The 132782-nt window shown below is 33.7% G+C and overlaps 1 protein-coding gene across 1 annotated transcript; it reads left to right on the forward strand.

The window, feature by feature from the left end:
• Positions 1-34135: 34135 nt before the first annotated feature.
• LOC143248410 (lachesin-like) lies at positions 34136-118342 on the forward strand. Its single transcript, XM_076496763.1, has 9 exons — positions 34136-34250; positions 54261-54467; positions 55480-55653; positions 89432-89560; positions 98245-98532; positions 103407-103484; positions 108365-108439; positions 115157-115240; positions 117474-118342. Exons 2-9 carry the CDS (start codon positions 54410-54412, stop codon positions 117566-117568), a joined length of 981 nt encoding a protein of 326 aa, XP_076352878.1. The 5' UTR covers positions 34136-34250; positions 54261-54409; the 3' UTR covers positions 117569-118342.
• Positions 118343-132782: the final 14440 nt, after the last annotated feature.

Raw genomic sequence — 132782 nt, forward strand, 5'->3', positions numbered from 1 at the left:
TCTTGGATAAAAATTAGTTGATTCTTGACTAATACATTTCGTATCCACACTACTTTAATCACCTGCACATGGTGGTAACTAAATATGGCAGGAAAAGCTTTACGCAAGTTATATAATCTTCTCTCAAGTAAAACTAAAGTAAAAGTCCAGGGATTGTTACTGAAGAATGTGGTTCATTCCTAACTTTCAGTTGTTGACCACAGCTTGTGTGTACAGCGATGTAACAAAATGACATAATTTGAATATCTACACTAGATATACGTCTATATGTGATCAGGTTTGTCCAGTGTATGCACCTCGTGGTGATATTCACTTAACCACCTCTGAAACATTAAGAAAGTTTAGAAAAGTGAGGTAATGATTATTTGTTTATATTTTAATAATTTACTGTATCTAGTTCCACTTTTTATCATTATTTACGTTTACGTGTGATCACGTGAAGATAAAAATTATTTACAATTGATGTTCCTTGTTGTTCTGTATGTAATTAGTACGATACGTAAACTTTCTAGCAAAACATCATTGTAACAAAAAAATCCGATAAGTAAGACAACAAACATAAAGTCTGAGAGAGAATTTGTATCCAAGACTCTCGTTCAATAGGAACAATGTTTTATCCAAGAGTACAGACATACCCCCTTCTCGTTACGTAGAAGGCTTTTAATTACAACACTCCAATGTGATGTTTTGGTCAGTATACAACCTGACTAAGATCATGTCATAGTTTAAAGACTGAGACATCAGACGACTGAAGGCACAGGACAAAAGCAGTCGATTATAAATTCTAGCTTTCACCTGTCTACAATGTTAGATCATATCAAGGAACATGACAAAAAACAGTCGATTACAAATCTCAACCTTGAACTGTCTGCACTGCTAAACTTCTAACGAAACTAACATTAAGTCGGGCAATCAAACCTTCAATAATGTATGTGTGTTAATCTTATAACTCTTCTTTATATTTGATATACACGTTAACTATAATATCAAAACTATTAATACACAGACACTCAAGAAGTGACTGTTATCTGTCTTAAAGAAAAACTACTTTTGTCGTTAATACATCTCTCTAATTACTTATTTAATCTATTTCATTAAGATCTAGGTTCTAGACAGACCTTGATTTAGGGTATTATGAGAATGAAAGTGTAGCATTTTCTCACCAACTTCATTAAGAATGAACTCCTCTTCAGTTAGTAAAATGTGATTCAAGTTTCTTTAAATATCTCGATTTTAAAATATTAATGAAAAATGAAAACGTAAACTAAATTATAATTCATTTTATTATTATAAATGGAGGAGATTTCTACAGTCGTAAAGAAAAAAAAATGTGTTTACGGAACTGAATTAAACTGAGAAAAGAAAACAGTTTTATATGATATATACTCAGACTCATTTAACGTTGTTCGCTCCTCTACATACTGCCTTCTCCACACTAACCAGCCGTTTTTAAATCTTTTCTTTTCTCCACAAGTGAGGTTTCTCGTCATCACAGATAATTTATTATATTGTTTCTAGCGTTCTATCCCTACTATCTCTCGTTCTTCTTCTAAGATTACTTCCAGTTAACCTAGTGACCTCTGGTTTTCCTTCTACATTTAAAAATGTTCATGGTATCCACATGTACATGACTCCATCTTTTATATTATTTACACTGTCAATTTCTTTCTCTTGATCTTTCTTCATTTGTAAGATGTAAACTTCTCTATCTTTCTTAATCAGCTACCAGCAAAACCTGTCATAACGTCATTCAGTACTACTATCTGTGATCAATATACAGTTATTCACTACCACTGTTAATGACCAATATAATGTTATTAAGTACTACTGTTAATAATTAATATAATGTTATTCAGTACTACTGTTAATAATTAATATAATGTTATTCAGTATTACTGTTAATAATTAATATAATGTTATTCACTACTACTGTTAATAATTAATATAATGTTATTCAGTACTACTGTCAATGATCAGTATAATGTTTTTCATTATTACTGTTAATGATCAATATAATATTATTCAGTACTACTGTCAATAATTAATATAATGTTATTCAGTACTACTGTTAATAATTAATATAATGTTATTCAGTACTACTGTTAATAATTAATATAATGTTATTCACTACTACTGTTAATAATTAATATAATGTTGTTCACAACTACTGTTAATGAACAATATAATGTTATTCAGAACTACTGTTAATAATTAATATAATGTTATTCAGAACTACTGTTAATGAACAATATAATGTTATTCAGTACTACTGTTAATGATCAATATAATGTTATTTAGTAATACTGTTAATGATCAATATAATGTTATATACTACTACTGTTAATGATCAATATAATGTTATTTAGTAATACTGTTAATGATCAATATAATGTTATTCAGTACTACTGTTAATAATTAATATAATGTTATTTAGTACCACTGTTAATGATCAATATAATGTTATTCAGAACTACCGTTAATAATTAATATAATGTTATTCAGTGCTACTGTTAATAATTAATATAATGTTATTTAGTACCACTGTTAATGATCAATATAATGTTATTTAGTACCACTGTTAATGATCAATATAATGTTATTCAGAACTACTGTTAATAATTAATATAATGTTATTCAGTGCTACTGTTAATAATTAATATAATGTTATTTAGTACCACTGTTAATGATCAATATAATGTTATTTAGTACCACTGTTAATGATCAATATAATGTAATGCAGTACTACTGTTAATAATTAATATAATGTTATTCAGTACTACTGTTAATAATTAATATAATGTTATTCAGTATTACTGTTAGTAATTAATATAATGTTATTCACTACTACTGTTAATAATTAATATAATGTTATTCAGTATTACTGTTAATAATTAATATAATGTTATTCAGTATTACTGTTAGTAATTAATATAATGTTATTCACTACTACTGTTAATAATTAATATAATGTTATTCAGTACTACTGTTAATGATCACTATAATGTTTTTCATTATTACTGTTAATGACCAATATAATGTTATTCAGTACTGCTGTTAATGATCAATATAATGTTATTTAGTAATACTGTTAATGATCAATATAATGTTATATACTACTACTGTTAATGATCAATATAATGTTATTCAGTACTACTGTTAATAATTTATATAATGTTATTCACTACTACTGTTAATAATTAATATAATGTTATTCAGAACTACCGTTAATAATTAATATAATGTTATTCAGTCCTACTGTTAATAATTAATATAATGTTATTTAGTACTACTGTTAATGATCGATATAATGTTTTCTACTACTACTGTTAATGATCAATATAATGTTATTTAGTAATACTGTTAATGATCAATATAATGTTATTCAGTACTGCTGTTAATGATCAATATAATGTTATTTCGTACCACTCTTAATGACCAATATAATGTTATTCAGTATTACTGTTAATGATCAGTATAATGTTACTCACAAGAATACTGAACATGTTAGAGCTATTCTGTCTAAATCTACTTATAATTACTCCATATTATCTTGTCTGATCCTCTCTCACATAACTTTCAGTTCTCTGAAACAGGATGCTTATTATTTTGCTGCTTTACACAGTATAGAGGTAAACTGTATATTAACTCTCTTTGTAGCGAAACGAAGCTGTTTTCAAATCAATAATTGTAAGACCAGAGTGCTCTTTAAATCGTTACATTCAATAATTGTCACACCAGAGTGCTCTTTAAGTCTTTACATTCAATAACTGTAACACAAGAGTGCTCTTTAAGTCGTTACATTCAATAATTGTAAAACCAGAGTGCTCTTTAAGTCGTTACATTCAATAATTCTAAGACCAGAGTGCTCTTTAAGTCTTTACATTCAATAATTGTAAGACCAGAGTGCTCTTTAAGTCGTTACATTGAATAATTGTAAGACCAGAGTGCTCTTTAAGTCGTTACATTCAATAATTGTAAAACCAGAGTGCTCTTTAAGTCTTTACATTCAATAATTGTAATACCAGACAGCTCTTTAAGTCTTTACATTCAATAATTGTAAGACCAGAGTGCTCTTTAAGTCGTTACACTCAGTAATTGTAAGACCAGAGTGCTCTTTAAGTCTTTACATTCAATACTTGTAAGACCAGAGTGCTCTTTAAATCTTTACATTCAATAATTGTAACACCAGAGTGCTCTTTAAGTCTTTACATTCAATAACTGTAACACCAGAGTGCTCTTTAAGTCGTTACATTCAATAATTGTAAGACCAGATTGCTATTTAAGTCGTTACATTCAATAATTGTAAGACCAAAGTGCTCTTTAAGTCGTTACATTGCTCGTGATGTTTTTCAGAACATCAACCTAGCAAACACATCTTGTAAAAAGGTTTTCATTCTATCAAAATATTTTATGTGGCAGCTTTAATGTTCAAAATCATTCTTATTACTTATGATCGTTATTAATGAACAGAACATTTACACCTGGAACAGGTATTAATGGAATTCTTTCCTGCTGAAAAATGTATTTATTTATATGTGTGGGAATCTCCATCTTGATTTCTCTCTAGTTCCTATGGTTCACCAGTTACCATTCCTCTTTTGATTGAGTAGTTTATCCATCCCTTTACAGGTTTCTGTCTAGTTTCTATGGTTCACCAGTTTCCATTCCTCTTTTGATTGAGTAGTTTATCCATCCCTTTACAGGTTTCTGTCGAGTTTCTATGGTTCACCAGTTACCATTCCTCTTTTGATTGAGTAGTTTATCCATCCCTTTACAGGCAGTATTTATATAATTTTATTTATATTTTGTCTATTGTTCTTTAAATTTGTTCATCAATCATCGTATCTAGTATTTGAACCCTATTTTAAAAAATTATCTGAACTGTATACTTTATTTCTGGATTTTTAAGCTTAATATGATGGAAACGTATGATATTTTTACATATTTTACGAATTGTTTTACGTATGCTAGAAAAATAAAATAGTAGGAGAAACACATTGGTTTTTCACTGTGTGGGTTTATTAACCCAATCATTACTTCACAGGTCAATTTAGTATTGTTTTTAAATGTATTCATAGTGTTGTTTTTAACTGTATTCTTAGTATTGTTTTTAAATGTATTCTTAGTATTGTTTTTAAATGTATTCATAGTATTGTTTTTAAATGTATTCATAGTGTTGTTTTGAAATGTATTCTTAGTATTGTTTTTAAATGTATTCTTAGTATTGTTATTAAATGTATTCTTAGTATTGTTTTTAAATCTATTCATAGTATTGTTTTTAAATGTATTCATAGTATTGTTTTTAAATGTATTCATAGTGTTGTTTTTAAATGTATTCTTAGTATTGTTTTCAAATGTATTCTTAGTACTGTATTCAAATGCATTATAAGTATTGTTTTTAAATGTGTTCATAGTGTTGTTTTTAAATGTATTCATAGTATTGTTTTTAAATGTATTCATAGTGTTGTTTTTAAATGTATTCTTAGTATTGTTTTCAAATGTATTCTTAGTACTGTATTCAAATGCATTATAAGTATTGTTTTTAAATGTGTTCATAGTGTTGTTTTTAAATGTATTCATAGTGTTGTTTTTAAATGTATTCTTACTATTGTTTTCAAATGTATTCTTAGTACTGTATTCAAATGCATTATAAGTATTGCTTTTAAATGTGTTCATAGTGTTGTTTTTAAATGTATTCTTAGTATTGTTTTTAAATGTATTCTTAGTATTGTTTTCAAATGTATTCTTAGTACTGTATTCAAATGCATTATAAGTATTGTTTTTAAATGTGTTCATAGTGTTGTTTTTAAATGTATTCATAGTATTGTTTTAAATGTATTCATAGTATTGTTTTTAAATGTATTCATAGTGTTGTTTTTAAATGTATTCTTAGTATTGTTTTCAAATGTATTCTTAGTACTGTATTCAAATGCATTATAAGTATTGTTTTAAATGTATTCATAGTATTGTTTTTAAATGTTTTCTTAGTATTGATTTCAAATGTATTCATTGTATTGTTTTTAAATTTATTCTTAGTATTGTTTTTAAATGTATTCTTAGTACTGTTTTCAAATGTATTCTTAGTATTGTTTTTAAATGTATTCATAGTATTGTTTTCAAATGTATTCATTGTATTGTTTTTAAATGTATTCATAGTATTGTTTTTAAGTTCGTTGTTAGTATTTTTTTCTAAATTAATTGTTATAATTGTTTCTAGGTTTATGCCCAATCTATTTTTCCTTTTCACAGAGATAAGAGTAATGAATGAAAACAACTCACTGTAACTTGTGTACAATGGTACATAATGTAATGGAACCCATCTTATTGTTGTCTCCGAAGTCCTATTTCATAGGACAATCAATATCATTAAAGTGATCTGTTATGATAATTTATCAGTAAAACCTACCAATGTACAACTGGAGAGGACGATTGATAAAATTACAATGATATATAATGTGGAGTTTCGCAGTAAAACCCACATTAGACCAATCTCCAGTAAACCATTCTGTGTATCGGTTCTCAGTATAACCTACCTTACTCCAGTTTCCAATGTACCATTCAGTAGGACAATTTACAGCATTGCAATACTGGTAAGCACGTGGCTGAGAATTCGGGTTGTTTCCAAAAACTATCATTTGCTGGATGCATTGACTCCTCGTATAGAATCTTCCGACACGAGTTTAGGAAAAGATCGAAAAAAATGTTAAGATCCAACTTGAATATCGTGATTTTAAAGCAATTATGGTAAAGTTGTTCTAATATCATACATGTTCTTAGTAGCCTGTGGGTAAAGTTGTTCTAATATCATTCAGGTTGTTAGTAGCCTGTAGGCAAAGTTGTTCTAATATCATTCAGGTTGTTAGTAGCCTGTGGGCAAAGTTGTTTTAATGTCATTCATGTTGTTAGTAGCCTGTGGGCAAAGTTGTTTTAATGTCATTCATGTTGTTAGTAGCCTGTGGGCAAAGTTGTTTTAATGTCATTCATGTTGTTAGTAGCCTATGGGTAAAGTTGTTCTAATGTCATTCATGTTGTTAGTAGCCTGTGGGTGAAGTTGTTCTAATATCATTCATGTTGTTAGTAGCCTGTGGGTAAAGTTGTTCTAATATCACTCAGGTTGTTAGTAGCCTGTGGGTAAAGTTGTTCTAATATCACTCAGGTTGTTAGTAGCCTGTGGGTAAAGTTGTTTTAATATCATTCAGGTTGTTAGTAGCCTGTGGGTAAAGTTGTTCTAATATCATTCAGGTTGTTAGTAGCCTGCGGGTAAAGTTGTTCTAATATCATTCAGGTTGTTAGTAGTCTGTGGGTAAAGTTGTTCTAATATCATTCAGGTTGTTAGTAGCCTGTGGGTAAAGTTGTTCTAATATCATTCAGGTTTTTAGTAGCCTGTGGGTAAAGTTGTTCTAATATCATTCAGGTTGTTAGTAGCCTGTGGGTAAAGTTGTTCTAATATCATTCAGGTTTTTAGTAGCCTGTGGGTAAAGTTGTTCTAATATCATTCAGGTTGTTAGTAGCCTGTGGGTAAAGTTGTTCTAATATCATTCAGGTTTTTAGTAGCCTGCGGGTAAAGTTGTTCTAATATCATTCAGGTAGTTAGTAGCCTGTGGGCAAAGTTCTAATATCATTCATGTTGTTAGTAGCCTGTGATTAACTTAGTCTAATAAATAATTCATTACTTTTTGGTTATTATTACTAGATAAAATATATTAGCTATTCAGATCAGCATTTATAAACGTTTTCGATATGAGAGACTAGCTCACAGCCTCACTAAACAAAGAATAACCATGTGATATGAGAGACTAGCTCACAGCCTCACTAAACAAAGAATAACCATGTGATATGAGAGACTAGCTCACAACCTCACTAAACAAAGAATAACCATGTGATATGAGAGACTAGCTCAAAACCTCACTAAACAAAGAATAACCATGTGATATGAGAGACTAGCTCACAGCCTCACTAAACAAAGAATAACCATGTGATATGAGAGACTAGCTCACAGCCTCACTAAACAAAGAATAACCATGTGATATGAGAGACTAGCTCACAGCCTTACTAAACAAAGAATAAGCATGTGACTTACACATCAATATTCTGTTAGCCTTTGTTCGTTTGTTTTCCTCAAGACATATATTAATTTTTATCCATAATGTGTAACAGTGTCACAATAAATACATTAATATATTTATCTGTAACGTGTAACGCTATCACTAATTTATTTGAAGAAGTCGTATGAAAATCGTCGTTCAGAAACTATGGATAAACACTTAAATGTGTGACTTCTAAATTATGATATTAATATGCTCAAAATGAGGAAAAGAAACGTTTGAGGTCTAAAACGTATTGAATAATTCTAAACACTGAAACTTCTAACGTCTGAGAAATTATTGTATAATTCTAAACACTAAAACATCTGACGTATAAAAAATTATTGTACAATTCTAAACACTAAAACATCTGATATATAAAAAAATTATTGTATAATTCTAAACACTAAAACATCTGACGTATAAGAAGTTGTTGTATAAGAAATTGTCGTATAACTCTAAACACTAAAACGTCTGATGTATATTAGAAATTGTCGTATAACTCTAAACACTAAAACGTCTGACGTATAAGAAAGTGTCGTATAATTCTAAACACTAAAACGTCTGACGCATAAGAAAGTGTCGTATGATTCTAAACACTACTGGCATTCGTGCCTAAAAGATTTTGTTTTTTTAATAATTGACCATCACCCAAAATAATGTTCGAAACTGAATACGTCTTTCATATAAAGTCTATTTTCCAACAAGTTAAAGTCGCTTGATTTTCATACTGCAGATATAATTGTTAATAATATACTTATGTATGTAACTTTAATCTCAAAGGGATCCAATAATTCTTCGGTTTGTTTGGTATGAACTTACGACACTGTCTAAAGCCTCAACATTCTCGTTATATAAATTATTTTCTTCATTCAAACATGAACATGTCGGCTTATTTAGGCTTAATCTTCGTGATTCGTTTGTGAACACTCGACTTTATTTAGGATCAAAGAGACAGGAGTATCATACCACCCTTCAAAATCCCAGAAGAGATGTTTCAGTTAATATTGTGAATGAATGAGCCCAAACTTCGTGGTCCATAATCCAACATTCCCTTTTATAAAAATCTCGTTTGTTTGAAGATGACAGGCTATAAAACCTATCTTTTCATATCAGTCACGCAATGAATTTTGTTTTTCAATATAACTTGTTCAAGTATACTTCAGAAACATAGATACAGATACTGTTGTGTAGAAGGTGTTTCTCACAGATCATCCAAAAAAAAGCTACGTCATATAGCTGTTTCATCGCACGTAACACGTGCTCAGGGCGTTTGTAAAAGGCGACTTAATGTATGAGTAAAAATAGATTAAGACAAAGAAGAAACACAATGAAATACAAATGTTATTAATAATAATAAATTTGTTTACAAAGAAATAATAATGTTTGGAGAAGACTTGTATTGGAAACGTCAGACAATAGTGTATATAATTCCAATGAATATGCAGTGCTGAATGAAAACGATATCTAACTGTATCAAATAATTATTTTTGATATTTAGTTTTATATTAGACATCAAAGTTTAAACTACGTTTTACCAATGCTACTCTGGAATGGAGAAATATTTGTTTGTTTTTTTCTTTAAAATCGCTAACAAATTTCTTTCCTTTTAATACACATGTGCAACATCTATTTCATTTTTACTTTCCAATAATTTCATAATAACAGATTAAAGACTCTAAGAAAGAAACCTTGATTTTAAGATGTCAGCTTTATTCTTTTAATTATTCAAGTAATTTGATCACAGAAGGGCTTGATGTCAATCAGAAATGGGCATACAGACATACTTTAGTATTTAATATGAACGTATTGAAAAGTAAGGTCATATTATAAAGCAGTGTATATTTGTGAGAGTAGAGGAACAAAACAAATAGAAAAATATGTTTATGTAACTTACACAACATAACTGAAGGGTTCCAGTCATAGTAGTTAGTGTGATAGAATGTGGAACAGTAGGTTTGTGGTTCACGTCCGATACCATAGAATCATTCTTAAAATATTAGCACCATGTATGCGTTATAAGAATAAGAGTCAAACTCCATTATTCGATTAGAATAACCAAAGAGTTGGTGGTGAGTATAACTGACTAGTTGTTCCTCGCTAGTTATCATTTCGAAGTTCAGAACAGGTAGCGTTTTTGTAACAATGTTGGTATTTCTGAAATACATATGTCGACAATTTCAAAGTTACAAATTTAGTTCACAGGCCCTCAGTAATTCACCCAATAAAGTTTCCTAACACTGGATGAACATTCAGACCTAACCTAGAAAGTTAGCGTCTCTTAACCATCTTTATGTTAAATACATTATTATTGATTTGTTATATTATACATTTATGTTAAATATATTATCATTTATTTGTTACTTTATACATTTATGTTAAATATATTATCATTTATTTGTTATTTTATACATTTATGTTAAATATATTATCATTTATTTATTATTTTATACATTTATGTTAAATATATTATTATTTATTTGTTATCTTAAACATTTATTGTAAATACATTATTATTATTTGTTACCTTAAACATTTATTTTAAATATATTATTATTATTTGTTATCTTAAACATTTATTTCCCAAATCGATTCAGCAAATATCTAGATGTGGTTTTGCTATAAGAAAACAAACAACCAAACTTCCCGAATTATTTTGTTCCGTAAAACCTTTAAATATAACATGTTATATGTTAATACTTTTTGCGCTGACGTTTACTTATTACTAATTCAAATACAAGCAGCATTAAAATATATTGTAAATATTTTGTATAACACTCACATTACGGTAATTTGTACATCTGGAAACGTTTGGTTATATAGGTTTACCACTGTTTGTGCTCATGTATTCAGTAACATGAACATGCTTTACCTAGAGACATATATTTATATGTGTAGCACTTTTTCGTGTGTTAAACGTATTCCGTGATTAACATATCGAAACTATTAATTGTAACCAGATTATTATTAAATTCTGTTCAAGTTAAGTTGTTTTATCATTTTGTATCTGGATCGAATAAACCACGTTATCCAAAGTGAGTAGTTAATGTTCCATATAAAATAAATGTTTTTACTGTTTGATTATTAATGTTCAATGTTGACATTTTGAAAGTCGCTAAGTTTAAATCTTGAGTCCCTGTTGACAAAGTGAATATTCCCAGGATGGTTGAACAGTTTGTATCCTTTTAACGCAATGGGCCCCCAAGTCCCTTCAATATACACAAAATTTCAAAACAGTTGTTTGTTTGTTCTTTTTAATTTTGCGCAGGGCTATCTGCGTTAGCCGTCCCTAATTTAGCAGTGTAAGACCAGAAGAAAGGGAGCTAGTCATCTTGAACCACTGTTTTACCAACGAATATTGGGATTGACCGTAACTTTATAACCCCCCCATGGGTGAAAGGATGAGAATGTTTGGTGCGACGGACTTGAACCCGCCACTCTCAGATTACGAGTCGAGTATCCTAATCACCTGGCGATGCTGAGCCCCGAAACAATTCAAAGCCAAATCACTTATTCTCTTAACATTTCACATAAATTTGTTACACATAATGAAAATAAAAGTAACTTATTTAGTCACAGCTCTACCATTTAGAGTCTATTCCATTTAGGCTTAATGTTCGTAAAGTTTGACAAAAGTTAAATACGTTAAGCTGTGGTATGGTAAGTGAAGGATAAAACTGACATGATACTATTTATCTACCTCTGTTCTCTTTTGTGTGCGTTGTTATGATTTGATTATCGTACGATATGCTTTATCTTCATATTAAAACTGACAGATATGTTTCACATAAAAATTTTACACGCATGTGTAAATTCACGAAGATATGATACTATTGGCTCTTTTGTCCCCTGTTGTCGCCAAAGTCGCTTAAAATCGACTATCAAAACTTATATTCTGATGAAAACGTTCTCGTGTATGTAATCATATAAATGATGTAAAATATCAACAGCCAAGTTGGTTTTAAATCATATATACGACATAAAATATCAACAGCCAAGCTGGTTTTAAATTATATATACGAAAAAAATATCAACAATCAAGCTGGTTTTAAATCATATATACGATATAAAATATCAACAGCCAAGCTGGTTTTAAATTATATATATGATATAAAATATCAACAATCAAGCTGGTTTTAAATCATATATACGATATAAAATATCAACAGCCAAGCTGGTTTTAAATCATATATGTGATATAAAATATCAAAAGCCAATCTGGTTTTAAATCATATATGTGATATAAAATATCAAAAACCAAGCTGGTTTTAAATCATATATACGATATAAAATATCAACAGCCAAGCTGGTTTTAAATCATATATACGATATAAAATATCAAAAGCCAAGCTGGTTTTAAATCATATATACGATATAAAATATCAACAGCCAAGTTGGTTGTAAATCATATATACGATATAAAATATCAAAAGCCAAGCTGGTTTTAAATCATATATACGATATAAAATATCAACAGCCAAGTTGGTTTTAAATCTTATATACGATATAAAATATCAAAAGCCAAGTTGGTTTTAAATCATATATACGATATAAAATATCAAAAGCCAAGCTGGTTGTAAATCATATATACGATATAAAATATCAACAACCAAGTTGGTTTTAAATCATATATACGATATAAAATATCAAAAGTTAAGCTGGTTTTAAATCATATATACGATATAAAATATCAAGAGCCAAGCTGGTTGTAAATCATATATACGATATAAAATATCAACAACCAAGTTGGTTTTAAATCATATATACGATATAAAATATCAACAGCCAAGTTGGTTTTAAATCATATATGTGATATAAAATATCAACAACCAAGTTGGTTTTAAATCATATATACGATATAAAATATCAACAGCCAAGTTGGTTTTAAATCATATATACGATATAAAATATCAAAAGCCAAGTTGGTTTTAAATCATATATACGATATAAAATATCAAAAGCCAAGTTGGTTTTAAATCATATATACGATATAAAATATCAAAAGCCAAGTTGGTTTTAAATCATATATACGATATAAAATATCAAAAGCCAAGCTGGTTGTAAATCATATATACGATATAAAATATCAACAACCAAGTTGGTTTTAAATCATATATACGATATAAAATATCAACAGCAAAGTTGGTTTTAAATCATATATGTGATATAAAATATCAACAGCCAAGCTGGTTTTAAATCATATATGTGATATAAAATATCAACAGCCAAGCTGGTTGTAAATCATATATGTGATATAAAATATCAACAGCCAAGCAGACTTTTTTTTTCTTACCAAAGTAGTCAAACAAACATTTTTGAGAGTTTTGCCTAAAATAACTAAGAACATAGAAAACAATATGATTAAAATGTTTATTTATTACCTCTTAGAGACACAAACGTCAAGACAAAGACTGTGGCTTCGTTTAGAAATTACTTTCCTTGCATTGAGGATGCAGTTAGAAAGTTTAGTTTTTACACATTACGAGTAAATAGAGCATTAATAGCCTACATTCACACAGTCGGTGGACTCAGCAAGTAGTCCGATATGGCTTTGCTATAAGAAAACACAAACACACTTGAATCAGTTTTTAGTCTGAAAAATATATATCACTTAGGACAAAACTTTTCCGTCAATAAAGACGTGAAATTTGTTTAACATTATTAGTGTCTTCTGTCCTCTATTAAATTAAAATATTACTCTATTGAACATAAATTATCTAAAGATATAAAGTTGATTAATTTCTAGATCATTAATTTCAAAGGTTTAAAACAATCAAAGGGGTCCCGGCATGGCCAAGCGTGTGAATACGTACGACTCATAATCCGAGAGTCGTGGGTTCGAATCCCCATCGCAACAAACATACTCGTCCTCCCAGCCGTGGGAGCGTTATAATGTGCGGTCAATCCCACTATTCGTTGGTAAAAGAGTAGCCCAAGAGTTGGCAGTGGGTGGTGATGACTAGCTGCCTTCCCTCTTTTCTTACACTGCTAAATTAGGGACGGCTAGCGCAGATAGCCCTCGAATAGCTTTGCAAGAAATTCAAAAACAAACAAATAATAAAAGAAGCATACGTGTCAATCTGAAATTATGAAAACTTCGAACGTACGGAATACTGTTAAGAGGAATACAACTTTTAGAAACAACTAGTATTGGCTTCTGATAAATTTCATTTGTTTGAGTTTGCCTTCAAACTGGGGCTTCATAACGAATCTTACCCAGAACATGACGATTTGAAAGTTGTAGTAAAAAAATCTTAACTTGAGCAGGAAATTGAAACACAATAAGAATATAGCATTTCGAGTTTCTTTTGTATGAAGAAAATGAATGTTCTCTCCCAATGCTATAAAGACGGATTATTGTCATGCAACAAAATTGGAAGATAAAATGAAACATGTTTCATCCTCTTGTTAGAAATATCATTCAATCCCACAACGTAAGCCAAACTGAAAGAGATTGTGTGCGATCATACAGTTCTCACCTTAATACATCGTAAACGTCAGAGCAATTGCAACAATGGCATTGTTTAGTATTTAGATAACAACGTTTTTTTCTTATTTAGCAGAAGCTCAAAGTGCACTGTTGTTTTTACACAGCAGTACTGTATCATTACTGGCAAAAAAAACAATTTTATCACTTTACTACCAAATATTTAGTCCAACAAAAACTCTGTAAAATAAGCTCTTGTAAAAACAAACAAAAAACATATTACAGCTACGCTTTCAGCTAAGAGAGGAATTTCGAGGCTAAATATATGTTTTTTTTTTAAATCGGATTAACTAAATGGAACAGGACATTACAAAGTAAAAAGAAAGTGGATTTTTGTGAAAAGTTTTGAGGAAAGTGTAGAATGTAGTAAAAAATGGTGCAACATGAGAGGACAAACGTTGACGTACATGATAATTAACAAAGAAATAGAAATTAAGTTTCGAACACATAAATATAGTTAAAGTAACAATAAGTTCAATGGTTGTATAAATTTGCATATATTACCAATAACACATTTATCTGTCAGGTTCATCACAATAGACCGATATTCAAATGTTATATAACAGACGATTATGTAATTTTCATGTGTTTATAAATTAGTTTTATATAAGATTGTGCTGTCTTTGTTCTTGAATTTATAAACTTGAGTTAATTAGTATGAGGTTAGGCTTACCTGAATAAGTCTTTCTGTAAACGTTATTGGATTTTTAAGTTATCTCACAATAAAACATCAACTCCTCTAGGACGAATTAATGAACAAACTTTATTTTCCTAACTTGATCTTCATAGTGTAATGTTTTTTTCTGTCTTCAGAGAGATTTTTTTAGCCATACAAATTAGGGCATCTTTTCATCATTTGTTATAAATTATATGTATCTGCGAAGTGACTGTTTGCGCGAATACAAAAAAAAAAGAAGTTTTAAATTCACTATTGTAATTTGAATCAACATTAAACAGAAAATGAAAATCATAGCCAATCAGCAACACGTTTCAATATGTGATTTACCAGAATAATGAAAACGTATATGATGATGAGATATTAAAAACCGGCTCTTCTTTACAATGTATTGTACTAGTCTATATTGTACTAAACAATGCTCTAAATCATCGATACTAAGCTCTTACAAACACAATAAATTTTGTCACATAAAGTAGCCATGTCAGGCTTATAGTTTTATCATAAAGCTTTTCGTACGACATTGTATATCCACTGTGGTATTTATTATCATGATATTGTAGTATCTCAAGTTGTTCTAACAAAATAAACCACCCTGAATTTTAATTAAAGTAACTTGTTTGATTGATGTGACTAAATATTCTACGTTTATTGGATATTTACAAGAGTCTAAATATGTTTTATACTGGATCTTGAAATTTGATATTTTCTGTACTTTTGTACTTACTGACATATACAAATGATTTACAAAACACCAATATTCAGTTTTTCAGATATATTTTTTTCATCAGAAACATAATTTTAGATTCTCTATATTTACAGTGGAAGGTAATATGTGGAAACATAGCTTAAGATTTATTTTGAGTTTTAGGCTTAGATTTGTTTTTAAGATTATATGATTTTTTATATATACAACAAAGACATGTATTTGATATTTCTCAGGTTTCTAGAATTGTGTATAGCACTTATAAAGACATAGAAACTAATGTTGGAACACATACTATTTATAAGCTTAATAAAAGAAAGTGAAGGTTAATAAAGAAATTCCACTTTTGGATCAAAGAAGATTTCTGTTGGAATCATGATAGTAAAACAAAGGAAAAACTTTGATAAATATTGACTTATCTCTAAAAGTTAAACAAATGTTTTAAAAATGTATAATATCCTGCTTATAGTATTTAATTACATTTAAAACGATGAATGAACAGAGGTTTAACGAACAAAACACAACAAAAGAACTTTATTTTAAAGAAACACACAACTGTTTACAATATAAAATGAACAGTTTTACAACAAATACCAATTGCTTTGACTGAGATAAACTTCTTTTTTGATTGAAATGACAAACAGGAAATCTATTAAAAACTAATGAAATAGCCAAGTGTTTTTTTAGATATTATCTTATTTACCAAATGTATTCTTCTAATTTTATGAAACAGAAAAGCAGAGTAATAAAGTATTTCAGAATATGGGTAAAAATTATGGAGTTATTAAGCAAGGGATCAACGTAAGATATAGGATCTTCCCAATGTAAGGTATAGTTCAGGCACGCGACCTTTCGGACCGAGCTTTAAATTTAAGTCCTTTACATTTTTTCGAAACCATAGATGATATGAGTTATTTTTCACCCAATAAAACTTAGCTGTGTTTGCAAACATTGCTTTAAAGACAAACAGACACGATAAAGAATATTTTCGTGAGTTCGACGTCAAGCAAATATAAAGAAACTGGTGTTTGACTCGTGTTTTCGCCGACAGGAAACCACGCAAGTTAGTTCAAATGATACTCAAACGGTTTATGATATTGAGAAAATTCCACGGATCATCAAATTGACTTGTATTGATATGGGCAACAGGACTCAGGTACGACAAATGACGAAAATCTTTAGGACAGTTGTATGAGACAATTAAAAACAAGAAATAATCACAACGGTTTGACTACAGGACGGTTGTATAAGACAATTAAAAAACAAGAACTAATCACAACGGTTTGTACTATAGGACGGGTGTATAAGACAATTAAAAAACAAGAAATAATCACAACGGTTTGTACTACAGGACGGGTGTATAAGACAATTAAAGAGAAGAAATAATCGCAACGGTTTGTACTATAGGACGGTGTATAAGACAATTAAAAAACAAGAAATAATCACAACGGTTTGTACTATAGGACGGGTGTATAAGACAATTAAAACACAAGAAATAATCACAACGGTTTGTACTACAGGACGGTTGTATAAGACAATTAAAAAACAAGAAATAATCACAACGGTTTGTACTATAGGACGGTTGTATAAGACAATTAAAAAACAAGAAATAATCACAACGGTTTGTACTATAGAACGGTTGTATAAGACAATTAAAAAACAAGAAATAATCACAACGGTTTGTACTATAGGACGGGTGTATAAGACAATTAAAGAACAAGAAATAATCACAACGGTTTGTACTACAGGACGGTTGTATAAGACAATTAAAAAACAAGAAATAATCACAACGGTTTGTACTATAGGACGGGTGTATAAGACAATTAAAAAACAAGAAATAATCACAACGGTTTGTACTATAGGACGGTTGTATAAGACAATTAAAAAACAAGAAATAATCACAACGGTTTGTACTATAGGACGGGTGTATAAGACAATTAAAATACAAGAAATAATCACAACGGTTTGTACTACAGGACGGTTGTATGAGACAATTAAAAAACAAGAATTAATCACAACGGTTTGTACTATAGGACGGTTGTATAAGACAATTAATAAACAAGAAATAATCACAACGGTTTGTACTATAGGACGGTTGTATAAGACAATTAATAAACAAGAAATAATCACAACGGTTTGTACTACAGGACGGTTGTATAAGACAATTAATAAACAAGAAATAATCACAACGGTTTGTACTGCAGCACGGTTGTATAATACAATTAATAAACAAGAAATAATCACAACGGTTTGTACTATAGGACGGTTGTATAAGACAATTAATAAACAAGAAATAATCACAACGGTTTGTACTATAGGACGGTTGTATAAGACAATTAATAAACAAGAAATAATCACAACGGTTTGTAAAGGGTTTTATTTGTCCAATTATGTTTCACAGTTTTCAATTCACTGTGGTGATTGAAGTGTTACCTATATAAAAATGCTATAAGACGTTTTTTTTTCTCACTAAATCTATATATATATATAACCCCCAAAAGCTCCAGGATTGATTAAAGTTATCTGGTTTATTAATAATGAAAGACGTATCGAGACACGTGCTTCCTGCTTTCGCTATCGGTTCCTATTTTTTATTACTTATTTGTTCCTGCAGAACTTGATAGTAATAATTATTATTGAAAGACATTTTGTGCTCAGAAACTGTAAAAAAAACAACAAAAAACTTTCACGGGTTTCGCTTAAGAAATAATCGTTCGTCTCCTCCTATCAAAAAAGTAAGAAACAGATTGGATTTTAAGAATATAAATATTGTACGATAAGATATATTTCTAAAGAACATATCTTGAAAAATGTAAGTTCCACGACACGTAGTGTGAACGTAGGGAACGAGTTCCAGATGTGTACAAGAAACGCTTCCGTTATATTGTAGTATTCTGGATATCTTTTAAACAGTTTATATTTAAATGAAGTAAACAAGTGTAAAACCACAACACAAACATTTTAAGCCTTTTTTGTATATTACCAACACCTGTGAGGTAATTGAATTGTAGACAATCCCTAATCATGTGAGTTTTAAAACTTTGCACATTGACAATTAAATAAAAACATTTATTCTTTTTAATTTACAGGTTTTGTTTTTATGCAAAACGACCTCTTTGTACAGGTTTTGTTTTTATGCAAAGCGACCTCTTTGTACAAGTTTTGTTTTTATGCAATGCGACCTCTTTGTACAGGTTTTGTTTTTATGCAATGCGACCTCTTTGTACAGGTTTTGTTTTTATGCAAAGCGACCTCTTTGTAGTTTACTTTCAGAAAATGTTTATTTTTTTTCCAAGAATTTCTCCTAGTTTCTTTTTCCTGTTTTGTCTCAAAGCCACCAAACACTTAAATAAACGTAGAAGATCGAGCTGTTAGTCTATAATAATAATAAGGCGTTTTTTTGCTGCTTGGTAAGCGAGTTGAGTAACTAATATAGAACGAAACTGTTATACTGAAGCTCTACAGACATAACTAAGGTGTCGTGTGAATTGTCGTATTGCATTAAGGGTTTGTTTTCTAGATAGACCATAATCTACATCCAGATACTTGATGCTATATGCATTACTATGAATATTTTGATTTGCTAAAAGCCTAGATTTTGCCTTGGACTCAAAAGCATTTTCTTCTTGTTTTTGAATTTCGAGCAAAGCTACACGAGGGCTGTCTGCGCTAGCCGTCCCTAATTTAGCAGTGTAAGACTAAAGGGAAGGAAGCTAATCATCACCACCACCCACCGCCAACTCTTGGGCCACTCTTTACCAACGAATAGTGGGATTGACCGTCATATTATTACGCCCCACGGCTGAAAGGGCGAGCATGTTTGGTGCAACGGGGATTTGAACCCGCGACCCTCAGATTACGAGCCGAACGCCTCAACCCACCAGGCCATGCCGGGCCAGGACTCAAAAGTAGATTTATTTTATAAAGCCATGATTATTAAAATAATAATATAATTATGATTAAAAACATGTATATTTAAAAATATCTTGTGAATATATAACAGACGAAGAATAAAAGCAGCACGTGCCCATGTTGTAAGTCTCTTCACAGGAAATTTCTGTTTATATTTAATAATAATTCTATCAATAATAAACTAAATACAAGTTTTCAAAAGAACAGCTCAAATATGAATAGAACCAAAACTGGAAAAATTAAGAAATTTAACAAAATGAGTACTTAATTCTATGAAAAATCGCGAAATATGTAAGTTTTATATATGTAAAAACAGCTGGGATGGGTAGAGAAAGCTTTATGTAGAGGAGCGAACAACGTTTTTCTACCCAACCAGCCGTTTTTACATATATATTTTTCTCTACAAGTGGGTTTTCTCGTCATCACGGATAAGTAAGTTTTAATAAGACTAAAGTAAATCTAATTATAATTAATTTTTTTGTATTTACAAAATAAACTGTCATTTATAACTTTGTCTCATATCACTGTAGGTAAGAACAAGAAACGTCAGAAAACAATATATTACTACTGTAATGAAGGTGTTATGGTTTTATTTTTACATGGGAAGTCATGGACTGTTTTGTTACTTCTAAGGAAAAAGTGGTTCTTTTCTTTGTTAATATCTTACGTAAAGCTTTCCTAATGAAATAAAATAAATGACCTATTTGTTGAAATATTTAAAACATCGCCAGAAATATACATTAAACATTTTATTTTCTGCAATAGTATCCGTTGTATCTAAGGTTGTACTTAGCCGTGGTTAGTAAAGTGCGGTGTCTTGTAAAAGCTTGTTTGTTTTTGAATTTCGCACAAAGCTACTCGAGGGCTATCTGTGCTAGCCGTCCCTAATTTAGCAGTGTAAGACGAGAGGGAAAGCAGCTAGTCATCACCACCCACCACCAACTCTTGGGCTACTCTTTTACCAACGACCGTCACATTACAACGCCCCCATGGCTGAAAGGGCGAGCGTGTTTGGTGCGATGGGAATGCGAACCCGCGACCCTCAGATTACGAGTCGCACGCCTTAACACGCCTGGCCATGCCGTGCCTTTTCAAATTATATTGTGAAAGAACGTTTAAAAGCGGAACAAACTGTGCGTTTAAAAACACATTTTCAAAATATCGATATAAAGAAATGACTTTTTGCCGAAACTAACGTGTACTTATAAAACTGCGTTGAGAAATGTTTTATTTGAAATCAAGAACTGATGGTTTAATTTGTGTTATTTATTACGTATTTATAAAATAAGATGTTTAATCACGCAAGTGAGGTATCTGTTAAGAATTGTTGTATACATTATAAGGTTTGTTTGTTTGTTTTGAATTTCACGCAAAGCTACATGAGGATCATATGCGCCAGCCATGCCTAGTTTAGTAGTATAAGACTAGAGAGAAGGCACCTAGTCATCACCATCCACCGCCAACTCTTAGGCTACTTTTTTACTAATGAATAATAAGATTGACCGTCAAATTATAACGTCCCCACGGCAGAAAGGACGAGTATGCTTGGTGCGACGGGGGTTCGAACCCAGGCCTGTAGTAGAAAGAAAACGTAACAGTATTAATAACATAATCAACTGGAATTTTGTAAAATATCTGTGTGAAAAAAGATTTTAAAAGCAATATTAGGGGACTTCCACCCCACCCCCTTATAGTGTGAAAAACAAACTACAAAGTGACACAACCAATCAAAACAACCAAAAACACAACCAATCATAAAATGCAAAAAACTTATAAAAGTAGAGGCAACAATACTGTGCCAAGTAGTGGTAGTGATTTAAAGTAATGGTGGTGTATACTGTAGCGTTACAAGTGGTGACGCTGTGTCCAGTAGCATAGTGCAGTAATACTATGCCCAGTAATAGTGTATACAATCATGGCTCCCTGGATTGAAATGTTGCATGTAAAAATAGAACTTTTGACCCTCCAGGAGAGTAAGCTAACTGAAAAACTAGAAAGGGGCTTTTTTTTTTTCTGAAAACGTGGATATTTATGTTACTTCTAGAACAGTCAGTTGCACATTGACACGAAATTATCTCTTTGGAAATGTAGATGTGCAAATAAAAACAATCATTTGAGTTGAAGTAACCAAAGAAAGTGTTTAAGATAAGATTCAGACCGAAATAGTTAGTTGGACGACATGAAGTGGATTGATACATTTAAAACATCTGTAGCGACTTAGTACGACTTTGGATCAACCTCTCAGCCAATGATGTTGACAATCTATACAAAATCTATATTACCCTTTACAAGTACGAACGTATTTTGAGCCATCGTGCCATTCCTCAGGGACACAACTTATCTAGCAGTTTCGTACACAATAATTCATTGCATACATCAAATGCGGTGAAGTGATACTTTAATTGTAAAGAAACTAATGGATACAACCCTTACAAAAACCACTTTGCTAGAATATTGATATGAACATTTCTGAGACTTATGTAAAGACTGAATGAGTGAAAAGTCCCCATTATGGGAAGTAATTATAGGAAGTAATAAAAACATTTCAAACAATATTTCACAATCGTACATTGAAGAACTATAGGGAAACAAGGTGTAACAAATTTCCAGCACGGTCTACAAAGTGGTTTTACTTTTTTGTTTAAATAAATTTTGTACTTCAATAAATTCAAGTTGTTATTACACCTTGTTTGTGACTCCAGTATCTTAAAGAACTCTTTTTTTAAAATGTAGTTATTAAAGTAACAAGGTTTAGAGTGTTCAGTACGTTATTCATTTGAATATGCAAATCAGCAAGTCACGTGACAACCACAGCCAATATAAAGCAGCGTAGCTCAACATTTTAAATAAAGTTTGTACTTCAATAAATTCAAGTTGTTATTACACCTTGTTTGTGTCTCCAGTATCTTAAAGAACTCTTTTTTTTTTAAATGTAGTTATTAAAGTAACAAGGCTTAGAGTGTTCAGTACGTTATTCATTTGAATATGCAAATCAGCAAGTCACGTGACAACCACAGCCAATATAAATCAGCGTAGCTCAACATTTTAACATACGTGAAGTAATGCGATACAACGAAAAATTTTTGATTGTGGTGTGGGTAGGTAACAAGCAGATGCACCTACGTGATTATATTCACACGTGAAATTTTTTAACTCGAAAATAACATTTGTAGAAGGAAGCAGTTTTGTGTTTATTCTATAGATTATGCGAAATTATACATTATGCGGTTACATTTTATTAATATAAAATAAGTAATATGAACTAATTCTCGCATTGAAACAAAGTTATTTAAATAAAAAGTGATAATAAAATATATCATAAATATTAAACGTAAATAAAAAATATATATCACGTATTTTGAATAATGAAAAAAACAGTAATTAATAGGTTAAGTGAGGGAAATCTTAGATCGTTTGATATTCTATGTGAAACAACGACATTTATATAGACATATAATATATACGTGTATGCAGGTTTATTTATATAACATTTATATAGATAAATAATATATACGTGTATGCAGGTTAATTTCTTGATAACCTACTTAAAGGTTAAGCCCTCACTAATTACACAACAGGCATTGCCTGTTTAACTAGTAAAGATAACCTTTGAAACTATTATTGTTACTCTTAAAAATTAATACATAAACTGATTGCTAAGTAAACTTTGTTGCTTATCTGTCAAGTTTATGTTATTTATCTTTATCAATTACTAAATAAACCTAACACCATTTGTTTCTATATAGGGTATTCTATATAGAGAATTTTACACTATTAAAAGGGGGTTCTACAGTTACATATGTAGATCGCGTTGCAAATAGCAAAAATTATGTTTCATATTTTTGTTTAAAGATCCAAGCCCGTCTTGTACAACAACTTTTGTTTTATCTCATCCATCAATGTTAAAGCTGTCTTTGAAGTTATCTTTACTTTTGAAAAACTGAATTGTTTTCAAATGATACTTGATTAAGAAATATATTTTACATCTTCTGTCCTATCACATAGAATACAGTGCACGTGCTTTTCAAAGCTTCTTTTTCAAATTTTTAAAACACATTTTACAAAATATTTGTTCTTTAGAAACCCTTTTCAGGTTCTTTCAAAAGCAGATAGGATGAATGCACATTTACGAAATTCTTTGAAACTTTATCAACATGTGAATTCGTTATTTAGACATTACTAACCTGATCCTTCTAGCATTTTACTTGGTATGTATACCAGTAAACTAATCAGTATACCATACATAATGTAAGTATTTTACTTGGTATGTATACCAGTTAACTAATCAGTATACCATACAAAATGTAAGTATTTTACTTGGTATGTATACCAGTTAACTAATCAGTATACCATACATAATGTAAGTATTTTACTTGGTATGTATACCACTTAACTAATCAGTATACCATACATAATGTAAATATTTTACTTGGTATGTATACCACTTAACTAATCAGTATACCATACATAATGTAAATATTTTACTTGGTATGTATACCACTTAACTAATCAGTATACCATACATAATGTAAGTATTTTACTTGGTATGTATACCACTTAACTAATCAGTATACCATACATAATGTAAGTATTTTACTTGGTATGTATACCACGTAACTAATCAGTATACCATACATAATGTAAGTATTTTACTTGGTATGTATACCACTTAACTAATCAGTATACCATACATAATGTAAGTATTTTACTTGGTATGTATACCATTAAACTAATCAGTATACCACATATGCTGCTGTACATCAGTTGTGACATCTGAACGCATTGAATTTTTCTTTAAAAGTCTACATTTTCTTAAAACTTACACTAGACTAAAATTAATTGTTGAAATAATTAGCAGTTTACATTACTGTGAAGAAGACATCAAGCAGCTGCATATATGAAGACTAATCAGAGAGAAGTAAAACTTACACAACTTACCACGTAATGTCTGGATCACTCTTTACAACTTACCACGTAATGTCTGGATCACTCTTTACAACTTACCACGTAATGTCTGGATCACTCTTTACAACTTACCACGTAATGTCTGGATCACTCTTTACAACTTACCACGTAATGTCTGGATCACTCTTTACAACTTACCACGTAATGTCTGGATCACTCTTTACAACTTACCCCGTAATGTCTGGATCACTCTTTACAACTTACCCCGTAATGTCTGGATCACTCTTTACAACTTACCCCGTAATGTCTGGTTCACTCTTTACAACTTACCACGTAGCGTCTGGTTCACTCTTTACAACTTACCACGTAGCGTCTGGTTCACTCTTTACAACTTACCACGTAGCGTCTGGTTCACTCTTTACAACTTACCACGTAGCGTCTGGTTCACTCTTTACAACTTACCACGTAGCGTCTGGTTCACTCTTTACAACTTACCACGTAGCGTCTGGTTCACTCTTTACAACTTACCACGTAGCGTCTGGTTCACTCTTTACAACTTACCACGTAGTGTCTGGTTCACTCTTTACAACTTACCACGTAGTGTCTGGTTCACTCTTTACAACTTACCACGTAGTGTATGGTTCACTCTTTACAACTCACCACGTAGTGTCTGATTCACTCTTTACAACTCACCACGTAGTGTCTGGTTCACTCTTTACAACTTACCACGTAGTGTCTGGTTTACTCTTTACAACTTACCACGTAGTGTCTGGTTTACTCTTTACAACTTACCACGTAATGTCTGGTTTCACTCTTTACAACTTACCACGTAATGTCTGATTCACTCTTATTGTTTCTGTTATTCACGTGAATAATACAAGTGATGTTTCTTTTTAAAGTGGAAAGAGAGTAATAATAACTGTTTTACTACGTTGACACTAAGGTTCTCACGTCACATTCTTTTTAAAACAATTTGAATTTTACTATAAAACTAAGTGTTTGTAATTACTGGTCTTGATTTTCTATTTACAGTCACTTCCACTAAAATGTTCTTTGTACGAGAAACACGAGACACACAAACTATCAGTTCGATAATTTGTACCAGCTCACCATATATGATTCTCATTGTTTTGTTACTTCTAATTACCATGGTAAAATACATTTCAGTTTAATTTCAGTGAAGTTTATGTTGTTAAAAACAGGAAAACTATTGTAGATGTTTTCACAGAGCTGTTACCACCTTTGTTAGAGAAAACGTTAGACCTACAAACAAAGACCATTGTTTAAAGACATACGAGAAGGTGTCTAAAACGAACGTAGCCGAACTATGACGTAAAAGACATTGGTTAAACTGTGATTTATTTGTCAATATATTGGGTTGGGGAATAATTCGTGAGCGTTTTTTCAAGTTAAAAAAATATATTCATAAATGAAACGATTTCGCAAAATATTTCATGTCATTTGGTAGATAATTTTTTGCTCTAATAGATGGTGTGTTTGATATTCATATGTCTTTAATTTTTGCTTTCATTTTCAGCTCATAAAATGGAATGTCAAGTGGACAAAATCGAGCATTTTCGACACCATCTGCTTTTCGCATTTAATTTCTTGCAATTCCGTTTGAAACAATGCATACTATATACCTAGGTATTACATGAAATAAAGTATCATAATAAATGTTTTGGGTGTAATGTGTTCATGCATTGAAGTATTGTATAGTCTTGCATGTAATGCTTGAATGAAATTATTTAAAAACGCTCACGAATTATTCCACAACCTAATAACTTTCCGTTAGGTCTATACAACTGTACCAGAGTTGTTCTGAGGCCTTTATGTCCTTCTGAAAGAGCTCTTCATCTTAGACTTCAATCCAAGACTAGATCATAAGTAATAGATTATCTCATTGTGAAATCTTCGACCTTTCAGAATGATTGAAAGGTTGGAGAAGAGAAAAAAGTCACCTGGAGTCACTTAAGGTGAGTAAAGGGGTGTGACTAAATATTTAGAAGCCAGCATCATGGATAGCTTTGAAATCAATACACGTTTTGCAAGATGGGTATTGTTCCGGTGGAAGAATACGCCTATTGTCCAGGTGGAACGATACGCTTACTGTCTTGGTGGAAGGATACGCCTATTGTCTTGGTGGAAGGATACGCTTATTGTCCAGGTGGAAAGATAGCCTATTGTCTAGGTGGAAGGACATACATTTTCTGAAAATCATCTTCCCTCTTCAGTTATCTCTTGACATAGAGCAATTAAAGGACATGTAATAATCTCTTGTAACAGTTTCACGCCTTTACAAATAATAAACTAGTAAAATGCTTTTAGTATTACAAAGAACTGATGTCATGACCCTTCCTAGTATTCCAAAGATCTGATGTCATGACCCTTCCTAGTATTCCAAAGATCTGATGTCATGACCCTTCCTAGTATTCCAAAGATCTGATGTCTCGACCCTTCCAGCAGAGGTTTGTGACTTGAACGTCTTTAGTGTGGGTGAAATTGAGTCTTTCCGCTGAATACCTCTTATTTATGTATCTGGGTGAAGGTGATGAACCCATGTTTCATTCACAGTTAAAAATATGATGAAATCTTTGGAGTAGACTTTGGCTTCCTACAACTCGGACCTGTTTCTGTTGAGGTGATAACATTTTCAGAACCCATACTGTCACTCCAAATGTTTCCTAAAGATTTCCATTTATTCTGTTTTTTTCCCGAATGATGATTTTTCTTTCGTATATAACTGTTATTGTTGTGGCCGATATAGAGGGCCAACCTAACTACGTATCATCTTCATGTGAATGCTGAAACCTAGTCCTGATGGAATTCTTTCACCGTAGGTTATCTTTTTTCACAAGATACCTGATCATAGCACGAAATTCGATCTTCTCCAGGGCGTTCAAAAGGAGTTTTAAACTGAATATTTATCAGAAAAAAAAAACACGGTCATATTATAGATCCTTTCTTCGATCGGGCGACAAACGTTTCAGAAAACCCTTGTAAATCTAAAATGTTCGTTCAATTCAAGTTTGCCAGTTTCTGCTAAATAACAAGAAACAATATATTTGAATAAACAAAAGAAATGAAAGACACTTTAAAAGCTGCATTTAGTTCAATATGTTGGACTAAATAAATCATTTGTTTTTCCAAACTATATTTAACAGTAGGCCCGATCAAATGATAAGATAATTCTTAAAGCTGTTGGTTTAGCAAATTAACAAAAACAAACTTACCTACTTTACAGAAGATCATCAAACGCAATTAGATTTTGTTTCTTGTAATCTATTTTTTATTTTACTTGGAATAACGCTAATTTTATGTCAAAGAATTCGTTTGTGTAAGAACAAGGAAACATTGGGCTACCAGAAGTGTAGAGAATCTAATCCCGAATTTTATCGTTGTAATGTACCACCGTCCCACTGTGTTACCATTTCAAAGAGAAACTGTAATACTGACATTAATAACACTGCTTACGGATCTTAAATTAATATAAACAAGTAGAATATTCACACGTGTTATACTAATTGTATATGTTAAATTTGGTTCCAAAAGATACTATGGCAATAAACACCGTGAAAAGATAATTTTTAATAGTTTAACATCGGTTAAATGTGTTTCAAGAATGTACAAGTATATATATTAATGCATTCTTAATTCTATAATAATGTTGATGACATATTATACATATGTGTAATAAAATTATTGTACTATACAATAACAACGACACATAACTTGGCTGGGAGTTTACACTGTGTTATTATTATATATGTATTAATGTAATAATGTTAGTCACGTACTATACAATAACAACGACATGTAACTGGCTTGGTGTTTACATTGTGTTATTGTTATATATGTATTCATGTAATAATGTTAGTCACGTATTATACAATAACAACGACACATAACTTGGCTGGAAGTTTACACTATGTTATTGTTATATATGTATTAATGTAATAATAGTGGTCACGTACTACACAATAGCAACGACACATAACTTGGCTGGGAGTTTACACTGTGTTATTGTTATATATGTATTCATGTAGTAATAGTGGTCACGTACTATACAATAACAACGACACATAACTTGGCTGGGAGTTTACACTGTGTTATTATTATATATGTATTAATGTAATAATGTTATTCACGTACTATATAATAACAACGACATATAACTTGCCTGGGAGTTTATACTGTGTTATTGTTATATATATAATAATGTAATAATAGTGGTCACGTAATATATTATAATAATAACAAATAGCTTTGTTACTTGTTTACGATATATTATATATATATATAACTCTCTATTAATGTTTCCCACGTTTATAAACTGATCTATTTATCAGTTATTTAACTTAATAAATACTTTATTTAATATTTTATTTTATGTCTGATTTCTTTGAGAAATAAATCTCAGATGCGAAGAAACATTTTGAATATGTTTCTTAGTGATTTTGTTTATCAATAAAAAGTGAACATATAAGATAAATAACTTTAATTAAATTGTATTTTCTATAAGATGTTAATAAGTTTAATAAAACCCTAACTAAAAGTGGTTCCGATAGTCTGACGCTGCTATGAACAAAATACACTATATATATATATATATATATATATATATAAACGTTATCTTAGTAATTTTAATAAAACCTTTTCGTTCATTAAGTAGTTGAACGTTTAACATAAATTGTTTAATGGAACTTTGGATTTTATATTTTAATAACACTTATTTCTCGAACGTTATATAAAAGTTTACAATAAAGACGAAGTGTAATATTAACAGCCTTCGACGAATCAATTTATAAAACGAATATTCAAACTTGTACGTTTTAAACCATAAACGTATGTTTGTTATTTATTACTGCATCAGGCGACTCAATAAGCTGTTATATATATGTACAAATGATCATAGAAGTAATGTTTCTTCGGTTTTTCTCAAATTATCTCAAATACTTAGACAAAAAGAGATCTATGTATGTCTCTACCTGAGTCTAGACCAAAGTATGAAGTATAATGTATTCAAAATGTTTTGCATTAAGTTTAATACAGTTTGACACACAGATAACATTAAATATATGCATTGTTTAATTGCTGGTAGCGACATTTTTATTTCTCGTAAATTTGGCTTCTTAAGAATTCCGAATTGGACAGTGCAGTAGAACTAATTGGACAGAGAAGTAGTACGAATTGGACAGTCCAGTAGTACAAATTGGACAGTGCATTAGTACGAATTAGACAGTGCAGTAGTACGAATTGGACAGAGCAGTAGTACTAATTGGACAGAGCAGTTGTACTAATTGGACAGAGCAGTAGTACGAATTGGACAGAGCAGTAGTACGAATTGGACAGTGCAGTAGTACTAATTGGACAGTGCAGTAGTACGAATTGGACAGTGCAGTAGTCCGAATTGAACAGTGCAGTAGTCCGAATTGGACAGAGCAGTAGTACGAATTGGACAGTGCAGTAGTACGAATTGGACAGAGCAGTAGTACGAATTGGACAGTGCAGTAGTCCGAATTGGACAGAGCAGTAGTACGAATTGGACAGTGCAATAGTACTAATTGGACAGTGCAGTAGTACGAATTGGACAGTGCAGTAGTACTAATTGTACAGAGAAGTAGTACGAATTGGACAGTCCAGTAGTACGATTGGACTGTGCAGTAGCACTAATTGGACAGTGCAGTAGTACGAATTGGACAGTGCAGTAGTACGAATTGGATAGTGCAGTAGTACTAATTGTACAGTGCAGTAGTACTAATTGGACAGTGCAGTAGTACGAATTGGACAGTGCAGTAGTACTAATTGGACAGAGCAGTAGTACGAATTGGACAGTGCAGTAGTACGAATTGGACAGTGCAGTAGTCCGAATTGAACAGTGCAGTAGTCCGAATTGGACAGAGCAGTAGTACGAAATGGACAGTGCAGTAGTACGAATTGGACAGAGCAGTAGTACGAATTGGACAGTGCAGTAGTCCGAATTGGACAGAGCAGTAGTACGAATTGGACAGTGCAATAGTACTAATTGGACAGTGCAGTAGTACGAATTGGACAGTGCAGTAGTACGAATTGGACAGTGCAGTAGTACTAATTGTACAGAGAAGTAGTACGAATTGGACAGTGCAGTAGTACGATTGGACTGTGCAGTAGTACGAATTGGACAGTGCAGTAGTACGAATGGACAGTGTAGTAGTCCGAATTGGACAGAGCAGTAGTACTAATTGGATAGTGCAGTAGTACTAATTGGACAGAGCAGTAGTACTAATTGGACAGTGCAGTAGTCCGAATTGGACAGAGCAGTAGTACAAATTGGACAGAGCAGTAGTACGATTGGACAGTGCAGTAGTACTAATTGGACAGTGCAGTAGTACGAATTGGACAGTGCAGTAGTACTAATTGTACAGAGAAGTAGTACGAATTGGACAGTGCAGTAGTACGATTGGACTGTGCAGTAGTACGATTGGACTGTGCAGTAGTACGAATTGGACAGTGCAGTAGTACGAATGGACAGTGTAGTAGTCCGAGTTGGACAGAGCAGTAGTACTAATTGGATAGTGCAGTAGTACTAATTGGACAGAGCAGTAGTACTAATTGGACAGTGCAGTAGTCCGAATTGGACAGAGCAGTAGTACTAATTGGACAGTGCAATAGTACGAATTGGACAGTGCAGTAGTCCGAATTGGACAGAGCAGTAGTACTAATTGGACAGTGCAGTAGTACGAATTGGACAGTGCAGTAGTACTAATTGGACAGTGGAGTATTACGAATTGTACAGTGCAGTAGTACGAATTGGATAGTGCAGTAGTACTAATTGGACAGAGCAGTAGTACTAATTGGACAGTGCAGTAGTACGATTGGACTGTGCAGTAGTACTAATTGGACAGTGCAGTAGTACGAATTGGACAGTGCAATAGTCCGAATTGGACAGTGCAGTAGTCCGAATTGGACAGTGCAGTATTACTAATTGGACAGAGCAGTAGTACCAATTGGACAGTGTAGTAGTCCGAATTGGACAGAGCAGTAGTACGAATTGGACAGTGCAATAGTACTAATTGGATAGTGCAGTAGTACTAATTGGACAGAGCAGTAGTACTAATTGGACAGAGCAGTAGTACTAATTGGACAGAGCAGTAGTACTAATTGGACAGTGCAATAGTACGAATTGTATAGTGAAGTAGTACGAATTAGACAGTGCAGTAGTACGAATTGGACAGAGCAGTAGTACTAATTGGACAGAGCAGTAGTACGAATTGGACAGTGCAGTAGTACGATTGGACAGTGCAGTAGTACTAATTGGACAGTGCAGTAGTACGAATTGGACAGTGCAGTAGTACGAATTGGACAGTGCAATAGTACTAATTGGATAGTGCAGTAGTACTAATTGGACAGAGCAGTAGTACTAATTGGACAGAGCAGTAGTACTAATTGGACAGAGCAGTAGTACGAATTGGACAGTGCAGTAGTACGAATTGGACAGAGCAGTAGTACGAATTGGACAGTCCAGTAGTACTAAGGTGATTATTTTTGGGTCAGTGTGTCATAACTATTTCCGCTGACGGTTGTTTTTTAAGCTATAGTATTTGTAAAATCAGAGGGTACATTTCAGGAAGATAGTTTTAATATTGTCTACACCAGACTGCTTAGAACAACTAACACTACCTAACTCAAACCCTGAATTTTCCTGAACAACAGTCTTATACGTAAAACAGTAAAGAACTACCGTTCTATTAGGATATAGCAAGACATGTCTCTTAAAACTGTTAACAAGATGATAAATTCATAATATTAGGAACTTTCAGTGACATTTTGAAATAAATTTTCGTTTTCCTGATTAAAATGGTGAATTCAAACCAATTCTACTGGATTTAAATGTTTTTCATTTGCCTACAAAAGCTAAGATCAGCAACGCGCAGATAAAGTTTATTCTGGTTTTGGTTTCTTTTTTATTTCGCGCAAAGCTACTCGAGGGCTATCTGCGCTCGCCGTCCCTAATTTAACAGTGTAAGGCTAGAGTGAAGGCAGCTAGTCATCACCATCCACCGCCAACTCTTGGGCTACTCTTTTACCAATGAATAGTGGGATTGACCGTTACTTTATAATACATGGTTGAAAGGGCGAGCATGTTTGGTGTGATGGGGATTCGAACCCATGACCCTCGGATTACGAGTCGAGTGCTTTAACCACCTGGCCATACCGAGCCGCGCAGACAAGACTGGTTTCTTCGTTAGGCAGCAATTGGAGAATCTAAATGTAAAAAGATTGTGTAAATAAATGGGTAAAAAATCGACCATCTGTCGTGTATTCATAATAATCAGAATATTTTGAACAGTTTTACTAAATCTTTAGACTGACCTTGTAAATTTAAAGTTTGATATTTGAAGCAACGATAGGGTAGGAGTATGTCACTCTTGCGCCATCTAGATACTGCATTAGCATAAGTAAGTCGTTTTCATAAAATAAGAGATATTCTCCATTACATGAATCATATCTACTCGGATACGTGTATCACTTTGTGTTAGTACATGTGAGATATACCTATACGTGAGACACGTCATCACGTATATACATAATGCTTCACGTACTCAATGAAGCCCTTATTAACGTTTCATATCGTAAGAAATTTCCTATTTATTAGTAAAAAAATATTCTGAGAAATTCGTGTTGCCTGCTAGTTTTATTTCTGTTGGAAACAAATTTAGTTAGTCATAAGTTTGAAACACCTGATAATTTGTTTGTTGTTTGTTTTGAATTTTGCGCAAAGCTACACGAAAACTATCTGTGCTAGTCGTACCTGACTTAGCAATGTGAGACTAAAGGGAAGGCAGCTAGTTATCACTATCCACCGCCAACTCTTGGGCTACTCTTTTACCAACAAATAATGAGATTGACCGTCACATTATAACAGCTCCACAGTTGAAAGGGCGACATCTTTGGTGTGACGAGATTCGAACCCGCGACCCTCAGATTACGAGTCAAGCGCCTTGTCCGCGGGCCATCCTAGGCCTATCATATGATGAAGAATTAATATACAAAGTCTATCAACCTTCAGCCTCTGAACCTTAAATAATCATTAAAGAAAACACATTAAGTCTAACAATCAACTATACGGACTACAGCCAATCATGTACCTGCTCTCACAGAAACATTGGGCCATCAAGCTTGGTATTTCATGTAAATATAAGATTTGTGAGGTAAAAACTTACAAAAGTAGAATAAACTCTTGAAAAGCATGTGTAACAACATATGTCAACTTATTGATAAGATAGACTACATTATCCATGAAAGTATTGTGTATATACTACTCAATCATATTTAGACAGCGAAATTGTTTAAAATATTTGAAAATAAAAAATGCTATTTTTCTCAGTAAGGTGTGGCGAACTACTACCGAGTTTTGCCGAACCTGTTCCGAACATTTCTGTACCAATAGGCCGAGATGTTGACATCCCTTGTGTCATTGAAAATATTGGATTCAATCGAGTAAGTATGTACATTTTATGTCACATTGTAGTAAACTTTTTGTACCTTGGCCGTACTATAAAACAGACACAAAGTAAGTACTCTCCCAGGGTTCGAATATAGCGATTTATTACAGTTTGTTGAAGATATCTCACTAGGTGGAAGCAGGTGTTTCTTTCTAATAGACACGAATTATAAACTCGTACGTATTTCAATGAAATCTTATTTAGTATAAAATCAGATATAATTTGCACAAAGAACGTTTTATATAAAATAAATATTTGAAACTAGAGTAAAAACCTAAGTTTAACTATAAACAGGGTTGATTTCCAGGTACCAGGTAACAAAGAAATATTTTAAAATTATATATAGGAGCAATAAATGTGACTACTTTCCAAGAATGGATTGTTAGACAGGAATAACCATGATCAGCTAGCTACCAGAGTTGCTGACGAGGTCCTTTTATACCATTTCTCGTTATTGTCACAACTATCAGAACAGTCGCGAGGTTTCTCAAAGGTTCCGCTGAAATCAATACTGTCATTTCTCACCTCTTTAAGACAGTAACATTAGGTTGAAAGTACAACAAAAGACGAGATATATTCTGTGTGCATTATATACAGCTAGCAAAAAACGCGGTATATTCCTTGTGAGCCTTATTAACACGGACCAAAAAAGGCTGAATATTCTGTACTATTCTTTTGTAAGCCTTATTTACACGGAGCGTAAGACGTTGAATATTCTGTATTATTCTTTTGTAAGCCTTATTTATACAGAGCATAAGACACTGAATATTCTGTACTATTCTTTTCTAAGCCTTATTTACACGGAGCGTAAGACGTTGAATATTCTGTACTATTCTTTTGTAAGCCTTATTTATACAGAGCATAAGACACTGAATATTCTGTACTATTCTTTTGTAAGCCTTATTTACATGGAGCGTAAGACGTTGAATATTCTGTACTATTCTTTGTAAGCCTTATTTCCACGAACCAGAAGACGCTGAATATTCTGTACTATTCTTTTGTAAGCCTTATTTACACGGAGCATAAGACACTGAATATTCTGTACTATTCTTTTATAAGCCTTATTTATACAGAGCATAAGACACTGAATATTCTGTACTATTCTTTTGTAAGCCTTATTTACACGGAGCGTAAGACGTTGAATATTCTGTACTATTCTTTTGCAAGCCTTATTTCCATGGAGCGTAAGACGTTGAATATTCTGTACTATTCTTTGTGAGCCTTATTTCCACGAACCAGAAGACGCTGAATATTCTGTACTATTCTTTTGTAAGCCTTATTTACACGGAGCATAAGACACTGAATATTCTGTACTATTCTTTTATAAGCCTTATTTACACGGAGCATTAGACGTTGAATGTTCTGTACTATTCATTTGTAAGCCTTATTTATACGGAGCATAAGACGCTGAATATTTTGTACTATTCTTTGTGAGCCTTATTTGTCGTTTGCCTGGAGAACAGATGAAAGAAATTCTTTTCCACAGGGAAGAAAAAGGAGATGGTGCAGTAATTGTTTAGGCAGATATTCATCATGTCCTCTAGGAAGATGTCAATGACGCCTCTTACAGGTATGACATAGAGATGATATTCCTGTCGTTTGCTAAGGCAAAGTTTAGCAATAATGTTATGTTCCGAGATGCTGCTCACAGTGAATGTATTGTACAGAAGAACGTTACAAGATTGTCGTGGTAAAGAAGTATCCAAACTGTAATCCCATTGAAAATCGATGTTTAAAACTGAAATGAAAAATTTATAACTACGATTCTAAACCAGCTACTGTAGCTGAGTACAACGCTTTATAGTGACAAGTTAGGATGAACTCACGATGGATTAATCAGTACCTCAACGACAGCATGTTACTTTGTCTTATGAAGGTTATTGGAGAACAAGTAGAGCCAACTAATTAATGAATGTTCATTATGAACTGATATAAGGTTACAGATGATATTTATAATAATCAGATGTTATATTTTATCATGATATATGTATGTAGTGGTAAGGTTTTTATGATAGATAAAATACTGTATTACAAATCTTTCTACAGATTTCTGACATAATTGTTTGATGATCTAGTAAATCGTTCACGGTGTCCATAGAACCTGTATCATTACACAAGTTACATACGTAGTAAATCGTTCACGGTATCCATAGAACCTGTGTCATTACACAAGTTACATACGTAATAAATCGTTCACGGTGTCCATAGAATAATGTGTCATTACACATGTTACATACGTAGTAAATCGTTCACGGTGTCCATAGAACCTTTATCATTACACAAGTTACATACGTAGTAAATCGTTCGCGGTGTCCATAGAACAATGTATCATTACAAAAGTTACATATGTAGTAAATCGTTCACAGTGTCCATAGAACCTGTATCATTACACAAGTTACATACGTAGTAAATCGTTCATGGTGTCCATAGAACATTGTATCATTACACAAGTTACATATGTAGTAAATTGTTCACGGTGTCCATAGAACAATGTATCATTACACAAGTTACATACGTAGGTGTTTAATACAACACGTATTTCTAGGTTTCATATCACTAAGTGTATTTTTATATCCCCTTAATAAGAATGAATTTATTTATTACAAAATATGCAAACATTTTGGTCAAGACTGTATTTTTTCCGACTTATGACTATAATTTCAAATGTAAAAAATTTGAAGAAACATACAAACTGTATCCGTTAAAATAACTTGATAATACATTTTAACGGATACAGTTTGTATGTGTCTTCACGTTGCATTTAACTTACTTGCTCAACTTAGGATTTGAAAAATAAACAGTTTTGTGGAAGAATACAACCCGAATCCAGGTGTCACAGTTCCCAGCATGAAACATGCCAAGATAATAAGATTTAACTTAGTGGAAAATCCACTTTCCATTTTACTGAACTGTTTTGATGTCATTGCATTTGTACTTTTTAATAAATTGTTTAGTTATGTATCAAATAAACATCAGATTGATTCACTGTATTAGACAGTTAGCATAAAGTATTAATAAAACTCGATAAGCTGCTCATCAAACATAAACTTGGGAAACTGAAAACAGTTTATGAATCCCAAACGCTAATGGAAATTTCAATATCTTTACTGATACTGGTATGTTGCATAATTACATTTCTTAACCAACTGGAGAATGAACTTGTATTAAGGCTATTCTATTTGAACACATGTTAATAAATTTGCCTATGGATTTCTGTGAGATGTGGTGACACTTTTGAAATGGACACTCATAAACTATGTAATAAATTAACTTGCTTATGAGACACTACTAGGGAAGAATTGTGTGCTTTGTATATGACGGGATTACGACGTTGGCTTCGGAAAAACAAACTTAAAAATATTCGTGATGAGGAGAAACCTAGTACCTCAAACCGTTGTCTTTAGTAACCGTATGTGCCAGCCATCTTTACTTTGTTGCACTGAGCTCCAACCTTTATTGGGTTTCTTGTTCTTATAACAGTAGTTTTCGCATTGTCATTATAATTATATTTTCCTATGTATTGTATATTACAGATTATTTTTCGATATTTGAGAAAAGTTTCGAGAGTTGATAAACAGCTACTTTTATCGTCTCCAAGGACTGGAAACAATATCTTCGTTTAACAGCTTTAAAAAGCTTATGCTTTTACTTGACATCATTGTAAATAAAGTTACACAATACAGAGAGTTAAGGCCTTTATATTATAATGTTTTTAATAGACATATCAGCAAGTCACGTAATAAGCACAACAGATTTCAAGCTCAGGACTACGTTTCAACATACCTTGGCTTTTCATAAATAGTGTTACGCCATCAAAACTGTTTGTCTTTGGAATAGTATTTAATAGTTTCTTCACTGTGAAATATTCATACACTCAGGTAGTAAACATGCGTTCAAATAATTTTTTTTTAATTTCCCCCATGGAGATAATTCTTGTACTTAGCGGCATTGAAAAGCTAAATAATATGGATCAACTTCGGGTATCATGCCCATACAAAATAGATTTGCAAAAGTCGATTTCTAACTGCAGTCAATAAAGTGGATTGTCCTGCAACAAGCGAAATTCCACGAATACAATGGTCAGTGGCAAAATCCGTACATTTGTCTCAGGCAACAGCACCCAACAAAATAAAGGCGGAACAGATTTCGTATAGCCAAGTTTTGTCATTTACCAAGATTAATAAAAACAAAGAACAACTGTAGGAATATTTTTGAATGATACCACGCCAGGGAACAATGGTAATGCTTGGTAACAATTGATAACTGTATCAAGGTTCGCATCATTTTATATTTGTCTTGGGTGAAATAAATGGAACATGGCTTACAACAAAACTTGTCCGAATGATTTAATGATCGTCATTGTGTAAGTTAGGGATAAAAAGAGTGAATATATAGGCCAAAGTAAATTCAAATCGATGGAAGTAAAGCCAACAGACTATTGGTTCACCAAAGTAAAGAACTCTATTTTTTACCTCCCGTTAATTAAATTCTTAAATTTTTCAAGGGAGTGGAAAATAAAAAGGACGAAACCTAAGTGAGCAATAGTAAACAATGGTGATAATACCACGTGTGCTATAACAGTAAACAACGGTATTAATACCACGTGTGCTATAACAGTAAACAACGGTATTAATACCACGTGTGCTACAGTAGTAAAGAATGGTAATAATACCACGTGTGCTATAACAGTAAACAATGGTATTAATACCACGTGTGCTACAATAGTAAACAATGATGATAATACCACGTGTGCTACAGTAGTAAACAATGGTGATAATACCACGTGTGCTACAACAGTAAACAATGGTGATAATACCACGTGTGCTACAACAGTAAACAATGGTATTAATACCACGTGTGCTACAGTAGTAAACAATGGTATTAATACCACGTGCGCTACTCGAGAGTCAGGCGGAACAAAAAAGGTCAATAGACCTGTCTTATTTCTTCTACAAGACACTCCCGAATAGACCTCTCAAGCAATACTAGGAAACGTCAGTTTTTCAAGATATACAGAATACTACCTAAAGTGTTTTGTATATATACGGTATAAAACTCATGATATCCTAAAAACACGTAGGTCCAGAAAGTCTTAATAAAAATGAAATAGAAACTCATAACCCGAGCGCTTTCAAAAGGTGGACCTTACTTCTTCAGGGGCAATGTAAATAAGATAGATAAACCTTTCAAAAGCGCTCGGGTTACAAGGGTTTCTATTACAGTATAATACTTTAACGTTACTGTTCAATGCAGAAGCTTTATTATAGAATTACGTTACTTTTATTAATAACATACTCAATGCGATTTAATGGTATATGTAATGTTTAACGCGTTTAATTGAATTCTATATTTTCCTGGACTATTCATATCCTTAAGACAACCAAGAACAAATAGCAACAACGATGTATTTTCAGTCTGCTTCTTCCCTTCTACTTAGTTCGTACCACCTTCTAAAATAATATCTTATATTTCTTTTCACATATATGTGGCAGCAATAAAAAGTATAACGGACCATTAGCAACAGCCTAATTAACGTATCAACGTAATAATAACCCGTTAACACATCTGTAGCCTTAATAAAGGAGAAAAGGCTGTACAGCGAATATCGGTGAAATGGAAGATTTTTATGTTGCTAATGTTAATAGGAAACTTCATCATATTCAGCAAAATTAGCAACAAAATATATGGGAAAACAACTGAACGTATAAATTCCAACATCTGTTCTAAAAACAGAGATACTCGTTAAAAATAACATAAGATGGACAGCTTGATTATGTTTAATTTCGAAAAAAAAAATGTTTTATGTAAATATAAGCTCCAAACACGTTAGCTTGTTCACATAAGTCTAAATGCATGTAAATGTCAGCGCTCTTTTCATCTGTTTCAGTCTCGCGTGTTTTACAGTTCAATGACTATCGTTATAATTATAATTAATTAAGTCATTTAGGATATATTACTAAGTTTCACTTGGATTTCTCGTTAACTAAATATGTGTTTTGTATTTAGAAAATTTGTTATACGTGATCACAGCAAAACATAAGAAATAATAAATTTAGTGTAAGCTACTGGTTATTCTTATTTTGAAAAAATCGTTACTTTTGTCACAACTGAGGTACTGTTCTGACAACAAACTTATTAGTCTTGTTAATACTGAGGTACTGTTCTGACAACATACTTATTAGTCTTGTTAATACTGAGGTACTGTTCTGACAACATATTTATTAGTCTTGTTAATACTGAGGTACTGTTCTGACAACATACTTATTAGTCTTGTTAATACTGAGGTACTATTCTGACAACAAACTTATTAGTCTTGTTAATACTGAGGTGCTGTTCTGACAACAAACTTATTAATATTGTTAATACTGAGGTACTGTTCTGACAACAAACTTATTAGTCTTGTTAATACTGAGGTACTGTTCTGACAACAAACTTATTAGTCTTGTTAATACTGAGGTACTGTTCTGACAACATACTTATTAGTCTTGTTAATACTGAGGTACTGTTCTGACAACAAACTTATTAGTCTTGTTAATACTGAGGTACTGTTCTGACAACAAACTTATTAGTCTTGTTAATACTGAGGTACTGTTCTGACAACAAACTTATTAGTCTTGTTAATACTGAGGTGCTGTTCTGACAACATACTTATTAGTCTTGTTAATACTGAGGTGCTGTTCTGACAACAAACTTATTAATATTGTTAATACTGAGGTACTGTTCTGACAACAAACTTATTAGTCTTGTTAATACTGAGGTACTGTTCTGACAACAAACTTGACAACAAACTTATTAGTCTTGTTAATACTGAGGTACTGTTCTGACAACATACTTATTAGTCTTGTTAATACTGAGGTACTGTTCTGACAACAAACTTATTAGTCTTGTTAATACTGAGGTGCTGTTCTGACAACAAACTTATTAGTCTTGTTAATACTGAGGTACTGTTCTGACAACAAACTTATTAGTCTTGTTAATACTGAGGTGCTGTTCTGACAACAAACTTATTAATATTGTTAATACTGAGGTACTGTTCTGACAACAAACTTATTAGTCTTGTTAATACTGAGGTACTGTTCTGACAACAAACTTATTAGTCTTGTTAATACTGAGGTACTGTTCTGACAACAAACTTATTAATATTGTTAATACTGAGGTACTGTTCTGACAACAAACTTATTAGTCTTGTTAATACTGAGGTACTGTTCTGACAACAAACTTATTAGTCTTGTTAATACTGAGGTACTGTTCTGACAACAAACTTATTAGTCTTGTTAATACTGAGGTACTGTTCTGACAACAAACTTATTAGTCTTGTTAATACTGAGGTACTGTTCTGACAACAAACTTATTAGTCTTGTTAATACTGAGGTACTGTTCTGACAACATACTTATTAGTCTTGTTAATACTGAGGTACTGTTCTGACAACATACTTATTAGTCCTGTTCATACTGAGGTACTGTTCTGACAACAAACGTATTAGTCTTGTTAATACTGAGGTGCTGTTCTGACAACATACTTATTAGTCTTGTTAATACTGAGGTACTGTTCTGACAACATACTTATTAGTCTTGTTAATACTGAGGTACTGTTCTGACAACATACTTATTAGTCTTGTTAATACTGAGGTACTGTTCTGACAACAAACTTAATATTGTTAATACTGAGGTACTGTTCTGACAACAAACTTAATATTGTTAATACTGAGGTACTGTTCTGACAACAAACTTATTAGTCTTGTTAATACTGAGGTACTGTTCTGAGAACAAACTTATTAGTCTTGTTAATACTGAGGTACTGTTCTGACAACAAACTTATTAGTCTTGTTAATACTGAGGTACTGTTCTGACAACAAACTTATTAGTCTTGTTAATACTGAGGTACTGTTCTGACAACAAACTTATTAGTCTTGTTAATACTGAGGTACTGTTCTGACAACAAACTTATTAGTCTTGTTAATACTGAGGTACTGTTCTGACAACAAACTTATTAGTCTTGTTAATACTGAGGTACTGTTCTGACAACAAACTTATTAATATTGTTAGTACTGAGGTATTGTTCTGATAACATACTTATTAGTCTTGTTAATACTGAGGTACTGTTCTGACAACAAACTTGTTATTTTTGTTAGATGTTAAGTATTGTTGAGACAACAAACGTTTTATTACCTTTATTAAATGTTAAGTATTGTTCTAACGATGGTGTGAGGTAAATGTATAAAACGTTATAAGCCAGCTTTGATAGTTAAATTCTTTACAGTAACCTTTTCTTTTTAGTTGTTTACGATTCTTCGCACAAAAAATGTGTTTCTCAATTACGAATATTGAAAAGTACTTTAATAGAGTATTGATATTTTAGTATATGCTTTTAGAATACATACTTATTTATTTAAAATGATCTATTTTATTTCATTGGTTCTTCAATGAACTAGTTTAAATAAACTCACGGTATTTGTTAGCTGTATGTCAGCGATTATTCCTTCACGAACTAGTTTAAATAAACTCACGGTATTTGTTAGCTGTATGTCAGTGATTATTCCTTCACGAACTAGTTTAAATAAACTCACGGTATTTGTTAGCTGTATGTCAGTGATTCATCCTTCACGAACTAGTTTAAATAAACTCACGGTATTTGTTAACTGTATGTCAGTGATTCTTCCTTCACAAACCAGTTTAAATAAACTCACGGTATTTGTTAGCTGTATGTCAGTGATTCTTCCTTCACGAACTAGTTTAAATAAACTCATGGTATTTGTTAGCTGTATGTCAGTGATTCTTCCTTCACGAACTAGTTTAAATAAACTCACGGTATTTGTTAGCTGAGTGTCAGTGATTCTTTCTTCACGAACTAGTTTAAATAAACTCACGGTATTTGTTAGCTGAGTGTCAGTGATTCTTTCTTCACGAACTAGTTTAAATAAACTCACGGTATTTGTTAGTTGTATGTCAGTGATTATTCCTTCACGAACTAGTTTAAATAAACTCACGGTATTTGTTAGCTGTATGTCAGTGATTCTTCCTTCACGAACTAGTTTAAATAAACTCACGGTATTTAAACTCACGGTATTTGTTAGCTGTATGTCAGTGATTCTTCCTTCACGAACTAGTTTAAATAAACTCACGGTATTTGATAACTGTATGTCAGTGATTCTTCCTTCACGAACTAGTTTAAATAAACTCACGGTATTTGATAACTGTATGTCAGTGATTCTTCCTTCACGAACTAGTTTAAATAAACTCACGGTATTTGTTAGCTGTATATCAGTGATTCTTCCTTCACGAACTAGTTTAAATAAACTCACGGTATTTGATAACTGTATGTCGGTGATTCTTCCTTCACGAACCAGTTTAAATAAACTCACGGTATTTGATAACTGTATGTCGGTGATTCTTCCTTCACGAACTAGTTTAAATAAATTCTCGCTTTATGTCTGCAGCGATATTTATCACGGATTATAATATTTTTATGATAAAACCAAAACGTCACTAGTTGGTCATGTGGTAACATTTTGAATTTTGGCCATGGTCATGGTCATGTGATAAAGTTTTGGATTTTGGCCATGGTCATGTGGTAAATTCTGGACTTTTAAGGTGACCATATGGGATCGAATCTTTGGGATACTACAGTTCTATTCCTGCACTATAAGTGTGTTATAAGTGTTTTAGCCAATCTGTTATAGGGTGTGGTAGGGTGAGGAGCATGTAAAATTATAAAAGAGGGGTGCGATAAGTTAATTGTTTTTAAATACTTTTTGCTATTTTTGTTTCCATAATTTCTTTACGAAATACTTTGCTTGGCACTAACTGTTTAAGGAGTATTTTTTTGTTTTTTTCACAACCTTTGTCAAATCAGTCACGTAGGAGTAATCCAAGGTTGGGCGGTGGTTGCTAATGAATAGCTGGAGATTAAAATTAGTCACGGCTAAACTTCGATTGCCTTTTTGTAAATATCTGGAACATACATGCGAATCTGTAGGTACGTTTACCTTTACGTGTGGTTTCATAAAGCAGACACATGACGTTACGGACACTGACGGATTTAGTCACGTGATTCATAGCTCTAATCTTATGGGCCTTTGGATGAGTTCATGGCACTAATTTGTTCAAGTGTTTCTTTACTTCACAAGATGGTTACAAAAGTCGGATTACTTTCAGTTCTTATATTAAGTTATGTCTCGTGTTGATTTACTTTCACCCCTCCGGGTTGAGGTATTCAAGTAAACTAACAGCAGTATGCTGTTAACCCTACTCCGAGAACTGCTAGTGAACTGTGTCTTTGATGACGACTAGGAAACAGAGACCAATAAGCCAGAAACACAGACTAAGTCAAGAAATTAGAAATGAAGCGTAGAAAGGTTAAATGAACCAGAAATTGTAGAGACTGTATAACATATTATAATAGATGAAAGAAAATATGATGAAACCAACCATATGTTGGCTTCATAAGCAAGCAGTTTTCGTCTGATACTCGAGATGTACTTGATATAAATATATATTTAATTAAAGAACCAGAGACTCTTGAAGAATGTACCACTGAAGGGAGTTAGCCTTCTAGTTTCTCTATTTCCTATAAAACTTTGAAGTTAATATAATTAAACATTTTACTACATGTGATTCTTCAAAATCAATAGGTTTGTTTTACAAACTATTATTTTCCAAATGTAGAATTTTCACGTACACAATGTTGAACAGCAACAATGTTTTGTTGTTGTTTTTTAACAACTTTGAAAACTAAAATTTTATAGGATCAACGGAAATTAGTCATTGTTGAACAGCACGCTGTAAGAGACGTTTGTTCATTTAATGAAGCGTTTCGCAGTGGCTCAGATTATAAACGCTAAAGATCACATTACGATACCCCTGGTGGGCGCAGCACAGATAGCCCATGAAGTTCCTTTGTACTTAACTGCAAACAAACATTACAGTACAAGTCCAAAGTTTGTTTCATCGCTGGGTTTCATGAATATGTTTTTTTTTTTGTAATCAAGTATAAAACGAAACAATGAGTTATATATACTCTGCCAACCACGTGGATCGAAACTTGGTTTCTAGCGTTGTAAGTCCGCAAACATACCGCTGTGCCATTGAGGAACAAATGATTTAATATAATACAACAATTCCAGTCTTTGTCTATAACGGATATTTTAAAAATATCAGTGTTAGTAAGAAATGTTCCCCACTCTGTTCTTTAAATACTAAATCTAACACAAGTGTTAAGTATTATACTAAATCTAACACAAGTGTTAAGTATTCTTTATAAATATAAATATTAATGTTTCAAATAAATCCTGTTGTGTTACACTTCAGGAATGTGTAGTAATCGTTCGGGTTTGTGAAATTTGAAAGCAATGATACTGAGATTTGTTGGAATTAAGCACAAAGATACACAATGTGTAACCTGTGCTCTGCCCACCACGGGTATCGAAATCCAGTTTCTAGAAGTGTCAGTGTACAAACATACCGCTGTGCCACTGAAGGGTTTGAAACTGAGAAGTACAGCTGTAATTATTATAGAGGTTTATAAGAAAGGTTTTTTGTATTCTTGAACAAACATTTTCATCACTGCTATTCGAAGAACCACTGTGCTAATTTATAATTTTATTATGAAATGTGATTGTTCATTTTTATTCTGTTTCGCATTTAACAATAATAATATATGAAGAACTATTAATAATCTTAGAATATAAAAGTTATTTATTGTTGTATCAATAGATAACAGAAACGATTTTTTCTTCTGGTAACGATATATAAAAGTTATTTATTGTTGTATCAATAGATAACAGAAACGATTTTTTCTTCTGGTAACGATATATAAAAGTTATTTATTGTTGTATCAATAGATAACAGAAACGATTTTTTTCTTCTGGTAACGATAAAACCTACCAATTTTGACAAAAAGAGAGACAGAGCTCTGACAGTCATCAGTGTAATGAGTCTCCAACACATCTTTAGAATTATGTGAATGTGAAAATGTTCTTAAGATGGCTCGGAGCAGCCGTCAGAAGCCTGTAGGATAAAAAGAGAGACAGAGCTCTGACAGTCATCAGTGTAATGAGTCTCCAACACATCTTTAGAATTATGTGAATGTGAAAATGTTCTTAAGATGGCTCGGAGCAGCCGTCAGAAGCCTGTAGGATATATAGTTTTAGAAGTCTTCTCGCAGTACGCTAGCTTCTAATTAAAAGTGAGTTCAACTGTAGGGCATTAGCTCTGTTGTAAATAATAGAGTGTTTTCTAACTAAAGTCTGTTATTAACACTTGACGCCTCTTTGGACAACACTAACAGAGTAATATATTCTCGACTTTGTACCCAGTGAGACGTGAAATCTGTTTCCTTTCTAGCAGCTTGCATTCATGAAATTATATTCCATATTTAAGTGTGGATATATGATGTCTTTGATACCAGAAACGTAATTAAATTGCAATCAGTTTCGTGTGTATTTGAACACAATAACATCAATAGCTCAGTTCCATAAGATATATTTTCTCGTTTCATGTTTCCTAACTAGAATGTTTAATGTTTTTCAGGAGCACATTAATATTTTTGTTTTACAACCTAAAGTTAATACTATAAAGAAAGAAGAATAAGTTTAATGCTTTATATATGTGTATATCTTGTTGATTATAAGTGTCTAATTATTAAGTATATTGAATTTCTCCGGTGCCACGAAGCTCATTTGACAATAATATCGCACGTATTATAAAAGACGTTTCACGTCTTTAATGTGATATTTTCATTACATTCTTGCTCAAATTCCTAACAGGGTTTAAATTTTGAATCGGTTGATAATTGAAATTAAAAATATGTTTATGAATAAAGCATTATAATTAACCGCGTGGTCTACAAACATATCGATATTAAAAAATAGGTTAAAGAATAGTCACTTTTTATACGTATATTTTTATTTTGATGTTTCTAATTACCGTCCTTCTTCGGACCGTACAAGTTAGAACAAAAAAGCATGCGCTCAATATTTAGATTGTATGTGGAGGTTACTGAACGTTGGTAATAAAATTTAGCTTCAAACTTACTTTTATACATCAATATAAGCGATGAACATGAATAAAGTAAAGACGAAAGAAAAGAAAAATTAACTGAAATAAATTAACTTCTACAATAAAGTTTTTTTTCAGTTTCTCACAAATTTACTCGAGAGCCTAAACTAAAACAAGAGAGAAGATAACACTACCCATGCTGATTGTTCAGAAGAAAGGGATTCAATGTTATTTAACACTAGAGAGAAGATAACACTACCCATGCTTATTGTTCAGAAGAAAGGGATTCAATGTTATTTAACACTAGAGAGAAGATAACACTACCCATGGTGATTGTTAAGAAGAATGGGATTCAATGTTATTTCTAACACCAGAGAGAAGATAACACTACCCATGCTGATTGTTTAGAAGAATGTGATTCAATGTTATTTCTAACACCAGAGAGAAGATAACACTACCCATGCTGATTGTTTAGAAGAAAGCGATTGAATGTTATTTAACACCAGAGAGAAGATAACACTACCCATGCTGATTGTTTAGAAGAAAGGGATTCAATGTTATTTAACACTAGAGAGAAGATAACACTACCCATGCTGATTGTTAAGAAGAATGGGATTCAATGTTATTTCTAACACCATCACGGCTGAAAGAGCGACACGCTGATTGGAAGTCGACTGCTTTAACCACCAGACCATACAAGGCCATACCAGGCTATTTTGGAGAAGAAGAAAAATAATTAATTAAAAAGCTGGTTGTGAGGTTCTAACTTACTTCCTAGTCCTTCTGTGCCGTGAATATCTGTTGTGTGCTCGGCTCTGAAATATCTGTCTGTAGTTCTATGTTTATTCAGATGTTCACATACTTCACCACAGACTCGACATTCTGTTTTCCCAAATAATAAATTGCTACATATTTACACATCATATGATTAATAAAACATTCAGTGGTTCTTTTCTTATGTTAAAACAGCCTCACACAATAAAACTAAAAACGAAACTGACCAGAATCTAAAAGATACAGATTTCAAAGTTGTGCTCCTTCAAAACTTTTATTGAAACTGTTTATAACTTCTGACATCTGAACTTCGTGGACAATATTGAAACTGTTTATAGCTTCTGATATCTGAACTTCGTGGACAATATTGAAACTGTTTATAGCTTCTGATATCTGAACTTCGTGGACAATATTGAAACTGTTTATAGCTTCTGATATCTGAACTTCGTGGACAATATTAAAACTGTTTATAGGTTCTGATATTTGACTTCGTGGACAATATTGAAACTGTTTATAGCTTCTGATATCTGAACTTCGTGGACAATATTGAAACTGTTTATAACTTCTGGTATCTGAACTTCGTGGACAATATTGAAACTGTTTATAACTTCTGTTATCTGAACTTGATGGACAATATTGAAACTGTTTATAGCTTCTGATATCTGAACTTGGTGGACAATATTGAAACTGTTTATAACTTTTGATATCTGAACTTCGTGGACAATATTGAAACTGTTTATAACTTCTGATATATGAACTTCGTGGACAATATTGAAACTGTTTGTAGCTTCTGATATCTGAACTTCGTGGACAATATTGAAACTGTTTATAGCTTCTGATATCTGAACTTCGTGGACAATATTGAAACTGTTTATAGCTTCTGATATATGAACTTCGTGGACAATATTGAAACTGTTTATAGCTTCTGATATCTGAAGTTCGTGGACAATATTCTAGTTATTTATTTTGCTGTTGTTATTATTCATTATTAAACCTGAAAACAGTTTTGAAATGAACCACTTTTGCTCATGTTATTTGAAATTAAACACTTTTGTATGTCTTCTTTGAAACTGGTCAGTCTTGTTTTTATGTATTTATCCTATACTTTTTGTATTCAAAACTGACGTGTAGATTTCTACTGAACAGAAGAGAAATATTCGTTGAAAGTGTCACCTCAAACCACGAACTTTTAGACAACTTGTAAAATATATTTTATATTGAAAACAATTTTCTGGATAAAAAATACTGATTTTGAAATTATTGTGATAAATTTATCACTACGAGTTTCATCAATAAACTAGAAAATGTTGTCAGATGATGAATTATGGTACAAATATAAAGCACAAGGTTAATGATTTGCTGAAGTCATAATAAACATTATAAGTTTTGCGTAAAATCGAGATAACTCTTCAAGTTATACTTTAATAGAACCATGTATTTACCGTATTAAATCAGAAAGAAATAAGTAAAGTCATATCATATTTGTGTTTAGAAAAGAAAGTATGGATTCATACTTTGTGCTAGAAAGTTTACAAACACTTTTGATAACGGTTGGAAGATTACTTCAAATACATCACTAATCTTACCAACGCCGTGTTTATCTCTTTCCAGCTGAGCAGTTATTTTCAATGATATGACAATATATTATAAAGTAGCTATAAAAAATATATTTTTGTTCTATTACGCATGTACTGATAGATAGAATCTTGCTGTAAATAATAAGAACGAAAGTGGAGACATCTATAATCTGGCTGATGTTGAAATGTTATAATAGAACTAGTTTTATTTGTGAGATGTATATTTAATGATATGGTGAATGGCCATGTTTAAACAACACTATCAGTTAAGCGGAATATTGATCTGAGCTGATAATAAGGAACTCTGGCAATTATTTATACATTAACGTAGTAACATCAGATGATTAGCATAACCTATTCTTATATCAGTTATCATATGTTGCACGTTTTCCTTTACCTTTACATGATACTTAAAGCCTTATTTAGATAAATTAGTTGTATAATATTAAGGCTGTATTATACCTTCCTTCAGAACTAAGTTACAAAAGTCATATTCCAGGGTGAAATAAAAATACCAGATTTGTCATAAAGATTGTTGCTTTCCGTTTTTATTTATCGTTCTATTGGTTTGTTTTGAATTTTGCGCAAAGCTACACGAGGGCTATTTCCGCTGGCCGTCCCTAATTTAGCAGTGTAAAAGTAGAGGTAAGGCAGCTAGTCATCACCACCCACCGCTAGCTCTTGGGCTACTCTTTTACCAAAGAATAGTGGGATTGGCCGTCACATTATAACGCCCCCACGGCTGAAAGGGCGAGCATGTTCGAACCCGCGATCCTCGGATTACGAGTTTTGTGCCTTAACCACCTGGCCATGCAGGGCCCCTCTATTGTTCTATAGCGGATTAGAAGTAAATCTGAGAACTTATGATGCTAAAATCGGGCGTTGTAGAGAAAGCACATTGTTCACCTTTGTGATTAACAACAAATTCATACTGACGATATAAAAATAAAAGCTACAGTCGGTTGGGAGAGCTGATGATTATTTTTATTATAAAATTGAGAATCTCAAATAAGATAACAGCATGTGCGCTCATTGTATCTTGGAGATCCTATAATTGGCTCGACTATTCGACTTATTACTGAAACACTATATTCATACAAACCTATATTCACACAAACAGAAGAAATGGTTTTGAGTACAACTTATTTTGTCTATCACAAATTAATCCATATTGTGATTACCGCCTTTGTTGAATTTGCTTATGACAATATTTTGAATATACAGTTAAGTCCAATATATGATTAGGGTTTCTTGTCAACGTAATATATAAATATTAATGAGCTGGATAATTATAATTATACTCCTTAACCAGCTAATTCTAGATGTTGTTCTGCCCTTGGAACTAGAAGGACATCATTTTATTCTAACAATAACAGGGTCTCATCCTAGCAAGAACAGGGTCTCATCCCAGCAAGAACAAGGTTTCATTTTAGTAAGAATATGATTTCATCCTAGAAATACCGTGTTTTTCTAGCAAGAACATATTTTCATTTTACAATGAACGGAGTTTTATCTTAGCAAGAACACGGTTTCATTCTAGAAAGCACAGAATTTCATTCTAGCGAAAGCAGGTTTCATACTAGTGAGAACATGGTTTCATTCTAGCAAGAACGTGGTTTCATTCTACCAATAATAGGGTTTTACGGTTTTATCCAGGCAAGAATATGGTTTATTTCTATAAGAACAGTATTTTTTAGCAAGAAAAACGGTTTCTTTTTAGCAAAAACAGGCTTTTATTCAAACAATAGCATGGTTTCCTTCTATCAAGAATGTGGTTTCATTCTAGGAAGAACGAGTTTTTTTCTAACAAAACACTGTGTTATTCTTGGAAAAACATGGTTTCATTTTTCTCAGAATTGGGTTTCATACTAACAGGAACACGGTTTCATACTGATAAAAATCGGATTTCATTCAAGCCAGAATACGGTTTCATAAAAGAACACGGTTTCATTAAAGAACATGGTTTCATTCCAGCAAGAACATTGTTTTATTCTAAGAATAATAACATTTCGTTTTCAATAGATCTTAGAAGAACAGTTGGTGATTTAAAAGTGTAAATCAGTGTTGCATTCTTTAGTAAACACATCCTTTAGCAAAAATAATTTAATAATGAAAAACTTGTGCGAATAACTTATATCTATAATTTTCTGTTACCTCACTATCAACTGCTGAGGTTTAAATTAACCATTATATGAGAAACATAGAACTCTATAAAACTCAACGAAAATTATTATTTTCATTCTTTGTGCCATGTTGTCAAGTTTTTATGACTTCGTGGCATTAGTCTTCATTTTCTCGTTAGGTCATTGTTAAAGTACACCTAGACCTAAACGTTCTTTGACTGTACTTCTGTGCGTCACTGCTACTTGACCCGTTATTACAAATGTACATATAATGTATGACCATGTGTGTATTCTAAGTGCCCATCACATATAAATCCAAATATTCTATAAAACAATAATAAACAAAGGTTTCGCGATGTGTACCACTGATTATCTTTCTTCTCTTTAGTCCTCGTTTTAAAATTATGGACGGTTGGTTTTTTAGTGGCAATCTCTGATTATCTTTAGTCCTCGTTTTAAAATAACAGACGGTTGGTTATCTAGTGGCAATCTCTGATTATCTTTCTTCTCTTTAGTCCTCGTTTTAAAATAACAGACGGTTGGTTATCTAGTGGCAATTTCTGATTATGTTTCTTATCTCTAGTCCTCGTTTTAAAATTACAGACGTTGGTTATCTAGTGGCAATCTTTGATTATCTTTCTTATCTTTAGTCCTCGTTTTAAAATAACAGACGGTTGGTTATCTAGTGGCAATCTCTGATTATCTTTCTTATCTTTAGTCCTCGTTTTAAAATTACAGACGTTGGTTATCTAGTGGCAATTTCTGATTATGTTTCTTATCTCTAGTCCTCGTTTTAAAATTACAGACGTTGGTTATCTAGTGGCAATCTCTGATTATCTTTCTTATCTTTAGTCCTCGTTTTAAAATTACAGACGTTGGTTATCTAGTGGCAATCTCTGATTATCTTTCTTATCTTTAGTCCTCGTTTTAAAATTACAGACGTTGGTTATCTAGTGGCAATCTCTGATTATCTTTCTTATCTTTAGTCCTGGTTTTAAAATTATGGACGGTTGGTTATGTAGTGGCAATCTCTGATTATATTTCTTCTCTTTAGTCCTCGTTTTAAAATTACAGACGGTTATATACAGATAATCTTTGATTAATATCCTTTTCTTAGGTCTTCATTTTAAAATTAAAGACAGTTATTTTTGGATTTCTGAGAGAAAAATCTGTAAAGTAAAAATAGTTTAAGTGCAAGATATTTTTCTACGGTTTTCTGCAGTTTATCCTAATATCACCAATATGTCTAGATAGAAGATTTTTAAGGTCCTTCTTTATACGTCTTTAGACGGGATGGTTTGTTTCTTCTAACTGCCTTTACTGAGGAGACTGGAATAAGTGTATCTTGTAATGAATCTCTTTTTGGTCGAACGGTCTGCAGAAGTTGTCACAGCAGAAGCCAGTAATCTGTAAGGATGTTGGTTTGATGGTATTACATCCTGGTATGGATGTACTGACCTTTACTCGTAATGGTACTAATTATTTTGACTCTTGTATAATATCTGTCTGAGAAGGCATAACTTGAAGTCCTGTCAAAAGGAAATACTGTATATTTAGTGGACTTGAAGTCCAGTCAAAAAGAAATACTGTATATTTAGTGGACTTGAAGTCCAGTAAAAAGGAAATACTGTATATTTAGTGGACTTGAAGTCCAGTCAAAAGGAAATACTGTATATTTAGTGGACTTGAACTCCTGTCAAAAGGACTTACTGTATATTTAGTGGCTTGCTTTTCAACACGTGAATTTACTTTTTTAAACTCAAGATAATACGATACAAAAGTGTACATCATACGGACACATTTGTTGGTTTTTATACTTATGATATATCAGTAAGTAACTGTTTGTTAATAGCCCTCTGTTACTTATCACTTGTATTACTTCAATATAAGATGTGGCCTTTGGTTATCCACAAATTGTGTCTTTCTGCATACACACTGTTGTTTCATTTTCAGTCAGAAACGACAGTTCATGGTAGTTGAAATTACAATGCAACAAATGTTTATTAAACCTAAAAAAACGACAAAGGTTGTAAAATATATAATACAATATTTGTTATTTATTAAAAACAAAAACTAAAACAAATGTGGATTTGGTTTGTATAGAAATATAAAGTAATAGGTCTGAAAAATACTTGAATTTCTTTATTGGGCTCTACATTTGATAAAGGACTTGCAAGTTTATCTACTTCTATCTAATTACATGTACTGGTAATCCAAGTTGATCAATTCCTTCTTGTAATTAAGTCTATTCCTGCAAAGCTGATTCCATATATCATAATTATCTTGAACTTGGAAAGTGGTGTCAGCTCTAAACGCTCGAGAAACTGATCATAAACCAAACAGTAACTATGAATTCTACTTTAATACACACGACTTTCTAAATATCATTAACTTTCTCTTCTGACAATTTTGTTGGCCACTACTGACTTAACTGTTATTTCTGGTCTCGTTACTTGTAATAAATTCTGGTCAATTATTTCCTCACTCACTGAGCTGTCCACTCTTTCTCCAGTAGTTTAATTTCTCTTCCGACAGGCGGCTTGGATAAAGGTGGAAACAAAGCCATACTCTCCATCCATGACCACGTGATTACTAGGAACTACCGCATTAGCTTAAGTCACGTTGACAGCAGGAACTTTGTGCTTCACATCAAAGATGTGGAAGAGTCCGACAGAGGAGGATATATGTGTCAGCTGAATACAGCTCCGATGATGAGCCAAGTGGGATATCTAGATGTAGTGTGTAAGTAAATGGTGGTATAAGAACGTCTGTGGAAACGTTTTATTGGTCGAAGATCAATGGTTCTGTTATGTAGAGGACAGGTGATGATGTCGTGTGTAAATAGTCAGAGTTCGTCGTATAAGAACATATATGGAAAAGTTTATTAGTCGGCGCTCAATGGTTCTGTTGTGAAAAGGACATGTGATGATATACTAACTGTTCTGATGTTTAATAAATCGATATTAAAGCGATTTGGCTCTGATATCTTATGTACAATCTACAATAGCCCTGACCATGGGTTCAGATTACAATACTCGAACTTATTCGAATTTTTTTCTTTCAAAGGAAAATAATAAACCTTTAATTATTTAAAAATGGTAAAATCTCTCCTATATATTTATCAAATGTTTGAATTGTACTGCACAAATTTAGATAATTTTATAGATATTGAAGTCGCTGTAAATACGGTTTTTGGGTTGGTTTGTTTCGAATTTCGTACAAAGCTACACGAGGGCTATGTGTGCTATCCGCCCCTAATTTAGTAGTGTTAGACTAGAGGGAAGGTAGCTAGTCATCACCACCCACCGCCAATTATTGGGCTTCTCTTTTACCAACGAATAGTGAGATTGGCCGTAACGTTATAATGCCCCAACGGTTGAAAGGGCGAACATGTTTGGTATGACGGGAATTCGAACCCGCGAACCTCCTGTTACGACTCCAGTGCCTTAACCACCTGACCATGCCGGGCCTTATTGAACAAAGAAAGTGTTATGAACTTGCTAGAGCCCAACATATAAAACAATGTTTAGTATAGTTGTTAATGTGAAATACTGGTCATCACTTATCAAACTTTTGAAATATTACGAAATTTTTTTCTCGGGTACATATAAAGTAAACCAAAGCTCCTTCGCTTAGAATAAACTCGTTCAGAACAAATAAATATGTATATCATTCTTTTTACACTATATCGTATATTTATTTACACATTGCACTCCAAACATTATGTATTTATGTTTGTTTCAACTATTACCAGTCCCTCCACAAATTCAACGAGAAAACACCAGCTCGGACATTGTCACCCAGGAAGGATCCAATATAACTTTGACTTGTGTAGCGAAAGGATACCCTACACCAAACATCACGTGGCGACGAGAAGACACCAGGTCTATCATGTCGTCGGTTAACGTCACAAAACAGTATGAATCCGGTATGTCTCAGATTATTAACAGTATGAATCCGGTATGTCTCAGATTATTAACAGTATGAATCCGGTATGCCTCAGATTATTAATAGTATGAATCCGGTATGTCTCAGATTATTAACAGTATGAATCCGGTATGCCTCAGATTATTAACAGTATGAATCCGGTATGCCTCAGATTAATAACAGTATGAATCCGGTATGCCTCAGATTATTAACAGTATGAATCCGGTATGCTTCAGATTATTAACAGTATGAATCCGGTATGTCTCAGATTATTAACAGTATGAATCCGGTATGCCTCAGATTATTAATAGTATGAATCCGGTATGTCTCAGATTATTAACAGTATGAATCCGGTATGCTTCATATTATTAACAGTATGAATCCTGTAAGTCTCAGATTATTAACAGTATGAATCCGGTATGCCTCAGATTATTAACATGTTGAATCCGGTATGCCTCAGATTATTAACAGTATGAATCCGGTATGTCTCAGATTATTAACAGTATGAATCCGTTATGCCTCAGATTATTAACAGTTTGAATCCGGTATGCCTCAGATTATTAACAGTATGAATCCGGTATGCCTCAGATTATTAACAGTTTGAATCCAGTATGCCTCAGATTATTAACAGTATGAATCTGGTATGTCTCACATTATTAACAGTATGAATCCGGTATGTCTCAGATTATTAACAGTATGAATCCGGTATGACTCAGATTATTAATAGTATGAATCCGGTATGTCTCAGATTATTAACAGTATGAATCCGGTATACCTCAGATTATTAACAGTATGAATCCGGTATGCCTCAGATTATTAACAGTATGAATCCGGTATGCTTCATATTATTAAAAGTATGAATCTGGTAAGTCTCAGAATATTAACATGTTGAATCCGGTATGCCTAAGATTATTAACAGTATGAATCCGGTATATCTCAGATTATTAACAGCATGAATCCGTTATGCCTCAGATTATTAACAGTTTGAATCCGGTGTGCCTCAGATTATTAACAGTTTGAACCCGGTATGCCTAAGATTATTAACAGTATGAATCCGGTATATCTCAGATTATTAACATGTTGAATCCGGTATGCCTCAGATTATTAACAGTTTGAATCAGGTATGTCAAAGATTATTAACAGTATGAATCCATTATGCTTCAGATTATTACAGTTTGAATCCGGTGTACCTAGATTATTAACAGTTTGAAACCGGTATGCCTCAGATTATTAACAGTTTGAATCCGGTATGCCTCATATTATTAACAGTATGAATCCGGTATGCCTCAGATTATTAACAGTTTGAATCCGGTATGCCTCATATTATTAATAGTATGAATCCGGTATGCCTCAGATTATTAATAGTATGAATCCGGTATGCCTCAGAATATTAACAGTTTGAATCCGGTATGCCTCAAATTTTTAACATGTTGAATCCGGTATGCCTCATATTTTTAGCATGTTGAATCCAGTATGCCTCAGATTATTAACAGTATGAATCCGGTATGCCTCAGATTATTAACAGTATGAATCCGGTATGCCACAGATTATTAATAGTATGAATCCGGTATGTCTCAGATTATTAACAGTATGAAACCGGTATGCCTCAGATTATTAACAGTATGAATCCGGTATGCCTCAGATTGTTAACAGTATGAATCCGGTATGCTTCATATTATTAACAGTATGAATCCGGTATGCCTCAGATTTTTAACATGTTGAATCCGGTATGCCTCAGATTTTTAACATGTTGAATCCAGTATGCTTCAGATTATTAACAGTATGAATCCGGTATGCCTCAGATTATTAACAGTATGAATCAGGTATGCCTCAGATTATTAACAGCATGACTCCAGTATGCCTCAGATTATTAACATTATGAATCCGGTATGTCTCAGATTATTAACAGTATGAATCCGGTATGTCTCAGATTATTAACAGTATGAATCCGGTATGCCTCAGATTATTAATAGTATGAATCCGGTATGTCTCAGATTATTAACAGTATGAATCCGGTATGCCTCAGATTATTAGCAGTATGAATCCGGTATGCCTCAGATTAATAACAGTATGAATCCGGTATGCCTCAGGTTATTAACAGTATGAATCCGGTATGCTTCATATTATTAACAGTATGAATCCGGTAGGTCTCAGATTATTAACAGTATGAATCCGATATGTCTCAGATTATTAACAGTATGAATCCGGTATGCCTCAGATTATTAACAGTATGAATCCGGTAAGTCTCAGATTATTAACAGTATGAATCCGGTATGCCTCAGATTTTTAACATGTTGAATCCGGTATGACTCAGATTTTTAACATGTTGAATCCAGTATGCTTCAGATTATTAACAGTATCAATCAGGTATGCCTCAGATTATTAACAGTATGAATCCGGTATGCCTCAGATTATTAACAGCATGAATCCAGTATGCCTCAGATTATTAACAGTATGAATCCGGTATGCCTCAGATTATTAACAGTATGAATCCGGTATGCCTCAGATTATTAACAGTTTGAATCCGGTATGCCTCAATTTTTAACATGTTAAATCCGGTATGCCTCAGATTTTTAGCATGTTGAATCCACTATGCCTCAGATTATTAACAGTATGAATCCGGTATGTCTCAGATTATTAACAGTATGAATCCGGTATGCCTCAGATTATTAGCAGTATGAATCCGGTATGCCTCAGATTAATAACAGTATGAATCCGGTATGCCTCAGATTATTAAAAGTATCAATCCGGTATGCTTCATATTATTAACAGTATGAATCCGGTAGGTCTCAGATTATTAACAGTATGAATCCGGTATGTCTCAGATTATTAATAGTATGAATCCGGTATGTCTCAGATTATTAACAGTTTGAATCCGGTATGCCTCAAATTTTTAACATGTTGAATCCGGTATGCCTCAGATTTTTAGCATGTTGAATCCAGTATGCCTCAGATTATTAACAGTATGTATCCGGTATGCCTCAGATTATTAACAGTATGAATCCGGTATGTCTCAGATTATTAACAGTATGAATCCGGTATGCCTCAGATTAATAACAGTTTGAATCCGGTATGCCTCAATTATTAACAGTATGAATCCGGTATGCCTCAGATTATTAACAGTATGAATCCGGTATACCTCAGATTATTAACAGTTTGAATCCGGTACGCCTCAGATTTTTAACATGTTGAATCCGGTATGCCTCAGATTATTAATAGTATGAATCCGGTATGCCTCAGATTTTTAGCATGTTGAATCCAGTATGCCTCAGATTATTAACAGTATGAATCCGGTATGCCTCAGATTATTAACAGTATGAATCCGGTATGCCTCAGATTAATAACAGTATGAATCCGGTATGCCTCAGATTAATAACAGTATGAATCCGGTATGTCTCAGATTATTAACAGTATGAATCCGGTATGTGACAGATTATTAACAGTATGAATCCGGTATGCCACAGATTATTAATAGTATGAATCCGGTATGTCTCAGATTATTAACAGTATGAAACCGGTATGCCTCAGATTATTAACAGTATGAATCCGGTATGCCTCAGATTATTAACAGTATGAATCCGGTATGCTTCATATTATTAACAGTATGAATCCGGTAAGTCTCAGATTATTAACAGTATGAATCCGGTATGCCTCAGATTTTTAACATGTTGAATCCGGTATGCCTCAGATTTTTAACATGTTGAATCCAGTATGCTTCAGATTATTAACAGTATGAATCCGGTATGCCTCAGATTATTAACAGTATGAATCAGGTATGCCTCAGATTATTAACAGCATGAATCCAGTATGCCTCAGATTATTAACAGTATGAATCCGGTATGTCTCAGATTATTAACAGTATGAATCCGGTATGCCTCAGATTATTAATAGTATGAATCCGGTATGTCTCAGATTATTAACAGTATGAATCCGGTATGCCTCAGATTATTAACAGTATGAATCCGGTATGCCTCAGATTATTAACAGTATGAATCCGGTAAGTCTCAGATTATTAACAGTATGAATCCGGTAAGTCTCAGATTATTAACAGTATGAATCCGGTATGCCTCAGATTATTAACAGCATGAATCCAGTATGCCTCAGATTATTAACAGTATGAATCCGGTATGTCTCAGATTATTAACAGTATGAATCCGGTATGCCTCAGATTATTAACAGTATGAATCCGGTATGCCTCAGATTATTAACAGCATGAATCCAGTATGCCTGAGATTATTAACAGTAAGAATCCGGTATGTCTCAGATTATTAACAGTATGAATCCGGTATGCCTCAGATTATTAATAGTATGAATCCGGTATGTCTCAGACTATTAACAGTATGAATCCGGTATGCCTCAGATTATTAACAGTATGAATCCGGTATGCCTCAGATTATTAACATATGAATCCGGTATGATTCATATTATTAACAGTATGAATCCGGTAAGTCTCAGATTATTAACAGTATGAATCCGGTATGCCTCAGATTATTAACATGTTGAATCCGGTATGCCACAGATTATTAACAGTATGAATCCGGTATGTCTCAGATTATTAACAGTATGAATCCGTTATGCCTCAGATTATTAACAGTTTGAATCCGGTATGCCTCAGATTATTAACAGTATGAATCCGGTATGCCTCAGATTATTAGCAGTATGAATCCGGTATGCCTCAGATTAATAACAGTATGAATCCGGTATGCCTCAGATTATTAAAAGTATGAATCCGGTATGCTTCATATTATTAACAGTATGAATCCGGTAGGTCTCAGATTATTAACAGTATGAATCCGGTATGTCTCAGATTATTAATAGTATGAATCCGGTATGTCTCAGATTATTAACAGTTTGAATCCGGTATGCCTCAAATTTTTAACATGTTGAATCCGGTATGCCTCAGATTTTTAGCATGTTGAATCCAGTATGCCTCAGATTATTAACAGTATGAATCCGGTATGCCTCAGATTATTAACAGTATGAATCCGGTATGTCTCAGATTATTAACAGTATGAATCCGGTATGCCTCAGATTATTAACAGTTTGAATCCGGTATGCCTCAATTATTAACAGTATGAATCCGGTATACCTCAGATTATTAACAGTTTGAATCCGGTACGCCTCAGATTTTTAACATGTTGAATCCGGTATGCCTCAGATTATTAATAGTATGAATCCGGTATGCCTCAGATTTTAACATGTTGAATCCAGTATGCCTCAGATTATTAACAGTATGAATCCGGTATGCCTCAGATTATTAACAGTATGAATCCGGTATGCCTCAGATTATTAACAGTATGAATCCGGTATGCCTCAGATTATTAACAGTATGAATCCGGTATGTCTCAGATTATTAACAGTATGAATCCGGTATGCCTCAGATTATTAACAGTATGAATCCGGTATGCCACAGATTATTAATAGTATGAATCCGGTATGTCTCAGATTATTAACAGTATGAAACCGGTATGCCTCAGATTATTAACAGTATGAATCCGGTATGCCTCAGATTATTAACAGTATGAATCCGGTATGCTTCATATTATTAACAGTATGAATCCGGTAAGTCTCAGATTATTAACAGTATGAATCCGGTATGCCTCAGATTTTTAACATGTTGAATCCGGTATGCCTCAGATTTTTAACATGTTGAATCCAGTATGCTTCAGATTATTAACAGTATGAATCCGGTATGCCTCAGATTATTAACAGTATGAATCAGGTATGCCTCAGATTATTAACAGCATGAATCCAGTATGCCTCAGATTATTAACAGTATGAATCCGGTATGTCTCAGATTATTAACAGTATGAATCCGGTATGCCTCAGATTATTAATAGTATGAATCCGGTATGTCTCAGATTATTAACAGTATGAATCCGGTATGCCTCAGATTATTAACAGTATGAATCCGGTATGCCTCAGATTATTAACAGTATGAATCCGGTATGTCTCAGATTATTAACAGTATGAATCCGGTAAGTCTCAGATTATTAACAGTATGAATCCGGTATGCCTCAGATTATTAACAGCATGAATCCAGTATGCCTCAGATTATTAACAGTATGAATCCGGTATGTCTCAGATTATTAACAGTATGAATCCGTTATGCCTCAGATTATTAACAGTATGAATCCGGTATGCCTCAGATTATTAACAGCATGAATCCAGTATGCCTGAGATTATTAACAGTATGAATCCGGTATGTCTCAGATTATTAACAGTATGAATCCGGTATGCCTCAGATTATTAATAGTATGAATCCGGTATGTCTCAGATTATTAACAGTATGAATCCGGTATGCCTCAGATTATTAACAGTATGAATCCGGTATGCCTCAGATTATTAACAGTATGAATCCGGTATGATTCATATTATTAACAGTATGAATCCGGTAAGTCTCAGATTATTAACAGTATGAATCCGGTATGCCTCAGATTATTAACATGTTGAATCCGGTATGCCTCAGATTATTAACAGTATGAATCCGGTATGTCTCAGATTATTAACAGTATGAATCCGTTATGCCTCAGATTATTAACAGTTTGAATCCGGTATGCCTCAGATTATTAACAGTATGAATCCGGTATGCCTCAGATTATTAACAGTTTGAATCTAGTATGCCTCAGATTATTAACAGTATAAATCTGGTATATCTCACATTATTAACAGTATGAATCCGGTATGTCTCAGATTATTAACAGTATGAATCCGGTATGCCTCAGATTATTAATAGTATGAATCCGGTATGTCTCAGATTATTAACAGTATGAATCCGGTATGCCTCAGATCATTAACAGTATGAATCCGGTATGCCTCAGATTTTTAACATGTTGAATCCGGTATGCCTCAGATTATTAACAGTATGAATCCGGTATGCCTCAGATTATTAACAGTTTGAATCCGGTATGCCTCAGATTTTTAACATGTTGAATCCGGTATGCCTCAGATTTTTAACATGTTGAATCCAGTATGCCTCAGATTATTAACAGTATGAATCCGGTATGCCTCAGATTATTAACAGTATGAATCCGGTATGCCTCAGATTAATAACAGTATGAATCCGGTATGCCTCAGATTAATAACAGTATGAATCCGGTATGTCTCAGATTATTAACAGTATGAATCCGGTATGTGTCAGATTATTAACAGTATGAATCCGGTATGCCTCAGATTATTAACAGTATGAATCCGGTATGTCTCAGATTATTAACAGTATGAAACCGGTATGCCTCAGATTATTAACAGTATGAATCTGGTATGCCTCAGATTATTAACAGTATGAATCCGGTATGCTTCATATTATTAACAGTATGAATCCGGTATGTCTCAGATTATTAACAGTATGAATCCGGTATGCCTCAGATTTTTAACATGTTGAATCCGGTATGCCTCAGATTTTTAACATGTTGAATCCAGTATGCTTCAGATTATTAACAGTATGAATCCGGTATGCCTCAGATTATTAACAGTATGAATCCGGTATGCCTCAGATTATTAACAGTATGAATCCAGTATGCCTCAGATTATTAACAGTATGAATCCGGTATGTCTCAGATTATTAACAGTATGAATCCGGTATGCCTCAGATTATTAATAGTATGAATCCGGTATGTCTCAGATTATTAACAGTATGAATCCGGTATGCCTCAGATTATTAACAGTATGAATACGGTATGCCTCAGATTATTAACAGTATGAATCCGGTATGCTTCATATTATTAACAGTATGAATCCGGTAAGTCTCAGATTATTAACAGTATGAATCCGGTAAGTCTCAGATTATTAACAGTATGAATCCGGTATGCCTCAGATTATTAACAGTATGAATCCGGTATGCCTCAGATTATTAACAGTATGAATCCGGTATGTCTCAGATTATTAACAGTATGAATCCGGTATGCCTCAGATTATTAACAGTATGAATCCGGTATGCCTCAGATTATTAACAGCATGAATCCAGTATGCCTCAGATTATTAACAGTATGAATCCGGTATGTCTCAGATTATTAACAGTATGAATCTGGTATGCCTCAGATTATTAACAGTATGAATCCGGTATGATTCATATTATTAACAGTATGAATCCGGTAAGTCTCAGATTATTAACAGTATGAATCCGGTATGCCTCAGATTATTAACTTGTTGAATCCGGTATGCCACAGATTATTAACAGTATGAATCCGGTATGTCTCAGATTATTAACAGTATGAATCCGTTATGCCTCAGATTATTAACAGTTTGAATCCGGTATGCCTCAGATTATTAACAGTATGAATCTGGTATGCCTCAGATTATTAACAGTTTGAATCCGGTATGCCTCAGATTATTAACAGTATGAATCTGGTATGTCTCACATTATTAACAGTATGAATCCGGTATGTCTCAGATTATTAACAGTATGAATCCGGTATGCCTCAGATTATTAATAGTATGAATCCGGTATGTCTCAGATTATTAACAGTATGAATCCGGTATGCCTCAGATTATTAACAGTATGAATCCGGTATGCCTCAGATTATTAACAGTATGAATCCGGTATGCTTCATATTATTAACAGTATGAATCCAGTAAGTCTCAGATTATTAACAGTATGAATCCGGTATGCCTCAGATTATTAACAGTATGAATCCGTTATGCCTCAGATTATTAACAGTTTGAATCCGGTGTCCTCAGATTATTAACAGTTTGAACCCGGTATGTCTCAGATTATTAACAGTATGAATCTGTTATGCCTCAGATTATTAACAGTTTGAATCCGGTATGCCTCAGATTATTAACAGTATGAATCTGGTATGCCTCAGATTATTAACAGTTTGAATCCAGTATGCCTCAGATTATTAACAGTATGAATCTGGTATGTCTCAGATTATTAACAGTATGAATCCGGTATGTCTCAGATTATTAACAGTATGAATCCGGTATGCCTCAGATTATTAACAGTATGAATCCGGTATGCCTCAGATTATTAACAGTATGAATCCGGTATGCTTCAGATTATTAACAGTATGAATCCGGTATGTCTCAGATTATTAACAGTATGAATCCGGTATGCCTCAGATTATTAACAGTATGAATCCGTTATGCCTCAGATTATTAACAGTTTGAATCCGGTGTGCCTCAGATTATTAACAGTTTGAACCCGGTATGCCTCAGATTATTAACAGTATGAATCCGGTATGTCTCAGATTATTAACATGTTGAATCCGGTATGCCTCATATTATTAACAGTATGAATCAGGTATGTCTCAGATTATTAACAGTATGAATCCGTTATGCTTCAGATTATTACAGTTTGAATCCGGTGTACCTCAGATTATTAACAGTTTGAAACCGGTATGCCTCAGATTATTAACAGTTTGAATCCGGTATGCCTCAGATTATTAACAGTATGAATCCGGTATGCCTCAGATTATTAACAGTATGAATCCGGTATGCCTCAGATTTTTAACATGTTGAATCCAGTATGCCTCATATTATTAACAGTATGAATCAGGTATGTCTCAGATTATTAACAGTATGAATCCGTTATGCTTCAGATTATTACAGTTTGAATCCGGTGTACCTCAGATTATTAACAGTTTGAAACCGGTATGCCTCAGATTATTAACAGTATGAATCAGGTATGCCTCAGATTATTAGCAGTATGAATCCGGTATGCCTCAGATTATTAACAGTATGAATCCGGTATGCCTCAGATTATTAACAGTATGAATCCGTATGCCTCATATTATTAACAGTATGAATCCGGTATGTCTCAGATTATTAACAGTATGAATCCGGTATGCCTCAGATTATTAATAGTATGAATCCGGTATGTCTCAGATTATTAACAGTATGAATCCGGTATGCCTCAGATTATTAACAGTATGAATCCGGTATGCCTCAGATTATTAACAGTATGAATCCGGTATGCTTCATATTATTAACAGTATGAATCCGGTAAGTCTCAGATTATTAACAGTATGAATCCGGTATGCCTCAGATTTTTAACATGTTGAATCCGGTATGCCTCAGATTTTTAACATGTTGAATCCAGTATGCTTCAGATTATTAACAGTATGAATCAGGTATGCCTCAGATTATTAACAGTATGAATCCGGTATGCCTCAGATTATTAACAGCATGAATCCAGTATGCCTCAGATTATTAACAGTATGAATCCGGTATGTCTCAGATTATTAACAGTATGAATCCGGTATGCCTCAGATTATTAATAGTATGAATCCGGTATGTCTCAGATTATTAACAGTATGAATCCGGTATGCCTCAGATTATTAACAGTTTGAATCCGGTATGCCTCAGATTATTAACATGTTGAATCCGGTATGCCTCAGATTTTTTAGCATGTTGAATCCGGTATGCATCAGATTATTAACAGTATGAATCCGGTATGCCTCAGATTATTAACAGTATGAATCCGGTATGTCTCAGATTATTAACAGTATGAATCCGGTATGCCTCAGATTATTAACAGTTTGAATCCGGTATGCCTCAGATTATTAACAGTATGAATCCGGTATGCCTCAGATTATTAACAGTATGAATCCGGTATACCTCAGATTATTAACAGTTTGAATCCGGTACGCCTCAGATTTTTAACATGTTGAATCCGGTATGCCTCAGATTATTAATAGTATGAATCCGGTATGCCTCAGATTATTAACAGTTTGAATCCGGTATGCCTCAAATTTTTAACATGTTGAATCCGGTATGCCTCAGATTTTTAGCATGTTGAATCCAGTATGCCTCAGATTATTAACAGTATGAATCCGGTATGCTTCATATTATTAACAGTATGAATCCGGTAAGTCTCAGATTATTAACAGTATGAATCCGGTATGCCTCAGATTATTAACAGTATGAATCCGGTATGCCTCAGATTATTAACAGTATGAATCCGGTATGTCTCAGATTATTAACAGTATGAATCCGGTATGCCTCAGATTATTAACAGTATGAATCCGGTATGCCTCAGATTATTAACAGTATGAATCCGGTATGCCTCAGATTATTAACAGTATGAATCCGGTATGTCTCAGATTATTAACAGTATGAACTGGTATGCCTCAGATTATTAATAGTATGAATCCTGTATGTCTCAGACTATTAACAGTATGAATCCGGTATGCCTCAGATTTTTAACATGTTGAATCCGGTATGCCTCAGATTTTTAACATGTTGAATCCAGTATGCTTCAGATTATTAACAGTATGAATCAGGTATGCCTCAGATTATTAACAGTATGAATCCGGTATGCCTCAGATTATTAACAGCATGAATCCAGTATGCTTCAGATTATTAACAGTATGAATCCGGTATGTCTCAGATTATTAACAGTATGAATCCGGTATGCCTCAGATTATTAATAGTATGAATCCGGTATGTCTCAGATTAATAACAGTATGAATCCGGTATGTTTCAGATTATTAACAGTTTGAATCCTGTATGCCTCAAATTTTTAACATGTTGAATCCGGTATGCCTCAGATTTTTAGCATGTTGAATCCAGTATGCCTCAGATTATTAACAGTATGAATCCGGTATGCCTCAGATTATTAACAGTATGAATCCGGTATGTCTCAGATTATTAACAGTATGAATCCGGTATGCCTCAGATTAATAACAGTTTGAACTGGTATGCCTCAGATTATTAACAGTATGAATCCGGTATGCCTCAGATTATTAACAGTATGAATCCGGTATACTTCAGATTATTAACAGTTTGAATCCGGTACGCCTCAGATTTTTAACATGTTGAATCCGGTATGCCTCAGATTATTAATAGTATGAATCCGGTATGCCTCAGATTATTAACAGTTTGAATCCGGTATGCCTCAAATTTTTAACATGTTGAATCCGGTATGCCTCAGATTTTAGCATGTTGAATCCAGTATGCCTCAGATTATTAACAGTATAAATCCCGTATGCCTCAGATTATTAACAGTATGAATCCGGTATGCCTCAGATTAATAACAGTATGAATCCGGTATGCCTCAGATTAATAACAGTATGAATCCGGTATGTCTCAGATTATTAACAGTATGAATCCGGTATGTGTCAGATTATTAACAGTATGAATCCGGTATGCCACAGATTATTAATAGTATGAATCCGGTATGTCTCAGATTATTAACAGTATGAAACCGGTATGCCTCAGATTATTAACAGTATGAATCCGGTATGCCTCAGATTATTAACAGTATGAATCCGGTATGCTTCATATTATTAACAGTATGAATCCGGTAAGTCTCAGATTATTAACAGTATGAATCCGGTATGCCTCAGATTATTAACAGCATGAATCCAGTATGCCTCAGATTATTAACAGTATGAATCCGGTATGTCTCAGATTATTAACAGTATGAATCCGGTATGCCTCAGATTATTAACAGTATGAATCCGGTATGCCTCAGATTATTAACAGTATGAATCCAGTATGCCTCAGATTATTAACAGTATGAATCCGGTATGTCTCAGATTATTAACAGTATGAATCCGGTATGCCTCAGATTATTAACAGTATGAATCCGGTATGCCTCAGATTATTAACAGCATGAATCCAGTATGCCTGAGATTATTAACAGTATGAATCCGGTATGTCTCAGATTATTAACAGTATGAATCCGGTATGCCTCAGATTATTAACAGTATGAATCCGGTATGTCTCAGATTATTAACAGTATGAATCCGGTATGCCTCAGATTATTAACAGTATGAATCCGGTATGATTCATATTATTAACAGTATGAATCCGGTAAGTCTCAGATTATTAACAGTATGAATCCGGTATGCCTCAGATTATTAACATGTTGAATCCGGTATGCCACAGATTATTAACAGTATGAATCCGGTATGTCTCTGATTATTAACAGTATGAATCCGTTATGCCTCAGATTATTAACAGTTTGAATCCGGTATGCCTCAGATTATTAACAGTATGAATCCGGTATGCCTCAGATTATTAACAGTTTGAATCCAGTATGCCTCAGATTATTAACAGTATAAATCTGGTATGTCTCACATTATTAACAGTATGAATCCGGTATGTCTCAGATTATTAACAGTATGAATCCGGTATGCCTCAGATTATTAATAGTATGAATCCGGTATGTCTCAGATTATTAACAGTATGAATCCGGTATGCCTCAGATTATTAACAGTATGAATCCGGTATGCCTCAGATTATTAACAGTATGAATCCGGTATGCGTCATATTATTAACAGTATGAATCCAGTAAGTCTCAGATTATTAACAGTATGAATCCGGTATGCCTCAGATTATTAACATGTTGAATCCATTATGCCTCAGATTATTAACAGTATGAATCCGTTATGCCTCAGATTATTAACAGTTTGAATCCGGTGTGCCTCAGATTATTAACAGTGTGAATCCGGTATGCCTCAGATTATTAACAGTATGAATCCGGTATGTCTCAGATTATTAACATGTTGAATCCGGTATGCCTCATATTATTAACAGTTTGAATCCGGTATGCCTCATATTATTAACAGTATGAATCCGGTATGCCTCAGATTATTAACAGTATGAATCCGGTATACCTCAGATTATTAACAGTTTGAATCCGGTATGACTCAGATTTTTAACATGTTGAATCCGGTATGCCTCAGATTATTAACAGTATGAATCCGGTATGCCTCAGATTATTAACAGTTTGAACGGTATGCCTCAGATTTTTAACATGTTGAATCCGGTATGCCTCAGATTTTAACATGTTGAATCCAGTATGCCTCAGATTATTAACAGTATGAATCCGGTATGCCTCAGATTATTAACAGTATGAATCCGGTATGCCTCAGATTATTAACAGTATGAATCCGGTATGCCTCAGATTATTAACAGTATGAATCCGGTATGTCTCAGATTATTAACAGTATGAATCCGGTATGTCTCAGATTATTAACAGTATGAATCCGGTATGCCTCAGATTATTAACAGTATGAACGGTATGTCTCAGATTATTAACAGTATGAAACCGGTATGCCTCAGATTATTAACAGTATGAATCTGGTATGCCTCAGATTATTAATAGTATGAATCCGGTATGCCTCAGATTTTTAACATGTTGAATCCGGTATGCCTCAGATTTTTAACATGTTGAATCCAGTATGCTTCAGATTATTAACAGTATGAATCCGGTATGCCTCAGATTATTAACAGTATGAATCCGGTATGTCTCGGATTATTAACAGTATGAATTCGGTATGCCTCAGATTATTAATAGTATGAATCCAGTATGTCTCAGATTATTAACAGTATGAATCCGGTATGCCTCAGATTATTAACAGTATGAATACGGTATGCCTCAGATTATTAACAGTATGAATCCGGTATGCTTCATATTATTAACAGTATGAATCCGGTAAGTCTCAGATTATTAACAGTATGAATCCGGTAAGTCTCAGATTATTAACAGCATGAATCCAGTATGCCTCAGATTATTAACAGTATGAATCCGGTATGTCTCAGATTATTAACAGTATGAATCCGTTATGCCTCAGATTATTAACAGTATGAACCGGTATGCCTCAGATTATTAACAGTATGAATCCAGTATGCCTCAGATTATTAACAGTATGAATCCGGTATGTCTCAGATTATTAACAGTATGAATCCGGTATGCCTCAGATTATTAATAGTATGAACCGGTATGTCTCAGATTATTAACAGTATGAATCCTGTATGCCTCAGATTATTAACAGTATGAATCCGGTATGCCTCAGATTATTAACAGTATGAATCCGGTATGATTCATATTATTAACAGTATGAATCCGGTAAGTCTCAGATTATTAACAGTATGAATCCGGCATGCCTCAGATTATTATCTACTTGTTGAATCCGGTATGCCACAGATTATTAACAGTATGAATCCGGTATGTCTCAGATTATTAACAGTATGAATCCGTTATGCCTCAGATTATTAACAGTTTGAATCCGGTATGCCTCAGATTATTAACAGTATGAATCTGGTATGCCTCAGATTATTAACAGTTTGAATCCAGTATGCCTCAGATTATTAACAGTATGAATCTGGTATGTCTCACATTATTAACAGTATGAATCCGGTATGTCTCAGATTATTAACAGTATGAATCCGGTATGCCTCAGATTATTAACAGTATGAATCCGGTATGTCTCAGATTATTAACAGTATGAATCCGGTATGCCTCAGATTATTAACAGTATGAATCCGGTATGCCTCAGATTATTAACAGTATGAATCCGGTATGCTTCATATTATTAACAGTATGAATCCAGTATGTCTCAGATTATTAACAGTATGAATCCGGTATGCCTCAGATTATTAACAGTATGAATCCGTTATGCCTCAGATTATTAACAGTTTGAATCCGGTAGGCCTCAGATTATTAACAGTTTGTACCCGGTATGCCTCAGATTATTAACAGTTTGAAACTGGTATGCCTCAGATTATTAACAGTTTGAATCCGGTATGCCTCAGATTATTAACAGTATGAATCCGGTATGCCTCAGATTATTAACAGTATGAATCCGGTATGCCTCAGATTTTTAACATGTTGAATCCAGTATGCTTCAGATTATTAACAGTATGAATCCGGTATGCCTCAGATTATTAACAGTATGAATCAGGTATGCCTCAGATTATTAACAGTATGAATCAGGTATGCCTCAGATTATTAACAGCATGAATCCGGTATGCCTCAGATTATTAACAGTATGAATCCGGTATGTCTCAGATTATTAACAGTATGAATCCGGTATGCCTCAGATTATTAACAGTATGAATCCGGTATGCCTCAGATTATTAACAGTATGAATCCGGTATGCCTCAGATTATTAACAGTATGAATCCGGTATGCCTCAGATTATTAACAGTATGAATCCGGTATGTCTCAGATTATTAACAGTATGAATCAGGTATGCCTCAGATTATTAACAGTATGAATCAGGTATGCCTCAGATTATTAACAGCATGAATCCAGTATGCCTCAGATTATTAACAGTATGAATCCGGTATGTCTCAGATTATTAACAGTATGAATCCGGTATGCCTCAGATTATTAATAGTATGAATCCGGTATGTCTCAGATTATTAACAGTATGAATCCGGTATGCCTCAGATTATTAACAGTATGAATCCGGTATGCCTCAGATTATTAACAGTATGAATCCGGTATGCTTCATATTATTAACAGTATGAATCCGGTATGCCTCAGATTATTAACATGTTGAATCCGGTATGCCTCAGATTATTAACAGTATGAATCCGGTATGTCTCAGATTATTAACAGTATGAATCCGTTATGCCTCAGATTATTAACAGTTTGAATCCGGTATGTCTCAAATTATTAACAGTATGAATCCGGTATGCCTCAGATTATTAACAGTTTGAATCCAGTATGCCTCAGATTATTAACAGTATGAATCTGGTATGTCTCACATTATTAACAGTATGAATCCGGTATGTCTCAGATTATTAACAGTATGAATCCGGTATGCCTCAGATTATTAATAGTATGAATCCGGTATGTCTCAGATTATTAACAGTATGAATCCGGTATGCCTCAGATTATTAACAGTATGAATCCGGTATGCCTCAGATTATTAACAGTATGAATCCGGTATGCTTCATATTATTAACAGTATGAATCCGGTAAGTCTCAGATTATTAACAGTATGAATCCGGTATGTCTGAGATTATTAACAGTTTGAATCCGGTGTGCCTCAGATTATTAACAGTTTGAACCCGGTATGCCTCAGATTATTAACAGTATGAATCCGGTATGTCTCAGATTATTAACATGTTGAATCCGGTATGCCTCAGATTATTAACAGTATGAATCAGGTATGTCTCAGATTATTAACAGTATGAATCCGGTATGCCTCAGATTATTAACAGTTTGAACCGGTATGCCTCAGATTTTTAAATGTTGAATCCGGTATGCCTCAGATTATTAACAGTTTGAACCGGTATGCCTCAGATTTTTAACATGTTGAATCCGGTATATCTCAGATTATTAATAGTATGAATCCGGTATGTCTCAGATTATTAACAGTATGAATCCGGTATGCCTCAGATTATTAACAGTTTGAATCCGGTACGCCTCAGATTTTTAACATGTTGAATCCGGTATGCCTCAGATTATTAACAGTATGAATCCGGTATGCCTCAGATTATTAACAGTTTGAATCCGGTATGCCTCAGATTTTTAACATGTTGAATCCGGTATGCCTCAGATTATTAATAGTATGAATCCGGTATGCCTCAGATTATTAACAGTTTGAATCCGGTATGCCTCAAATTTTTAACATGTTGAATCCGGTATGCCTCAGATTAATAACAGTATGAATCCGGTATGCCTCAGATTAATAACAGTATGAATCCGGTATGTCTCAGATTATTAACAGTATGAATCCGGTATGTGTCAGATTATTAACAGTATGAATCCGGTATGCCACAGATTATTAATAGTATGAATCTGGTATGTCTCAGATTATTAACAGTATGAAACCGGTATGCCTCAGATTATTAACAGTATGAATCTGGTATGCCTCAGATTATTAACAGTATGAATCCGGTATGCTTCATATTATTAACAGTATGAATCCGGTATGCCTCAGATTATTAATAGTATGAATCCGGTATGTCTCAGACTATTAACAGTATGAATCTGGTATGCCTCAGATTATTAACAGTATGAATCCGGTATGCCTCAGATTATTAACAGTATGAATCCGGTATGATTCATATTATTAACAGTATGAATCCGGTAAGTCTCAGATTATTAACAGTATGAATCCGGTATGCCTCAGATTATTAACTTGTTGAATCCGGTATGCCACAGATTATTAACAGTATGAATCCGGTATGTCTCAGATTATTAACAGTATGAATCCGTTATGCCTCAGATTATTAACAGTTTGAATCCGGTATGCCTCAGATTATTAACAGTATGAATCTGGTATGCCTCAGATTATTAACAGTTTGAATCCAGTATGCCTCAGATTATTAACAGTATGAATCTGGTATGTCTCACATTATTAACAGTATGAATCCGGTATGTCTCAGATTATTAACAGTATGAATCCGGTATGCCTCAGATTATTAATAGTATGAATCCGGTATGTCTCAGATTATTAACAGTATGAATCCGGTATGCCTCAGATCATTAACAGTATGAATCCGGTATGCCTCAGATTATTAACAGTATGAATCCGGTATGCTTCATATTATTAACAGTATGAATCCAGTAAGTCTCAGATTATTAACAGTATGAATCCGGTATGCCTCAGATTATTAACAGTATGAATCCGTTATGCCTCAGATTATTAACAGTGTGAATCCGGTGTCCTCAGATTATTAACAGTTTGAACCCGGTATGTCTCAGATTATTAACAGTATGAATCCGTTATGCCTCAGATTATTAACAGTTTGAATCCGGTATGCCTCAGATTATTAACAGTATGAATCTGGTATGCCTCAGATTATTAACAGTTTGAATCCAGTATGCCTCAGATTATTAACAGTATGAATCTGGTATGTCTCACATTATTAACAGTATGAATCCGGTATGTCTCAGATTATTAACAGTATGAATCCGGTATGCCTCAGATTATTAATAGTATGAATCCGGTATGTCTCAGATTATTAACAGTATGAATCCGGTATGCCTCAGATCATTAACAGTATGAATCCGGTATGCCTCAGATTATTAACAGTATGAATCCGGTATGCTTCATATTATTAACAGTATGAATCCAGTAAGTCTCAGATTATTAACAGTATGAATCCGGTATGCCTCAGATTATTAACAGTATGAATCCGTTATGCCTCAGATTATTAACAGTTTGAATCCGGTATGCCTCAGATTATTAACAGTTTGAACCCGGTATGCCTCAGATTATTAACAGTATGAATCCGGTATGTCTCAGATTATTAACATGTTGAATCCGGTATGCCTCATATTATTAACAGTATGAATCAGGTATGTCTCAGATTATTAACAGTATGAATCCGTTATGCTTCAGATTATTACAGTTTGAATCCGGTGTACCTCAGATTATTAACAGTTTGAAACCGGTATGCCTCAGATTATTAACAGTTTAAATCCGGTATGCCTCAGATTATTAACAGTATGAATCCGGTATGCCTCAGATTATTAACAGTATGAATACGGTATGCCTCAGATTTTTAACATGTTGAATCCAGTATGCCTCATATTATTAACAGTATGAATCAGGTATGTCTCAGATTATTAACAGTATGAATCCGTTATGCTTCAGATTATTACAGTTTGAATCTGGTGTGCCTCAGATTATTAACAGTTTGAAACCGGTATGCCTCAGATTATTAACAGTATGAATCAGGTATGCCTCAGATTATTAGCAGTATGAATCCGGTATGCCTCAGATTAATAACAGTATGAATCCGGTATGCCTCAGATTATTAACAGTATCAATCCGGTATGCTTCATATTATTAACAGTATGAATCCGGTAGGTCTCAGATTATTAACAGTATGAATCCGGTATGCCTCAGATTATTAATAGTATGAATCCGGTATGTCTCAGATTATTAACAGTATGAATCCGGTATGCCTCAGATTATTAACAGTATGAATCCGGTATGCCTCAGATTATTAACAGTATGAATCCGGTATGCTTCATATTATTAACAGTATGAATCCGGTAAGTCTCAGATTATTAACAGTATGAATCCGGTATGCCTCAGATTTTTAACATGTTGAATCCGGTATGCCTCAGATTTTTAACATGTTGAATCCAGTATGCTTCAGATTATTAACAGTATGAATCAGGTATGCCTCAGATTATTAACAGTATGAATCCGGTATGCCTCAGATTATTAACAGCATGAATCCAGTATGCCTCAGATTATTAACAGTATGAATCCGGTATGTCTCAGATTATTAACAGTATGAATCCGGTATGCCTCAGATTATTAATAGTATGAATCCGGTATGTCTCAGATTAATAACAGTATGAATCCGGTATGCCTCAGATTATTAACAGTTTGAACTGGTATGCCTCAGATTTTTAACATGTTGAATCCGGTATGCCTCAGATTTTAGCATGTTGAATCCAGTATGCCTCAGATTATTAACAGTATGAATCCGGTATGCCTCAGATTATTAACAGTATGAATCCGGTATGTCTCAGATTATTACCAGTATGAATCCGGTATGCCTCAGATTAATAACAGTTTGAATCCGGTATGCCTCAATTATTAACAGTATGAATCCGGTATGCCTCAGATTATTAACAGTATGAATCCGGTATACCTCAGATTATTAACAGTTTGAATCCGGTACGCCTCAGATTTTTAACATGTTGAATCCGGTATGCCTCAGATTATTAATAGTATGAATCCGGTATGCCTCAGATTATTAACAGTTTGAATCCGGTATGCCTCAAATTTTTAACATGTTGAATCCGGTATGCCTCAGATTTTTAGCATTTTGAATCCAGTATGCCTCAGATTATTAACAGTATGAATCCGGTATGCCTCAGATTATTAACAGTATGAATCCGGTATGCCTCAGATTAATAACAGTATGAATCCGGTATGCCTCAGATTAATAACAGTATGATACCGGTATGTCTCAGATTATTAACAGTATGAATCCGGTATGTGTCAGATTATTAACAGTATGAATCCGGTATGCCACAGATTATTAATAGTATGAATCCGGTATATCTCAGATTATTAACAGTATGAAACCGGTATGCCTCAGATTATTAACAGTATGAACTGGTATGCCTCAGATTATTAACAGTATGAATCTGGTATGCTTCAGATTATTAACAGTATGAATCCGGTATGTCTCAGATTATTAACAGTATGAATCCGGTATGCCTCAGATTATTAACAGTATGAATCCGGTATGCCTCAGATTATTAACAGTATGAATCCGGTATGTCTCAGATTATTAACAGTATGAATCCGGTATGCCTCAGATTATTAACAGTATGAATCCGGTATGCCTCAGATTATTAACAGCATGAATCCAGTATGCCTCAGATTATTAACAGTATGAATCCGGTATGTCTCAGATTATTAACAGTATGAATCCGGTATGCCTCAGATTATTAACAGTATGAATCCGGTATGTCTCAGATTAATAACAGTATGAATCCGGTATGCCTCAGATTATTAACAGTTTGAATCCGGTATGCCTCAAATTTTTAACATGTTGAATCCGGTATGCCTCAGATTTTTAGCATGTTGAATCCAGTATGCCTCAGATTATTAACAGTATGAATCCGGTATGCCTCAGATTATTAACAGTATGAATCCGGTATGTCTCAGATTATTAACAGTATGAATCCGGTATGCCTCAGATTATTAACAGTTTGAATCCGGTATGCCTCAGATTATTAACAGTATGAATCCGGTATGCCTCAGATTATTAACAGTATGAATCCGGTATGCCTCAGATTATTAACAGTTTGAATCCGGTATGCCTCAGATTTTTAACATGTTGAATCCGGTATGCCTCAGATTATTAACAGTATGAATCCGGTATGCCTCAGATTATTAACAGTTTGAATCCGGTATGCCTCAAATTTTTAACATGTTGAATCCGGTATGCCTCAGATTTTAACATGTTGAATCCAGTATGCCTCAGATTATTAACAGTATGAATCCGGTATGCCTCAGATTATTAACAGTATGAATCCGGTATGCCTCAGATTAATTAACAGTATGAATCCGGTATGCCTCAGATTAATAACAGTATGAATCCGGTATGTCTCAGATTATTAACAGTATGAATCCGGTATGTGTCAGATTATTAACAGTATGAATCCGGTATGCCTCAGATTATTAACAGTATGAACTGGTATGTCTCAGATTATTAACAGTATGAAACCGGTATGCCTCAGATTATTAACAGTATGAATCCGGTATGCCTCAGATTATTAACAGTATGAATCCAGTATGCCTCAGATTATTAACAGTATGAATCCGGTATGTCTCAGATTATTAACAGTATGAATCCGGTATGATTCAGATTATTAACAGTATGAATCCGGTATGTCTCAGATTATTAACAGTATGAATCCGGTATGCCTCAGATTATTAACAGTTTGAATCCGGTATGCCTCAGATTATTAACAGTATGAATCCGGTATGTCTCAGATTATTAACAGTATGAAACCGGTATGCCTCAGATTATTAACAGTATGAATCCGGTATGCCTCAGATTATTAACAGTATGAATCCGGTATGCTTCAGATTATTAACAGTATGAATCCGGTATGTCTCAGATTATTAACAGTATGAATCCGGTATGCCTCAGATTATTAACATGTTGAATCCGGTATGCCTCAGATTTTAACATGTTGAATCCAGTATGCTTCAGATTATTAACAGTATGAACTGGTATGCCTCAGATTATTAACAGTATGAATCCGGTATGCCTCAGATTATTAACAGCATGAATCCAGTATGCCTCAGATTATTAACAGTATGAATCCGGTATGTTTCAGATTATTAACAGTATGAATTCGGTATGCCTCAGATTATTAATAGTATGAATCCAGTATGTCTCAGATTATTAACAGTATGAATCCGGTATGCCTCAGATTATTAACAGTATGAATCCGGTATGCCTCAGATTATTAACAGTATGAATCCGGTATGCTTCATATTATTAACAGTATGAATCCGGTAAGTCTCAGATTATTAACAGTATGAATCCGGTAAGTCTCAGATTATTAACAGCATGAATCCAGTATGCCTCAGATTATTAACAGTATGAATCCGGTATGTCTCAGATTATTAACAGTATGAATCCGGTATGCCTCAGATTATTAACAGTATGAATCCGGTATGCCTCAGATTATTAACAGTATGAATCCAGTATGCCTCAGATTATTAACAGTATGAATCCGGTATGTCTCAGATTATTAACAGTATGAATCCGGTATGCCTCAGATTATTAATAGTATGAATCCGGTATGTCTCAGACTATTAACAGTATGAATCCTGTATGCCTCAGATTATTAACAGTATGAATCCGGTATGATTCAGATTATTAACAGTATGAATCCGGTATGTCTCAGATTATTAACAGTATGAATCCGGTATGCCTCAGATTATTATCTACTTGTTGAATCCGGTATGCCACAGATTTTTAACATGTTGAATCCAGTATGCTTCAGATTATTAACAGTATGAATCAGGTATGCCTCAGATTATTAACAGTATGAATCCGGTATGCCTCAGATTATTAACAGTATGAATCCAGTATGCCTCAGATTATTAACAGTATGAATCCGGTATGTCTCAGATTATTAACAGTATGAATCCGGTATGCCTCAGATTATTAACAGTATGAATCCGGTATGTCTCAGATTAATAACAGTATGAATCCGGTATGCCTCAGATTATTAACAGTATGAACCGGTATGCCTCAGATTATTAACATGTTGAACCGGTATGCCTCAGATTTTTAAGCATGTTGAATCCAGTATGCCTCAGATTATTAACAGTATGAATCCGGTATGCCTCAGATTATTAACAGTATGAATCCGGTATGTCTCAGATTATTAACAGTATGAATCCGGTATGCCTCAGATTATTAACAGTTTGAATCCGGTATGCCTCATTATTAACAGTATGAATCCGGTATGCCTCAGATTATTAACAGTATGAATCCGGTATGCCTCAGATTATTAACAGTTTGAATCCGGTATGCCTCAGATTTTAACATGTTGAATCCGGTATGCCTCAGATTATTAATAGTATGAATCCGGTATGCCTCAGATTATTAACAGTTTGAACTGGTATGCCTCAGATTTTAACATGTTGAACCGGTATGCCTCAGATTTTAGCATGTTGAATCCAGTATGCCTCAGATTATTAACAGTATGAATCCGGTATGCCTCAGATTATTAACAGTATGAATCCGGTATGCCTCAGATTATTAACAGTATGAATCCGGTATGCCTCAGATTATTAACAGTATGAATCCGGTATGTCTCAGATTATTAACAGTATGAATCCGGTATGTCTCAGATTATTAACAGTATGAATCCGGTATGCCTCAGATTATTAATAGTATGAATCCGGTATGTCTCAGATTATTAACAGTATGAATCCGGTATGCCTCAGATTATTAACAGTATGAATCCGGTATGCCTCAGATTATTAACAGTATGAATCCGGTATGCTTCATATTATTAACAGTATGAATCCGGTAAGTCTCAGATTATTAACAGTATGAATCCGGTATGCCTCAGATTATTAACAGCATGAATCCAGTATGCCTCAGATTATTAACAGTATGAATCCGGTATGTCTCAGATTATTAACAGTATGAATCCGTTATGCCTCAGATTATTAACAGTATGAATCCGGTATGCCTCAGATTATTAACAGCATGAATCCGGTATGCCTGAGATTATTAACAGTATGAATCCGGTATGTCTCAGATTATTAACAGTATGAATCCGGTATGCCTCAGATTATTAACAGTATGAATCCTGTATGTCTCAGACTATTAACAGTATGAATCCGGTATGCCTCAGATTATTAACAGTATGAATCCGGTATGCCTCAGATTATTAACAGTATGAATCCGGTATGATTCATATTATTAACAGTATGAATCCGGTATGTCTCAGATTATTAACAGTATGAATCCGGTATGCCTCAGATTATTAACATGTTGAATCCGGTATGCCACAGATTATTAACAGTATGAATCCGGTATGTCTCAGATTATTAACAGTATGAATCCGTTATGCCTCAGATTATTAACAGTTTGAATCCGGTATGCCTCAGATTATTAACAGTATGAATCCGGTATGCCTCAGATTATTAACAGTTTGAATCCAGTATGCCTCAGGTTATTAACAGTATAAATCTGGTATGTCTCACATTATTAACAGTATGAATCCGGTATGCCTCAGATTATTAACAGTATGAATCCGGTATGCCTCAGATTATTAACAGTATGAATCCGGTATGCTTCATATTATTAACAGTATGAATCCGGTAAGTCTCAGATTATTAACAGTATGAATCCGGTATGCCTCAGATTATTAACAGTATGAATCCAGTATGCCTCAGATTATTAACAGTATGAATCCGGTATGTCTCAGATTATTAACAGTATGAATCCGGTATGCCTCAGATTATTAACAGTATGAATCCGGTATGCCTCAGATTATTAACAGCATGAATCCAGTATGCCTCAGATTATTAACAGTATGAATCCGGTATGTCTCAGATTATTAACAGTATGAATCCGGTATGCCTCAGATTATTAATAGTATGAATCCGGTATGTCTCAGATTATTAACAGTATGAATCCGGTATGCCTCAGATTATTAACAGTATGAATCCGGTATGCCTCAGATTATTAACAGTATGAATCCGGTATGATTCATATTATTAACAGTATGAATCCGGTAATGTCTCAGATTATTAACAGTATGAATCCGGTATGCCTCAGATTATTAACATGTTGAATCCGGTATGCCTCAGATTATTAACAGTATGAATCCGGTATGTCTCAGATTATTAACAGTATGAATCCGTTATGCCTCAGATTATTAACAGTTTGAATCCGGTATGCCTCAGATTATTAACAGTATGAATCCGGTATGCCTCAGATTATTAACAGTTTGAATCCAGTATGCCTCAGATTATTAACAGTATGAATCTGGTATGTCTCAGATTATTAACAGTATGAATCCGGTATGTCTCAGATTATTAACAGTATGAATCCGGTATGCCTCAGATTATTAATAGTATGAATCCGGTATGTCTCAGATTATTAACAGTATGAATCCGGTATGCCTCAGATTATTAACAGTATGAATCCGGTATGCCTCAGATTATTAACAGTATGAACCGGTATGCCTCATATTATTAACAGTATGAATCCAGTAAGTCTCAGATTATTAACAGTATGAATCCGGTATGCCTCAGATTATTAACATGTTGAATCCATTATGCCTCAGATTATTAACAGTATGAATCCGTTATGCCTCAGATTATTAACAGTTTGAATCCGGTGTGCCTCAGATTATTAACAGTGTGAACCCGGTATGCCTCAGATTATTAACAGTATGAATCCGGTATGTCTCAGATTATTAACATGTTGAATCCGGTATGCCTCATATTATTAACAGTATGAATCAGGTATGTCTCAGATTATTAACAGTATGAATCCGTTATGCTTCAGATTATTACAGTTTGAATCCGGTGTACCTCAGATTATTAACAGTTTGAAACCGGTATGCCTCAGATTATTAACAGTTTGAATCCGGTATGCCTCAGATTATTAACAATATGAATCCGGTATGTCTCACATTATTAACAGTATGAATCCGGTATGACTCAGATTATTAATAGTATGAATCCGGTATGTCTCAGATTATTAACAGTATGAACTGTATGCCTCAGATTAATTAACAGTTTGAATCCGGTATGCCTCAGATTATTAACAGTATGAACTGGTATGCCTCAGATTATTAACAGTATGAATCCGGTATACCTCAGATTATTAACAGTTTGAATCCGGTATGCCTCAGATTTTAACATGTTGAATCCGGTATGCCTCAGATTATTAATAGTATGAATCCTGTATGCCTCAGATTATTAACAGTTTGAACTGGTATGCCTCAAATTTTTAACATGTTGAATCCGGTATGCCTCAGATTTTTAGCATGTTGAATCCAGTATGCCTCAGATTATTAACAGTATGAATCCGGTATGCCTCAGATTATTAACAGTATGAATCCGGTATGCCTCAGATTATTAACAGTATGAATCCGGTATGCCTCAGATTATTAACAGTATGAATCCGGTATGTCTCAGATTATTAACAGTATGAATCCGGTATGTGTCAGATTATTAACATGTTGAATCCGGTATGCCTCAGATTATTAACAGTATGAATCCGGTATGCCTCAGATTATTAACAGCATGAATCCAGTATGCCTGAGATTATTAACAGTATGAATCCGGTATGTCTCAGATTATTAACAGTATGAATCCGGTATGCCTCAGATTATTAATAGTATGAATCCGGTATGTCTCAGACTATTAACAGTATGAATCCGGTATGCCTCAGATTATTAACAGTATGAATCCGGTATGCCTCAGATTATTAACAGTATGAATCCGGTATGATTCAGATTATTAACAGTATGAATCCGGTATGTCTCAGATTATTAACAGTATGAATCCGGTATGCCTCAGATTATTAACATGTTGAATCCGGTATGCCACAGATTATTAACAGTATGAATCCGGTATGTCTCTGATTATTAACAGTATGAACCGTTATGCCTCAGATTATTAACAGTTTGAATCCGGTATGCCTCAGATTATTAACAGTATGAATCTGGTATGCCTCAGATTATTAACAGTTTGAATCCAGTATGCCTCAGATTATTAACAGTATGAATCTGGTATGTCTCAGATTATTAACAGTATGAATCCGGTATGTCTCAGATTATTAACAGTATGAATCCGGTATGCCTCAGATTATTAATAGTATGAATCCGGTATGTCTCAGATTATTAACAGTATGAATCCGGTATGCCTCAGATTATTAACAGTATGAATCCGGTATGCCTCAGATTATTAACAGTATGAATCCGGTATGCGTCATATTATTAACAGTATGAATCCAGTAAGTCTCAGATTATTAACAGTATGAATCCGGTATGCCTCAGATTATTAACATGTTGAATCCATTATGCCTCAGATTATTAACAGTATGAATCCGTTATGCCTCAGATTATTAACAGTTTGAATCCGGTGTGCCTCAGATTATTAACAGTGTGAACCCGGTATGCCTCAGATTATTAACAGTATGAATCCGGTATGTCTCAGATTATTAACATGTTGAATCCGGTATGCCTCATATTATTAACAGTATGAATCAGGTATGTCTCAGATTATTAACAGTATGAATCCGTTATGCTTCAGATTATTACAGTTTGAATCCGTATGCCTCAGATTATTAACAGTTTGAAACCGGTATGCCTCAGATTATTAACAGTTTGAATCCGGTATGCCTCAGATTATTAACAATATGAATCCGGTATGTCTCACATTATTAACAGTATGAATCCGGTATGACTCAGATTATTAATAGTATGAATCCGGTATGTCTCAGATTATTAACAGTATGAATCCGGTATGCCTCAGATTAATAACAGTTTGAATCCGGTATGCCTCATATTATTAACAGTATGAATCCGGTATGCCTCAGATTATTAACAGTATGAATCCGGTATGCCTCAGATTATTAACAGTTTGAATCCGGTATGCCTCAGATTATTAACATGTTGAATCCGGTATGCCTCAGATTATTAATAGTATGAATCCTGTATGCCTCAGATTATTAACAGTTTGAATCCGGTATGCCTCAAATTTTTAACATGTTGAATCCGGTATGCCTCAGATTTTTAGCATGTTGAATCCAGTATGCCTCAGATTATTAACAGTATGAATCCGGTATGCCTCAGATTATTAACAGTATGAATCCGGTATGCCTCAGATTAATAACAGTATGAATCCGGTATGCCTCAGATTAATAACAGTATGAATCCGGTATGTGTCAGATTATTAACAGTATGAATCCGGTATGCCACAGATTATTAATAGTATGAATCCGGTATGTCTCAGATTATTAACAGTATGAAACCGGTATGCCTCAGATTATTAACAGTATGAATCTGGTATGCCTCAGATTATTAACAGTATGAATCCGGTATGCCTCAGATTATTAACAGTATGAATCCGGTAAGTCTCAGATTATTAACAGTATGAATCCGGTAAGTCTCAGATTATTAACAGTATGAATCCGGTATGCCTCAGATTTTTAACATGTTGAATCCGGTATGCCTCAGATTTTTAACATGTTGAATCCAGTATGCTTCAGATTATTAACAGTATGAATCCGGTATGCCTCAGATTATTAACAGTATGAATCAGGTATGCCTCAGATTATTAACAGCATGAATCCAGTATGCCTCAGATTATTAACAGTATGAATCCGGTATGTCTCAGATTATTAACAGTATGAATTCGGTATGCCTCAGATTATTAATAGTATGAATCCAGTATGTCTCAGATTATTAACAGTATGAATCCGGTATGCCTCAGATTATTAACAGTATGAATCCGGTATGCCTCAGATTATTAACAGTATGAATCCGGTATGCTTCATATTATTAACAGTATGAATCCGGTAAGTCTCAGATTATTAACAGTATGAATCCGGTAAGTCTCAGATTATTAACAGCATGAATCCAGTATGCCTCAGATTATTAACAGTATGAATCCGGTATGTCTCAGATTATTAACAGTATGAATCCGTTATGCCTCAGATTATTAACAGTATGAATCCGGTATGCCTCAGATTATTAACAGCATGAATCCAGTATGCCTCAGATTATTAACAGTATGAATCCGGTATGTCTCAGATTATTAACAGTATGAATCCGGTATGCCTCAGATTATTAATAGTATGAATCCGGTATGTCTCAGATTATTAACAGTATGAATCCGGTATGCCTCAGATTATTAACAGTATGAATCCGGTATGCCTCAGATTATTAACAGTATGAATCCGGTATGATTCATATTATTAACAGTATGAATCCGGTAAGTCTCAGATTATTAACAGTATGAATCCGGCATGCCTCAGATTATTATCTACTTGTTGAATCCGGTATGCCACAGATTATTAACAGTATGAATCCGGTATGTCTCAGATTATTAACAGTATGAATCCGTTATGCCTCAGATTATTAACAGTTTGAATCCGGTATGCCTCAGATTATTAACAGTATGAATCTGGTATGCCTCAGATTATTAACAGTTTGAATCCAGTATGCCTCAGATTATTAACAGTATGAATCTGGTATGTCTCACATTATTAACAGTATGAATCCGGTATGCCTCAGATTATTAACAGTATGAATCCGGTATGTCTCAGATTATTAACAGTATGAATCCGGTATGCCTCAGATTATTAACAGTATGAATCCGGTATGCCTCAGATTATTAACAGTATGAATCCGGTATGCCTCAGATTATTAACAGTATGAATCCAGTAAGTCTCAGATTATTAACAGTATGAATCCGGTATGCCTCAGATTATTAACAGTATGAATCCGGTATGCCTCAGATTATTAACAGTATGAATCCGGTAAGTCTCAGATTATTAACAGTATGAATCCGGTATGCCTCAGATTATTAACAGTATGAATCCGGTATGCCTCAGATTATTAACAGTATGAATCCGGTATGCCTCAGATTATTAACAGTATGAATCCGGTATGCCTCAGATTATTAACAGTATGAATCCGGTATGTCTCAGATTATTAACAGTATGAATCCGGTATGCCTCAGATTATTAACAGTATGAATCCGGTATGCCTCAGATTATTAACAGTATGAATACGGTATGCCTCAGATTATTAACAGTATGAATCCGGTATGCCTCAAATTTTTAACATGTTGAATCCGGTATGCCTCAGATTATTAACATGTTGAATCCAGTATGCCTCAGATTATTAACAGTATGAATCCGGTATGCCTCAGATTATTAACAGTATGAATCCGGTATGCCTCAGATTATTAACAGTATGAATCCGGTATGCCTCAGATTATTAACAGTATGAATCCGGTATGCCTCAGATTATTAACAGTATGAATCCGGTATGCCTCAGATTATTAATAGTATGAATCCGGTATGTCTCAGATTATTAACAGTATGAAACCGGTATGCCTCAGATTATTAACAGTATGAATCTGGTATGCCTCAGATTATTAACAGTATGAACTGTATGCTTCATATTATTAACAGTATGAACTGTAAGTCTCAGATTATTAACAGTATGAATCCGGTATGTCTCAGATTATTAACAGTATGAATCTGGTATGCCTCAGATTTTAACATGTTGAATCCGGTATGCCTCAGATTTTTAACATGTTGAATCCAGTATGCTTCAGATTATTAACAGTATGAATCCGGTATGCCTCAGATTATTAACAGTATGAATCAGGTATGCCTCAGATTATTAACAGCATGAATCCAGTATGCCTCAGATTATTAACAGTATGAATCCGGTATGTCTCAGATTATTAACAGTATGAATTCGGTATGCCTCAGATTATTAATAGTATGAATCCAGTATGTCTCAGATTATTAACAGTATGAATCCGGTATGCCTCAGATTATTAACAGTATGAATACGGTATGCCTCAGATTATTAACAGTATGAATCCGGTATGCTTCAGATTATTAACAGTATGAATCCGGTAAGTCTCAGATTATTAACAGTATGAATCCGGTATGTCTCAGATTATTAACAGTATGAATCCGGTATGCCTCAGATTATTAACAGTATGAATCCGGTATGTCTCAGATTATTAACAGTATGAATCCGGTATGCCTCAGATTATTAACAGTATGAATCCGGTATGCCTCAGATTATTAACAGCATGAATCCAGTATGCCTGAGATTATTAACAGTATGAATCCGGTATGTCTCAGATTATTAACAGTATGAACCGGTATGCCTCAGATTATTAATAGTATGAATCCGGTATGTCTCAGATTATTAACAGTATGAATCCTGTATGCCTCAGATTATTAACAGTATGAATCCGGTATGCCTCAGATTATTAACAGTATGAATCCGGTATGCTTCATATTATTAACAGTATGAATCCGGTATGTCTCAGATTATTAACAGTATGAATCCGGTATGCCTCAGATTATTATCTACTTGTTGAATCCGGTATGCCTCAGATTATTAACAGTATGAATCCGGTATGTCTCAGATTATTAACAGTATGAATCCGTTATGCCTCAGATTATTAACAGTTTGAATCCGGTATGCCTCAGATTATTAACAGTATGAATCTGGTATGCCTCAGATTATTAACAGTTTGAATCCAGTATGCCTCAGATTATTAACAGTATGAATCTGGTATGTCTCACATTATTAACAGTATGAATCCGGTATGCCTCAGATTATTAATAGTATGAATCCGGTATGTCTCAGATTATTAACAGTATGAATCCGGTATGCCTCAGATTATTAACAGTATGAATCCGGTATGCCTCAGATTATTAACAGTATGAATCTGGTATGCCTCAGATTATTAACAGTATGAATCCAGTAAGTCTCAGATTATTAACAGTATGAATCCGGTATGCCTCAGATTATTAACAGTATGAATCCGGTATGCCTCAGATTATTAACAGTATGAATCCGGTAAGTCTCAGATTATTAACAGTATGAATCCGGTATGTCTCAGATTATTAACAGTATGAATCCGTTATGCCTCAGATTATTAACAGTTTGAATCCGGTGTGCCTCAGATTATTAACAGTTTGAACCCGGTATGCCTCAGATTATTAACAGTATGAATCCGGTATGTCTCAGATTATTAACATGTTGAATCCGGTATGCCTCAGATTATTAACAGTATGAATCAGGTATGTCTCAGATTATTAACAGTATGAATCCGTTATGCTTCAGATTATTACAGTTTGAATCCGGTGTACCTCAGATTATTAACAGTTTGAAACCAGTATGCCTCAGATTATTAACAGTTTGAATCCGGTATGCCTCAGATTATTAACAGTATGAATCCGGTATGCCTCAGATTATTAACAGTATGAATCCGGTATGCCTCAGATTATTAACAGTTTGAATCCGGTACGCCTCAGATTTTAACATGTTGAATCCGGTATGCCTCAGATTATTAACAGTTTGAATCCGGTATGCCTCAGATTTTTAACATGTTGAATCCGGTATATCTCAGATTATTAACAGTATGAATCTGGTATGTCTCAGATTATTAACAGTATGAATCCGGTATGCCTCAGATTATTAACAGTTTGAATCCGGTATGCCTCAGATTATTAACATTTTGAATCCGGTATGCCTCAGATTATTAACAGTATGAATCCGGTATGTCTCACATTATTAACAGTATGAATCCGGTATGCCTCATATTATTAACAGTATGAATCCGGTATGCGTCAGATTATTAACAGTATGAATCCGATATGTCTCAGATTATTAACAGTTGGAATCCGGTATGCCTCAGATTTTTAACATGTTGAATCCGGTATGTCTCAGATTATTAACAGTGTGAATTCGGTATGTCTCAGATTATTAACAGTATGAATCCGGTATGCCTCAGAATATTAATAGTATGAATCCGGTATGTCTCAGATTATTAACAGTATGAATCCGGTATGCCTCCGATTATTAACAGTATGAATCCGGTATGCCTCAGATTATTAACAGTTTGAATCCGGTGTGCCTCAGATTATTTGTATTGTTTCACTTTCTCTATATTTACCTCTTCAAGAAACAGTAAACCAGCGTGTCGTAGTAACTGTCTACAGTTTGAGTGCTCATGTTTTATTTTATGGATAAATGTAGGTATAAAAACGTGATGACTTGCTCTCTAATGTAACCTTTCTTATCTATACGTCCCTTAAAGTTAAGGTGGTAATTAGCACAATCACAATTACCATTGATACTGGACTTAAACTGCTATCAACGTCATACTAATATGTAGAAACACTGAATTAAACTTACGGATATAGATGTAAAGTACAAAAACCAGGGATCAGTTTATCTACAGATCTCGTTCAAATATGTGTGGCTAGAGAAGGAATAAACATAGCTGTATTTTTTGTGTGTGTAAGTCAGATTATTTTTACTTGAAGATAAAGTGAAACCGTTAAAAATATTTCAGATTCCAATCTTGTCAGCGAAAGCCTGAGTCTGGTCCACGTAAACCGTAGTTACAATGGAGCATACTTGTGTATAGCGATTAATGGAGTGCCAACTTCAGTGAGCCAAAGAATCTTATTACAGGTCCATTGTAAGTATTGTAAACAAAACTTGTAGTTAAAACAAACCACACTTCTCACACGCAATAGGGTTTGGAATCATATGACCTCAGATGTATTTTTTATTTACTATTTTAAAAGCCTGGATCGAAGCTCTTCCAATGTAAATAGAAAAATATAGCTTTTAAGTATCATTCTTAAATTTGTAGTTTCTAGACTAGAATAAAAGAGAGGAAACAATATAATGTAGGTTTCTTAAAAGTTAATTTTTCTATAGACTAGAGTATAATTAATACTAGGTATTACTACCATACCAACTACTGTAACATTGCTACCATATAAAACTACAGTTAATGTTACTACCATACCAACTACTGTTAACATTAGTACCTTATAAAACTACAGTTGATATTAATACCCTACAAAACTACAGTTAATATCACTACCACACCAACTATTGTTAATATTACTACTTTACCAGCTACTATTAATATTACTACCATACAAAACTGCAGTTAATATTATTACCACACAAACTAATGTTATTATTACTACTCTACAAAATTGCACATAATAATACTTTCATACAAAACTACTCTTAATATTAATACCGTACAAATCCACAGTTAATATTACTACCACACCAAATAATGTTAATATTACTACTGTACAAAACTACTGTTAATTTTACTACCATACAAAACTACAGTTAATGTTACTACCATACAAAACTACTCTCTACATTACTACCACACATTAATATTATACTAACTAGTATTAACATTACTGCCACACAAACTACAATTAATATTACTGTCATACCATACTACTGTTTCGTCCATCTCCATCTAAAACCTGATATTAGAGAAGAAGGCAGATATGTCAACAACAACAAAAAAGGAAGTCCTGTTCAACCTTTTTAATCTGGAGATAAGTACTTCCGCTACTAAATGTAAGTATCTTTTTTAGTAAAATAACTGTTCATCTACAGTTCTTGTTGGTTTAGTCTCGGTACGTTCTTCAAGGGTATCATCTTTGAACTAACCTTTGTGGTGATTGGTTCACTGGATTAAAGTAACTCTACCTTATTCTATGTACATTGTCTGGAAGACGTTCTGATAAGTTCTAGCATTTTTCTTCTTTGTACATATTGCTATCTTGCTGGAAAAAAATATCTCGGAAAAGCTAGAGAATAATAAAGTGAAATGATGGCCTTGTCAGGGCGTTTGATAGGGAAACAAAACACAGTTTATAAAACTGGAAAATAAATCCCTTTATGTTGCATGTCAAAGTGGGCGATTTTCTATTATCGTAAATCATTAACAGAATAAAGCCATTAGCTGATTATTAATATTTGTCATGAGACGGCGAACTAGGATGGTATTAGTGAAATGAAAGTAGGGTCTTTTCACAATGTAAGCGATCCAAATAACTGTTAAAGATATAATACCCTGTGTAGCAATTAGGTACCTGACTCTAAATCCCAAAAGATCGTACCTTGCAATGTGTTAATGTCTTCAAGAGGTCGTAATATTCAACCATTTCTATATACTATGATTCAATGATTGTAGCAAGAATTATTTGAATTATCATATGACTCAAATGTCTTACACTCGTTTTGATACAATGTGGCCAAAAGTGTTTGAAAATCGTGCGCCACAAGGATCGTGGTCGGCGAAGTTTCTAATGTCTTCAGATCGTGTTTTTAGAACTACAATTCATGTCAAGAATTAGGATGTTCGATAAAAATATAAGACACCAATTATATTCTTTTATAGATGATTTATATAAGTGTATTAAAATTATATTTTTTATTTGGACGTGATACAGATGTAAATATTCATGTAAACCCGAATTAGAATAGAAACAAAATCATTTAATTATTAGGAGCTTTGTTTGTTGGGTATATAATATTCGTAATTACTGTATTAATTTTGTAAACCATAACAGTTGAGTACATTACATTAAAACAATGCTTAACAAGCGAAACAAGTCACGTGACAAACACAACAGCTATAAAGTCGTAATCGAACGACATCTTTCAAACTACATTGTGACCTGGTTTGATGCCAAGAAGACACCTGTTAGAACTATATTGTGACCTGGTTTGATGCCAAGACAACACCTATTAGAACTACATTGTGATCTAGTTTGATGCCAAGATGACACCTGTTAAAAATACATTTTGACCTAGTTTGATGCTAATACGACACCTGTTAGAACTACATTGTGACATAGTTTGATGCCAAGGCGACACCTGTTAGAACTACATTGTGACCTAGTTTGATGCCAAGACGACACCTCTTAGAACTACATTGTGACCTAGTTTGATGCCAAGGCGACACCTATTATAACTACATTGTGACCTAGTTTGATGCCGATACGACACCTGTTAGAACTACATTGTGACCTAGTTTGATGCCAAGACGACACCTGTTGGAACTACATTGTGACCTGGTTTGATGCCAAGACGACATCTGTTAGAACTACATCGTGACCTAGTTTGATGCCAAGACGACATCTACTATAACTACATTGTGACCTAGTTTAATGCCAAGACGACACCTGTTAGAACTACATTGTGACCTAGTTTGATGCCGATACGACATCTACTAGAACTACATTGTGACCTAGTTTGATGCCAAGACAACACCTATTAGAACTACATTGTGATCTAGTTTGATGCCAAGATGACACCTGTTAAAAATACATTTTGACCTAGTTTGATGCCAAGACGACACCTGTTAGAACTACATTGTGACCTAGTTTGATGCCAAGACGACACCTCTTAGAACTACATTGTGACCTAGTTGATGCCAAGACGACACCTATTAGAACTACATTGTGACCTAGTTTGATGCCAAGACGACACCTGTTAGAACTACATTGTGACCTGGTTTGATGCCAAGACGACACCTGTTAGAACTACATCGTGACCTAGTTTAATGCCAAGACGACACCTGTTAGAACTACATTGTGACCTGGTTTGATGCCAAGACGACATCTACTAGAACTACATTGTGACCTGGTTTGATGCCAAGACGACATCTACTAGAACTACATTGTGACCTAGTTTGATGCCGATACGACATCTACTAGAACTACATTGTGACCTAGTTTGATGCCGATACGACATCTACTAGAACTACATTGTGACCTAGTTTGATGCCGATACGACATCTACTAGAACTACATTGTGACCTAGTTTGATGCCGATACGACATCTACTATAACTACATTGTGACCTAGTTTGATGCCGAGACGACATCTACTATAACTACATTGTGACCTAGTTTGATGCCGATACGACATCTACTATAACTACATTGTGACCTAGTTTGATGCCGAGACGACATCTACTATAACTACATTGTGACCTAGTTTGATGCCGAGACGACATCTACTATAACTACATTGTGACCTAGTTTGATGCTGAGACGACATCTACTATAACTACACTGTGACCTAGTTTGATGCCGAGACGACATCTACTAGAACTACATTGTGACCTGGTTTGATGCAAAGACGACATGTTTAGAAATACATTGTGACCTGGTTTGATAAATAGGAACGAACTTTTTGAGAAATAAACATCTTGAGACGGTTTGACAGGGTAATGAAAAACGTTATTATAAATGTATGATGTTTTTACAAGATAACGTCCTCTTCAGGTCATCCCAGTATGTCCAAGCGTGTTAAGGCGTTCGACTCGTAATACGAGGGTCGCGGGTTCGAAACCCGGTCGCACCAAACGTGCTCGCCCTCTTTAGCCGTGAGGGCGTTATAATGTGACGGTCAATCCCACTATTCGTTGGTAAAAGAGTAGCTCAAGAGTTGGCGGTGATTGGTGATGACCAGCTGCCTTCCCTTTAGTCTTACACTGCTAAATTAGGGACAGCTAACGCAGATAGCCCTCGAGTAGCTTTGCGCGAAAATTAAAATAAAAGAACAAACAAACCTCTTCAGGTCCTTTATTATAAGATAATTATATATTTATGATATGTATTCTTCAGTACTCACTAAAGTCGTCTCCGAAAGTTCATTTGAGACAGTTTTTGTTATGTATCTGGTATGATACTACAGTACTTTGAAAGACATATAACACCCCTTTCTGACCCAAATATTCATATGCTAAGAGTTGTTCAAATCGGTAATGAGAATTTCCAAACCTGAGATATTCCTTCTACATAACGACATGGAAACAACTGAATAAAACCTACTTGGGTTATCAGGATCATCCAGAAAGAAACTTGGAGTAAGTCGTATTCCAGCCACGATAAAAGTGTGATATTTCGTAAGAGACTAAAATCAATGAATTTAAAGGTCTGTGGCAAAGGCTGTTGACCTAACCCAGGCAACACGACGAAATACAATCAAGGAAGATTCCGTCTGGAAGAATGACACACGTCATATGTATACAAATGGCTTCTGTGACTTTTCAGATCAACCGCCTCATGTCTCAGAATGTTGGATAATAAAATGGAGTTTTATACTAGTCCATAGGCAAACACACTGATAAAGTCACCAAAAACAGCGACTATGGATGTATATTTGATTTTACTGTTGATACGGGTGGCTTGAAAACCGTCATCCTATTACACAGTATGTTTTATGGAAAGCCTTCAGAAAGGAGTAGTGTGCTTTGGATGTGACAACTTTACGACTGACCCGTTCGCATTTGATACTATGCTGCAAATCTATCGTCAAGAAACAAATTTGTCAGATAGAGGGCGATTAGATGAGCGAACATAGACTGTGACAGTGTGGTAAGATTTCAAATTATTTGCAGTATAACTTGCTCCGTCTTCATCAGTTATACACACTTCACCATTATTAGAGGCCTAATAGTAGTTCTTGGTCTGGTGACCCAAGCTGTGCTGGTTGTCTTTAAATAGGCAAAACTGTAGTTCACAATAGTCCACAACAAACTGTACAACCAATCAAACAAGCTACTGGGCCTCCACCTCGCAGACTTTATTTTAAATTTCACCTCTGGTGAGAAAGAAAAGAAACATTTATCACACACACACATATATGTATAGAATCATTAAACAGTTGGTCCAGTGTATAATACTAAATAATAAATTCAACGAAATACCGTATTATTGACCTAAATTAATTTAGGTTACGTGACGTAGCAAATCCCCCTTAAATATTAGGTAGTCTATTTTTATTTATATACAGTTAACTTAATTTAGGTTACTATGTGGTGACGAAGCAAACCCCTTAAATATTAGGTAGTCTATTTTATTTATATACAGTTAAATTAATTTAGGTTACTATGTGGTGACGTAGCAAACCCCTTAGATATTAGGTAGTCTATTTTTATTTATAAACAGTTAAAATTATTAAAATATCAAAATAAGTTCAGGTCTGAGCATGCTACGTACTTAGAGTGTACATGAAAATCAACTGGTAGTGAATATAGATAATTAATTGTACTTTTCTTAACATTTTAATTCTGTGTTTGAAAATGCATTATTACATCAGTTTGGGACTCTCACGGTTAATGGTACTTTCGGTAGTTAATAAATCATGTCGGACTAAATCTATTGTGAACCTGTTTTTTACTAATTAATGAAAATCATTATTTTAAAATTTTAATCTAATCTTAATATTACATTGTCTGTGACGTGTGCTAAGTTATCTTTGTCGACTTTTGCTGAACAGACTTTTTACAGTAATTGTGTCTGTATAGTTTTAATAATAACAAAATACAATAATAATTATGACGTAATCAAATTACTCTTGTTTTTTTAAACAAACAAAAGTACAGAAGGAACTATAAGCGTTTTGGGGAATCGTAGCCCAGATTTTAGTTTTGTAAAGATATAAACGTCCCGCTGAGCCACAAGAAGACGATCATCCAACATTAACGGAATGAACATCTTAACTTTCCGCACTTATCAACGAAAAAGTGTTACTTGTAAGATTTTATAAATGACAAAAAATATCTTTAAAATGTTTGTGTGTGTTTTCGTATAGCAAAACCACATCGGGTTATCTGCTAAGCCCACCGATGGGAATCGAACCCCTGATTTTAGGGTTGTAAATCTGTAGACTTACCGCGGCACTAGCTAGCGAGGGGCGTTAAAATATATCAAATAAAAACGGAGTTGTTTTGGTTACGCGTTGTACAAATGAGAGAAATATAATGAAATTCATACAAACACTTGATAGTTTTTGCTATTTGATCTCATGTGGAATCTAGTCATAAGATAACATTTCACTATCTTTCAACCCACTTAATATACGTAGATATATACTTCTCAAGATGTACTAATATGGTACTATGCTAATAATAGCTTTATTAGGTAGAATTAATAATATTTCTGTAAGTATTTTGTTTGTCATGTGTTCTGCAATACACCAGGTGCTTTTTTTAGACTGCGTGGTCAAGCATGACCTTTGTAGTGGGTCACTTCCTATTCTTGGAATTTTTAAATTATTGGAAGCACCTTTTCGTTCTTTAATTAGACAGTTGTAGACAATTTGGAAACTTCCAAATTACATTTTACAGATTTAATCTCTCATTCAGTTCACTTTGATATCACGCAGGAGCCATTTTTGAGTGCAGAAGATCTCATGACAAATAAAGATGTTTCAAAAAGGGTTACTGCTGTCTTAAGTTCCAGTGGTCTCTAGGATTTGGAATTGCATTCAAGAAACAGTAAAGGTGGACATAAGACATCAATGTGTAGCAAGTCACTATCTCCATCTAGAAACAGATTGCAAGTACCTGGTCTGAGACTCAGAAGACCAGTAGTCCAAACACTGAAAATACATGGAACATCTGCATTAGATACTGCCTGGACTTACATGAATGTGCACTCGAGTGTGGAGACAACCTAATGAGTGATATGCAGATTGTAACATGATAGAAGCTCACTGGTATGGATATGACTCAATGATGAATTGGTTTTGTATCAGTCTCGTTGGTCACACGTCATGCAAGATGCTGCTTTGGATACAATTGATACATTAATGAGATTCCGAAAGTTGTTTTAAGCCATGCGAAGAAGTCTTAGGTTCAACTTTTATTTTAATGGATGGAAATGCAAGATATAACAGGACTAGGATAGTTAATTAGTGTCTGATAGATGACATTATCTTCAGAATGGTCTGGCCAGCATCATGTCCACCTGATTCCTATTGAAAACTCTTAAGACAGACTGCCAGCAGCGGTAATATCAGCTAGCCCAGATCAGCCCACAAGTTTAGAATCGTCCTAGTTCAAAAACGGAAGAAGATACCATGATCCATAATATGCTGTCAAAACGTGAACATGTTTACGGAATGTGTCTACACTTTGACGTCATCAATACTGAAAAGAAACAGATGAAAAAAAAACAAGAAATTCAACCTTTGTTATGATATTTGCAGACATTACCAGAACTTGTGACTCAGTCATTACATAGACATTACCATAAAGGGAAACATTGCGCAGAATTGTAAAGTTCTAATGACCTATTGAAGGGATATTTAAAATACCATTTTGATGAACAATCCAAGCCATCCCTATATAAACCTGCCTGACATTATGTGTTTCTTTGTCTGTAAACTCCTTCCACAGTTTTGCAGGACCCAACTTAGTTTTGGGGGCCAGATGTGAACCGGGATGTTTCTCTATTTATATAACGTAAGTCCCTAATAAGAAAGAAAAAAGGGTGGATGAAACACACCTGGAAGGTTACCCAGATATGTTGAGACTTAGGAGTAAGTTTCCAGGGTCGCTGGGCCTGAATATAATACCATATGTTTTTTAATCAGGAAAATTTCTATTATGGTTAATTTGTCCTTTAACAGACGAAATTACATAAGGATCTTGAATCATGTTCAACTTAATTAGTAGCATCAATACTATATATTTTTAAGATCCTGTATTGGTTAACTTTGGTAAGCAGAAAGATAGGTACAAATAATATACATTCTACCACTATAAGAAGCCTGATTATGAAGAAGTCACTTTGCACAATGGGTGAGTAACTAATCAGTAACTCAGCTATATTACCCCACGATATTATTTATTGCACTATATCTAATTCATTTATTTCTTCTCATGCTAACATTAAACTATCACTTTCGCTCCAACTTTCTAACTGCTGTAACTGAAGGACATGTTCGGTCACGTTTATTGTGATAATTTTGTAGCTGTGTTAGTTAATATGATAAGGGTTGTGATTGTAGGATTATAACACAGAATGTGACCATTTGTAGAATATATCATGTTATGTCATGACATAGTTTCTGACACCATATTAAGAGGAATTTGTGATATTTGGTATGACCTATTAATAATAGTGCTATTAACTAGAATGTTCTATTAACCTACGTTAATAATTATAAATATTGTCGATATGAGTGCCAAACTGTTTTATTATCCAGTTAATTTAACCTACGTTAATAATTATTAAACTGTTTTATTATCCAGTTAATTTAACCTACGTTAATAATTATTAAACTGTTTTATTATCCAGTTAATGTAAGCAATTATTTGTGTTAATGTTTCCCTATTTAAATAATTTGGTTTGGACAATATCAAGATAAGTTCATTATTCCTACATATCCACCCATTATTATTCGTTTGATTTTGCTGTTTACAAATTAAACCCAGAAATGTCTATTCACAAATAGCTCTTCCTGCATCTTTATGTTGTAATTATTTCCTGTTGTAATATGAACTCATACTATCATGTTTGTGTTTTTTCGTTTCAAGTCTCACCCGAGGTGACGGTAGAAAACAAACAAGTAAACGTTCATCTCGGGGATACAGTCTTGTTGGAGTGTCATATCGAAGCAATGCCTTTCCCAGATATTGTTTGGAAAAAAAATAACGGAAGAAACATTTCACCGGGAAAGAAGTGCGAAATAGATGTAGCAGTCAAAGATTACAAAATCCGAACAGTTCTTAGAATTAGAGATATCCAATCAACTGATTTGGGGACATACAAGTGCACTGCTGACAACAGTCTTGGTAATGCAGAGGGAGAGATTCAAATTTATGGTATTATTTTTTTCTACGTAACTTTATCAGTTAATTTATCCAAATTGTTCTCGCTAGTGTTACTTTTAACGAGTTCCCACATTCCTTTGTTAACTTGTTTAGTCTCACAACCCGAATATTTTTTCATCTATTAGTGTATTTGTTTATAACGAGTTACAACTGCAGGATCCCCTCTGTTAGCTGAATCTCTGCGTGATGACGAGAAAACCCACTTCTAGAGAAAATTATGTACTTAAAAACGGCTGGTATGGATAGAGAAAGCACTATGTAGAGGAGCAAACAACGTTTCGACCTTCTTTGGTCATCGTCAGGTTCGGAAAGAAAGAATGGGTTACTGACCGGTAGCTGACCACATGTTTGATGGCGGGTGTGTAATTAAGTGTAGGAATGTAGAGGGCGTGCTTAGATGTTGGATATATTTATTAATATAGATATAAAGGTGTTCGTTTGTATTGGTTTATTTTGGGCTTGAGTTGTTGTTTAGGTAAGGCTTCTTTAATTTTGCCCAAATAATGTGTACAAAACACACATATACATTTGTTTTGTACGAAAAAATGTGGTTTTTGGAATAATATTTTACAAATCAGATCGACGCTTAGTTCAGACAATTTCTTTGTACACTGTGTAAAGTTGTGACTCGTCATGTGCCGAAGGTAATAGGAGGTCAAATTATTTGACTGTCCGAAAATGGTATGAAGCAATTGGACGTTGACAGAACAGTGGGGCACCACCAAGTGTGATTTATTAAGAATCATGGGGCGTCATCAGACTACAGGAAACTTTGTTCCAGGAAAGTCTACTGGTAGATGTTCATAAACTACTGCCGGTTTGATCAGGTTAACACAACGTGTTCGAAAGAAGTCTTACAATAATTTATGTTCCGAATTTTATGAATACGTTCATCTCAGGGTGTTCAGAAGAACAATGAGTAGAAGACTAACAAAACAAAGTTATTTTGCAAGAAGTTCTAACTACAAATCAATATTAACCAAAATTGAACCTGTTACTATGCTACTTGGGCAAGACAGCATGTTAACTTTCAGTTAGGATATTGGAAACATGTAATAATTTCAGAGGAGTCCCGTTTCTAGTTTATCAAAACTGATGGTAGGATACATGCTCCTCGTTTGCCTGGAGAACAAATCAGAAAAGACTATCTTTCCCATAGAGAACACACAGGAGGTGGTGCAGTACATGTTTGGGCAGCTATTTATCATGATTGAAAAGTTGCTTTTAATATTCTCCAAGTAAAGGTCACTTGCTTCTCCTTCAGACATTACAAGGGGAAGATATTTCTTTCGTATATTATGGCAAAGTTTAGCATTAACTTTGCGTTCCAAGATACTTATCTCGACCGGGTAGACATTACAAGATTGCCCTAGTCAACGAAGTCTCCAGATTGTAATCCTATTAAGAACTTTCGGATAGATTTGAGACTGAAAATTGTTAACAGCGACCTTAAACCAGCTTCTCTAGCTTAGTTGTCCCGCCATGTAGTAACTAATTAAGATGAAATTACGATGTATTACATCAATAACCTTATCGACATAATGCCACATGGAAAGTTATCAAAGTACAATAAAGACAAACCAAGTACTGGATCTTTAATATGAACTGATATCAGGTTATAGACGCTATCTATAACAATTTCATATTTATGTTATAATTTTTGTTGTTGTACTGTGTTCATAGATCCTGTTTTATTATACAAATTTCATACTTAGATGTTTAATAAAACATGCATTTCTTAGTTTGACAAAACCAACTATATTGGTATTCCATTTTAATAATAATGACCTTATTGTTACAAATTATGTAAATATTTTGCTCAATACTGTAGATGATATGTGGTATTAATACTATGATTTTTATAAAAGTAAGTAGCTATTTCGGTAAATTAATGATATCAGTATTTATGAAGATGAATGTGTGAGAATGTGTGGTGGTTGTAACACTGTGTATTAAAGGAAAGAAATACAAAGGAATCAGACATGAGTTCGAAAGAAAATTTTACAAGCTCGGTCCTATAGACAAGACAATCTGTAAATTGCTAATAAATTTAAAAAAATAGGATATTTTCATGATAAGCCAAGATCTGGACGTCCACGTGTCTCTGAAAAGGTTATGAATGCAGTAATAAATGTTATGGATGAAGAACCACGTACGTCAGTTGACACTGACAAGTCAGGTAAACTTGGAATACACAGATTAACTGTCAACAAAATATTGAAATCACATTTGAGGAAGAAACGCTATTATATTCAGGTGTTAAACGACTTAGATGAAGAAGATTATACACAGTGAAGTGTAATGTGTGTTGATCAGAAAGTGAAGTGTAATATGTGCTGATCACACAGTGAAGTGTAATATGTGCTGATCACAGAGTGAAGTGTAATATGTGCTAATCACAGAGTGAAGTGTAATATGAGCTGATCACACAGTGAAGTATAATGTGTGCTGATCACAGAAAGAAGTGTAATATGTGCTGATCACACAGTGAAGTGTAATGTGTGTTGATCACAAAGTAAAGTGTAATGTGTGCTGATCACAGAGTGAAGTGTAATATGTGCTAATCACAGAGTGAAGTGTAATATGAGCTGATCACACAGTGAAGTATAATGTGTGCTGATCACAGAAAGAAGTGTAATATGTGCTGATCACACAGTGAAGTGTAACGTGTGTTGATCACAAAGTAAAGTGTAATGTGTGCTGATCACAGAGTGAAGTGTAATATGTGCTAATCACAGAGTGAAGTGTAATATGAGGTGATCACACAGTGAAGTATAATGTGTGCTGATCACAGAAAGAAGTGTAATATGTGCTGATCACACAGTGAAGTGTAATGTGTGTTGATCACAAAGTAAAGTGTAATGTGTGCTGATCACACAGTGAAGTGTAATGTGTGTTGATCACAGAGTGAAGTGTAATGTGTGCTGATCACACAGTAAAATGTAATGTGTGTTGATCACAGAGTGAAGTGTAATGTGTGCTGATCACACAGTGAAGTGTAATGTGTGTTGATCACACAGTGAAGTGTAATATGTGTTGATCACAAAGTGAAGTGTAATGTGTGCTGATCACACAGTGAAGTGTAATGTGCGTTGATCTCGTCAAATCCATGCAGACATAAAATTTAATGGACTACATTCTTTTCAGTGATGAAGTAACTTTCCACACGAGTGGAAAGGCTAATCGTCATAAAGTATGAACTAATGAAAAGTCAATTTATTTCTCCTATCAGTGGGATATTCAGATACTCTTGAAGTTGAAAGAGATACTCCTGAAGTTGATTGGGTTTGACAAACTGTAAGATTTATGGAACGTTGTTCTTTGTTGAAGCGACACTTGTTATTTGGTTCTGTTTCAGTAATTCCTAGAAACACAAATTTATTTAGACTCATTCAGATGACACTTAGAACCCTGTTGTGTTTCAAAAACTCTTCAGGAGTTCCTGAACGAACGATTTCCAAATCGATGGATCGGAAGTGCAGGTAACAAGTTTGATGTTCAGATCTAACATCCTCGGATTCTTGTACAGAAGGTTTATCAAAACAAACGTATATCAACGGAAGGTTAGAGATATTCAGAACCTATGTAGACATACTGTAACAACTGTTAACAAAATACTTCCTGAAATGTTAAACGATGCTACTGACAGATTCTGTAGAGATACTGAAATGGAACATGTACAGTCACTTGCATAAGTATTTATTGAGTGTATGAGTTCTATCGTATTGAGTTCCAATTTATGATGTTTTGCCTTACTTTATAAATACCCTGTATATCTTTATGCACGCTAGAACACAAAATTATATTATATTTTTAAAGATACCGAATGTTTGTAGTAAAGCACACAGCTATACAAACGGCTATGTGTGCTATGCCCAAAACTTTTAAAGATATAATTACGACAAGGATGTCTTTTGTTTTGCTTAGCCATCATTTCCAACTAAATTATTGACATATTAATGTCTTATATTTCCGTTTACTTACTCTAAAGTAGAAAAGAAACATTATTGAACCTAGAATATATGAAAATATTTAGTTTATAATATTCGTCTAATTCAGTTGCATATCTGCAAAGAATAGTTTAATACCAAGTACTGATTGTGATCGGATTAAAATATCTACATTCAAGTACTGATTGTGAACCGGTTAAAATAACTACATTCAAGTACTGATTGTGAACCGGTTAAAATAACTACATTCAAGTACTGATTGTGATCCGGTTAAAATAACTACATTAAAGTACTGATTGTGATCCGGTTAAAATAACTCGATTCAAGTATTGATTGTGAACCGGTTAAAATAACTACATTCAAGTACTGATTGTGATCGGATTAAAATATCTACATTCAAGTACTGATTGTGAACCGGTTAAAATAACTACATTCAAGTACTGATTGTGATCCGGTTAAAATAACTACATTCAAGCACTGATTGTGAACCGGTTAAAATAAATATATTCAAGTACTGATTGTGATCCGGTTAAAATAACTACATTCAAGTACTGATTGTGATCCGGTTAAAATATCTACATTCAAGTACTGATTGTGAACCGGTTAAAATAACTACATTCAAGTACTGATTGTAATCCGGTTAAAATAACTATATTCAAATACTGATTGTAATCCGGTTAAAATAACTAAATTCAAGTACTGATTGTGATCCGGTTAAAATAACTACATTCAAGTACTGATTGTGATCCGGTTAAAATAACTAAATTCAAGTACTGATTGTGATCCGGTTAAAATAACTAAATTCAAGTACTGATTGTGATCCGGTTAAACTAACTAAATTAAAGTATTGATTGTGATCCGGGTAAAATATTTACATTCTTTGTGCAACGTTACATGTGTGATTTGTTTCACTAGCTATTCCACGGACCACATCAGTACCTACTTTCACAATTCCGTGGGTCACTTCTACTTCACCGGACACCAGTTCCCAGAGTGAGTTTTTATCATGTATCAATAATTCCTTCCTACTTATGTATCTATTGTCGATATAAAATAGTGTTCAAATTTAAATAAGAATTTGAACTTCTAGGAATATATCTATATATATATTATTTTATTTTATGACTTTTTAATTGTTTCTGTAGGTTTGTAAATAGGACATGGGAGGTAGGTTTTACTGGTCAGACAAAAATCATCCATGTATAATCTAACCTGTAGTTCATCTTTTTATAACTTAATATGTGGTTCTTCGTGTTACAAACTAATACGTACCTTATCGTGCTATAATATAATACGTAGCTCATCATGCTATAATCTAATAAGTAGTTCATCGTGTTATATTATAATACGTAGTTTATCATGCTATAATATAAGACGTACTACATCGTGTTATAATATAAGACATAGTTCATCATGTTATAATATAAGACGTAGTTCATCATGTTATATTCGAATATTTAGTTCGTAAAAACAGAAAACAACAAAAGAAAAATATAAATCACCAACTTCGACAAATGTGGCTCTTCTATATCTCAATATGTTGTCACTATAGTGATATACTTTATGAAATTTACCTTGGCGAAAACACTAGAAATAAATGCATGACGGCCACTTTTCTTTTAGTTACTTTATAAAGTTACTTTCTACTAGTTACTTTACAATAGTTACTTTCCACTAATTACTTTATAATAGATACTTTCTTCTCGTTACTTTATAATAGTTACTTTCTTCTAGTGACTTTACAATAGTTACTTTCCACTAGTTACTTTATAATAGTTACTTCTCACTATTAACTTTATTATAGTTACTTTCTTCTAGTGACTTTATAATAGTTACTTTCTTCTAGTGACTTTATAATAGTTACTTTCCACTAGTTACTTTATAATAGTTACTTCTCACTATTAACTTTATTATAGTTACTTTTTTCTAGTGACTTTATAATAGTTACTTTCCACTAGTTACTTTAAAATAGTTACTTTCCACTACTTATTTTATAATAGTTACTTTCCACTACTTACTTTATAATAGTTACTTTCTACTAATTACTTTATAATAGATACTTTCTTCTCGTTACTTTATAATAGTTACTTTCTTCTAGTGACTTTATAATAGTTACTTTCCACTAGTTACTTTATAATAGTTACTTCTCACTATTAACTTTATTATAGTTACTTTCTTCTAGTGACTTTATAATAGTTACTTTCCACTAGTTACTTTAAAATAGTTACTTTCCACTACTTACTTTATAATTGTTACTTTCTACTAGTTACTTTATAATAGTTACTTTCTTCCAGTTACTTTATAATAGATACTTTCTTCCAGTTACTTTATAATAGTTACTTTCTTCCAGTTACTTTACAATAGTTACTTTCTTCCAGTTACTTTATAATAGTTACTTTCTTCCAGTTACTTTATAATAGATACATTCTTTCAGTTACTTTATAATAGTTACTTCCCACTAGTTACTTTATAATAGTTACTTTCTTCCAGTTACTTTATAATAGTTACTTTCCACTAGTTACTTTATAATAGTAACTTTCCACTAGTTACTTTATAAGAGTTACTTTCTTCCAGTTACTTTACAATAGTTACTTTTCACTAGTTACTTTATAATAGTTACTTTCTTCCAGTTAATTTATAATTGTTACTTTCTTCCAGTTACTTTATAATAGTTACTTTTCACTAGTTATGTGAAAATGTTTGTGAGAGCTATTTTTTACAATAGCTAGAGTAATGTGATATATTTGTGAGAGCTATTTTTCACAAGAGCTAGAGTAAGGTGATATATTTCTGAGAGCTATTTTTTACAAGAGCTAGAGTAAGGTGATATATCTGTGAGAGGTATTTTTTACAAGAGCTAGAGTAAGGTGATATATTTGTGAGAGCTATTTTTTACAAGAGCTTGAGTAAGGTGATATATTTGTGAGAGCTATTTTTTACAAGAGCTAGAGTAAGGTGATATGTTTGTTAGAGCGATTTTTTACAAGAGCTAGAGTAAGGTAATATATTTGTGAGAGCTATTTTTTACAAAAGCTAGAGTAAGGTGATATGTTTGTGAGAGCGATTTTTTACAAGAGCTAGAGTAAGGTGATACACAGTGGGATGAAGGTAGTGGTTGTTTCACTCGCTCTATATAGACTGGGATGTAGGTAGTGGTTGTTTCACTCACTCTATATAGACTGCGGTGAAGGTAGTGGTTGTTTCAGTGATTCTATATAGACTGGGATGAAGGTTGTGGTTGTTTCACTCGCTCTATATAAACTGGGATGAAGGTGGTAGTTGTTTCACTCGCTCTATATAGACTGGGATGAAGGTAGTGGTTGTTTCACTCGCTCTATATAGACTGGGGTGAAGGTAGTAGTTGTTTCACTCGCTCTATATAGACTGGGGTGAAGGTAGTGGTTGTTTCACACGCTCTATATAGACTGGGGTGAAGGTAGTGGTTGTTTTACTCGCTCTATATAGACTGGGATGAAGGTAGTGGTTGTTTCACTCGCTCTATATAGACTGGGGTGAAGGTAGTGGTTGTTTCCCTCGCTCTATATAGACTGGGGTGAAGGTAGTGGTTGTTTCACTCGCTCTATATAGACTGGGATGAAGGTAGTGGTTGTTTCACTCCCTCTATATAGACTGGGGTGAAGGTAGTGGTTGTTTCAGTGATTCTATATAGACTGGGATAAAGGTAGTGGTTGTTTCACACGTTCTATATAGACTGGGGTGAAGGTAGTGGTTGTTTCACTCGCTCTATATAGACTGGGGTGAAGGTAGTGGTTGTTTCACTCGCTCTATATAGACTGGGGTGAAGGTAGTGGTTGTTTCACTCGCTCTATATAGACTGGGATTAAGGTAGTGGTTGTTTCACTCGCTCTATATAGACTGGGATGAAGGTAGTGGTTGTTTCACTCGCTCTATATAGACTGGGGTGAAGGTAGTGGTTGTTTCACTCGCTCTATATAGACTGGGATGAAGGTAGTGGCTGTTTCACTCGCTCTATACAGACTGGGAGTAAGGTAGTGGTTGTTTCACTCGCTCTATATAGACTGGAATGAAGGTAGTGGTTGTTTCACTCGCTCTATATAGACTGGGATGAAGGTAGTTGTTGTTTCACTCGCTCTATATAGACTGGGATGAACGTAGTGGTTGTTTCACTCGCTCTATATAGACTGGGATGAAGGTAGTGGTTGTTTCACTCGCTCTATATAGACTGGGGTGAAGGTAGTGGTTGTTTCACTCGCTCTATATAGACTGGGATGAAGGTAGTGGTTGTTTCACTCGCTCTATATGAACTGGGATGAAGGTAGTGGTTGTTTCACTCGCTCTATTTAAAATGAAACTTCGCATTTTGATGAAATAATAACAACAACTGAATGCATTTCAAACAAAGATAGCTTATTGGACACATTTCTTTGATATAACTTTATTAAAATAAACTTGCTTGGTTATATTTAATCTATCGTACGTTAGAGAAAACGTTTTTGAAATACAAAGATGGTAACATAGTCTGGTAAACAACTTATTTATTTGTACAAATGAAGTCACGTTTTGTGCAACTAAAATTTATCAAATAGAGAATTGTATTATACTTTCAGTTATCTTCGCATTGACAAAATGTGTTACTTATATTAATACATATAACATGTATAGTATCTAATGAATCACCAGCAAGTCTGAAGGTTTATAACTCTAAAGTCAGGTTTAGATACCCCTGGGGACTACAATATCATGTAGCTTTGTGCCTAACCACACACACACACACAGAAATAATTTAAATAACATGTAAAGATCATTTTATTTTGATCAAGGCCCGCTATGGCCAAATGTGTTAAGGCGTTCGACCCGTAATCCGAGAGTCGCGGGTTCGAATCCCGGTCGCACCCAACATGCTCGTCCTTTCAGCCGTGGGGACGTTATAAGGTGACGGTCAATCTCACTATTTGTTGGTAGAAGAGTAACCCAAGAGTTGGCGGTGGGTGGTGATGACTAGATGCCTTCCTTCTAGTCAGATAGCCATCGTGTAGCTTTGCGCGAAATGCAAAATAAAGAAAAGAAACTTTTAGCGCAAAGCTGCACAATCAATTGTGAGGAATCGAATCATGGATTTTAACGTTTTAAATCCGCAAATTTACCGCTGACACACCGTAACTGGAAAAAGTGGTATGATGGTATAATTAGAGATCCCTCTGTTGTTTGAATTAAATATTTTTTGACTGCTAAACTATTAATAAAGTCTATTAAACTATCATATTTATCTATCAAAAATTAAAGAATACCCTTGTTACGAAGCTATCACCTGAAATCAGTTCTGGGGCTCAGCTAGGACAGGTTGAAAAGGGGCAGTTAACGTTTAATAAACAAAGGAGTTTCAGGTGCACGTATATAATGGTCACTATAATCAGTTCACCCACTGGTTCAGCGGTAAATCTATGGATTTAAAACGTTAAAATCATCGGCTCGATTTCCTTCCGTGGACTTGGCAGATAGCCCGATGTGGCTTTGCTGAAAGAAAAACACACATCTACACTTTAATCATATTTAAAACAAATTATTTACTAACTAGAGAAATTCATTTCTATCAGAGTAATTTTAATGTGAAATCAAACGTAAAGCAAACACAAGAGTAAAATAACATAATATCTGTAAAGTCTTATCCATGAACGGAAATATTTTGCTTGTTTTAGTTTAAGACATAAGTTTTATAAGAATATATAACTCTTCATTGGTAGATTTAATTTATAAACTTTATTAGAAATCATGACTCTTACAGCTGGAAGTATAATACTGGTGATGCACAGTGGAGTGTAAAAGTTATGAAACTAGTTATTACTCAAGTTTTATAACATGTTGAGAAAAAACACAAATTTAATAATTTACAGACGACTTATCGCGGCGAATGGAAGAGGAAGAGAACCATCTGGTTCTCCCTAAAGAACCACGTCAAGCTGCTAAAGGTAGATATGTATTAAGTTTTACCAGTAACAAGTCGATGTTAAAGTACAACATGTTTGACTGTCTGTTTAAATTAAACATTCTACGTCTAACTGTTTTTCTAATATTAATTACCTAATTAAATGGTTTATTTTATTACCTCTGATTTCCCTAATTTAAGTATTAAATATTATTCAGTTGTGTTCCTGGTGACTTAGAAACAATTCTCATAGTTTAGTGCTAAAATTTAGGTTTCTGTACCTGGGTTAAACATAGATAGCCAATTGTAACTTTGTATTTAAAACAAATAATTATATGCGTAGATGACATTAAGAAATATATTATAAAAAAACCTCGCTATTAGAGCAGTAAGTCAACGCTAAAATCAGGGGTTCGATTCCCCTCGGTGTGCTCAGCAGATAACCCGATGTGGCTTTGCTGTAAGAAAACACATACACGCATTATAAAACGTCTCGAAATGATACATGTTCAAGTTTGTAGAAGTCTTCGTTGGTTAATCTGATGGATTCTTCAATAGAATAAGGTCTGTTGTTGTTTTTACTTTATTTTCATCCACTAAACGAATGATTAAGCTATATATATATATATGACGCATATTAATATACATTTTTAACCATTTCAATAAAGTTAAGCATATACTACAATAATACATATATTATATATATATATATATGACGCATATTAATATACATTTTTAACCATTTCAATAAAGTTAAGCATATACTACAATAATACATATACACGCACCTGCATCTGATACTACAATAATATATATACACACACCTGCACCTGATACTACAATAATATATATACACGCACCTGCATCTGATACTACAATAATATATATACACGCACCTGCATCTGATACTACAATAATATATATACACACACCTGCACCTGATACTACAATAATATATATACACGCACCTGCATCTGATACTACAATAATATATATACACGCACCTGCATCTGATACTACAATAATATATATACATAAACCTGCATCTGATACTACAATAATACATATACACACACCTGCATCTGATACTACAATAATATATATACATACACCTGCATCTGATAATACAATAATATATATACACACACCTGCATCTGATACTACAATAATACATATACACGCACCTGCATCTGATACTACAATAATATATATACATACACCTGCACCTGATACTACAATAATACATATACACAAACCTGCATCTGATACTACAATAATACATATACACGCACCTGCATCTGATACTACAATAATATATATACATTACCTGCACCTGATACTACAATAATACATATACACGCACCTGCATCTGATATTACAATAATACATATACACACACCTGCACCTGATACTACAATAACAAATATACACACACCTGCACCTGATACTACAATAATATATATACACACACCTGCACCTGATACTGCAATAATATATATACACACACCTGCACTTGATACTATAATAATATATATATACGCACCTGCGCCTGATGGTACAATAATATATATACACGCATCTGCGCATGATGGTAAAATAATATATATATACACGCACCTTCGCCTGTTGGTACAATAATACATATACACGCACCTCTGCCTGAGGGTACAATAATACATAAACACGCACCTGCACCTGATCTTACAATAACACATATACACGCACCTGCGTCTGTCAATTTTTAATTTTATTTTCACCGTACATGCTGTAACTCTTAATACGCACCATTTGCACCCTAAACAATCAAATATCTGATCCAGGAAGAACTTTAGAATGATCAATACCATTATCTCAGTTCAGTTATTTCGTTGTTACAACAAACTGCGAAAAATTTCGAAAATTTTAAAAATATGTAAACACAAAGAAAATGTAACTAAATTTCTTTATAATAACAGAAGACACCAAATACTCAAATATTAAACTAATAAATATTGTAAATAAGGACTCACAACTAATGAGTATAAAACAACACAACTTTTAAAGGATTTTCTGAGTTCAAAGTTTGTTTCATCCAAATCGCATCTCATTCTGGATTTTCAGTTTTTAGATTCTTTACATCTGACATTCCTAGTATTTATAAACCAATAGGTGTCATAACTATTCCTAGTATTTATAAACTAGTAGGTGTCATTACCGTTCCTAGTATTTATAAACTAATAGGTGTCATTACCATTCCTGGTATTTATAAACTAGTAGGTGTCATTACCGTTCCTAGTATTTATAATCTAGTAGGTGTCATTACCATTGTTAGTGTATGTAAACTAATAGGTGTCATTACCATTCCTAGTATTTATAAACTAATAGGTGTCATTAATATTCCTAGTATTTATAAACTATTAGGTGTCATTACCATTCTTAGTGTCTGTATACTAGTAGGTGCTATTACCATTCCTAATATTTATAAACTAGTAGGTGTCATTACCGTTCCTGGTGTTTATAAACTAGTAGGTGTCATTACCATTGCTAGTGTTTATAAACTAGTAGGTGTCATTACCATTCCTAGTGTTTATAAACTAGTAGGTGTCATTGATATTCCTAGTAGTTATAAACTATTAGGTGTCATTACCATTCTTAGTGTCTGTAAACTAGTAGGTGTCATTACCATTCCTAATATTTATAAACTAGTAGGTGTCATTACCATTGCTAGTGTATGTAAACTTGTAGGCATAATCACCAGCTTTTATCCACAATTTACATGTAAAAATAATCTTTATATATACATATCTTGAATAATAAAGACAAACGTTTAATCACAATTTACGTGTAAAAATAACTGTTACCTATGGATACCCACATTTTAACCGTTAGCCCTGATAGTATTATAGATACATCAATTATACCGTTTCTTTATGAAACGTACTCACATACATACCAATTATCGTTTGAAATCCGTTAGCTTTACTATTTCGACTGCATTATAGAAGCACTGATGGACAAGCCTGGTATTAACAAGATACACCATTAAATCATCTAATTAGTCACAAGGTAACTCTTTTTGAGATGAGAAAGTATGGTACAAGCTAGGTTAATATATCTTGAAGCCTCTTTTAAATTGTTTTTAAAATTTACTAAAGTACTTAAATAAGTTGCACAAAGTAGCGTTTCATGTGAAACATTTTGTTTGTTGTTCCGTTTCTGTGCCGATATCTAAAATGAACATCATAAAATGTGACTACAGCACGTACTGAACATCACTAACATTCAAATGACATCACATGGAAAACTACCTTTGTTTATTGTATACATCCTCTCAGTGGCAACTGCAATGTTTACAAGAAAGAGTTTGGGTTTCGTACTTACGACAAAGCAACTAAGACTATCAATTGCTCTCTCCTGGACTATTAATTAGAGGAAATAAGATTGTCTGTAGCTGTATCTTGAACTACTAACTAGAGGAAGTAAGGTTGTGTAGCTGTACCTTGAACTACTAACTAGAGGAAGTAAGGTTGTCTGTAGCTGTACCTTGTACTACTAACTACATGACGTAAGGTTGTGTAACTGTCCCTCGAACTACTAACTAGAGGAAGTAAAGTTGTCTGTAACTGTACCTTAAACTACTAATTAGAGGAAGTAAGGTTGTCTGTAGCTGTACCTTGAACTACTAAGTAGAGGAAGTAATGTTGTCTGTAGCTGTACCTTGAACTACTAACTAGAGGAAGTAAGGTTGTCTGTAGCTGTCCCTTGAACTACTAACTAGAGGAAGTAAGGTTGTCTGTAGCTGTACCTTGAACTACTAACTACATGACGTAAGGTTGTTTAACTGTCCCTTGAACTACTAACTACATGACGTAAGGTTGTGTTACTGTCCCTTGAACTACTAACTAGAGGAAGTAAGGTTGTCTGTAGCTGTACCTTGAACTACTAATTAGAGGAAGTAAGGTTGTCTGTAGCTGTACCTTGAACTACTAACTAGAGGAAGTAAGTATGTCTGTAGCTGTTCCTTTAACTACTAACTACATGACGTAAGGTTGTGTAACTGTCCCTTGAACTACTAACTACATGACGTAAGGTTGTGTTACTGTTCCTTGAACTACTAACTAGAGGAAGTAAGGCTGTGTAGCTGTACCTTGAACGACTAACTAGAGGAAGTAAGGTTGTCTGTAGCTGTACCTTGAACTACTAATTAGAGGAAGTAAGGTTGTGTAGCTGTACCTTGAACTACTAACTAGAGGAAGTAAGTTTGTCTGTAGCTGTACCTTGAACTACTTAGTAGAGGAAGTAAGGTTGTCTGTAGCTGTACCTTGAACTACTAACTAGAGGAAGTAAGGTTGTCTGTAGCTGTACCTTGAACTACTAATTAGAGGAAGTAAGGTTGTGTAGCTGTACCTTGAACTACTAACTACATGGCGTTAGGTTGTGAAACTGTCCCTTGAACTACTAACTAGAGGAAGTAAGGCTGTGTAGCTGTACCTTCAACGACTAACTAGAGGAAGTAAGGTTGTCTGTAGCTGTACCTTGAACTACTATTTAGAGGAAGTAAGGTTGTCTGTAGCTGTACCTTGAACTACTAACTAGAGGAAGTAAGTATGTCTGTAGCTGTACCTTGAACTACTAACTAGAGGAAGTAAGGCTGTGTAGCTGTACCTTGAACGACTAACTAGAGGAAGTAAGGTTGTCTGTAGCTGTACCTTGAACTACTAATTAGAGGAAGTAAGGTTGTGTAGCTGTACCTTGAACTACTAACTAGAGGAAGTAAGTTTGTCTGTAGCTGTACCTTGAACTACTTAGTAGAGGAAGTAAGGTTGTCTGTAGCTGTACCTTGAACTACTAATTAGAGGAAGTAAGGTTGTCTGTAGCTGTACCTTGAACTACTAACTAGAGGAAGTAAGTATGTCTGTAGCTGTACCTTGAACTACTAACTAGAGGAAGTAAGGCTGTGTAGCTGTACCTTGAACGACTAACTAGAGGAAGTAAGGTTGTCTGTAGCTGTACCTTGAACTACTAATTAGAGGAAGTAAGGTTGTGTAGCTGTACCTTGAACTACTAACTAGAGGAAGTAAGTTTGTCTGTAGCTGTACCTTGAACTACTTAGGAGAGGAAGTAAGGCTGTCTGTAGCTGTACCTTGAACTACTAACTAGAGGAAGTAAGGTTGTCTGTAGCTGTACCTTGAACTACTAATTAGAGGAAGTAAGGTTGTGTAGCTGTACCTTGAACTACTAACTACATGGCGTTAGGTTGTGAACGTGTCCCTTGAACTACTAACTAGAGGAAGTAAGGTTGTGTAGCTGTACCTTCAACGACTAACTAGAGGAAGTAAGGTTGTCTGTAGCTGTACCTTGAACGACTAATTAGAGGAAGTAAGGTTTCTGTAGCTGTATTTGAACTACGAACTAGAGTGGAGCAAGGTTGTCTGTAGCTGTACCTTGAACGACTAACTAGAGGAAGTAAGGTTTCTGTAGCTGTATTTGAACTATGAACTAGAGTGGAGCAAGTGACATTCATTAATTGATTATTAATAATAAAACAAAACTTTCACATGTTTTAACAATAAATTAAAGTAACACAACTTCCTGTTCTTACTTTTCGATATATGTATAAAATGTGACATGAAACTATTGTCTTATTTATCTCATGACAACAATGTTTTCACTACGTTATGGCTTTATGTTTGTCCAAATCAATATATTTATAATTCACTTTTTGAGTAGAAAGAAAAAACCACAATATATTTTGAATATTCCTTTCTTTATGGAGTGTATCAAAATGCATTAATTATAAATTTTGAATATGATGTCTTAAGTTTGTTTCTATTAATTTTGAGTATAATGTCTTAAGTTTGTTTTTATTAATTTTGAGTATGATGTCTTAAGTTTTTTTATTAATTTTGAGTATAATGTCTTAAGTTTGTTTCTATTAATTTTGAGTATAATGTCTTAAGTTTGTTTTTATTAATTTTGAGTATAATGTCTTAAGTTTGTTTCTATTAATTTTGAGTATAATGTCTTAAGTTTGTTTTTATTAATTTTGAGTATAATGTCTTAAGTTTGTTTCTATTAATTTTGAATATAATGTCTTAAGTTTGTTTATATTAATTTTGAGTATAACGTCTTAAATTTGTTTCTATTAATTTTGAATATAATGTCTTAAGTTTGTTTATATTAATTTTGAGTATAACGTCTTAAATTTGTTTTTATTAATTTTGAGTATAATGTCTTAAGTTTGTTTCTATTAATTTTGAGTATAATGTCTTAAGTTTGTTTTTATTAATTTTGAGTATAATGTCTTAAGTTTGTTTCTATTAATTTTGAATATAATGTCTTAAGTTTGTTTATATTAATTTTGAGTATAATGTCTTAAATTTGTTTTTATTAATTTTGAGTATAATGTCTTAAGTTTGTTTTTATTAATTTTGAGTATAATGTCTTAAGTTTGTTTTTATTAATTTTGAGTATAATGTCTTAAGTTTGTTTCTATTAATTTTGAGTATAATGTCTTAAGTTTGATTTTATTAATTTTATTACCACAAAATACAAGTTTTTTTTAGTGTTGTTTGTCATCACTCTACACAAAATTTTCAAAACTTGTGACTTGTGGATATTTATAAATTTCTACAAAACGGACATCAGTGTATCTGAATACCATAGACTAGTTATACACAATTTAACACATGAGGTTATAAAACATATTTACCAGTTGTTTTGCTATTTGTTTTTAATAAATCGACCATTTTCATAGTAATAATTTTCAAATTTATTTCAGAGGAGAGTTCTCCATTGTATGATGATACACCAAACGTTCGTGGTAGTAAGAGTATCCAGTCAAAGAAGAAGGAAGAAGAACCAGGTATGTATGTGTCTAAGAACCAGGTAAATGTGTGTGTCTAAGAACCAGGTGTGTGTGTTTCTAAGAACCATGTATGTGTGTGTGTCTAAGAACCAGGTAAATGTGTATGTGTAAGAACCAGGTGTGTGTGTGTCTGAGAACCAGGTGTGTGTGTTTCTAAGAACCATGTATGTGTGTGTGTCTAAGAACCAGGTGTGTGTGTTTCTAAGAACCATGTATGTGTGTCTAAGAACCAGGTAAATGTGTATGTGTAAGAACCAGGTGTGTGTGTGTCTAAGAACCAGGTGTGTGTGTGTCTGAGAACCAGGTGTGTGTGTTTCTAAGAACCATGTATGTGTGTGTGTCTAAGAACCAGGTGTGTGTGTGTCTAAGAACCAGGTGTGTGTGTCTAAGAACCAGGTGTGTGTGTTTCTAAGAACCAGGTGTGTGTATGTGTCTAAGAACCAGGTGTGTGTGTGTCTAAGAACCAGGTGTGTGTGTGTGTTTAAGAACCAGGTATGTGTGTGTGTGTCTAAGAACCAGGTATGTGTGTGTGTCTAAGAACCAGGTATGTGTGTGTGTCTAAGAACCAGGTGTGTGTGTGTGTATCTAAGAACCAGGTGTGTGTGTCTAAGAACCAGGTGTGTGTGTGTCTAAAAACAGGTGTGTGTGTGTCTAAGAACAGGTGTGTGTGTTTCTAAGAACCAGGTGTGTGTCTAAGAACCAGGTGTGTGTGTGTGTCTAAGAACCAGGTATGTGTGTGTTTCTAAGAACCAGGTGTGTGTGTGTGTGTCTACGAACCACGTGTGTGTGTGTGTGTGTGTGTGTCTAAGAACTAGGTATATGTGTGTGTATAAGAACTAGTTATATGTGTGTGTCTAAGAACCAGGTGTGTGTGTATATGTATGTGTGTCTACAGATACAGGAACTGAACGTTTTAGAACACAGATTTAAATTTAAGTTATCTTTTACATGTGAATTATTAAATTGTTTTTACTTTTACATAAATGTTACACGTAAGTAAAGTAGGTTGGTTACATAATCGATTTGATTTTTAGTTAGCGTTAAAAATGTTCGATGGACACATGAAAAAAACACCAACAACAAAAACACTGCACCAAATAGAACTGCATGCGTCAAGTGCAATAACTGATTTACTATTTAAATACATTGCTCCTATCGATGGGTTATCTAAATAATATTTAACCTTTGTTCCTGCAAGTATACCAAACTAAAATGAAATATAACTTAGACTAAAGAATCATTTCAGAATCAGTTGTGTGTGTGACGACAGAAAATAAGAAAAGTCTTTGGAAGTTGTTTGTCTAAAGGCGAGCGCTTTGTATTAAGCTAAACCATTTAACCCACTAAAATTTTTTAAACATATTAAAAGGATCACGGTTCATTTTTTTCGCGAAAGAAAGTTTGGTGATTTTCTGGCAGGCATTCTCTGAGATTGGAAGTTCCGTAACGCTTGTCAGGAATTCTGTGAGATTGAAAGTTCTGTAACGCTTGTCTGGCATTCTGTGAGATTGAAAATTCTGTAACGCTTGTCTGGCATTCTGTGAGATTGAAAGTTCTGTAACGCTTGTCTGGCATTCTGTGAGATTGAAAATTCTGTAACGCTTGTCTGGCATTCTGTGAGATTGAAAGTTCTGTAATGCTTGTCTGGCATTCTCTGAGATTGGAAGTTCTGTAACGCTTGTCTGGCATTCTCTGAGGTTGGAAGTTCTGTAACGCTTGTCTGGCATTCTGTGAGATTGAAAGTTCTGTAACGCTTGTCTGGCATTTTATGAGATTGGAAGTTCTCTAACGCTTGTCTGTCATACTTGAATACTCTTATAATAGCAATGAGTATTAATTATATGAATTCATTGTAAATATAATGTTCAGAATTTGATTATTTGATATCTAATAACTAGAAAACACTGCCATAAAGATATTTTCGAGGGCTAGCAAACTAGATTGCAACCCTAATAGTATAAAAAATATTGTAGCATTAAAACCAGAAGTTTAGACAGTGAATCAATCTATTATCGCAAATGATAAACCCCTGGTGGTCTAGTGTGGAGATAACTTTCTCGAGTGTCGTCTTCAATAGAATTTCATATCATTTTTGCTAATCGCATTTCTAATTAAATATGTAACTGTCTGTTTCTTCTTTTAATAAAGTTACGTGTTTATTAATGAGCAAGAATGTGGGATTTAAGGTGTTTGATTTATATAAAAATAGTAATTATATTTTTCACAACAGGTGGCTACATTGATAATGGTCGAAGTTGTATGTCATCTACACTCGTGTGCGGGTTTTGTGCTGTTCTTTGCATTGTGCACGAGGTCGTCACGTGACGTGTCGTATGTTTGTGAACAACAGTATCTTTGTAAACATTTTCATGTTTTACGTTTACAAAGAACAAATAATTTCAAAGGAAAACTTATTTAAATGGACAACTTCTGCTCAAAGTAAAACACAGTCAATGAACAAAGTATTCGAATCCACTTTATTTTTATGGACATAAGTGATATTTGGACTTCATTTAACTTTAACAAAATTTAACTTACTTTCACAACAGAAATAATTTTTTTTCGAGATTAATTGGATTTATTGAAATATTTTAAGTTTAAAAAATCTTCATTTTGAATGGAGTCAAATTTTATGGATGTGTGTACTTAGGGAGTGGAAAATATTAATTTGTTTTCTTTCCTTGTAAAATGAATTGTGTACACCTTAATGTGCCCAAATTGATTAGAAACAAAAATAAACAAAGATTGTTAAAATCAGATACTGTAGAATGTACAAATAAATAATGAACTTTCTTAGTCAGATACTGTAGAATGTACAAATCAATAATGATCTTTCTTAGTCTATCTCGTGGAATTTGTTAGCCTTCTTACATACAGGTGACTTGAATTTGTGTTTCTATGGGATATCAGTGCTTTGAAACAAACTGAGTTGTCTTGAATAACAAACCGTAATTATGTACTGTTGTAATATACTGTCAGTAACATGGTTGTTATTTGGTATTTGATGTAACAACATGATACAGTTTTGTGTAAAATATCTTTCAGTATATCTATTCTCTATAGACATAACAATATAATTTCGAGAGTGTGATGTAATTGGTGACGAATGAAATAAAGTCAATATTGAAAATGTCTTAGTTTATTGTTAAAAAATATATTAAAATAACAATACATTACCTCCACTAAAACCCGGCCCATCATTGCCAGGTGGATAAGGCACTCGACTCGCAATCCAAGGGTCGCGGGTTCGAATCCCCGTCCTACCAAACATGATCGCTCTTTCAGCCGTGGGGTCGTTATAATTTGATTATCAATCCCATTATTCGTTGGTGAAAAAGTAACCCAAGAGTTGGCGGTTGGTGGTGATGACTAGCTGCCTTCCCTCTAGTGTTACACTGCTAAATTAGGTACAGCTAACGCAGATATCCCTCGTGTAGCTTTGCGCAAAATTCAAAAACAAACAAATTGAGCTTCAGTATCCTACATAACGTTCAAAAGATTAAATTAATAACGTTATAAATCTAGTAAAGAAGTACGACAGTCTTTATGGAAATTAAACTGTTAATAAATCAAAATTTTCCAGTTTGTGATGCTTCTCGTACAATAACAAAACATAGTTTCAATTCTGCTAGAAAAACGAAACCTTGACAAATCACAAAACTAAATTTAAAAGAAGGCGGGAATAACAGTTCTTTATCTTTTTCACAGAAACGCCCTCTGGAGGATACAACCATGTATGATTGGTTAATCCCCCAATAATGTTAGATGTAGTTTAGTAGGTGCAGCATAATACCTCCATCTTTCTTTTCATTGTCTTATTCCTATTATGACAATTTACAGTCTGCTCTCTTCCACCATAAATTGCCCCCCAATGGCTCAGCGGTATGTCTGCGGACTTACAACGCTAAAAACCGGGTTTCGATACTCGTTGTGGGCAGGGCATAGATAGCCCATTGTGTAGCTTTGTGCTTAATTCAAAATAACAAAAATAATATCCACCATAAATAACAACACCTCTGAGGTTATACCTACTAATCGGATAACACCTAATCATTTCACCAATTTGACTAGAAACTAATCTGTTCCTTCAGAATTACGTTCATCAGAGCTATCTATCCAATACAAACATGTTTATTACAGGTATCACAATAGAAACATGTTTATTACAGGTATCACAAATCACAATACAAATATGTTTATTACAGGTATCACAATACAAATATGTTTATTACAGGCATCACAATATAAACATGTTTATTACAGATATCAATCCAATACAAACATGTTTATTTTTTCAGTTACATACAAAGAGTTATTGTACTAACTAGGAGCAACATTTAGTTTGCGTATTATCCTTAAGGTGTCGTATTATCATCAAAGTGTCCGTATTGAACAAATTACCTGACACAAAAGAGGTCATTGTTTCAATGCAGAAAGTTTCACAGAATCTTAAACTCAAAATTCAGCGGTTCTTGTAATCCATTCATTGTTCACAGATTTCTGTATCAATAAACGACTGCTATATGAAGTATTATATACAAACTGAGGGTTAAATTATTCATATATATATATGCACTGGAAATAAGACTCTATTGTATACAGTGAGTGGAAATAAAACACAAATACGCACAAATTTGAAATAAATAAAATACGAACACATACATAATGGAAAAAAACACATAAATAAACTCTTGAAATAAAACATTAATATATACACCCTGGAAATAAAACACTAATACATAGAAACTAGTTGTTTTTTGTCAGTATAATAATCACAACTGACTCTCTTGGTAACTTTTTGTTTTAGAGTTTCAAGTGTTATATGTGTGTGGCTGTTTATAACTGTGATTAACACGATATCATCCAGTGAACAACACATACCACCAGTTGTAAGTGTAGTTGTTTCTAAGTGTGACTAACACGATATCATCCAGTGAACAACACATACCACCAGTTGTAAGTGTAGTTGTTTCTAAGTGTGACTAACATGATATCATCCAGTGAACAACACATACCACCAGTTGTAAGTGTAGTTGTTTCTAAGTGTGACTAACATTATATCATCCAGTGAACAACACATACCACCAGTTGTAAGTGTAGTTGTTTCTAAGTGTGACCACCACGATATCATCCAGTGAACAACACATACCACCAGTTGTAAGTGTAGTTGTTTCTAAGTGTGACCACCACGATATCATCCAGTGAACAACACATACCACTAGTTGTAAGTGTAGTTGTTTCTAAGTGTGACTAACACGATATCATCCAGTGAACAACACATACCACCAGTTGTAGGTGTAGTTGTTTCTAAGTGTGACTAACACGATATCATCCAGTGAACAACACATACCACCAGTTGTAAGTGTAGTTGTTTCTAAGTGTGACCACCACGATATCAGCTAGTTAACAACACATACCACCAGTTGTAAGTGTAGTTGTTTCTAAGTGTGACCACCACGATATCATCCAGTGAACAACACATACCACCAGTTGTAAGTGTAGTTGTTTCTAAGTGTGACCACCACGATATCAGCTAGTTAACAACACATACCACCAGTTGTAAGTGTAGTTGTTTCTAAGTGTGACCACCACGATATCATCCAGTGAACAACACATACCACCAGTTGTAAGTGTAGTTGTTTCTAAGTGTGACCACCACGATATTAGCTAGTTAACAACACATACCACCAGTTGTGGTCTACTCTCATCTGACTGAATGTAACCCTTTGTTCTCATAGACCATACATAACCCTAAAATACGGAACGAGCTGTTAACCAGAAATCCTCTGATTTACTGTCTGATCATGCTAATCTACCTACCACGGTGTTGAAACACGTTTCAGTATTTAATCTCACACAATTGTTTTTTATATCGTGTTTAAATAAGAACTTTACAAATGTATATTTAGCAACAGACTTACGTTTTTACTTATCTTACCTAGATATTAAACAGTAATATTAACGATCAGTCAGATGTTACGAAATATGTTTTCCAGACTTGAATCTACAATAGTATCACTGAAGACAGGACAGAACTTGGGGAGTGACAAAAAGACGTGAAGTGTGACTTAATCAGAATAGTGTGGACATGATAAAAACTTATTTTTATATATATATAAAGCGGAACGACCCTTTGTTATCCAAATACGTTCGACGTTGTTTCTGGATTTTATTTCTGCTTCACGGACAAGTACATGTTTTATAGTAAGTTAACAGCATGCTATATCGTGTAGTACCTTGTTATCTTAATACATAATAATCTCAACTCTCTTTATACATGGAAAATACAAATAAATTGTTGTATGGATTGGTTTAGAATTTTCTTTCTCAGTCGTTTGGTTTATTTCGGTCCTTAACAAGCCGCTGTGTTAGAGAACTTCACTATTAAAGGATTCTCAAAGTATCTAACTTTTTTTACAGTTATATCCTTTATATAATTATAATGATATAATCTTATATATCAATATAAAAAGTAAAGCTGAACAGTACATGACAATGTCTTCAGTTTTTCTCTTCTCTTTATTACTAACGTATATTCTCATTCATAATAGATTATCAGAATTTTAATATTGTAGTACCAAAAGTCCGTCATGAAGAGTTTCCATATCAGAACTGATTCTATTAATGATTCAAATTAAACTAATTTTTTTGTTTGTTTTAAAATAAGACTATTCAAAGAAATAGTCTTTCATTACAGGATATTCCGAATTATCTCTAATCAAGATATTATCTTATAGCAAAAATTATCTAGCAATATGCCTGTATAAAGTAAATTTAAACGCAAATAAAAACAACATTTCCATATCAAGTAAATTTAAAAGCAGATAAAAACAACATGACTATGTCAAGTAAATTTAAAGGCAGATAAAAACAACATGACAATGTCAAGTAAATTTAAAGACAGATAAAAACAACATGACTATGTCAAGTAAATTTAAAGTAAATAAAAATCACATTCTCGTGTTAAGTATATTTTATCATTTCTCTTTACCAGTGTAAGTTCTCGACAATTGTACAGTTACGTCTAGAACTAGTATTATTTCTCTTTACCAGAGTAAGTTCTCGACAATTGTACAGTTACATCTAGAACTAGTATCATTTCTCTTTACCAGTGTAAGTTCTCGACAATTGTACAGTTATATCTAGAACTATTATCATTTCTCTTTACCAGTGTAAGTTCTCGACAATTGTACAGTTACATGTAGAACTATTATCATTTCTCTTTACCAGAGTAAGTTCTCGACAATTGTACAGTTACGTCTAGAACTAGTATCATTTCTCTTTACCAGTGTAAGTTCTCGACAATTGTACAGTTACATCTAGAACTATAATCATTTGTCTTTACCAGAGTAAGTTCTCGACAATTGTACAGTTACATCTAGAACTAGTATCATTTCTCTTTACCAGTGTAAGTTCTCGACAATTGTACAGTTACATCTAGAACTATAATCATTTCTCTTAACCAGTGTAAGTTCTCGACAATTGTACAGTTACGTCTAGAACTATTATCATTTGTCTTTACCAGAGTAAGTTCTCGACAATTGTACAGTTACGTCTAGAACTATTATCATTTGTCTTTACCAGAGTAAGTTCTCGACAATTGTACAGTTACATCTAGAACTAGTATCATTTCTCTTTACCAGTGTAAGTTCTCGACAATTGTACAGTTACATGTAGAACTATTATCATTTCTCTTTACCAGAGTAAGTTCTCGACAATTGTACAGTTACATCTAGAACTACTTTGCTCTGAGAAACTGAGTGACAACATTAATGGATAATTTGAGAAAACCAAATAACGATCTTTTAAACGTTATTTATTTAAAAGCAGCTGGCATTATCTCGTGAATGGGACACGAAATATTTATAGATTCATCCAATATTTGTAAGTGGCTTAAGTTGCTAGTTATATCGACACGTAATGTATCTATATTTCACCTTATAATTGTTACATATTACTATATGGATTTTTAAGTCAGAGAGAAACGAAAACGACATGTATGAGAACATATGTCTAACTAGACTAACACCTGTTTCATGAGAACATATGTCTAACTAGACTAACACCTGTTTCATGAGAACATATGTCTAACTAGACTAACACCAATTTCATGAGAACATATGTCTAACTAGACTAACACCTGTTTCATGAGAACATATGTCTAACTAGACTAACACCTGTTTCATGAGAATATATGTCTAACTAGACTAACACCTGTTTCATGAGAACATATGTCTAACTAGACTAACACCTGTTTCATGAGAATATATGTCTAACTAGACTAACACCTGTTTCATGAGAACATATGTCTAACTGGACTAACACCTGTTTCATGAGAACATATGTCTAACTAGACTAACACCAGTTTCATGAGAACATATGTCTAACTAGACTAACACCTGTTTCATGAGAATATATGTCTAACTAGACTAACACCTGTTTCATGAGAATATATGTCTAACTAGACTAACACCTGTTTCATGAGAATATATGTCTAACTAGACTAACACCTGTTTCATGAGAACATATGTCTAACTAGACTAACACCAGTTTCATGAGAACATATGTCTAACTAGACTAACACCTGTTTCATGAGAACATATGTCTAACTAGACTAACACCTGTTTCATGAGAATATATGTCTAACTAGACTAACACCTGTTTCATGAGAACATATGTCTAACTGGACTAACACCTGTTTCATGAGAACATATGTCTAACTAGACTAACACCAGTTTCATGAGAACATATGTCTAACTAGACTAACACCTGTTTCATGAGAATATATGTCTAACTAGACTAACACCTGTTTCATGAGAATATATGACTAACTAGACTAACACCTGTTTCATGAGAACATATGTCTAACTGGACTAACACCTGTTTCATGAGAACATATGTCTAACTAGACTAACACCTGTTTCATGAGAATATATGTCTAACTAGACTAACACCTGTTTCATGAGAACATATGTCTAACTAGACTAACACCTGTTTCATGAGAATATATGTCTAACTAGACTAACACCTGTTTCATGAGAACATATGTCTAACTGGACTAACACCTGTTTCATGAGAACATATGTCTAACTAGACTAACACCAGTTTCATGAGAACATATGTCTAACTAGACTAACACCTGTTTCTCAAAAGTTGCGTCGTTCAAAACAATGTAACCGCTAATTGAGTACAGTCATATGTTGTTTTTAAATTCGCTAATACTATTCAACCTCTCTTTAACAGTGTAATCACTAGTCTAGTTTTAAACTGCTAAATTATGACGGCTAGCGCAGATAGCCCTCGTGTAGCTTTGTGCGAAATTCAAAACAAACCAAAACCCACTTTTAAAAATCTTCAAATAAACGCAATTAAAGAAAAGCGTTTTAAAATGGTTAATGCAAAAGTTAATCAGTAGTATAGAGAGGGTTCATTATATTATTTTAAAATAACTTTTTATCCTCACTACATCATTACAGTTATCTTTACAAAATAACCCTGCAGCGTAGTTTCTATCGTTATGATGTCACTTCCAAACTAATTCCTTCCTTCCAGATAACTTTACATTATATAATTAATGTCAAACACGATGAATTTCAAATGACTGTTTTAAAAGTTCGATTGTACAGAAATATATAGTAGTTGCGTCCGGCAATTAAACCAGCATATCTTAATATACATTAGCATAAATTCCTGTTTGATTCTCAAACCATTTGAGTTATGCAACGGTTGAACGAGACGTATCTCTCGTAGACTTAATTATATAAGCCTTTCTCTCGTTGACCTGGTTCGTAGACATTGATCACGCTTCATTATAATGAGCATTCTTGTTTGGGAAATGCGGATAGATTTTTCCACTGACCTTTGCTTTCACAGTTTTTTTACAAGATGTCCCACTTTGCTTAACAAAGGCGAACTAGAACTTCTTGCAGGTCTCTTTTTAGATGGTCTTGGTTCATCAGGTTGATCCAAGTTCCTTTGTTTTCCAATGTCGTTAAATACAATGGATATCTCCATTGTGGAAATCATAATTCTTTACTTTGAACAAATTTTGATAATCATAGTGTATAAATACTTTACATCAGAATAGACTGCTACATATCTCTCCCATAAGCAGTCAATATTTCGTAGCACCATGCGATTTAAGTAACACTTAACAACGCCAAACCTTAGTTCTGATACATGCTGTTCATTCGTAACGTCGAATTTACATATTCAAACCATTTTAATACAACGTGATAGTACAATAATTGTAGTTGATAAAACTGATTAATAGCAGAATAAGTCGTTTTATCAAAAAGTTGTATTTTATTATTAATTCAAAATTTTCCAAAGATTTTAGTTTGAAATATACCCTTAAGTTGTTAAGTTCACCTTGAAAACTAATATGAAACTAAACTCAATGTCAGCTACGTATCGCTTGTTGAATAAAATGTAATCTTAATTCTAAAGGTAAGCATTTTTAAGGCACGCCAGAGTAATTATATCTTTGGTAGTTAACTTATAAGAAATTACTGTTAAACGTAGAGGTAGTTTCTTATTTTTATAGTATAAAAACACAAACAAATTAAAATAATATGCTATTTTAACAGAGAAAATATATATTACTATTGCTATATCCAGATAAACATAATTTTAAAGTTTTAGAAAGCCATTATCGTAATTATATCTACGTTCGTAGCTGTATCTGATTTTATCTGATACCTGAATAAAGTACTATGTGTTTGTTAATTATTTTATTTTATGTTCAAGTGTTATAATATAGTAACTTTAACCATTTTAATTATCCAATATTTTTTAGTTTTACTATCAACACCGTATTAGCAAAGTAATTTGTTCTATTTAATATTGAATAATGTTAACAGATGGCAGGACACTCATCGTAAATAAATATTCGTTGTTATAAATAATTTCTGGGCCCGGTATGGACAGGTGGGTAAAGGTGTTCCACTCGTAATTTGAGGGCCGCGGGCTTGAATCCCCATCGTATCAAACATGCTCACCCTTTCAGCCGTAGGAGCGTTATAATGTGACGGTCAATCCCACTATTCGTTGGTAAAAGAGTAGCCCAAAAGTTGGCGGTGGGTGGTGAGGACTAGCTGCCTTTCCTCTAGTCTTACACTACTAAATTAGGGACGGCTAGCGCAGATAGCTCTCGAGTAGCTCTGCGCAAAATTCAAAAATAAAAATAAACAAACTTACAAATAATTACCAGTGATGTCTTGTGCTCTTGATGTCGGTGATAAACAATTCTCGAAAAATCGAAATATTCTAGAATATGATATAACTCTTCAAGATACTTCTCGCATAATTTTATCATTCATTATTCTTGTGTTGCGCAAGTGATATTCTTAGAGTTTAAACAAATTCAAACTAAGAAAAAGCGAATCTAGATATTCTATATATTTCTAAATCTTAATTTGTTTTAAAAACGTTTTATGTATGAATAAATGTATCAAACACATTAATAATATAAAGATTTATTGTTAATCGCATTGAAAAACCGAAGAGAAAAAAAAACGATACTTAAAGAAAATCATTGTATTTCACACACATGTTCAGTTGTAACACAGAAGTAAAACTTCTATTTTTGTTCTGTAACAGTACGAACATACACGTGTCTTGTAAGTTTTCTTAACATACTTTTACACAGGTTTGTGTAATAGCATAACACTCTACTTAAATAGAGTGCTATTTATTCTTATCTTTATGACTGCACACTTTTCGTGTTTTTTCTTGTATTGTGCGTTTTTCCTTTCGTGAAGCTGGTTCACCGGTAGGGCTGAGAGCTCGTAAAGCTAAAATCTGGGTTTGATACCAGCGAGTGCACAGCTAAATAGTCCATTTGTAAAGCCTTATGCTCAACAAAAACAAACCTTTCATGGATATTATAACGGTGGTTTAACAATAACAACAATAAGCCCTTAGAGGATATTATGACTGGTTTAACAGCAACAACAAGCCTCTCATGGATATCATGACGGTGGTTTAACAACTTCAACGACAAATCTTTCGAGGATATTGTAACGGCGTTTCAACAACAACATCAAACCTTTAGAGGATATCGTAACAGTGTTTCAACAACAACAACAAACCTTTGCAGGATATCATGACGGTGGTTTAACAACAACAACAAACCTTTCATGGACATCATGATGGTGGTTTAACAACTTCAACGACAAATCTTTCGAGGATATCATAACGGTGTTTCAACAACAACAACAAACCTGTAGATTATATTATGACGGTGTTTCAACAACAACAACAAACCTGTAGATGATATTATGACGGTGTTTCAACAACAATAACAAACCTTTCATGGACATCATGATGGTGGTTTAACAACTTCAACAACAAACCTTTCGAGGATATCATGACGGTATTTCAACAACAACAACAAACCTTCCATGGACATCATGATGGTGGTTTAACAACAACAAACCCTCAGAGAATATCATGATGTTGGCTTATAAACTACAATAAAATCCTATGATTTTTTAATGTTTATATTTCTTGTTTTCGGCCCCATGCCAAACAACACATATGAATTGAAGAAATATATTTGTTTTCTTCTAAACTGCTTTGTTTAAGAGGAATGTGATCCCTTTTATTAGACCCTTGTCAATAAGAAAGTTGCATACATAATTAGTTCGTACTGTTAGAACAATCTAGTTTCGAAAGTGAATAACAATATTAAAACCTCTGTATAAAAAATATGACACAGCCTTCGCCTGCTTAAACCTAAAGAAGAAGATATTACATTTATATTATTTTCGTATAAAATTGAACTGAAATAATCCATCTTGGTACAGAAACATCAAGAGATTTAGCCATTTCTATGGACACGTTTACTCAGTATATTAGTAATTGTTAAAAATAAAATAATATTTAGTGTTTATTATTATCTTCAAATACTTCCAATTCCATCTCAAGCCCACGACGGTTCAGCAGTAAGTCTAAAAGTCGTGTTCAGATATTGAAGTTTGGTAAAGACTGTCAGCTATGTTAGCCTTGCGCGTGACACAATAAACAAAAATATAGAAGTTTGAATTCACTCCGTTAGAGTCGTGTTTATCGTAGTAAACTATAACAATATTTCATGTTATTTTGTCACAACAGTAACTAACGTGAGTATGGTTTTGTCACTCCAGTAACTAACATGAGTATGGTTTTGTCACTCCAGTAACTAGAATGAGTAAGGTTCTGTTACTCCAGTAAATAACATGAATATGGTTTTGTTACTCCAGTAACTAACATGAATATGGTTTTGTTACTCCAATAACTAACATGAGTATGGTTTTGTTACTCCAGTAACTAACATGAGTGCGGTTTTGTTAGTCCAGTAACTAACATGAATATGGTTTTGTCATTCCAGTAACTAACATGAATGCGGTTTTGCTACTCCAGTAACTAACATGAGTATGGTTTTGTTATCCAGTAACTGACATAAAGAGAGTCTTTCTTATAACACTTTCTGTACAAGTGAACATCGTTATGTGTCTGTGTATCTGTTCTTCATACGTTTTGAAACATCTAAACCAATCAGCACCAATCTTGTCACGCGAACATAGTATAACATGAGGGGGTTTGTCCCCCACCTAGTTTAATTTCTAATTAAAAAAAAACCAAATCAGGAAACCATGACGCAGCGATACAGGATAACGTAAGAAATACAGGATAACAACCTAAGAAAGATTATAAGGGAGAGCTTACGTCTCTCTGTATATATTAATGTTGATAAGATTGAATCTTGAAATAAAGTACGTCTTTCTTTATGGTATTGGTTGGTTTTGTAATTTTAATGGACTTTCAACATATATTATATTTACATTTTTCCTACTCTATGTTACAAACGAGTTTTTATTTTACCTGTTTAACGAATGAGTAATCAAACAAATAGCTTAAGAAAACCTTTAAACAAAGTACCCAAGTTGCAAATATTTAGTAAGGTACGTGACACACGTATAATTAATATTGTCGAATAACTCGGCCCAAAACAATGATTTAGACAAGATGTCCGCTACTACAATAAATGTATATTTTATAACCACATAGACAAGTTGTCCCTTACTGCAATAACAACTGTTTATAACAACACAGACAAGTTGACCGTTACTACAATAACAATATGTTATTATAGACATGGACAAGTTTTCCGTCATTACAACAACAATATGTTTATAACAACATAGACAAGACATTACTACAATAAAAATTATTTATAACAACATAGACAAGACATTACTACAATAAAATTATTTATAACAACATAGACAAGTTGTCTGCTACTAGAATAACAACTGTTTATAATCACATAAAAAAGTTGTCCGTTACTACAATAAGAATACGTTTATAACAACATAAACATGTTGTCCGTTAATATCAGGTCATCCCAAGAGTAATGTTCCAAAATTTAATACAGAAAGTGCATCATCATTTCTGTCTTTGTAGAAGGTTTTAATGACTAAAATATTTAGTAGGACGTGTATAAAATTGTTCAGACAAATAAAAAAAATAACCCAACTCCACTTTTTCAGATCATTAATCAAATAAACCTTTATGAAGATGGATGTGTCTGAGGAACACATTAGACATATAATGCTTTATGAATTTAAAAAAGCAATAGTGCAGCAGAAACTACACGAAACATTCCAGGTGTTTATGGTGCAGAGTCTCTCAATGAAAGAAAATGTTGAAGGTGGTTTCAGAAGTTCAGATCAGGTGACTACAGCTTAAGTGATTCACCACGTTCAGGTCGTCCTGTTGAGTTTAATAATGACTTGCTGCTGGTTGCACTTGATGAATATTGTATTGTAACAGTTAAAGAATTAGCACAGAAGTTTAATTCAACCCATTCAACAGCTCACCATCATCTGCTTGGAAAGGTGTCAAAACTTGGAACATGTGTCCCCAATGATTTGACAGAACCCAATCTTAGAGCAAGAGTGTACATTTGTACTTGTGGACGTTTTTGGACATGTTTGTGACTGGAGCTGAAAAATGGATATATTATAAAAATGTTAAGCGCCTCAGACAATGACTTAGTGTAGATAAACTGGCTAAACCACAGCCCAAAATGAACCTACAACCTAGAAAAGTCTTGTTAAGCGTTTGGTGGTATATTGTTGGTGTGATCCACTTTGAGTTGTTTCCACTCAATGTAACGATTACATCAGACTTCTACTGTCAACAGTTAGAGCGTCTGAATGTTACACTGAAAGAAAAGAGGCCTGCTTTGATCAGTCATAAATGTGTTGTGTTACACCAGGATAACGCACGGCCCCATACATCAAGTATCACATCTGTAAAGATTGAAGAGCTAGACTGGGATAAACTTCCACATCCTCCTTATTCTCCAGACCTTGTCCCATCTGATTATCATCTATTGTGAAGTCTGCAGAACTATCTTGATGGGTAAGAGCTTGGAATACCTGAAAATGTCAAAACTACCCTCTGCATTCTTTTTCTCTGAACCACAATAATTTTATAAAAGTGACATTCAGAAGCTTGTGAATCGTTGGCAGGAAGTAATTAATAATAATAGAACACACATTATTGATTAAATAACATTACAAAGGTTTGAAATCCTTTCTCTTTTTTTGAACCTAAAATCGGACATTACTTAAGGGATGACCTGACACACTAACAACAATTTATAACAATATAGACAAATTTTTCTGTTACTAAAATAACAATTTGTTTATAACACATAAAGTTGTCCGTTACTACAGTAACAATATGTTTATAGCAACACCTACAAGTTGTCCGTTACTACAATAACAATATATTTATAACAACATAGACAAGCTCTTGATCAATCTATATAAAATCAACAACAAAAACACTGAGTGGCAGCACGACAGTAACAACTGTGAAACGTTTTTAATATTCTTCATGTAATTATCATATCACACAAATATTTATTCTCAGATAAAGCACAAAAACGTAAACCAGAATGTACATAACATAGTTTTCTCTGTTTGAACTGTCGAACTGTGTGATGTTGATTGTTTCTGATAAGAGTGCAGGAACACCGGGCGGACACAAGAAATGCTGAGAAAGGGTTGGACATTTTCCTCCAGCTTTGTTTCCCCACACACAATCACCACTTCTAGCCCGATGTAGAAGACGAACCGTCTGTCACGTGACCGTACTTGTAATCTTGATGTTTGGCACTGTCACGGTTACAAGAACAGACTGATGTAGAAAACGAACCGTCTGTCACGTGACAGTACACCGTCACGGTTACAAGAACAGACTGATGTAGAGGACGAACCGTCTGTCACGTGACAGTACACCGTCACAGTTACAAGAACAGACTGATGTAGAGGACGAACCGTCTGTCATGTGACCGTACAATGTTACGGTTACAGGAACAGACTGATGGATTATTTTATTTCCTTTCTTCACTTTGAGGATGGATTTAAAAGGAATCTATATATACTCTTCAAAAGAAGAAACCCAAAAAGCAAAATATGAGACACATTGTTAACAAGTTTATTCCGAGTAGTTCTGTATGACATGTGTGAAACTTTGCACATTCACTGCTGAACATCCAAAGTCTGCAAAGGCGAAGTCCACGATCACTAGGTAAAGTTTAACGTCACTCAACGTCGGTCCAACTCGTCCCAAAGATGTTCGATGGGGTTTAAATCTGGTGATCTGGAGGGCCAGGGAAGAACGTTGATGTTGTGGTGTCTCAAGAAGACAGTGGTGAGTCGGGCTGTGTGAGGACGGGCGTTGTCATGTTGAAAAACGTTGTTGACGTTCACCATGATGGGTTGCACATGGGGCCTAAGAATCTCGTAGACGGTTGCGAACGGTCTGATCGGAAATCCTACGCAGCCCTGTATAGTTGAGGCAGTATACGTCGCAGTGGTGGTCCTATCCCGAAGGTGACGTAACCGGATGTTGCGATCTTGTGTGGGCGTGGTCACACGAGGTCTGCCAGATCGTGGACGGTCACGAGTTGATCAATGTTGTTGGTGACGACTCCATAGCCTTGTGATGGTGCTTGGGTGGAAATTCACAGCTCTAGCAACATCTGATTGAGATTTGCTTGCTTCCAAGCGACCAATGGCGTTGTTGCGTTGTGCTTCAGTCAGTCTTGGCGTAACTGTATTGCGTGTGAGTGGCTTAACACTGAGCTATGGAAACCGAGAACCCGTCACTTTTATAGGGATTTTGCACATGTTGCACTTGCAGAACATGCAGATCTCTCAAACAAATTTATTGGACACGCATGCGTTTTGGCGAAAAATCCGATGTTTTCTTCCGTTTTCAAAGTGCACAACTTTTATTGTCATTTTGGTCTGACAATCAGTGACTTAACACGTGTAACATCACATACTCTGAGCTTGTAACGTTATTACATATATTTTTCTTTAAAATAACAAAAATATCCCTTTTGCGTTTCTTTTTTTGAAGAGTATATTATAAGTAGGTAGCTCACTCTGCACTGAGTTGCAAGTTTCTAATAGGTTTTGAACACGTACCTCTAGAACTTTACTTGCTGATGCTCTAAGAGAATGAAGAAGAAAGC

Source organism: Tachypleus tridentatus, chromosome 4, assembly GCF_004210375.1.
Source record: "Tachypleus tridentatus isolate NWPU-2018 chromosome 4, ASM421037v1, whole genome shotgun sequence".
NCBI lineage: Eukaryota > Metazoa > Arthropoda > Merostomata > Xiphosura > Limulidae > Tachypleus > Tachypleus tridentatus.

Bases quoted from the DNA above. Each gene is read 5' to 3' on its own strand.
- LOC143248410 (XM_076496763.1), top strand. From the start codon at position 54,410: ATGTGTCAGCTGAATACAGCTCCGATGATGAGCCAAGTGGGATATCTA. The intron at 54,468-55,479 runs GTAAGTAAATGG...AACTATTACCAG, and splicing joins GGGATATCTAGATGTAGTGT to TCCCTCCACAAATTCAACGA. The intron at 103,485-108,364 runs GTGAGTTTTTAT...AATAATTTACAG, and splicing joins ACCGGACACCAGTTCCCAGA to ACGACTTATCGCGGCGAATG.